This window comes from Oryzias latipes, chromosome 22 (genome assembly GCF_053564925.1).
Source record: "Oryzias latipes strain Hd-rR chromosome 22, Olatipes_Hd-rR_3.1".
NCBI lineage: Eukaryota > Metazoa > Chordata > Actinopteri > Beloniformes > Adrianichthyidae > Oryzias > Oryzias latipes.
Window position 1 is genome coordinate 16,608,246 of NC_136258.1, and position 123,575 is coordinate 16,731,820.

At 39.3% G+C, this 123,575-nt stretch overlaps 3 protein-coding genes across 10 annotated transcripts; 1 reads left to right on the forward strand and 2 right to left on the reverse strand.

Moving 5' to 3' along the window:
* Positions 1–9,234: 9,234 nt before the first annotated feature.
* Positions 9,235–92,787, reverse strand: LOC101168829 (latent-transforming growth factor beta-binding protein 2). Of its 3 annotated transcripts, none has more exons than XM_023951597.2 (38): positions 92,036–92,787; positions 87,999–88,072; positions 77,349–77,619; positions 65,033–65,298; positions 64,118–64,303; positions 53,765–53,971; positions 51,538–51,821; positions 50,326–50,428; positions 42,357–42,431; positions 39,475–39,597; positions 39,208–39,372; positions 37,891–38,202; positions 37,325–37,344; positions 37,197–37,233; positions 35,928–36,053; positions 33,946–34,074; positions 33,658–33,777; positions 33,322–33,441; positions 29,789–29,908; positions 29,520–29,642; positions 29,238–29,363; positions 29,006–29,131; positions 28,722–28,847; positions 28,428–28,553; positions 27,959–28,084; positions 27,078–27,203; positions 24,656–24,778; positions 24,014–24,121; positions 19,637–19,759; positions 17,885–18,019; positions 16,770–16,967; positions 16,611–16,703; positions 16,313–16,441; positions 15,977–16,117; positions 15,659–15,832; positions 15,288–15,536; positions 14,118–14,267; positions 9,235–11,518 (listed from the first exon to the last, which is right to left on the reverse strand). In XM_023951597.2, exons 1-38 carry the CDS (start codon positions 92,404–92,406, stop codon positions 11,343–11,345), a joined length of 5,787 nt encoding a protein of 1,928 aa, XP_023807365.1. In that variant the 5' UTR covers positions 92,407–92,787; the 3' UTR covers positions 9,235–11,342. The 3 variants fall into 3 exon arrangements, with proteins under 3 accessions (XP_023807365.1, XP_023807364.1, XP_078797494.1); XM_023951596.2 differs by having other exon boundaries at positions 37,885–38,202; XM_078941368.1 differs by lacking the exons at positions 27,959–28,084; positions 28,428–28,553 and having other exon boundaries at positions 37,885–38,202.
* Positions 92,788–108,819: 16,032 nt separating this feature from the next.
* On the reverse strand, positions 108,820–119,436 carry arel1 (apoptosis resistant E3 ubiquitin protein ligase 1). 5 transcript variants are annotated; one of them, XM_078940833.1, is made up of 22 exons: positions 119,339–119,436; positions 118,228–118,434; positions 117,791–117,959; positions 116,606–116,826; positions 116,012–116,083; positions 115,609–115,835; positions 115,156–115,393; positions 114,881–115,050; positions 114,537–114,717; positions 114,204–114,445; positions 114,045–114,122; positions 113,833–113,974; positions 113,623–113,744; positions 113,436–113,511; positions 113,212–113,321; positions 112,941–113,120; positions 112,596–112,721; positions 112,022–112,151; positions 111,857–111,915; positions 111,691–111,780; positions 111,443–111,618; positions 108,820–110,588 (listed from the first exon to the last, which is right to left on the reverse strand). In XM_078940833.1, exons 2-22 carry the CDS (start codon positions 118,373–118,375, stop codon positions 110,486–110,488), a joined length of 3,060 nt encoding a protein of 1,019 aa, XP_078796959.1. In that variant the 5' UTR covers positions 118,376–118,434; positions 119,339–119,436; the 3' UTR covers positions 108,820–110,485. The 5 variants fall into 5 exon arrangements, with proteins under 5 accessions (XP_078796959.1, XP_011488723.1, XP_011488724.1 ...); XM_011490421.3 differs by lacking the exon at positions 119,339–119,436 and adding an exon at positions 118,948–119,084; XM_011490422.2 differs by lacking the exon at positions 119,339–119,436 and adding an exon at positions 118,617–118,955.
* On the forward strand, positions 118,931–122,703 carry fcf1 (FCF1 rRNA-processing protein). Of its 2 annotated transcripts, XM_023951726.2 has the most exons (9): positions 119,007–119,085; positions 120,242–120,342; positions 120,953–121,017; positions 121,119–121,190; positions 121,277–121,425; positions 121,511–121,583; positions 121,681–121,768; positions 122,098–122,192; positions 122,311–122,703. In XM_023951726.2, exons 2-9 carry the CDS (start codon positions 120,301–120,303, stop codon positions 122,357–122,359), a joined length of 633 nt encoding a protein of 210 aa, XP_023807494.1. In that variant the 5' UTR covers positions 119,007–119,085; positions 120,242–120,300; the 3' UTR covers positions 122,360–122,703. The 2 variants fall into 2 exon arrangements, with proteins under 2 accessions (XP_004082382.1, XP_023807494.1); XM_004082334.5 differs by lacking the exon at positions 120,242–120,342 and having other exon boundaries at positions 118,931–119,085.
* The last annotated feature ends 872 nt before the right edge of the window (positions 122,704–123,575 follow it).

Sequence of the window (123,575 nt, forward strand, 5' to 3'; positions counted from 1 at the left end):
ACACAAGGGAACATTTTGACAGGTTTTTTGACTTTACTATTTTATTATTATTTTTATTTCCATTCTTTAAAAAAATCGGATGTTTCACTCCCCCACTGAGCATGATTTTAGAGTATAGATCTAAAGCAAATCCTAATTTTTCATTTTCGAACGTGGAAAACCAGGACGAAAATTGAAGCCAGCAAAAGCGCTTCATTGCTGTGTAGTTCACCAATTAGTCCACCAGGCGGCATTGTTGTCCCGAGTTGATTCATTGCAGTTTTATCGTCTCAGAATTGTAACGCATTTCACTACTGTATTGTTTTTTAGTCAAGTCCGTCTCAAAAACCTATTTGTTTACCTAAACGACAATACAGTAATAATAAAATAAAACTGGAAATAAAAACTAAATTAGTGGCCAAAGCTAAAACCTGAGGTTTGTGTGTGTGTGTGTCAGAGTGATGTCATTATGATGAAGAGAAGTGACGTAATTACTGCGAGTGGGTGGGGGCGGGGCTCGTGATATCACAATGTGTTTACGTCATGATGTGTTTATTTGACACTTAATGATGTCATGATTTGTTAATATGACATCTTATAATGTCATTAAGTGTTTTTGAGGGAATCAGATTTATCCTTAAATAGAAATCAAACTGGGTGAAATGTTTGTGGTCGTAGATAGAAAGACATGAGGAAAGAGATGGCCCAGTGTCGTAACAGCGATCTGAGTACGGACATAAAATTGATTTTTCAATTTGACCTGCTCAGATTTTCAAAGTCACAGACATCACAGCTGATGAAGGGACATCCTGATGTCAAATCCAAAGAAATAATAAGAGATTTGATGTCAAGGATCGTAAACCTGATTTCAAAACATTTGGAAAACAGGAATGAAGGTTTGCGAACAAAGGAAGCTGTGATGGACCTTGTCACCAGGACTGTTCCCACAGCATTCATGGAAGTCCTCCACAGCAGCAAAGACCCCACATCATCCCACGCCTGCAACACCTTGATTGTCTTAATAACCGAGGAGGTGTTGAAGCAAAGGGAATCCAACAACGTACAAAGCTGTTCTAAGAACTTGGACTTAATGGTAACAAGCTTCTGTACGTTACTTGGGGATCTTTGCGAAAAAACTAAAAGCAAAGAAGGAACAAAGCAGGCAGCTTGCTCCACTGCGGCGGATGGGCTCACAGCCGAAAAAAGTAATGCTGGAACCCAAACATTCCAAAAAAAAGATGATGGTAAAGCCCAGAAGGATCTGCATGCAGCAAAAGAAACTCAAAAGGCCCTTCTTGAAAAACTGGTGGAGGATCTCATAAAACGCACCTTCAAAAAGAGTAAAACCTCATTATGCAATGACAAGTTTGAACTTTACAGGAGGCGCCTCTTTACAAGACTCTGGAAGGAAGCAGAGACCTTGGAATGCTACATAAGTGAGGAAAACTTTCGAGGACTAAGCAAAGTCATTTATAAAAAGGTCACAGAAAGTTTAAAGCTAAATGCCATTCCACTAGTCATGGCTATGGATCTGGAGGATCAAATACATGACAACCTTGTTGCAGCCATCTTTAAACAAAGCCTTCTGACGAAAAAGGTTGTGTGCAGAGATCTCAACAGCTGCCCAAAGATGACTTCTGCTCGGAAAAAGCAAGTTGCTGCAATTCAGTCATGCAACCGCAAGAAAAAGACAAATGAACAGAAGTCAATCTTAAAATCAGGCCCTCCGGAAATGTCCACAAGTCAATCTTGCAAAAGCCAAATGTCTGTGGACATACAGCTCCTGTCACCTGAGGAATTAGAAATTCTTGAGGCCAAGATGGAAAATTGCAACACCTTGTTAAACGAGTACCTCACGGTTGCAATTCCTTACATCTTCAGAAAAGCAGGTTATACATGTTCCAAGGACAACTTTCAACTGCTTTTCAAAAGGCTGTATGATGTCCTGTGGGATATGTGCTTTGCTTATGATTTCAATTTGGAAAATGGCACAATAAAAGGCCTGGAAAAAGTGACGTACATGAATTTGATCAATTTCTGTAAATATCCAGAAAGTGTATCTCTCATGTGCATGAACTTGGACCAGTCAGTTTGTGACTTTGTCGTGGCTAAAACCTTTGAAAAGCACATTCTGAAAAAGAGATCCAAGTTTGCAAGGTTTATCTCAAAAATTGAGATAGGCTTCAATGGTCTCTTTTATTAAGGGAAGTGAGTCCCAAAGTAGGTTAGTTATTATTAAATAGGTCGACATTGTTTTTAGTTTAGTATGTTTAGAAGGTTTTCTCCTAAAAATGGAGGAAACTTTGTGTAGGATCCTGTTCTGTTCTCTGTGCTGTTAAAAGGAAAAAAAAAGGAAAGGAAAAAAAAGTTAGTTACCATGTAGTAGGTCAATATTTTATTTAGTTTAGTATTTTACTTATTTTTTTAGTGAGTAGGTCTCAGTTCAAAGGGTTTCATTATAAAATATAATTAGGATAATTTTACTTATACAGTCGTCATTTGAATATTATTTATTATTATTATTATTATTTTGACACTTATCAAGTGAGGGACCACTGTATGCAAAATTAAAAGAAAAAAGACAATAATGCAACTACAAGAAGCCATAATCTAATGCTTTCATGTGCTGGTTCCAAGTCCAGATAAATGAAGGGGGGTTGTCAGGTGACACGACTTATAAACAATCTGAAATCAACCATGCAAATTACAAACTGAACTTTCAGACTCGATCTATTGGGGCTTTGGTTAACCATAGAACACTTTCCCTATAAAAAGTAACACCGTCACTTTTGCCGGGTGATTTTTACCCCATATAATATACCCAACAAAAGGTACTTGTCAAAAAATAGATCAAAACATGACATCACAAGATAAATAAGAGTGTTTTCTTTTATTACACATACCACAGTTAAACATCTGTATTAAAATGAAAGAGTTCCTAAAAACATGCTCAAAAATTACGGAATAATTAGGAATTTGAGAACAAAAAATTTATAAAAAAACAACAAAATAATACTAGAAACTTGGTCTTTGGTCCACCCATTCTTGGGACATGTAAGACTTCCCTGTTGAAAGCACAGACTCTTTCACATGCGACATACTGAAATGTATGTCAATAGTTTTGCCCGGGTGAAAATCACCCGGCGATGGTGCTGTAGGGTTAATAAAAACTCCCACCGGAAAATCTTGTGGTCATCAAACCAGACCCTCTCGGCCCTGGCTGTGCCTAGAAAATCTGTCCTGGATCTCAGTCTTGACTATCAGCTAAACTCTCCTCTCCAGATCCACATCCTCTCCCCTCATAAAAACGAGAGCCACCAACCCTGTCTGCTAGTCCAGCGGTACTTTTCCCCGACTGCCATTCGATGCTGCTCTGTGGCAAGGCACTCCTGGTGCTCATGGATTAGTGTGACATTAGCTTGGGTGATGGGTGGCTCCACCCCAAAGTCCTCAGCCCCTGCTTTCTCAAGAGGAGTCGTGTCAGCAGGATGGAGGAAATACTGAGATCCAACAATATTCCTTGTCAAAGACAACAACTCTCCCTTCTGCACTGAAAACAGCGCCTGCAGAAAACTGCTTTCCCCTTCTGGGGTGCCGGATGGTTTGCCAGAATCTCCTTGAATGGGGACCAATAGTCCTTCTTTTTGGCCTCACCAAACTCCCTCCACCCAACTTTCTCCTGCTGTTAATTCTAGCAGGACAAAGTTGCCATCTCACTTTTAAAATGACCTGTTGGTGTGTACCTGGATTCCCCCTGCAGTTGGTAGCCTAAGCTGGAATGTTGTTGAGCAAGTGTTAGATTCCCAGAAGTTTCAGTCCCAAATCCTTAGTTTAGCTCATGATGGTTCCGCAGGTCATTTGGGTGTTTAAAAAAACGTATAATCTTATTCTTCAACATTTCTTTTGGCCTGGTTTGAAGTCTGATGTGTCTGCATATTGCCAGTCATGTCCCATGTGTCTGATGAGAGGAAAACCAAAAAACATTCCACCTGCACCCCTTTGAACATCTTATCCTAGAACCAAGTCAGAACACCAGTACATCTTAACTCTGATGTGTGCTGCAACACCTAAAGGGAGCATCACATTAAAGTTATGTTTTTGCCCACACTTTAACAAAAAACACCAAAGGATTGTCAACATACAATATAACACATTTATTTACAAATGGAGAAATAACAAACAACAATAACTTAAAAGGCGAAGCAAATAGGCTTTAGGGTGAACCAAGACCGAAATAACAACCAAAACCAAACCTAACTGCAATCTGAAATTTTACCTGTGAATGAAAGAAAAGGGAAATCGATGACAAAACACTAACCTCTCTAGACCAGTGCTTCTCGTTTATTTTTTGCCAAGCCCCCCCCCCAGGAAAAAGAAAATGTTTCGTGCCCCCCCCACCCCCCATAACCCCCACCCCACCCCACCCCAAACACACTCACTCGCGTGGTGACAATGTATTGGGTTAGTATCTATAAAAATTGTGTAAGTATTCCCTGCAATTGTATCTATAAACTTTAACAAAAGAAAGAACCAATATAAATCCACTTTGAATGAATATTAACTTTATTTAGCCACAAAGAAACCCTGTTATAGTCTAAAACAGAAAAGAAGCTTAAAGTGCCTGAAATAAAAAATCTGTCTGTCCTTATTTAAAATAGAAAAATTTTGACCAACTGAACCATTTGATGCTGAGAAAAATAGTTCAATCAATAAAAAACATTAAATGTAAATTAACTCGAAACATTAACACAGCAGCACCAATATATTTAACGTTTTAGTCTAAAGAAATAGATAAGAAACAATGTGCTGATTTTTTTTCCTTAATGATGGATTGTCTATTTCTGATCTCATAAAGTGCAGCTGTTTTCCTGCATTACCTGCTGTCTGTATGTCAAATACTGACACCAAGTAAACCACAGGCAGACAGAGATTACATTTATGGACAATAAAGTCGTCATCAAAATGTCTGCAATAGTTCATAAAGGATGACATTATTTTCTTGAGCTGAGTCATCTAAAGGCACACAATTATCCTGGTGTCCACCTCTCAGCTTGAGCCCACTACCCCTCCCCTTTCGTTCTCACACACGCGAGCTGTGTGTGACAGGAGACAGGAGCAGCTGCACGGACGGCAGTTCACAGGTTTCAGGCTGTTATAAACTCTGTGATAGAACAGATAATAGGAAATCAATAGTGGACCAGATTTTTTCTCAAGCTCTGAGCCGCTGTCACCACCGCCCCCACGTTGAATTTGCGCACCGGACAATTCCCCGTATTACCTGTGCCTAAAACCGCCACTAGCGCCGCAGTGATACAGACATTTTATTTTTCTAAGGTGGCAGAGAGGTGCAAGACACACTTACATTCAAGATACAACAAATCCCAAGAGAGTGTGTTTAGGTCCGTGGAAGGGGTTCTATTTTAATTTTTGTGCTCGTTTTAATATGATTTATTTTGTTATGTCTTAATGTAAACTACTTTGTGCTATATTTTTTGTAGAAAAAGTGCTATATGAATAAAGTTTGATTTGTTTATCTATGTAGTGCTTTTCTACCTTTTGTTTAAATATGCGAAGTCCAGCTGGTGTGTTGAATGAGAAGAAAACCAATCAAATCAACACAGAAATTTATTGTCTCAGAGATTAAGTCGTAAAGTGCTTTGGGCCTTCAAGGAAGGTAGAAAAGCGCTATACAAGTATATGCCGTTTACCATTTATTATCATATATATGGACAGAGTTTACTCTGAAAGGCTTAAAAGAACATATCGGATACTTAAAATCTATTGCATTTTAATATGCCTTTGGCGTTTTGGTTCAAAATTCAAAAAAAGAAAACTACCTTTTATCTGTCTAGATCTAAATAGATGGACACGTAGATGTGAATGCCGTTAAAATAGAAAAAAAATATATAGAGTTAGGACCATAAATATTTGGACAGAGACACATTCTTTCTAATTTAGTTTCTGTACATTACCACAGTGGATTTTAACCCTTGTGCTATCTTAGATGACCCCACCCTTGCATTGACGTGTTATTCCTACCATGACAAAGGTGGATAAAAGTGGAAAGATTGCATGTAATCCATGGACACCAGTGAGAATCACAAATCATTTAAGAAAAAAAGGTTTAGAGCACTGTCTAGTGGGTCTAGATGACCCAACTCCCAATGTTAAAGTGGCTAGGATAGCACAAGGGTTAAATAAAACAACTCAGATGCCATTGAAGTGCAGACTTTCAGCTTTTATTCTGTCCTGTGTCACGTCATCAATAAACACTAGTGTCCCAGTGCCACTAGCAGCTATGCACGCCCAGGCCATCACACCGCCTCCACAGTGTTTTACTGATGATGTGCTTTGGATCATGAGCTTTTCCACGCCTTATCCATACTTTTCTCTTGCCATCATTCTGGTAGAATGTTTTTCCAGAACTGCCCTGGCTTTTTTTAGATGCTTTTTAACAAAGTCCAATCTAGCCTTCCTATTCTTGAGGCTTATGAGTGGCTCGCATCTTCCAGTACACCCTCTGGATCTACATTCATGCAGTCTTCTTTTTATGGTAGACTTGGATATTGATACGCCTACCTCCTGGAGAGTGTTGTTCACTTGGTTGGCTGTTGTGAACAGGTTCCTCTTCACCATGGAAATGATTCTGCCATCATCCACCACTGTTGTCTTCCGTGGACGTCCAGGTCTTTTTGCGTTGCTGAGTTCACCAGTGCTTTCTTTCTTTCTTGGGATGTACCACACTGTTGATTTTGCCACTCCTAATACTGTAGCAATTTCTCGCATGTTTTTTTTTCTTGTTTTTTCAGCTTAATGATGGCTCCTTTCACCTGCATGGAGAGCTCCTTTGACCGCATGTTGTCTGTTCACAACAAAATCTTCAAAATACACGCACGAATCCTCTAATCTACTCCAGGGCCTTTTATCTGCTTCACTCATTATGACATAACAAGGGAATTGCCCACACCTGCCTATGCAATAGCATGGAAGTCATATGTCTTATTACTTACGAGCCCATGAAATGAAGGGATTGTGTTTAAAAAATGCTTTAGTTTTTCACATTTTTATGCAATCTTTTTGTTCAACCCATGGAATAAAAGTTGAAAGTCTGCACTTCAATGGCATCTGTGTTGTTTTATTTAAAATTCACTGTGGTAATGTACAGAAACTAAATTAGAAAGAATTTATCTCTGTCCAAATATTTATGGTCCTGACTGTAGTTTGATTTTAACTTTAAATACTTCCCACATATAATATATATGTAAGCTCTAAAAACTATAAATAAGCAAATTACATTTGTATAAGATGCTATAAAATAATAATGATACATTTCGTTTAGAGTCCCTCTCCAGTCATATTTTGATACATTTTAAAAGTGTTACCAGTGTTCTTTTATTCATGATTATGCTGTTTCTAGTTGCGGCAGGAGTTCATTAGAAATTCACCTCTGAACACCCAGAACTCAGTGAGTGGGACTGTTGGCCAGAATAAGGCTGCACCTACTTCCCATCATGCATTTGTTTATACGCTCTCTTTCTAGCTTACAGCCCTTCACACCCCAACCAATTGTGGCAGGTGGAGTGCCACTTAGTAAACTGGTTCCACCTGTGTGCACCAGCTGCTATTTTTCTTTGAAATTTTTTTTTTTTTGCTTTCAAAAATATTTTTTACTCTCAAAATATTTATTTTTGCTTTCAAATTTTTTTATTTTTTCTTTCAAAAAATTATTTTGTGTTTGCAAAACATGTTTTCACATGCGTTGTGTCTCACAACGCATCAACGAATCATCAGGCTGTTTGATGGTAGCTTTGTCACACTAAACTGAAACTTATGTGAGCAAAATCAAAGATGGGAAAAAAGCAAGATGAGACACAAGGCATGCGAAAGCATTTGTTTTGCAAACGCAAAAATATTTTTTGAAAGCATAGAAAATAATTGAAAGCAAAAACATTTTTTTTGAAAAAAATCGTTTTTGAAGGCAAAAATAAAAAAACTGAATGCAAAAGAAATCTGAAAGGCAAGATAAAAATTTTGAATGCAAAAAAAATAATTAAAGGGAAAAAAAAGGAAAAAATTTGAAAGCAAATATTTTATATTTTCATTTGCAAACTAGAAAGTTTTGTTTGCAAAGTGGTGGTGGAAACAAATTACACTCCATACAGTCTTGCCTTAAAGTTGCTCCAGGTAAGGTTTCATTGCTTTTTGTAGCTTTAAACCCTACTGGGCACAAGGGGCGTCAAATTAACGTTTTAATTGTGATCAATTAAAGGCATTTCATTATGTCAGGATTTAATTGCGTTAATGTCATTTTTGTGGTTGCTTCCATGCTGTACGTTCATGTTTGATAATGAACACCTCAAAGAGCATTATCCCACTATATATATGTGTGTGTGTATATATATGTGTGTATATGAAAAAACAAAATTAATATATATATCATCGTGTTTGTCAGAAGTCAGAGCTCTGTTTCCCCCTCTGGTCATTGGAAACAGAGCTCACAGTTCACTGAAGCACTGCACTGAGTCTCAAAGTATTGTTTGTGTGACTCTGCCTGCATTACCGAGCTTTCTATATGGATCTGATCTTCTGATTTCCTGATCCTGTTTTGTCTCTGACGTCTCTGTCGCCTGCCCCGAATTTCGCCTGGATCCTGACTACGCCTGTTTTTCTCTGATGCACCCATTGTCGTTATTGACCCCTGCCTGCATTAGCCGGATTTAGCTTAGTGGACTTTTTAGCTGAGCTAATAAACCTGCTGCAAGTGGAACTAGCCGTCTGCCTGTTTTGTGACACTGTTCTTAGCCTTTCAGAGTAAACTGTATTCATACATATGATAATATATTACCTTTGGCATACTAAAGGACATTTTTTTTAATGAAACTTTAACAGAACGGCCACAATTCTTCATTTTTTTTCCTTGGCTTCATTCAGTGGCACCTAACCTGGCAACTGGAGTCAGGCTTGTATTTGTTAGTCCTGCAGGTGGCAGTGTGACATAGGCAAAAAGATCAGAGCAAACCTCAAATATAATAAAAACATTATTTTTATCTATAAATATAAAGGCTTTAGGAAGACCGATGAAATATATTTCTCACAATGATTATAATTACTTAATATTTCCCTTTAACTGGATTACAACAAATATTCTTAGTCTAAATTTCTAAATAATACACCAAAATAAACATTTTTTAACTGCAGTGCTTCAAAAGAATGTTATTTTTTTTACATTTGTTTTAACAAGAAATTCTCATAGTCCAATGTTTTTATGTTTTATTTCAATGACTGATTACAGACAAGATGTAAACTAAACATGTAAACAAAACAGCTTTCCAATAAGACATTTATCTTCATTTTTGTTAAAAGTTTGATCTTATGCCTCATGGTTAGACTTGTCTGGGCCAGGCAGTGACTCAACAACACCAGAAAACACATTATTAGAATGATTCTGTTGCTTTTGAATGCTGGTTTATGTCAGAAGTGAATGAATATTGTCTTCCTGCCAGTGTCAATATGCATGAATGCTATGATTATATGCTGCACATGAGAGAAAATAAAGATGATAAACCAAACAAGAATGTTAATACAATTTTAAAATAAATTACATATAGAAAAATATTGTGATGAAGAGACGTTGGAGATCATACATAAATGAATAAAAAAAAGATTCTCAAATAAAAAACAAGATTTAAAATCGTGCTGTCATCCCTCCCTCTTTCAAAAGAGAATCATATATTTTAATGTATATATATATGGTATCATTGTCTGCTCCACAGGGCAGGGTATACACACAGTTCCTATGGTTCAGAGTCCACCTCTCTCCTCTTTTGCAAAAACTTCAGAAAAAAAGACAAAAGGCAAATTTTTACAAACACACATGGGTCTCATTTTTGTGTAAATAAAAATGTTTGTCAAAATATTAGTTGTGCCATATTAAAGGAAGATAACATGTAGCAAAAAATAATACAAAGTTCTGTACAAAACCTTCTGTCTTTACATGCTTGCAGAAAGGCACACTTTGTGATGGGAGATTAAAGTGTTCTGTAGGTGTGTGTCACCACGGCAAATAACCAGTGTCTCCTTTTAGCAGTCAATTTTCGGAGAAAGTCCAATGAAAGAAAATGTCTAATGGAAAACAAACAAAATTGAGCTTCATGAAACTCTAGAAAATATGTTAAAATAAAATGAACAATATGAAATTGAGACATTTTTGGATAATTATGTAAGAGATAATGGCAGAGAAAGTGCACATCAGAAATTAACACAAGCCGTGGAAGCCTTCGCGAAGTTCGTTAATTTCTTATAATGCACATGTCGAAGGCCATTCTTGCAATAAACCATCATCACTTACAAAAGAAATAAATATTGTGTTTTTAGTACTTTATTCTTGGTATTTGTTCGGTTTAGATAGCTTTTTTTCACAAAAAGCTGACTATTTGTTACATGGTGCGGAGTGTTGTCACTGTAACATGACAACGCGCCACTTAACCGCCTGAGCCGGCACTGACCTCAATTGCAGCGGCAAAGAAAAGTTATACGGGTTAAATAAAGGATTGTTTTTGTCCAGATGAATCAAAAGTTTGTTTTAAAGAAGCCAGTGCAGTGATATAGAGCATTTAAGCTATGTAACCGGAACTTCTTTTTTGGTTGTGCAACATCACTGTGGATTATCATTTTTTAATGCACACCCAGCAGCCAATCAGAATCGAGTATTCACTCGGACCATGGTATAACTACAACATAAAATACATTAACAGTCTCCTTTTGAATTTGCACACGCTGAAGCTTGTAATTGAAATATTTTTGTGAAACTCACTGTTTTAATTTTGGTTGATAATTTCCTCATCTTGAAAGTTCAAAATCAGCAGGTTTATGGAAAATTCTGTGGATAAAACACATGGCTAGTTTTGTTTTTCCATTATCTTTCTGTGATAAAAGTACATGTAATCTCTTTCCACATATGCTCTCTGGTCAAATGGTTACAAGAAAAACAAAAATGACTACGTTTGCCCTCTGAAATATTTTCTTAATGTACAGGGGCCTGTCGTTTCAATGAAATAAATAATGTCATTTTACAAAAAGTAGTAAACAGAGATGGGAGAAAATCTGCCTATGAAATTGTCAAGAGTTTACTGAATATAAGAGATCAGTTTGTGAAATCCCTCTAAGGCAAACAGAAAGCTAGTGTGTACTCAAAGCTATGTAATACATTCATTGCACACCTCCTAGACTTCTTGAATGTGAATAAAGAGCAGTTGTGTGTATTATGTTAAAAAATATATATATTCTTGGACGTTTTAGCGGTGCTGTTGCAGGTTTAGTGCCAAAGGGGGTGGGTGGAGGATCTTCGAGGAGAAGTCTCTCTCTCAGTTTTCAGAGTCCCTCGTCTTTGGATCTGGGATTGTTGGGATGCACGTGTGCGGCTTTGCTGAAGCCACAAAACCCGCAAAACAGGTGCATTTGTAGGATCCCTCAGTGTTGGTGCACTGCCCGTTGTGACACAAAGGAACCTTGTCACTGATGTCCTCGCATTCATTTATGTCTGCAAGAGAAGGGGATGAGTCAGTAAAAGTTATAACTGCATCTGGTATGGAGTTGTCTTAAGGCTTTGAAAGGTCAAGAATGCAAAACATTTGTATTTGTGGGTACCAAGCAGAACAAATTAATGCAAAAAACAAGGTTGATAAAAGAGAGCATTTGTAAAATACTGTATCTTCTCTTCAAAATAGTTTATATTAAATGTTTAAAGAAAGACTAAGTCCTTATTATCTAATCCAAAAGTGGATATAATAACTTGCAGAAAAATTATTTTATGTCAAACTGTCAATTTAATAAAATGTCAAAATCTTTTTAACCATAAATCATGACAATTCATTAGACTGACTCAACAATCATGACTTTGGATGCTCAAATATGATAAAGGTCTTGCATATTTTGTCAATACTACTTGAGTTAATAATAGGCAGTATTACAGTTATTATTATTCATATTTCTGAAGCCTGTTGCTATCTCCCAACTAAAGCTGGTTAGACAGCAAAGTATATGAAATAACAAAAGACCAAGGCCCAGTTAAATATGACACATAAAAGAGGTCACAAAAACTGTAGCAATGACAATGCCAAAGAAAATGAGTTTGGCTTCACGTCTTAGTCACGCCTTAAGTCACATGCACCTGTACAGGGATTGACCTTTATGGGTGCTGCGGCTTTTTGGGTTGTCTGGGCGACAGCTGTAGACGGGGAAGAGGGCCTGCATCTTTAGGGGCGCTTAGGTGTTATCTTGTAGTTTTCTTGAGTTTTTTGCAGCCACTTAAACGGATTTCATGGAAATGGAACGTACCATTGTTGTGAGTGTGGTAAGTATATTGTGAAGTTGTCACAAGAATAAAGCAAGTTACATGCACTTATGAAGTATGGGGAATTTTGTCGTAAGGTTCACGTAGGCTCCATAAGGACCACAAACAATTACTGCATGCACGAACTGTGCGCCTAAAAAGTGCCTTACGATACACAAGGGCTCAAACACAAAATACGCTCTGCTTGTCTAATTTCCTAATTTCTAACAGCTAGGTTGCAAACAAGGGACACGCTAGCAGCACATTATTTATTTTCAACAGTACTAATGGAATCTCTACGACCTGACGCTATGCCTGTAGAAAAAAAATGTGTATGAGGCTCACCAAACAATCCTGAACTATATTTCCTGCATGCCTCCTGCATGCCCACTATTTGCCCGCAGACAGCTTATACGGGGAGTCATAAGGGCAGTTGTGACTGAAGTATAAAAGGCAAATTGGTGGCAACCTAATAAGTTCCTCAGGTAAGGAAGAAATCACTCTCCCAGGTGAAGAAGTTTAAGTTTTGTAGCACCTTGTAGACAAAGCTGTCAAATTACTATTGGTATAACAGGAGTAAATGTACTTAATTTCTAGGCTGGCTGGGGAACACCTTAGTGTTCTCCTGGAGGAACTCAAGAGAACATCTGGGCATACCTGCTCTCCACAGCCTGGAAAAGAATTTTAACTGTTCTTCAAAGTAAAAACAGAATATAATCAAAAAGCTGGACCTTTTAAACATTGAAATCAAGGAAATATGACATTTATAGGAGTAATCAGTCATAAAAAATAAAGCAAAATAAAGGTAGGAATCTCTTGCACATTCCCCAAATGGGACATTTCAAATGAAAACAATCACTTTGAAAATGTGAAAGGAAGCTCAGATTTGAAGAAATAAATTTTGTAGCTGCTCTCAGTATTATACTGTGATGGAGAAGCACGTTTAGTTTACACGTCTAAGTGTATCTCCTCCTCTGTAAGTCACTGTTGAATAAAGGTGACTCCTGCAGAAGTGTAATGTCTTTCAGGATTGTAATGCAATACCCTTAGTCAAACATGACGCCATGTTGCGTGTCAGCTGATCACAAATTCAACCTGAAGCTTAAACCGTCCAGAGCTGTCACAGTAAGAACGATGGCAGAAAAAACAGCGCATTAGAAAATGTTTCCTCTTGGCGTTCAGCGTGTTGTTCTTTCCCAGTTTCCAGCTCTGGAGGTCTGATTCTCATTTCAGATTGTTCACTCTTAAATGACCCTCTGTGTGTGTGAGGGGTTGAGTTCTGCTGAGGAGATGCAAGTGGTCATGATTATATAAGGAGGCATGGCATGAGGTTCACAGCTTCCAATTCTCTTCGCAACCAATCTTCGAAATTAGCAAGCCTTGAACCCAATAAGGCCCGTACATAGAACTTTATTACATGTAGACATCCTCACCTTTTTTACATCTAAAAGATGTATCTTATGTAAGACACAGTTGGGTTAGATTCAAGGCTGTCTCACTCAAGCTAGTGAGCAGCTAGGGAATTTGAGACCATCGAGTAATGCAAAATGCTTTTTAAGAAGGGAACTTTTTTCATTAGTTTCACATAACAGCACAAGCTTTTTGCATTTAAAGTTTCTTCCTGAACTTGATGATATACAGCATAAAGGTAATCCAGAACATGCCTAAAAGCGGCCTAAATGTCATGGACAAAGCCTGGTTTGAGAGCAACCTTTCAACCTACAATTAAAAAAAAAAAAAAGAACAAGGGTAAGAGATCACTCTACTGGAAAAAGTAATGACAGTCTGACATGACCAACCAACTTACCAACACAGGCCATCTTGCTTAAGTCAAGTTCGTAGCCGTCAAAGCAGTCACAGGTGTAGCCCTCCTGCACACGTACGCAGCGACCATTTTCACACCCATTTAAGATCCCACATTCCTCCGCTTGCAGACCCTCAAAGGCATTGTGTTGCACTGATTGAACAAAGATATGTGAAAAAAAATTAAAAGGACCGTAATTTAAATTAAAAGTAAAAGTCTTACATATTGTTGATTTCAGTTTATTTGAAACCACCTAAAAAAAGACACTTTCAAAATAAGTTAGCCAGTTTGAACAGTCTCATAGTTTTAGTTGTAAAAATAAAAAAGGCTGAACAAGAATGAACAATGAAAGTTATCAGAAGACACTTAAAAATCACAAGATCTGCTCACAGCTCTGGCAGATTTAGTTTAAAGGGTCTATGCTACAAATTTATTTTACATTTTTACTTTGATTATATATTGTTGACTCAATTAAAATTTTTGTAAATGATGGTGCATTTTTGCAACCTCTTCTTTAAGACTTTCTTGCTAGGTAGATTTAATTGTGTATCTGTTCTTCTATATGGGTAAAATATCACTAACCTACTAGCAGAAACAGAAGACTAATGACTAAAATGACTGAATGTATTATTATTAACTTTAATTGTGGTCTAACTAAGGCAGAGATTGTGCTGATGTTATCGGCCAAAAACAATGTCAAGATCATCAATTACGGAAAAGTGACCAGAATGATACACCGGAGGTGCCTGATGAAAGGACTCCATATCACTTAGACTTGGTCTATATTATAATCTTATAGACTCTATAAGATTCAGTCGTCTCTTTGGTCCAGAAGGTATACAAGAGAAGAAATATGGTAGATGTTGTTATCATGAGCAAACAATTGTGTTATTATGAGAAAAAAGGCAAAAATAAAAGAAAGGTAGGCTGTCTGTGGCTTCCATACTGATTTAGTCATAATTCTAAAAGATTTTCTTTTGCTACAGCCCATCAGTAAACAAGTTCTTGCGTCAAAAACCTCAATGTTTGGGTAACAAAAGCTGAAGTTAGGCAATTCCTTTTTGGGTTATTCATAATAGTTAAAAAGGAGACAGGACATGCGTTCCCAAAAACAGGCTTTCTTTTATGCTTAGAGTGTTGAACAGTCCAATGAGGCAAAATTCTAATACCCACCACTGTAGGGATTCACTGGATGTGGGTGACTCCCCGGTCGCACAACGGGGACACGAACAGGTGGCTGCTGAACGTTGTAGTCATGATCATTAAACAGGGGGACGCTCTCAGAATTTTCATATGTTCCTGCAGGGCCACCGTAGTTACCCCAGTATGGAGGGCCCTCAGGACCATACTCAACTCCTATTTGATCACGAAGACTATCTGAGCCTCCTTCCCAGGGCAAGTTGCACATTGTTGCATAGTCAGCTGTGTGACAGCAGACGGATCCGGGTTACCATCAAAAAATAGGTCAGTATAAAAATTAATTACATTACTGCATATCCCAGGTGTTTCAGACTGTCTGTCTATTTGTACATGCTTCCACTCACCAGAATCTTTCGAGGGGCAAAAGGCACACTGACCGCTCCAGGCAACGCCATGCAGACAGCAACACTCAGTGAAGGTAGTTCTGCGCTCCGAGTGAGGGTCTGCACACATGTTGTCCCCCTCCAGTCGCTGCCAGCAAATATCCTCATGCACATCTTGACCATATTCAATCGTTTCTGGGACAGAAATAAGAAAATATCTTGTGTGTCTTCGTTTAGTTGCTTAAGGTATTTTTTTACAGTTTGTCCTTTAAAAAAGAAAAAGATTTGAACTATCAAAAACAACAAAAAAATAATAAAACACTTGAATGTATCCCGCACCTTCTGTACTGTTGAGACTGATGCAGTGGCGCTGCGAGTCATCCAGGACCAACGGAGGACTGCAGAAACAGTTGAAAGATCCAGCCGTGTTCACACATGCGCCATTCTCACAGGTATTCCCAAACTGACACTCATCAAAGTCTAAACTCACAAGAACAAAAAGAGGCCAAGAGTTAGCAAACGAGACCTTTGAACAGGTGAACTGGTTAAACTTTTCTGTAGTTGTTGCAAACTTGCCCTTGAACAGAATTAACTTTACGGTAAAAACAATGAGGTCATCAAGTTGGCTCTTTGTTCTATAATGTGTTATTTTTTGTTGGCTTGGGTTGCTCTTACCTACACACTCAAACCGGATGTTGTCATAGTAGTAGCCAGAACGACAGAAGCAGGTGTATGTAGAGAAGATATTTGAACACTGTCCGTTCTTACAGATCTCTGATCCGAACATCTCACATTCATCGGCATCTGATGAAGAGATTTGTACAATTGTTATAGAGCAGAGGGGAGGAAAGAATTGTCAATTGTGAAGGCACACGTTCCCTTCATAAGAGAACAACAATTCTAATAAAATTTACAAAACACATGGAAGACAGCAATGCCTGTATACAAAAGTTATTGAAAAAATAGTGTGCACCTATGTAAGGCAGGCCATCTCCATGACTTTGCCTCAATGAATCCGACAACGGTAAAATTCCACTTCCGTGAGGACACAGCTGGTTATAATCGTCTGCAGAAAAATAAAAATGATCATTTAGGGTAAGACTTGCTCAGACCCACAGTAAAGTTTGTGTACCTTTTCCTGGGAGAGGGCAGGTGTGGATCTCACAGTTGTCTCCCCAACCTGCCCCCGCGGTGCAGCAGCACTCCTGCTTAGTGGTGTTGCGAGACAAGACGTTGTTGCAATAGTTTGCGTCATTCAAGTTATAGTAACACTCCTTCCTCTCGTCGGTGAAGGGGATGACTGGATAAATGTGTTCGGGGTCAATCATAGCTGTTGGTGGGCAGAGAAAGCATATTTAGACCTTTTGCCACACATTTTTAGTTCTGAGGCATATGTGTGTTACTAAAAGGATTAGGTCAGGGGGACAGTTTGAACCCAAATAATATGATTAATATCGCAATGGCATAAAATTACATGATAAAGTGTAATAATTCTGCAAAAATAAGCAGTGTAGATCTGGAGGACCTGTCTTCCTCTAATAGGTAAGGCGTTATCATCCTATGGCACTGCTGACCCTGTCCATTCATCCAGGGCCATGGCCTCAGGCCCGTCACCCTTAAGCTGCTGGCTTACTCAAATAGAAACACTGGCGTGTGAGTCAACATCATACCAATCAGCCTCACATGATTGATTCACACACGTCAAAAGCAAACAGTGGAATGTGGCAAAAAGGTACACAGTGGCATAACTGAGGTTTAGTGCCTGGGCAGAACAAAAAACATCCTGGGTAATGGAGCACTGCTCAGCAATGTAAAAATCCTGATATGTGCTTTACAAGCTCAATTTGCAATGGTCTTTTGAGGATTCGCTTGAGTCATCTTAGATGTAAAATTGTAATCAAGTATGTCGGTGTTTGCAATTGCACTTTGGGACCATTTCTGCACAGAAAAACATGGATGCTCTCTGAGCTGTAGCTGCCAATAACTGTAACTAATAATGTTTGAACTGAAACAAATTACTGTAATGCTTAGGGAGGAAAGACATAATTTGCATCAAACCCACCTAACCACCCCACCCTATGAAAGAAAGGAACCAGACAGGTCAAAAGATACTTGTGGCGTAGGCCATATCCTCCTCGTCACCCTTGTTTGGACAATCAGAGGCGCCTCATTAAATCATGGATAACTTCGTCTCCCAATGATGGGATTGTGAATTAAGTCCTGTGACTGCTTATATTGCTCTAGTACCCATGGAGCGGCACCGGTTGGTGATGGGATCAAATTCCTCATTGTCGTTGGGGCAGATGCACAGGAAGCTTCCATCGTAGTTCTCACACAGGGCCTCCCCACACAGAGCCGAGCTCGTCTCACACTCATTCACATCTGAGGAAGGCAAAGGACATGAGGTCAGCAAAGGTCCAGGCCCTGAGAGACCATTGACTTAATGCAGGGATGTCCTTATTTTTGGCAAAGAGGGCCAGATTTGGTGAAGTGAAAATACCATTCGGCCAGCATTTAATGCAAATGAACTATTTAGTAAAGATCTTATTGCAATGGGATACTTCTCATTTCTTCATATAATACAGAAACATATCTAAATAGATTTTAACCAAATTAATGTGAATTTCATATTCAAAGAGGAGAAATAAACTAAAGAAAAAGTCTGTATTGATAAATCATGTAATAAAATGGTTATAGTATAACGGGGTGGGATTATATAAGTTCGCTTCCTTCCACTCACTTTCAAGCAATATTTATTAGTATGTCTAATTATCTTACATTTGATTAGTTACTTTATGAATGTACAACTGATGATTATATTGCTTTGGTGTATTATTTCTACTTAATTGCTTGAAATAAACCATTTCAAATAAAAATTCAAATCAAATCAAAATGTATGGAAAAAACAAAAAAACGTTCATCAACAATAAAACATGTTACATGTAAACCCCTAAATTGAAATTACCGATATGTGAACAGGATAATAAACAAATAGTTATCTTATTCAGAAGTCCAAACTACAGTAATTTTGATCACAAAAACAAATAAATTTGTTCCTCTTGTTTGTCCCTTTGAAGGTCAAGTAGCCACTGGTTGTTGCCACAGGTTTACTGTACAACGTCTAGTGTAATTTAGCCAATAACAATCAAGAAATCACGCACACTTAGAAAGTATTATTGATTTATTACAGGCACCTGTGAGCTGGCAGAAATTTGAATGCAGACTGGATTTTGGGCATGCCTTACTGCTTTTGATTCACTTAAAAAAATGTTTGTATTAAAGTTTAAATTGCTCATACCTAAAAATACTAATACAAATATTTTTTTCTGTGCACAGATAGGCATGACAAAAACACTATAGGGCTTTTAAAAAGAGACAATGCTTCTAAATATTTTTTGCATTGATGCAACATAATAATACCCCACTAATCCCATATAGAAAATAGCATATACTTTTTTAAATTTTTCCTTTCAGCTAAATACAAATTGAGTCACATTTAATTAATCAAAACAACAAAAAATTCATTAAATAAAATAAAGGGTTTTGCTTTAAAAAAATAAATAAATGCATTTTTACATAAAAATTCTGTATTTCTCTTATATATAGTAAATGTCCAAGGATAACATACTTTTGCAGTCCAATGCAAAAACAACAACAGTAGATTACAGGGTCTTTGCTACTGTAACTAATCTTTTGATTGTTTTTTTAAAGATTTTTCATGGCTTTCTGTCTGTGCCTAAAACGTTTTTTCCTGCTTTAATGTAAAAAAGTAACAAAAGTGGATTAGTTAATTTGGACAGAGGCAGTGAAAAAGTGAGATAAAAAGGTTGATTGTTCAAAAGAGCTCCTTCCTGTGTGAAAGATAATTCAAAGATAATTCAAATCAGAATCACAATACTGGATATAACTAATCTTATCCATACTTTCTTTTTAGAGTTTCGTAAAAAAAATCATTGAGTATAGCCATACAGAAACATGCATTAGACCGGGGTTACGCACCAACACATTGTGTCACATCCCCGGCTGGGTTGGTGTATCCTTTGTCACAGTTGCAATGGAAGGAGCTGTTTGTGTTCTCGCAGAAGCCGTGTTCCCCACAGTTGATTTCACTGTCGCACTTATCTGTGATGGGAAAGCACAACAAAAGGTGACCACAGTTCAGGATTTACAGACCCGATCTGCAAAACAGACCTTCAGACTTCATCCCTAAACTCAGTGCTGGTCACTACTGAAAGGACCATTCGTGAGCCGACGTCAAAAGATGGCAGAAAAAAAAGATGACATGCTTTATTACAAGGGCCTTCAAATTCTTTTCTGATTTAATTTAAAATGACCTTCTCTTTGCGTTTTTGTGTTTCAGTGAAGTGTAATGTGGATCTGGAAACCTGCAACCGAGGTTTTTAGTTGTGTCAAAAAGGTGCGAAGCAACAGCTTCCAGATCACAGCCAACATGTGGTGCGCAACCCCAAACGCTCTGCAAGAAGCTGAAACAAAACAGCTTCAAAGTCTGTCATGAAGACAGCCCCCCCCCCTGAATTCTGTCTTCATACATGCTAAAACTAATCACGCTATTCAGGAGGACTGAGAACATTTTGTGGCCCAAAGTGCAGAATAGGACTCAAACCTGGCAAATGTTCAGTACTTCCTTTGCATAGCAGTAAATCACAAAATAGGTTTAATACTCTGCATGTTTTATGTCACTGCAAAAGCAGCTTGTTGACACTGTTAGACCTAGACCCTGTTGCGGCACGACTCATTCCCCCAACAATCACTGTTGAAAAAGCACCATTTGTGAGCAATTTTTCACATATGATTAAGTATTTCTTGGCATCTCCAGTAAAGCAGGATAGCCAAAAGGTCCAAACTACAGGAGAGTGAGGCTGATTATAATTGTATAAAAAACAATCAGTGTTTAATGTGTGCACTTTTGTCACACAAATTTGTTTTTGTGTCAGTTTGACCTGCCACTAGTCTCTGTATTTGTCTGTTTTCTCGCATGTTGCTAAGTCTGTTGAAACAACCCCTGCTAAACAATTTTTTAAATACAGAAAATCTGTTATTGTTCTCCACAATTTTAGTGCTAAAAATCATGAAGCTTATTAGTGCCTGCTATAATTGGATTTTACTGTTAGTTTGTTCAACAAACCTCCACATTAATAAGACATTTGTTTAGAAACCATCTGACCAGAGCTCTCTAACTGATTTAATGCGTCCCTAGAGTGTCTTTTTTTTTAGAATGTCTGTTTTCCAAAGGAAAATAAGATTTTGTATTTTGCAAAAAAAAAAAAAAGATTAATTAAAGACAGCAGTAAATATCATGTTCAGATTTTCCATGAAAAACAATAATTCCTCTGCAGTCATCACCCCCTCACTGAAAAAGCAGGATCACATTGTTTTGATCAGTTTCCTTAGGTTTCACATCCGGCTCAGACAGAACCAAGCTGAGTCATAGAGTTACAAGCACCAGCATCTAAATATGTTTCATTTAGCCTCTGAGCAACCGTAAAGGCTGCATCAGTTGAGAAAAGCCAGAATGTGGGCCAGCAAAACTGCAGCCAATGTGATTTAAAGGCCCTACTCAGCCAGGGCTCTGTCTTCTTCTTCAACCCAGACAACTGCTTTCTCAGGCTTACTGGACGAGCCAGTGTTCCTGTCCCAACTTGGCCATTTCTCTAACATGCCTCTGAGGTCACGAACAGATAATAAAATACAGAGACAGAATCGTCATTGTTGTTAAAACCAGAAGAATTTACAGGAAATGCTGGATAGGACAAAAATAGTTAGAATAGACTTGTGGGCTCAGCTGGCTGCAAGATGAGAATGAGAAGGGTTGAGACATACTGTGCTGAAAAAACCCCCAACCCACTGGATTTACATGCTTTGGATGCAGAGAAGTGCAGTGAAAGCTTGTTTTTTAGGGCTGGACTTGAATCAATTACAGGAAAGTGAAGAGAACACATTTTTCCTTGTGAATATCACTTTGGCTGTATATAGTATATCGTCACAGAAAGGTGAAAAAGTATTATTAGTGAAGGGTTTATTGAACATTTCGTCATGTACATGGAGGCTAAGTGGAGTAAAGATTACTGGAATAGCAGCAGGAGCCAGCTCGGAAGTCTGAGAAAAAGAATCTCCGCTGATAAATGAAATCATTGTCGAGGACGGCATTCCATTGATGTGGAACTGGAACAAAATCGGCTACAATCCTCGTGTTCTGATGAGATGCAATCAAATTACCATCCCTGGGAGGAATGAGAGCATCCAGAACAAAACTATCCTAATAAATCTTGCTGTTGTGTGTATCGTGCTGTGGCAAAACTGCAGTGACAAGATTACATGATCAGCTGTTGAAATCTGTCCCCCCAAGGAGAGGGGTTGGCTCGCTAATCACAGCACCAATTATATGTGGAGGGGGAAAAGAATAGAGCGGAAAATTTAAACAAGAGTTCACATCCACAGGACCCAGGACAGCTTTTCTTAGTCTTTCCATTAAACTATCTGGACACACACAAGGCAGGCATTTGCTCGAAAGAAAAAACCGAAGAAGGTAAGAAGTTCAGCTGTGAGGACAGAAGCTGAGGTTGGGGACTAAATGAGGAACAGTGAGGACCCTTGCGAGGGGTTCGACACTGGTAGCCCAGATACCTACATCTGAATTAAATAGAAAACGTAGTTGTGAAATGGTCACTGTGTCATTTGCTAATTTAAGGCACATGGCAGGGAAAATATAAAAATGGCTGACTGTTGGCTCACCCCACACAGCCCACACTTTCTCATACTTTTTGGGCAAGCCCTAATCTTATTGGATCCATATGCAAAGGTTATTTCACACGCGACCATGTGACAGGAGGTATATGTTCTCAAAGAAGTATGTGTACTTTTATTAGATCTTTAATCTGTTTTTAGGTTAGCAAAGAGGGAATTTCCCTGTCATGTAATGTCTATTCTACTTAAAAAAAAAACTTTCACTTGCACAGCAGCATGAGGTTTTAGACACATGTTAAAATCTTTTCTGTGCATTGCATGGCGCGGAGGTTGGTAAGTGTTACCACAGTCAAGGGGAACACTAACATAATGGCCAATTCAAAGCAAAAACAATGATGTAAAAATACATACATGGGGACATAGGTTTGCATTCATTTATATATAACATATATAAACGAATTTTGTCAGCCACAACATATTCATTTTTTCCCATTTGTGTCATAGCCTCCGAATCTAAACGGGCTCAGTGAGCCGAGCCAACATCAACCGCTGCTCCTTCAAAAGCAGGAGAGTAAAAATAAAACAACGCCCCTCACAGAAACTGCAAATTATGCCGTCTGCTCTCTTCCTAAATATCTGATGATTTTTACAAGCAGACGAAAATGCCCTGAAGTAATTGAGCTCCCTCCTTGGACTTTTATGGAGGTGACGGCAGGATCTCCCACAATTTCCCAATCTGAGGCGAAACAAGTCACTTTTGTGTGTGGCGTTGGGTGGTTAAGGGGAAGAGGGCTAGGCTCTCAGAGGGGATGTGAGTCAGACTGTGACTTCAAATTTTGCAGGACCTAGTGACAACCAGTGTCACAACAAAGCAAAACAACAGACAAAAGGGTAACAATTCCCCTGCCCAAAGATGAGTGCTTTAACTGTGAAACATCAACATATTTGTAGCTCCAAAAGTCATGACTGCATTTAAATCAATATAGGTGAGCAGGTGGTTTAAGTCAGTCTTGTGCAATCAGGAGCAGCAACACACAATCAGGATATGGACACTAGTGTGGTGGGGGTTGGAGGCCCAACCTGCAGCAGCATATTCCTCTCCCTCATCACCATCAACCGCCTATAGATTACAACAAAAACAGTTTCTATGGCCACTAGAGTGTTTGCTTCCCTTAAAAAAAAAAAAACAGATAATAGAAGTGAGGAACACAAACTATTCACATGTCCACATGGTGGCTAATAAACACAAGCACCTTTGATTGCTAGTAAACCCATTATTTCTCTTTTCCACTTCAATCCAACCGCTACTTCAGTGACTGGATCATTTCTTATTTTTACTCATGTTTGCAGTGAAAACAGCTGGATGGCTTAGTTGGCCTTACATGGTTCACTTTTCAGTCTACAGTTGAAATTCCACAACTAACAAGCCAAGCAAGCTATTCAAGGATGCAATATAATTTGCATCCTTGAATAGTTGAGTGCATTTATTACAGTCAAGTAATAAATGTACTTAACATTTAATGGCATAATAATATTTGCCTTGAGGTTCACCTGAAATTTTGAATTGAGTTGTCATTGGCATGTACATAAATAATAACCGGTAACATTTTCTTCAGCATTAAAATGTTTTGAACATAGCCCCTCATCTGTTTTTAGGGTTAAAGCACTCACCCCAATCTTCCTCAAGAATGCCTGACTGACAACTGTAGGAGCCTATGGTATTCTGACAGCGCCATGCGCCACATACTGAGCTTCCAAACTCCTTGCACTCATCCTGGTCTGCAAAAAGAGAGACAAAGGATTAATGGTCAAAAAGATGCTACAGATGCATACATCCATTGACACAAAAAGGAGGTATTTCTTGCTGGGTTCCTTGACTATGGGTATTAGCTGTGCTGCAGAAGTCAGCCAGGAGACCTGTGGTGAGGCTGTCCTCACTAATTGAAACAAGCTACAAAAATAGCCCAACATTTATAAAGACAACCAACAAATATGTAATGTAACTAAACAGAGATGTTCCAAAGGGAGAAACACCTTTTGGTCACAGTACGGCCATTCACACTTTCTTAAGGGAGTGGAGTGGCATTCAGGACTTTGGACACGTAATACAACAACTCTTCAGCCCTTGGGCCAACTTGGACAGCACAGTCAATTTCTCATGCATTATAGATAATCAATCACAGTCAACTGGGCTATTCTGGATAAGCTTAAGCCTTATGAAGCATGACAATGAAACACATACTGGCATCATGCCCGTTTATATTAAGAAAGGACATTTCAGAACAGAGAGAGTAGAGTATCGAGCTTCCTTACCATCACAGTCAGCTGTATCAACACTAAATTTAAAGCCAGCCTCACACAAGCACAGGAAAGAGCCATAAGTGTTGATGCACTGTCCCCGTACGCATACGTTGTCGTTGTTGCATTCGTCCACATCTGAGCTCCATAACAAAAAGAAAACAGAGAAATTAAATCAAGAGAGATAAGAGGGTCAAGACTTGTTAGACACTGACTATCACTGAAGATTTTCATCCACCCCCCATCCTCATCAGCTTCACTGAGAACATTTGAGAATCACAGAAAGGATGTGCAATCAAGTGCTTGTCTGAACATAAGATGCATTGACCATTTGGAGCATGTAATAGTATATCTGCAAACACAAGTCAAATGAGGAAAGATATCTACTTCAACTGGAAACATTTCCGCTGAATGCATGTTTTATTGGCTGCAAATGAGCAAATAATTGCAACATTACTGCATCACAAGTTGTGCAGTGTTGTCAGCGTTCCTGCAATGTGATCTTGTGACCTGGATAAAGGTGGAGAACACGCAGAAAAAGCTTGTCATGGGGAAAAAGCATAGTCTTCACTTGCAAACCTTATGATCAGATGAATCGTGGGAGGTGATGAAACCACCATTCCAAACAAACACAGATAAAGCATACATAAATTTGAGAGACTTAAGGTAAACACAAATTTATTGAAAATTGCTTTGGCAGGTTTCAAAAATTTTTTCAGATTTCAGTCCGAGCATCATTTTGGCGTCACCTGCACAAACCCGTCTTTCATCAACCTTAAAATGCTTCACTTTCCCTTCTCCTTTTTATTGTGGTATATGATCAGAGGGGTCTGGCCTTCACTGTGTCAGCACTGTACATGCCATTGCATACTGCAAGCAAATATATGACAAGCACTGATTTATAGGATAATTAGGGTCAAGTGTTTGTTGTGGCGGGCAGCCAAGGTACCTGATGCACACAAGCAATTTTCTCTGAGAGTGAGGAGCAATTCTATGCTGCTCCAAAGCTGCAGGAGGAGAAGAATATCCATGTTTGGGAATTGACTATGGTACTTCACTGTATGTGAAACCTGCTTTTTGAACACTAAATCTCTCCAGCATTGAACAGGGATAGGACAATATGACCAAACTGCCTCCTATCATCACCGGATATTGCCAGGAAACGTACAGTTTGTGTAATTGTACCTCCCTCTAACAATGACCTGCAAAAATAACACTGATCCAATTCGGACATCCTGTCCAAAACAATTTAATGTATTTTTACAGCAAACACGCCACTCTGTTGGAAATTCTTTTCCTGAGCATTTAGTGCCATTCCTTCTCCTTCCAATGACCAGTAGGTGCGGCTAGAATAACATCAAAATGATGTAAATACTGAGAGAGTTGATGAGACTAGGCTGAGCTGCCTTTAAGAACTAAAGATTACTGAGACAACAATCTGTTTGTACTAAAGAAGAAAAAAACAGAAAACCCCATTGAAGTTTGTTTGAAAAGAAATTAGAAGGAACCAGGTGTAGTTTACCATATAACCACTAGGGGATTGTTACACAAACACGACAATTCCCCTTTACAACAAAACTAAACACATTTCTGGGTTGAATTGAAAAATGTGGACAAGAGGAAAGCTCCAGGAATAGGAGCCCTCTGAGTTCAGACAATCTCCTTCTTCCCAGATCCCCACATAAGGACAAATAGTCGCTGGATTGCCAACATGGAAATGTTAGTTAAAGCACTGTCAGGTATGAATCCTTTTAGACATGTTTCTAGTTATGTAATCCTAAAAACACTTCTACAAAACTTTTCATCAACCAACTCAAGACCTGATAGGCAGGAGCAGCTAAAAGAGCCAATGGAGTTTGTGCATCAGGCTCCAAGAAACAGGCTGGTGTCCCGACATTTGTTCACATCTGGGTAAAAACATTATTATTGTGGCATATACACACAGTAAAATATCTAAAAAATACTTCCATCCAATTTAAATAACAACTGAGAATACAGTGTTCCCTCGATTATGGTGGGGGATACGTTCTGAAAATTCACTTTATACTCTTTTATCAGACAGATATAAACAATTTCACAATTCTCTCCAGTTAGACTCCTAAAGCTTTAACCTTTGCAGAAAAAAGTATATCTGATTTTGATAGAAGATTTATTTATGTACATTTAGAAAGCTAAATGCAGTCTGTACAGGACACCCGGCAAGGAGGTTGTTGATTGATAAGATCAATACCCAATCAGAACGCAGTGCGCTGTTAAACAAAAAGAAAAAAGAAAAAAGAAATGCAAAACTGCAAGACAACGTTTTTTTTTTTTTTTACGAAAAAGCGAGTGGGTAAAGGTTGAACTGCAATAGGGACAACTGTTAAAATTTAATGCAGACTGCATTTTTTTAGAAATCTAACATTTGAGCGACAGCGAGCCATTCACTCAGCTGTACCTTCACATGAGAGGCCATTGGGTGCCACTGTGAAGCCCGGAGCACAGGTCATGCAGGAAAAGGAGCCTTCTGTGTTGGTACAGACACCTGTTGGGCAAACGTCTGGAGTTTGGCACTCGTTTATGTCTGAAAAAAAGACGGAAAAAGTTAGCTGTAGGTCATCATCTGAAGCAAAGAACTTCTAAAGGAGCTGTTTTTGGGTAATTTCTTTGACTCGTCTCTCAAATAATATCATCAACTATGACTCATTTTATCTAAAAAACAGTAAGTAAAGGCGTCCTTATTAAATCTCACTGACAGTTTCTTATTAAAAGGGGATGAGAGATAAGTATGTGGGATGATCATCAAAAACACAACATCACACTAATTCAGGTGGTGTCTAATTACTGTGTCCACAAACAGACACGCCCCTGCTAATATGTGGAAGCTCCTTGAAATTTTTTTTTTTTTAAATATATCCTCAGGGTCAACAAAGCTTGCCAGTTCCTGCAAATGACGGGGAGGGGAAGTAACTGACTTCATTTCAAATCAAACCCCTAATATTTTTCATGGCATCCGATGATCCATTAAAATCCTATCAGGGATTGACTTGGACTTGGTTTTGTAAAAAATATTACCCAGCATAAAGGTCCATGTTATCGAGAACATAATCCTCCTGGGCAAAATATAATCAAAATTAGACAAAAGAATAAATAACTAATGAGTTATGTTTGATTTTATTTCAATAAATCATGACTATTCCTCTCTACTGATGTAACAGATCTGAAACCAATGTGAAGAACATTTAAGGGATGATATGTTTTTCATTTATCTTGAACTCCAGAACTTACAACAATAGGTTTGAGGGCAATTTTCTAAACATGTCAACAACCAGATCACACCTTGACAAGTGTGGCCATCTTCAGACGGCTGAAAGCCAGTTTGACAGCTCCGGCAGGTGTAGGATCCTTGGGTGTTCAAGCACATCTGGCCTGGACACACGCTGGACCCCAGGCACTCATTCACATCTGAAAAACATACACATGGACCCATGAGAGCACAAACCATGGCTTCAAATAAACAGATTTCCCCAATTATAATGTGTGGTCCGTAAAAAATGAGAAATGTCAACACCCCAGTGTTTTCAACCACACTATAAGAAAGCTTTTTGTCTGACATCAGATAAAATGATAAAACTGGATGATTTTTTTCCCCTCATCTTGACAATTTCTTCATATTTGAATAAAGAAATAGTACTGCCATGAGATTGCAAAATAATTATTACCTACTGTTAAACAGATGTGGCAAATATTGCGATGGAAGAGTTCATAGAAACGTTTAAAACAACAGGATGCTGCACAAAATCCTCACCATTGCATTGCTGTCCATCCTCAGAGACTCTGAAACCAGGCTGACAGACGACACACATGTACGAACCCTCGGTGTTTGTACAAGTCCCTTTGGGGCATGTAGTGGGAAGCGCACATTCGTCAATATCTGTTAAAAATGAGATTCACAGACCAAAAAAAGACTTCAAAATGGAGTAACTTTGTAGCCAAATCATCATAAACGAAAGGAATTATTTCCACCTACAAGCTTGTTCCTGTTATTTCAAATTAGCATGTGTGATCTGCGTTTAAAATAAAACATGTCAAGGAGTCAAACCTTTGCAGAATTCCCCGTCATGCGAAACTCTGTACCCAGCGGGGCAGTGCTCACAGGAGTACGAGCCCTCAGAGTTTAGGCAGATTCCATTGGCGCATGTAGAAATGGACTGGCACTCATCGATGTCTGAGTAATAACACACATGCATTGACGTAAGAAAGAAGTAAAGGGAATCCTGTTGCGCAACACAGGCAGTTCCATAGTGCGCTGGCAAAATGTGTTAAGTCTTTAACAGCCCTAATGGGTTCCACTCAGTGAGAAGCACAGCTGGGAATTGAATTTACCTTCACAGCTCTGCTGGTCCAGAGACACTCTGTAGCCAGCCGTACATCTGGTGCAAATGAAGGATCCTTCTGTGTTGGCACACACCCCACCCAGACACATGTCACCCCGGGCACATTCATCAATATCTGGAAGGATAAAAAACAAAAGAATTTACCCAAAAGTCATCCCCATCTACTAGAATTACCTTCATACCGGTGATTAATATACATCATTCTACAGTTATTTTCTTGCCTTCACATCTAAGTCCGTCAGCAGATGGTCCAAATCCGGGTCTGCAGTTCTGGCAAGTGTAGGAACCTGCTGTGTTGATGCAAATTCCCACAGGGCAGGCATTACCAGTTGCGCACTCGTTGACATCTAGCAAAAAAAAAAAAATAATAATTTGGAGACATTATGCTGCCGTTGGGAAAAGTCCAGGAGTGTGTGTGTATGTATGCGGATGGGGGGGGGGGGGGGGGGGGGGGGGGGGTTGTATGAGTTACACCCAACCACACTAAATAATCCTTCACAGACCTTCACAGGATTTTCTGTCTGGGGTGACTTGGTAACCATGGTTACAGGTGCATTCATGGGTACCGTCCAGATTGACACAAAGGCCGTGGTTGCAAACTTCCGGCAGTACACATTCCTCCACATCTGGAGGAAAGATATAGACGAGGAAAAAAAAGACGGGCCTCAGAAAAGAAAGACAACCGCAAACTCTTTATGGCTCTTTTACATGGTACTGCAAAGTTTCTGTAGTCGTTTTTGGGAGGCTGGCAGACTTTCTGACTGACAGTTACCTTGACAAACGTTGTCTGGTGAGAGTTTGTAGCCATGAAAACAGTTGCACCGATAGGAGCCCTGTGTGTTGACACACCTACCCCGCCCGCACACTGTCTGGTTCAAGCATTCGTTTACATCTGAAAACAACAAAAAAAGAATCATCACACAACAAATGGGGAAATTCAAAACATTTGTGTTTTTCCTTGTTTCGAGACAAGTTTATGATAACAAAACATTTCGAGAAATGCAAACCAGGTGCATCTCTGTTTAAGACGGATAAAAAATTCAGCAAAGCACTAACACATTACGAACAAAGATGGATTATTTTTTATTCCGATTTGACAAAAAAAAAAAACAACAACAAACAAACACGTCAATTTTCCATAACACAAACATGTCAATTTTCCATATTTTGCTATTGTCCTTTCTGTTTTGTTACTATGATTTTAATTTCTACTGGATTTGGATAGAAAACTCTTTCATAAAATAGATTTCATTGAATCTGGGCTCGCTTTAAATGGAGTGCAGAAAAACAGTTAAAGGATAATAACTCACAGTAACAGAAGTGATTCAATTCCATCCACACTCTCACCTCATTCATAAAAGTTTTGCACTACTTGCATCAGAGGCTGTATCTTCTGTTTTGTCATTCAGAAATGCCTGCAGTAAATTTAATAGTGGAATTTGTCAGCTTTTACTAGCATTTTTTGGGGTCAGGTTGTGGTCTAAAACAATGTTTAAAAGGGAAGAGAATCAAACAAAAGGAAGGAAAAACAAATGAGGTGTAAAGAAGATGCTCATGAGATAGAAATCCTGGAGCGCATAGAGCCGTGGAGTCAAAAAAAAGTCACAAACAGGGTTTTGTGTGTCTAACCACGAGCAGTGCCAGACATCTGTCAGAGCAGCCCGGTACCGATAAGCTCTAACAGGAAAAACACGCTGCTTTCTACATAACACCAACGTTTATCCTTGATATGGCCAATTGGGCCACAACTGCTACTCTTTAAATTAAATTGGCTGAAATAAATTTTGTAAACTCAGCATTTAGTGTTTTATGGGGCTCCAGCAGAGCTACAGACAAAAACGATGGCACCGTTTGTCATGTATGAACAAACCATCAGAGAAAAATTATTTACTTCCAATTTTACACCTCGTTTACAATTTCCTGTCTTATAAAAATGAAGAGATTAAAAATGAAATAAATTGTACTATGTTGGTTGCCGGGCATCATTTAACTTTAAACAAATACATCTGGTTTTGGTTTTTTTTCCAAGTCTCTAGGAAAGTAGAAAAAATGAAACAAATGCATGTGAAGATCTTTATTTTCAGTCAGTTCTTTGATGCTAACATTTTTGGAAAAGTGGCTCCAAGTTTCCCAAAAAATTCAAAAGATCCGCAGGGGAGAGGGGATGTGGTAAGTAAGAGCAGCCAGCTTGTTATGTTAGAAAGGTCACTTACTGGTGGGGGCTTTTTGTGTGTCAACCCAAACATAACATGCACTAAGGGCTGTCAGCAACTGTTTCTCCAGACTAAGTATCACCTGTAAATTAAACCAAGGGAAACATTTTGGGTAAGTGAAGAAACTTGTTTATGAGTCATGACCTCTTTCCAGCGGGGAACTGACCCTCGACTCCTCTCAAACAATGTTTCAAACTCTACAACTTTCTCACTATATTTAGCAACTTTCCAGACCCCCTTGGTGACTTATCCTCTTAAAAGCGTCTGGAGGCTAAAATTTGAAGGTATGTATTGTTCTGCTATTACTGTCTTCACAGAGCAAGAGTGGATGATCCTGTGAAGCTCCAGCCACCCCAAATCTGTCTGGAAAGGTTGGTGTGATAGTTAACTCTTGGGAGCTAGAGTGGAGAGTAGAGAAATGTACTCTATAATATTATTTATTATATTGTTCATGCTCTCTCCTTCAAAATATTTATCCATTCATCTCCTAAACCCACTTAATCCCCTTTGGAGTCACAGGGTTGTGGAGCCTCACCCAGGCACTGTTAGTTGAAGGTGGGATACAGTCAGGACATGTGTGTGGCTGGCAGGGCAACACACACACACACACACACCTATAGGCAATGCAGGGAGACCAGGTCACCTACGAAGCATGCTTTTGGACAGTGAGAGGAAGCCTGGAGAAAATCATGCATGCATGAGGAGAACATGCAAACTCCACACAGAAAGAACCAAGCTGGGATTTGAACCAGAGCCTTCTCTCTGTGGGGCAAGAGCGTTAACCGCTGCACCACCATGAAGCCCCTTCTCTAGAGAAATGGAAAAAACAAATCACCAAAAAGAAAACAAAAAAAGTAACTCTTCCAAAGTGTATCTCTTGCATCACTTCATCAATTCCAAGCCAGGAGATAAAATAGAAGGATGTATTTGTTGTTTTTATAATTAACGCTTGTTGGTCCCAATGCAAATAATATGCTAATCAAGCAATGGCATCATTTGGCGACTTTTAGATCAGCCAACAGCGGCTTCACTTACTGAAGAGTTGGCAACACTTTCATACATCCTCTGTTCTTCTGCTCTGCTCGGTCATTACGTCTAACATCTTGTCTTTGCTGGGCTCAAAAGTACAACAGCTGTGCAATGTATTTCAATAAAGCATTGTTTTTTTTCAAAGCTGAATCCAAAAGAACATTTTATGAGTCTTCCCATTGGAGTATTTTCAACAATCTCTTAAAAAAAAAGAGATATAAAAAGACCAAAAATACAGTACTTGACAAAGGATGGAAATGTGAACAAGCAGAGATGGTGCGGAGCTGCCATCATCGCTGTGGTTTGGGACTTTACATGGTTGCAATATGAAAATGCTGCAATATAAAATCTGCAGCAAAACATAAAGTTTTATTGATCATTTTCATTCATTTTATTTAAGCTGCTCTGAATTTAACTCCTAGAGCTGCGTTCAAAACGAACGTGATTTGGGCATCAGGAAAGTCCAGTTTCAATGTTAAGTCCATGAACAGAAGCAATCAGAGGTTCAAAGAGTTCAAATATCTGAACTGGCAAAGAAGATGCATCACGTTAACCAATCTGGGACTCAGCTTTGGCCCCTAATGGGTCAGTGGTTGGAGTCCAAATCAAATAAAATTGTCTATAATAATAATAATAATAATAATAATAATAATATCATGAAGTTATAAAAATATAATCTACAGGAGAACAATCAGATTCTCCTCCACCTACTGATTACGTCAGCAAGACGTTGTGGACCAAAGCAACGTCCCTGATTGCTTGTTGTGAGACGTCTTTTTTTGCCAAAGTTCAGACATTTTAACTCTGGACGCACCACGCCACAGTGCCCAAATTGCACTACGACACATGAAAACGCTTCCACCCTACCGCTGCACCCACCGCTCAACATATGCCACAGGACCTCTGATCTGTTTTCGGGATTTCAACAAAGTGCAGCGCTTAGGTACAGACTTCTTTATTCATGTAGCTTAAAAGAAATAGAGGCAGGCCTTTATTTTTCTGAACTGATTAAAAATAAGCTGAAAATCTCTGTTAGTACTGCTGCTTTGACAGGTTAACTTACCCACACATCTTTCATTGATGAGTCTAAGCCCAGGGCTGCATGCCTGGCACTGGAAGGAGCCCAGTGTGTTGATGCAGATTCCACTGGGACACGAGCTGGGATCCTTGCACTCATCTAAATCTGCTCAAGCAGAAGGTGGGACAGAAAAAAACTGGCTCACTAAAACAGTTGGAGACAAAAGAGTTTGTGTTTCCCTAATTGTACACATATTCTCTCGACCATGACGGAAAAAAAGTTTTCTTCCTGGCCCTGTTTAGAGGAAAATGTGGCTGACTTGAAAAATGCAGATAGGTGGAGCTGGGTTTATGCTTCTGTGGATTTTTGCTTGGAAGTCACCTTCGCATTGGTCTCTCCAAGATTTGGCAAAACCACTGTTGCATTCACAGGTGTAAGATCCTTCTGTGTTGACGCAATTTCCATTCTGGCATTTGTTGGGCATGCTGCACTCGTTAATGTCTGCGAGGTAAAAGAAAACCAATAAGAGAGGAAAGCTAAGTTAGTGATGTCCTCCAAATAATTTAATAGGAGAGGATGCTTTGTAAATAAATGCTAGTGGCAAATAAAAACAACATTCTGCTAATTAGCAGCCTGTTTTCATTTTGACATTTAATCTTGAAGTCTCACCTTGACAGAACTTCCTGTTCTGTGTGATCACCTGGCTGTAACCACTGTGGCACTGGCATGTGTAGGAGCCATAGCTGTTTATGCAGTGACCCTTCCCTTCACATGGGTCTTCATCACACTCATTTACATCTATACAAAAGGAAAAGTGAAAGTGGATTAGTGGATTTTCACCAGAAGCCGGTGAATGAGTCCAAGCTCCGCAGTTTGGAGCTTTCTAGAGGCATCCTGTCTAGGATGTCAGGGGATAGTCTCCGGCAGCCCCTTGACCCCAATAGGACAATGGGATTAGAAGATGAACAGAGGCTGCAGAGGATGCTTGGCATAGGAGGTCACAGAATCGTTGCTGTCTTAATGACCTGTGTTCTGCCTTTAAATATAATGTAATGTAAGTAATTGGATCCCTTTCCTTTTGGCATGTTTAATTTATTAAGACCTCTGTGCCACAGGATGATCGGTACTCCAGGCTTGCATTTGTTGATCTGATAACAGACAAAGTCACAGTGCCTTTAGAAAGTGTCTTTTGTGCTTTATGACAGATACAAATCTGGTTCTATTCTGGAGTCCCGAAAAGTCTTGCTCCCTCGTTTACCAACATGGATTCACACCAGTTTAGCCAAAATCCATGTGGAAGGATGCTATTACTTTTCATTTTGCACTTTACTTTCTAGGTTTTTTTTATTGGTGAGTTCTAAATTAGGTTCTGAAGTGTTGGGGGACCCTGCTGGTGTGAAATTCTACTAAATGCTTTGACAACACTTTGATTTAGTTCTAGCCAAAAAATATTTTGCCTTCTTGGTGGACCATGCGTCCTTTCTGTTCTTTCATGCAAGTTTCACAATCTAAATTGGTATCAGTCTTACAGTTCCACAAGTACAAACCCAAACGGACAAACAAAATTAAAATTAGGTTGCAGAACAACAGCCAGAACGCAGAACTATTGACACAAAAGCCTTATTTAAGAACCCCACAGTCCATAAATAAATGCATACCAGGTTCCATCTATAGACTCTTCCTGAAATGGATGGTTGATGGACTATTAGACACAGACTATTTTCAGGGTCTGCAAATATGGCATATGCTATGGTATCAAATAGCACTGAATTAATTCTACACAAACAAGTTTGTCAGAAGGAAACTAGGCTATATTTGTATGGGGAACCTGTTGCCTGTCTTTAAAAGGCCCCAAGTAAAAACTTAAAAGTCATGATCAAGGGAACCTGTGTTCACATCAAATGCGATTTGTGCAGCCAGTTTTATTGTTTAATAGACGCGATCAAAGGTCTTGCAGCACGTTTTGCGATTCAGGTGCAGCATGGCGATCTTGCAGCAGAACGTTTTGGGCAAACATTTTTCTGCGCAATGTTTCCAGAGTTTAAATATCTTAAATTTGGTGAAGGATTTGTGTCAATCAATCAGAAATCAAGCTTTGGTCCATAATATGTTGATGATGTAATGTGAAGAGCTGATCATTGTCATTTGTTCTCCTCCTGTGGGAGGAAGCTTTTTTTTTATTATTGAGCCAATAATAAAAAGGTCCCCTAATTTTACTATTGTCTTTTTTTTCCATCTGGGATTAATGCAGGACAGCCAGTCATCAAACTGGGTCACAGACGTAAGTACAGTGGACCCAGAAATGGAGACGTGATTACCAACGTCTTTGTAGAGCTCTTCAAGATAAGCAAACTTGATCTATCAACATCATCCATGTCTTCTATGCAGTGGCTGTATATGAAATATACAGATAAACATTCAATCAATGCTTCCATGTAACAATGAGGCTAAAAACTTTTGATGGCACCTCCCCCCAAATGCAGTGGGAGCATCAGGTTTATAAAAACATTTTTGCACAACGGTCAAGCCAGAGGATGTGAAATCGCAGTGGGAATTACATTTGGCGTAAAAGCAGCATTACTTTGAAAAAATTGAGTACCATAACTGACATACAAAATAAAGCCTCATGTTTTAGTACTTTTGCTACTTACCAATGCAATTGGTCTGCAAGGCACTGAGCTTAAATCCAGGGTCACACAAGCAAGTGTAGCCAGTCTGCACAGAAATGCATTTTCCACGGCCGCATATAGAGGGTATAGAACTGCACTTGTTGATACCTGTGAAACAGAGGAGAAGCTCACAGTCAGGGCACAGAAATCAGACGGATTGTAAAAATACAAAATAGAAAAGCATTCCACTAACACATGTTACTCTTCATGGGTAATCGTCTTGCTGTTTTATTGGTAGAATTTTGGATGAGAGGAGTGGTTTTACCGTGGCATAGTGTTCTAACAGGTGGTATGGCGCTCTCACAAAGACTTCGTCAAGAAACAAGTCATGCGCTGTAGAGCCTGACGTTAGTTTTGTTCTTGTCTTCTTCTTCCAAAAGGATTTAGGTAAAACAGAGATATTGAGTTTGGCACTTGATGTTTCTAAAGACAAAGGACGTATCTCTGGAAATTCACTTCTTCCATCCCTTCATGGCTCTGCCTTCCCATCTCTGATTTTCTTCTCATTTCTTCATAAATATGGTCTGCAAAACAAACCTGTTCTTGGTTTCTTACAAGAAAGCGTTTCTTACTTTTGGAAAGCACAAAACCTTTATGTCATGCTGAACTGTCTGCCAGGACATGACAGAGACCACATAAAATGAAATGTTGAGGTCTGGGCTGCTTTTTGCATTGTGCTCCCACAGCTTCATTTATCCATGCCAGTTTGTCTTTAAGATATTTCCAACATTGCTTTAAATCGTTATGCTGTCTTAGTAATTCCCTGAACTTATAGCTTACCTGTGGGTGAAGCTTTAGGGTTTATTTCCTTTAAATCTGGCGTCAGGTTGATGCTTGGAGAGTCTGGAGAGGTATTTGTTAGGTGGACTGGAGTGGGTCATAATGTAAACATAAGCGAGCAAACTGGTTAGATCTGCCTTTGGAGACTCTAACTTTAACATCCAGCCAAGTTCCTACTACTAAAATGAGCCACTTTCCCAAGCATTTCTTTCTCGTTTGCTCCCTTATTTAGCTATTAAGATTTACTATTTCTTTATAGGTGCCAAGCATTACCTAAATAATTTTAAAAGAGACTTGTTCCATGTAGAGATGCTCTAGACTAAATGTTTGTTAGTCATGTGAGGAAATGGAAAACATTTTCATAGAATACAAATATGTTTGGGTATGAATTAAATGATCCAATAACCTTTATCATTTACCACAATTGAGGAAGAAGTTGACTGTCATAAATATAAAGGAAGAAATAAATACCTGGGTGCTTCAATGGAGAGTCAGTCACAACAGCTGACTGTAAAAGACATAAAAATAAAAAACAACTAGTAAGCATCAAGTTCTCCTTTTTGTTTTTGTTTTATCAGAGATAAAAACGAAAAACTTACTGGGAGGAGAAATTCTTCACCTGCAGAAGATAAAGAGAGTCATTATTTCTGAAGTAAACCAGACTAAAGTAAAGTGGACACCTACCTAAACTTTATGTAAACTTTAAACCACCTAAAAGACAGAACTAGTTAAAGTCCCACTCTGATCATCTTTTGATATATTGTAAAAGTGTTCCCAGTGGTCTTTTAATTATGATTTATGTCTTTTTTAGGCAAAATAAAAAAACCTGTGTCTTTTTCTAGGACAAAGTTCCTGCAGAGTTGCAGGTGGGATTATTGGCACATAGCAACCCCGCCCCACTTCCCTTGACCTATAACTGAGAACTGTTTACACTATCTCCTGCTAGCTTATAGCCCTTCACACCCCCAACCTAACCTTGCAACAAAAATGGCGAGCACTGTTGAAGCTATCCAGTTGTAAAGTTTTGAGCCAAATGCCAGCTCAGACAAGGAAAACAAAGACGTACATGGATCTAGTCGTCTACAAGTGGATGCACAAGATGTGTGCCTATGTGTATAAAATTTCCAAAATAAATCAATAATAACCAAATATTTCATACTTTTACCCTCTGTCCGCTCAGCTTCTTCATTCTCTGAATATGATGGATGTTGCGGGCTCAAAGGGTGATGAGGTATTTGTGGCATGTTGTGGTAATCAGGGTACTGGGGCACTTGTGGTGTCTGAGGGTAACTGGGGTGTTGCGGCTCGCTGGGGAAGAGCAGCGAGGGCTGAGACGATGGAAACTGAGGATACTGCTCCTCAAGAGATACTCCTGTGCTCTGCAGCTCATCATCCTCGAGCTGCCGGACTGAAATCTGCACATCTGAGCGTGAGTATGTGTATCCATGTCCGGCTGGGCAGATCTCCTTGAAGTGGTCTGTGGGAGGAGCAAATGCACAGTGATAAGCAAGCTCTTACAGAATAATTTGGCTCTGACTGTTGATCACAGTCCCAGCATAGGAATACAGTATTAAGGTCTGCTTAAAAAACTTGGACACTAAGAACATCTCTTGTGGAAAAGATTTCAAAAAGCACAAGAAGCCAAAGAGGGAAGTATTGGATCATGTAACTCTGACCCTTCAACCCATGTACAGGTGTATAAGGAAGAGGCTAATGAAATTTTGGCTTGCTAGATGAAAGAAATGAAACTACTTTTCTTTGTCTCAAGGCCAGCACACTTTGATAATGGTGAAGCCATTATAACCAGGAAGAACGGTGTCCTTTACTTGACCTGAAACTTGGCTCTGATGAGCCTGGAATAGAAATATGAGGAATGACAGACGTGCACTCAGGGTAAATACACGTATGAATACAGAGAAGGCCTGACACTGCATGACGGAAAATGAGGTTATAAAAAAATGTAATCACATCTATGTCTAAAAGGCAGCATTATGGAGGTCTGTGTGTAATATCTGATATTTGACAGTCCCTGTGAATCACTGGCCAGCACAGACACTCCAAAAACCATCTTGTTTCTCTCTGTGACTTTGAAGATTAGATCTGGACGGAGAAAAGGATGACAACTACTTCCCATGTTTCGCTTGGCAGAGCTGCAAATTTCTGCTGTGAAGCCTTGCCGGTAGATTTGTGGGCTCTCTCTTTGAGTGTTGGAGTGAGAACACAAGACTGACTAACCATTATGCTGCCTCGAAAAAATGAAAACTGCTATTTTTTTGGTTGATTTCCCACTCTAAACAGATTTTAGTTACTTTGAAATGTTTTACACCATTGGCAAAGAGTAGAATGACTGTGCTTACTGACATTGCTAGTCCTTACATAACTTACAATTAGACATTTTTCCATCTGCAATAGCACAAAAAAAGTCGAAAAAATAACAAGTTTTCACCGAGATATGATTACAGGAAATATTTAAGCACTGTACCTGAACCTGGCAAGGGACAACGATCACAGCCATGACCCCAGGCCTTTCCCACACGGCTGCAGCAGCAAATTTGCTTGGTGAGATGGTTGGCTAGTGGCAGAGAGCAGAAACCGGAAGAAACCGACCTATAGCACGATGCCCTCTCTTCAGAGACAGCCTTGTCCGCTAGAGGAGGAGCCAAAGAACACAATACAATTTAGTATATAAAAGACAAATGGTAGAAAGATCATTTAGTAATTGGGGGGGGGGGGGGGGGGGGGAACATACAGACACAATGGCTCCTTGCAGCATCTAACATGTATCCGGGTTTACATGTGCACCTGTAGCTTCCTTTGGTGTTGACACAGTCAGCATTTTTGCAAATTCCAGGCAGCAGACACTCATTGATGTCTAAAAAAAAGAAGCAGAATTAAATGAAAGGTTTTGAGAAATGTTCAAACTGATAAAAGATGATTATCAAGAATGCATGCATGCGCTACTGACGACAATAGCTATTTTTTCAAGTGCTTATTATTTTCACAGGACACCTTTTTTTTTTTAAACAATCACATGATGGGACAACATCCTAAGATTTCAAAATTAATGCAAGTGGAGGATTTTTTTCAACTGCTTAAAGAGTTGCTAAATCTGATGGCATACATAATGGATTAGTCATGCCATCACACTTGGGAATAGACACAATTTGTTTTTCTACTATGGTAAACAAAAGAACATGGTTTTCTTTATTTTTCCATCGCTTCAACCAGTTGAGTCTGATTACATGCTACTATAGATTTATCTTCCATTTCTCAATAATCTGCTTTCACTTTTTGGTTTCTAAGAAATCGAGGGTGACAACTGAGTAAATTCAACAAAGCCCTATAATAGCAGCAGCTTCTGTTTTGGGACGACATAAACATGTCCGTCTTTCTGTTTTGTAGAAGCGGGTCGTGTGGTCGAAGGAGGACGAAGCACAAACCAAGGACAACATTCCACAGCTGTCATGACTGACTCTGCTGAAGATCTGAACACTGGAACAACACACACTACAGGGACTTGTTTTCAGGTTGAACCACATCTGATCCTGGTTCAGGTCAGCACTGGGTTAAGCTTTGGCTCTCATGGGGTCTTTAATCCGTGGGTCGGTTGGGTCCCTGATTAGTGCTATTGCCATAGTCTGCCGATGGGTTGACGGGGCTTGAAAATGACTTCTATGACAACCTGTCTTTTTTGAAGTTATGCTTGGTTGCTTGAACTTGTGGTAAGTGCTTACAAGTAAGCTGCATTGGGGCTGCTTTTATAGACTAAATACACATTAAAACACATAGTAGCTAAGTGTCAAATAATCAACTATGACCTCACTGAATCTTGATTTGCATCAACATAAACTGTGTTTATAAGAATCTGATTTTCAGTTCCATATATGCATTTAGCTGAAGTACTAGAATTTTAAAATCATAAAATCATAAAGTTATGAAGTAAAATCTGACAAGGTATGACTTCGACATTTTTACAGTTTATTAAGCTATTTTTTCTAAGAAATGTAAGCCTTAAACTAAAAACCTCTTTCCATAGCAATTTGCCATGCATAACAGAGATAACATATTCCTCTGTGAAGGCCATTCTTTAAACAAACTTATACTCAGCACAGCAGTAAACACAGCACTTTCAGCTGACCTAGTTTGGAAAGATAAAGCGTTGTTTCAGAGGGGCTGACTGTGCCTCTGTAGGTGCATCTTATCACACTGGGGGGAAATGTCACTTCACAGAATTACCATGTCAAGTCAGGCCTATTACATCGCAGAGATAAACCCTCTCACAATGCAATCCATTTAGAATTGAGGCAGAACATAGATGGGTGGACATCATCCCACAAATTACTTAATATTTGGGGGGGAAAGATCCCAGATTCTGACGTTTTGGCAGCAAGTAAGAGAATTACAACTAAATTAGTTTTTTGGGAATGACGCAGGTGCTGAATGGCAAACAGAAGAGTTTAAATAAGTAGGGTGGCTAACTGTGAACCTTATTTTTTAATAATAAAAAAGCTGCACATTTCATACAGGAATACATATCTGTCGCTACATGTCTGTAGAGAGACTCATTCATCCAGAATGAATTCAAAGCAGAAAATAAATGTAAAGTTTATCTACTCCCATTTAGTGCTACAGAGCCTTATTTGATGTGTTAATAGTTTAGGCTCTTTAAAATCCCACTCCCATGATCTTTTGATCTTGTCTAGAATCATTACTAGTGAGTTTTTAATTAGGATTGTGGCGTTTTTGGCCACAATATTAAAAAGTGTCGTTTTCTAGGACATAGTTTCTGCAGAGCGGCAGTAGTTCATTAGAAATTTGCCCCTGGGTTGTAGGCAGGACAATTGGCACAGAGCAGCCCTGACCCTCATTCCCATTATCTATCTGTTTACACCCTCTCCTTCTATCTTACATCCCCTCAAAACCCATCCTAACATTACTGGTGCAACAAAAATGGTGAGCAATCCTTGAGAAATCCAGCCATACAGTTTTGACCCAGATGAGGAAAACGAAAAACGCACATGGATCTGAGTGGATGCATCAGAATGGAACTGAGCGGGGAGCGTTTAGCAGATTGTGGTTTCTATATCACAGTTACAAGCTTTTTCAAACAGCATATTTTCTTCTGCTCCTGATTCAACATGATTAGATTAAAAAAAAAAAGTCATGTATTTTTGCAATTTTGGGGCTAAATATCTTAATGTAAGTGTTCAGTCATCAGAATATTGCCACAAGAGCATATAAAAAACACTAAAAATTGAATTTTCATCATAGTGCGTATTTTGTCCTAAAAAGAAAAAAGTGACTTTCCACTTGGGATAAATTTTTGAGTTTTGTTTAATGTGCTGATCATAAAGCCACTGTCTGCAGCAAAACTCCTTAAAATACAAAATGACTACCGTAAATCTTAGCAAAAAATCAAACTATGAAGCTCCAGGTAGATAATGACTTCTAAGCTTTCTTTCTACAGTAATCATGGTCTCGACCCAGTTCCTTTATGGGGCCAGATCAACAGCAGTATGTCAACTGTAAGCATTGCCGCGCAAATTTAAGGAAATATTATGGAAATGCACTGGATAAAATTACATAGAATTGCTCAAAAAGTCCAATCTTGTTTTGTTTTTTTAAACTTACCTTGACAGTGTGTGGCATTCATCCTTTTAAAGCCTTTAGGACACTGAACTTGTCCGTTTGCAATTACTGCATAAGCTGCAAGAAAAATAAAAACACACCATTAAGCACTGCAGGGCCTCTCTGTTACAAAGAATTCTATAGAAGGAACAGTTTTGTCAGGGGGTGGGGGGCAATAACTTGCAGGAGACCTCGGATGAGTATACAGAGAAGGATCCCTCTGTCCAACACATTTATAAAACAGCTGCCATCCAGAAGAGATTGATGATAACACTCCACATCATCTATAATCATACTCCATATAAATCTCTTCTCCTCAGAGAAAGGTGAATGAATTGCTTATATCATATGTACACTAAGGGAGTAAGAGTGTCAGGCCGGATCTTTATCATGAGCCATTGCAGATCTGCATCAACCCAAAACTAAAACTTTAACTTCACACTCTAGGAATGCTGATGAATAAAATTAAGATCCAATAACAAAATGGGCAGTGTGTGCTCCACAAAGGTCAAAGATTCACTAAAACACTACACTAAATGCTGCAGTTTATCTACTAATCCCACAGTGAAACCAAACTATCAGTGACAACAATTCATAACACACAGTTTGATTATCATACAGTAACCGGTCAAGCCTCAGAGCGCTCCCTTACATGTTCACATGGGTGAATGTGGCTATCGGATTGCAAGGATAGTCTGTTTGTATTAGGATGGAAATATTAAAGACATGCAGAAAGGACATGTGGGAAGTTCTACATGTTTCAGAGCAGCAGCAGTGGGGTTATTGGTAACAGAACGTCTTATGAAGTAAACTGAGAGTTTCTCCACATGGGACGCTGAAAGATCCCATGTCTGATTCTGTATGTTTAGTTTTGGTTGTAGTGTGAGAAAATGTCAGACTTATGACTTATAACGATTTTTTCACTTTGTTGTCTATTCATATTATAGTAACACACTTAGCAACCTAATGTGATGACTTTGACCAGTTTTTAGTATGATAGTATAATATCATATACACAGTACTTTCTTTAGTTGCAATAATTTAACGACTACCCAAAAATGTTTGGCAAATTACTTGCACGTTGTTTGCACTTGCTTTAGCAGTGCAACCAACTACCATGAAGTCATGTTTGGTATTCCCAGGTAATTCCCAATTTCAGTCAACTCATGAAAATAGATAAATAGATAGATATTTGACATTCATAATTGCAAAAATATTTTTATGAAATTGTATTTTAATAGTTTTTAGACACAGATCGTTTTGGCAACTTTGATTATGAAAAAAAAGGCAAATCAAAGAAAATTGTGAGCTCAATGTTTAATGCTCTCTTACAACAAGACCAAGGTTTGAATCCTGACTTTTCTGAGTGGAGTTTGCATGTCCTCCTTTTTTGACTTTGGTTCCTTTAAAGTGTCCCTAGGTGTGCATGTGTGTGTATGTGGGAGCGATTAGGTGCCCTGCAAAAGACCGGCGACCTGTCGAGGACGTACACTGCTTTCGCCCAACAATACCCACGACAGACTCCGGCAACCCCATGACCCCAAAAGGGATACAGTGGGTTAGGAAAACTGATAGATTAAATGTTTTATCCTATATAGTAAAAGCTCCCACATCTAAATCCCAGAAAGATCATCTGTTCCTTACACTGCATAAACTTGATTCATATTAAAGTAGTGACATGAATGCTCAGATAACGAGGAAAGCTGTCACAGTTTTATGGGGTGTGTTCAGAATGCAATATTCTACAGGGTGATGCTTTATGTGTCACTCTAACATCCACACTAAGGCAAAAACCAAACACACCCTTGCAGAGAATGATACTTTAGCAGAAAGATTAGTGGTTGCTTTCATGTATTTATGAAATACTTTTAGCGTCCTGGGAGAACAGACAAGAAAAGCACGTAATGCAGCAGAAGAGGTGAATAACGCCGTAGAACATCTCATACCTCTGATGTTTGACAGAGCAAAAATGGATCAGTACAAATAGTGATGTATGAAAATTAGAGTTCCTGCATTAAATTGCACATTTTGAATTGAATTTACAGTTCCATTTCTGCTCATATCCATAACTAAAGAAAAATGCTCTGCCCTTTTCTGGTTAAAGTGTTGTCTCAAAAGAACTGTGGGCTGCTTTCCCTGTACGGTCCTTTGATTGAAAATTTGAAAAGGATAAAAACACATTTTGGCCTGAGAAGGAGCCAAGTTGTTAATATAAGTTGCTAAAATAATTCAAAAGTCAACAGAATTTATAGTTTTTCAAGGTCTTCAAGATGTTTGACCTTAGTGGGGAGTAGAAAGGTTTGTGAATAGTTAAACAGACACTCGGGGCTCAGAGCCTGTCACAGATGAGTGGGTCATTTAGTCATTGTTCACTCCGGTCACATGTGAATAATTTTGTTGACATAAGTCTGAATCAGAACTGCTAAGTTTTAAACAAATGCCGAGATGTTGTTTTACTTTACCAAACATGAAATGTTTGCATTTCCATGACATTCTGAGCCAGAGATCTCCTGAAAACATTCCACTCACATCAAACTTCATTTACTTGTAGGATCTAACTGGACCTACAGATTCTAACTCAACATTTGCTGATGTGGGACATGGATTTAAAAGTGCTCGGAGCTGGAATATGATTTAGCAGAAGTTTATTGCTCCTTTGGGGCAATTTGTCTGCTGCAAGTTTGAAAAGCAAGCTGCCAAAACTCACCATCCACAGATGGACGGCAACCCACCTATAAAAGCAATTTTTTGTGTTAGTACACCATGGAGGGTCTTGGCTGTTTGACCAACTTAGACGCTTTTGGAGCAAAGACACTGAACAAATATGGTCTTGTGTCAGCTGAACAACTTTGACATGAAAAACCTATATTCATAAAAATTAAGAAGAGTCCCAGTAATGGTATTCTTGGAAAGCCTAACGATGTGTCAGTTCCCATGCTTGTTTCTACAATCATTTGCGTCCAAAATTTAGAGCCACACAGCCAATGGTTTGCAAGAGTGAGCTCGGGCTGCACATCATTAGCGTCACCCGTGGTTAGAAAGACTGTGGACGCAGACTTGTCTGTGACTGCAGAGGGTACAGACAAACCCTTCCACTTGTTGTGTATCCATTTAGCGCTGTTCAACAAAAGATTTTGTCACCCCTCACTAATTTATTGTCTGTCTCCATTCAGTTATGCTGTGCATTCCACAGGAGGCTGTTCAGTAATGTTTGCTCAAATTCCCTGACCTCAAAATGTAAATCAAAGTTCCTTAAGGATTTTATGTCATTTTAGCATAAATTTAAATAAATAAATAAATAAATATATAAATAAAACTTCAGAGAGGAAAGCTAAATTCACTCAGTGAAAGCCACAGATGGATACAAAAATGAAAGGATGGCAAAATAAGACATTCACAAAAAGAAGAGTTTGCAAAAAGGAAGACAGAAATCTTAAAAAAAAAGAAGCCATCAGCTCAATGGACACTGAAGCTATGGAACTACCTGCAAGCTTTTCTCACTTTTCCAGAGACAGAGATCTGTTGGGTATGTAAATTGTGGGCCTCCTTGCCTCCTTAATATGACTAGTTTAAAAACCTGAGAATGAGCGAGGGAAGCAAGGAGGAAGGATACATGTCAGACTAATATATCCACTTCCTATCCACTGGGGGCCACTTTGGAGAAAAACCACCAACACCAAAGCCTCACAGCTTCTCCAAATATATACACTCTGAATAGCCAACACAGGACGAACTCCGGCCAGACTGAGAGGACCAGAAGGAACAACCTTTTTTTCTTTTTCCATTTATTTAACAATTGACAGATTCTTGTTTTTTCTTGGACGGTAAACTGACCTTTTTCAATGTCTTTAAATGCTTCACGTGAGCTAATAGTTTGGAAAAAAAAGTTTTTAATTTTCAAATGTGACACAGGTGTGGATGTTTTGTCCATATAAAGTTTGTGTTGGTAGAGCTAAGGCTACTCAGTTGGACCTAAGGATAATAATACATTGCATTCCCTAACTCTGCCAGTTTATTATTGTAATAATCAACACAACACATGTGAAGCTGCACCCTGAAGTCTTTGGGTTTAATCATTCCGCCCCTACTTCAAAACAATACTGAAAATGTGCAATTATTTTTGTTTTTATGAATGAGCATTTTATATTTGTCCCTGGAGTTTTCCAGTTTTATTTCTTCGCCCCTCTCAGATATGGATGCCAGTGTAAACCACTTCAGACACGTCTCAATCAGACCCACATGTCAACATAAACCCCAGTAAGTTACCCACATTGCTTTGCTTCAAATGCCATGATGTATTTCCAATGCTACTCTTAGCTTGGCCCTGATTATTAATGCATCATAAATGTCCCATTAATCTTCCTCCAAGATAGAATTGATTAATCTTTATTGATTAGATCTGCTGATCTGTTTGGTCATATTACTGCCTACCCTTATAATGTTATCATCCTGGTTCCTAAGAGATGAAGCTAAGCCAACATGAATGAATCAATCACTGTCAGAGAAATGTATTGTCTCTGTTTCAATTAATTAATAGTTACCTTGGACTTGATCCACTGGATGTGTTTTGTTACAGCCTGTTTTGGAGGCCAACTCATTCCATCTAAGTTTTTTAGGCAACTGAAAGATGTCCCTGTTTGATCAGAGCTAACTTAAGGCAAGAAGCACAAGCTCTGGCCTGTCTCTGGGTGTCTGACTAAATCTCTGAGCTGCAGACTGGAAATTTGGGAGGGATGAGCTAATGTCAGATGGATCTGATCGGATGTAAGAAGAGGGATTCTGGGAGAAGAGAGTAAGGAAGGTAGAAATAAGGAGTGCCAGTGGTTCTGTAAGTGTCTTCAAGCAACATCTAGTTCTGCTAAAGCTTTTAGCATCACTGATGTTTGGAGCCACAGAAAAAGAAGCTTTGGAGCCACAGAAAAAGAAGCTTGTTGAAGCTATTGAGAAGATAAATGACTTTGGAATAACTATTCAGCAGCAAGTCTACACTGATATAAATAAAAAGTCTATCAGTGTTATGCTGGGTAAGATTTGAGCCAAAACGCCTTCTTGATATACATGTAAAGATGCTCAAACAATTGCAGTCTTTGGAAAACCTCTCTCCAGCTCGTAGATGACTTGTGTAAGCAAAGGTTTTCATCATTCCTGCCAAAAAACGTTTCCCTAGCTGAGATATTTGAGAACAGACCGAACCATCCCTCCAATAGTTTTATAAATTACATTTATACAATGAACTCAAAGCCATGTGGCTGTGTAGTTGCTCCACCTCAGCCAGAGGAACTGAGTTGACTGAAGCTTGGTCTGGTTGATCTGGATCTCATTATGGGTCAGGAATCCTCAGCATGTGACTTTTAAAGGCCCTGGCTTCTACAGCCTTCTGGCTCCTGCTGAGATGGGACAGACTGGCATTTATGCTTCCATAATAACTGCACTCCTTCACTCACAAATACACAAAGTTTCCCTCCATATGACGACAACTCTAATGTAAAAATCAAAGGTATGTCGTAAGCCTCATGGTCACAACTGCCCCTGTGGGTGGATACGGGTTGTTTGCGGGGAAAAAATGGCAAACCCATTCAGGGAAACCAGGGGACACACACAAAATATCAAGGTTTTAGAGTGCACACTGACCCTGTAGAGCTAAAATGTTCATGCCCATTTTCTTCCAGGGGCATGCCTAAGGTGACAAGCGAAGACCTTAACAACACGTAAGAGTAAGTAAAAGGTCAGGTAAGTGAGACACAGGCATGATGTACATATTTTTTTTTTTTTTAAGGCCCTAAGTCTGGCAGACTGTGCAAGGAGCCCGCAAGTGGTTTGATTTGATTTAATTCACAATTTAAAAAAAAAGCATATACTTGTACAGCAAGATTAATCAAAATTCAAAATCTAAAATGGAGTGATGGTGTAGTGACAGAACCCCATCTGGGTTTTTTTCATGATCACACAGCAATAGACTTTCACAGAAAAAAAAACTACAACAAAACAGGAGATCTAAAAAGTGCTGATCTTGAGATAAGTGTGCAGTCCAGCCTGACTGTTAGAAATAAAAAAATCAACAGCCTGTAGTTCATGTGTGAATTCCACAGGCGTCCTATGGGCATTTATGTATCACATGCACACCCAGTGCTTGTGGCATGGTCAGTAAGGGACCAGTACATGCACCACACTAATCGCTACGGTGTGGCGTGAGGGCATTGTCAGACAGCATCACAAGCATATCATAAGTCTGTGTAACTTACATTAGCCTTACTGATACTTCAAGATACCATTTATATGCACAAAAATGGTATGTTCGATTTTCATGACGTCCCTAGAAAACACACCTGGGCTCTCCTTAAGATGCCTCTCTATGACCCTCCATGGGCCTGGACAACCCAAAAACCCGCAGCACACCACATGGGTGCATGTGACTAAGGCTTTAATTGTCATGAAACGTGATCAAACTATTTTATATACATGTAAAGAGACCCTGACTGAAACAGAACAGCAACTGGTCAGGAGTTTATATCAGTGTGGTGACTGGGACAGACGCACTTAAGCTGAAAGTGGACACAGGAGGAAAAGTCTAATATCCTGTCTGCATCAAAATCTCATTAAACTATAGTTGCATTGAGGTATAATAAAGGAGGAAGTAGCCGACCTTGTTCTTTTTCAAGAGTACCCATTTGAAACCAACAATAAACCGGCCAATGGCAGCAACTGCCTTTTATGAGATAATTATCACTTACTCAGGGGAAGCGGGAGGCTCGTATAAAACTGTAAAACTTCTCTCGAATCTGCAAGCTAACTAATTTAAGTAAAGTCATGTCACTTTTTTTCATGTGCTGCATATTATTCCTTTGGGTCAGTCAGACTAATGTACTCTAGCTTCAAGACAAACACCAATGTCCATCTAAAAGAGTGACACTGGGGGAAATTTCAAAGTATTTTGCTCATTTGACTTTTTTCCGAGACCTTTTAGACACAGCCCATAACTTCATGTTGACTTCACTTTTCTGTCTCTCCCTTTGTCCTTTCATGTCTTCCTTTGTGTGCGATCCTCCAGTTTAAAGCCCGTCGCCATTAAAAAATAACCGAAGAGCAAATTTGTAATCAGGGCTTTCACTCAGTTTCCCCCCAAAACTTCAAAGAAAGAAGCTGTGGAAAACATCTGGGAGCCAAAAGAATTTAGCATGTGAAAGAGACTGGAAGGAATAGATCAACATCTATTATCAATAGAGGAGAAGAGAGGGATCTGCATTTGATTAAGCTCCAACATGTTTCAGGCAATCTGGCAGCTAAGTGGCACCGGTGGGTATGAATATGATAAAAGTAGGAAAAATAGGTACATTTTGTCCTATCTTTACATGCTCTGCTTCCCATGAAGTTTGAACCAGAGGATGGACAAATCTGAAGTAGGGTCAGATGTCAGCGTGAGTGACAACCTCCATCCACAGTGGACACTGTTGCCACCCACCCTGCTCTCCGCAAAACTGCCAAGCTTTTTTCCCCAAACCTACCGCAGTTCTGGTCGGAAAGTTGCTCTTTCCCTTACTCTTTCAAGGCCGGGTTAGCTTTCCCTGCCCACAGGGTGGGCGGTGCGCCTGCCAGGATCTCATCTGCATGCTAAATGTGTTTTTATTTGCATCCAAGTTTAAGCTTTTAGGGAAACAGACTCATTTCACTGAATGAGTCAGCCGGACATCTAAAGGAGAAATGCTCATCATTAGCAGTGGCCGATTGTTTAGGAGCATGTGATGGATGCTTTGCTGTAAAAAGGAACGGCAGCCAAGTAGTATAGAAACAAACCAATTGCTAATCTTTCTAATTCAAAGCAATGAGTGGTAATTTTTAACCCGACTAATCTGTGTAAAACAAGAAATTCAAGAAACCATCTTACTGAAATGATAAAAGATTCAAAATTGATGAAAGAAAAATAAATACGAGCGGAAAGATCTTTGGATCTTCCCTCTTAGTCCTGAGGATTTACCTGGTTTGGTTGGACATTTTTGGCACTTATTTAAACCCCACGAGGCACCAATGCTTCCACAGCAATCATCCTGTTTGGTCAGGCCTGGCAGGGGCTTGCCACACTGCAACAAAAAACATCTGGGTTAAATCTGTGCATCAAGTTTGGAGACTTACAAGTTTGTGCATGCATGCTTGTTTATGTGTGAGTGTTTGCACGCTGGCAAGGGTGTTATTGTGGTTATGTCAGAGTGTGCGTAAATACCTATCCAAGAGGACAGGGTGAACCAGACACATCTGAGATTATTTAGCTGGAGAAGGACGTAAACACTGAGAGTTTGAAGACCAACCATCCTAGCGTGCCTCACTTAAGCACTAGGCTATTTGTAATTAAAGGGTTGTATCAAAATGTACTTAATAGATTTTTGGCCAATATCGCTAAATAAGAAGAGAATTACAGCGTTTTTCCCTCAGAGAAAGTAAACTTTTTGGTGGGAAAAAGAAAACAAATGCATGTTGTTTTCATGCTCCTGTTGCGCCAAAGTTCTTTTTTGTCATTGTTACAACACACCTCACTTCCAGCAACACACCTATTAAGGCAGAGTGAAGCAAAAGAAGGAGTTAATGTTGGCAAAGGCAGCATTTCTATGGATCAATGCTCTTGGCTGTGGCCCGGGTAAAGCATGCCTGCCAATAAGCAGGTCAGTAACTTTGCAAAGTCCTTGAGCAACACAATGAGCCCCAAAAGGTATTCACCAATCTGTGAGTGAGAGGCCCTGAAAAAGCACAGGATGGATTAGGCCCCTGTTAAAAAAAAGCACTTTCACTGACAAGAACAGCAAAATAAAAAGCTGCTAAGCTTCCCTTTATAACCTGTTTCTAATAAATAACAGTTGCAACATCTACTTTTCACCCCGACCATACAAATCAGCAATAAGTGTCACTCTCTTGAAAAGACCAATCCTTTGAGGTTGACTCAGGCTTAACCTTTGTCCCCTGAATGCACGATCAACCACAGCAAGCCATTGTCAGGGAATGTAAAATGAGAAGTGTGGCCAGAGTACGTAAATCCTGGACATTAAAATAAATCAGTGTCACAGGGTTACAAAGGTTAGTCAATGGACATTTTAAGGGCTGAGAGAATGTGGAAATAATGGCATTTTACAACAATGTAATCTGTTTAGGTAAGACACTGTGTGTTAGATCACCCAATGACAGTTTTTCAGCCAAATACCTGTCCATCAACCGTCTCCTGAAAGCATCTCCCAACAATTTCATTCTGCCGGCTGTGTGTTCTAGCGTGGCCATTTTCATGCCCTCTGGAGGGAAACTGTCTGCTGCCATGTTCACTGGGGTGTTCGTGTCCATTTCCGGGCTGTGAGCGCTGCTGGACAGAATGAACTCCCTCTGTGTTGGCCAGCCTCTGCCCCGGCTGGACTCGAGCTACTTGGTGAACCTGGACCTCGGCCTCTGGCGGGTGCTGAATGTGAACGTTCACCAAGGATGGGTGTAGAGACACTTGAGGACAAGAGTTAGAAAGTTTATTCAAAAGAGCGGAAAGTTTAGAGTTTCAAAGTTGGAATAATGTAAACCCGTTCAAGAATCACTTTATGTACTCAAGAGTGCTTTCCTGGCATTGAGCTACTTTTTGTGCAACAACAACATTCCACAGTTTGAGTTTTCATTTTCGTTTAATACAGTAATCTCAAATACTTAAAAAGGATTTAACAACCTGTTGAGAAGATGATGCAATGTTAAGATTACCTTTTTTTTAAATAAAAAACAAATTATATGATCAAGACTTTACAGTTTTTTAGCAGAATCTTGAACCACAGGAATGATTCAAAATCTTACATAGAGTCTAAAGCTGTGTTCACGAACCTTTTTCAGGCCAAGGACCACTTTAATGTCAGAAATATCCTCACGGACCGGCCTGTATGAGGCTGACGTGTGCGTCTCATTTTTTAAATTTATTTTTTATCTTCCAGTTTTCTTTAACTTTTGAGGGTAAAGTATACCTTTATTCTCTGTAAAATATCTGCAGTTGCTTTAGACTTTATTAGTATGCTAGATTTTGTGCAGAAATCATTAAAACGTTATACAGATTTTCTCTTAACGCATACCTTTAAAAGACGCAAACTCATCTAGCTTGAAGAAGCGATAGATAAATACAAAAAAAGGTTCATTAATATGGTAATTTCTAAATATAATATTTCACCATTTGAGAAACTTCAACAGCAACATCCTTGTAGTATTAGATAGCTGGTTGCTGAATATAATAAAGAGCAGGTTGGGTGTGTAAAATCAAGTGTTGCAATAAATCCATATTTGGAGTAAAGACTCCTGGTTTTTGTCTGTTAAATGCAGCTTTCTTTTAATTTGAATGGAAGGCTCTTCTTCTGTTTCCTCACTGGCTCATTTTTTTGAAAGAAACTTTTCGGATACGTTTGTTTTTGGTTAACTTTGCTAGTTTGGAGGTTTCACTTTAGCTGTCAGCAGATTTACTTTGAACAACTTCACAGGGATCAAGACCAAATTGAATGTGGTGGGAAGAACCCAGAAATTTTCCAAAATAAAATGTCCTTCAGAATCAGATTATACATAACACATAAAAAATGTAGGTTGTGTTTTTTTTAAATTTCTTCTGTGGTCTGATACCAACTGTCCCATGGATCGGTACCAATCCATGCCCCGTGGTTTGGGGACCACAGGTCTAAACGTTAAGGAGAAAATATGTAGATATCATTAAGAGTCCCGGCAATCTTTCTGTTTTAAGTTTTATTGATTGTAAATGTTTTCTGGTCTGTTTGTGAATAGTCTCCACTCTTTCATAAAACCAGAGTAACAGAAACAATGTGGGGGACTTTTTCTGGGTCATTAATGACTTAATTTGCTCCAAATACATTTTGATTTTCACATATGGCTCACAGAAGGAAAGCATTGGAGAGTGAACAATGTAGAAGATAAAGGACTCGACAAATTGATGAAGTCATGTATATAATTCCTTTTTGGTGGCTTCATTTATGAATCTGTATTTGCCTCGAAATCCGGAAACATCAGGTTCTGTTAAGCTGATGAACTGAAAGCTGTGTTGACAGAGCTGACTTTGAAATGCTAAAATATTCAATGACATTTTTTAACAATTTTGCTTCATATGAATCATACTCTAGTGTAAAATATAAAATTGATTTTCTATGTAAAAGTAAGCTCCTAACAGATATGTCCTTGTTTTTAGCAACCCCTCATATGCATCATGTGGGTTACAATAAGGGTTACAATGTACTGAATGCCATATCTTTTTAGTTTTTTTTCTTAATAAAAACATTGAATTATATTCATTAAGTTGTTAAAAGGTCATTTTGACTTAGTTTTGTTGTTTTTCTAATAGTTGAAAAATACCCATGGAATATATATTAAGAGATTGAAAAAGAAGAAATCACTGTAACCATTTAAGTGCTCACCTTGCTGATTAGATAATGGAAGGGTGTACATGGACTGGGAGGGGGATTTTGCTCCATGGCGGGCGGTGAGTGTGCGACTGTGAGGAGTGGGTCTGGCAGGAGGAGGAGCTGCTAGGTGACAAAACTTCCCTGTTGAGTTTGAGGGACACCAGCACAAGTCTCTACCGATGCACCGGCCTCCATTCAGACAGGGGATTTGACAGAAGACTGTAGACCAAACATGACAAGTCATGAATTAGCAATTAGCAACAAAAGCAACTCTGTTCCAAAATAATCAAGTGGATACTGTCAAGACTACTAACCAACGAATAACATTTCAAATCAAATTTGAAGGCGCTTTGTGTGAACTTAAGTGTGACTCCCATCCAAGTTTACAAGTCATTTTTTTTTAACAAAAGATATGCCATTGCTGTCTCAAACCCAGACCATTTACAGTTACACAAGTGCCTGAAGTTAGTGGTTCTTGTTACATGTGGAGGAAGTTTGTGTACTTGTAAGACCAGCAAAAAAAAAAGAAAGTTATTTTTAAATCATGCTAGCAAAATAAAATAAAAACACTAGCAAAGCTACTAAATAAGTGAAACATTGTTTTTATCAAAACACGTGACACTAGAACAATGTTCTGATTCCAACCATGATGGCATTTTTATCTTTAAGGAAAAGTGTTGGCAACATGTTAAACATTGAATGATTATAACTAACCAATAGCCACAGAAATGTTCAAGGTCAGGACCAAAAACATTCTCTGAACTAGTGATGGGCAATACCAAACTTTAAAGATTCAATACCACACCGGTTATTTTTTTGAGTAAAATATTCTATATACCAAATATTTTACACAAAAAATTAGAAAAATAAAACACATTAAAGGAGGACATCTTTGCATGGATTATTTGGTTCTCTAAGTCTAAACAGCTTCTTCAGTTTGATTTATAGTTTGCAATTCATCATGGAGGGGAAAAGAGCTCCAACAATGACCAGATGGTGTTTGACAGTGCTGCTTTTACAGACCTTTATATACTTCATCTTTTGGTAAAGGGGATGGGTGCCAGGTCAGCACCTTGTATAACTTGCATACCATGTATGCCTTCTCACATTTATAGATTTACTCTGACATGACCTCATGTAATTCAAAACATCAAAGACAATCAAATGAAAATGAATCCACTCAAGCAAAATGAATGTAAAAAAAAATCTTTGGGTCACAAAGAAAGCTTTGCATTTTTTGACATAGCAGTTACAAAGGTGACCATGATCATCAAGGAGTTTTGTTGAGGATGGATCCCTTCCTTTTTTACAGAACAAGCCAGTAAAAAAGTCACAAGTAGTAAACATGGAATCTGAGAGAAGCTGGACATTCTTGATGGCATGTGAAGAAATGAGCTTACTGTCAAACAGAATTAAAACAGTGAGACTGCAGGACAACAGAAGGGAGGAACTGAGCAAAAATAGACAAGCAACAAACAGAGATGGAAGAGATTAGGAGAAAATGCAAACAGAGAAGAATGAAAGACTGAAAAAGAAATGTGGCCAAAAAATGCATAATAGACAGAGCCAGCACCTCAAAGAGGCTATTAAAGCTCCTCAAAGAGGGATGCTTCTCTCACTGGCCGATTGTTAGGCCGATTCCAACCCAGCATGAGGCAGAAATTATTCCAAAGCAAAATCTCCACTCTGTACTCAGCTTTACTTTTCGCCTGTCAGTCTATCTAGCAGCTACTAATAACCAAGCACATGCAAACAATTCTCACTCAATAAACAGCCATTTATCCTTAAACCTGGTCTACTAGCTGGAGTTAAAGCAAGCGTGGTACACAGTGTGTGAATCAAGTGAGGCTGTTATAATTATCCAGGCACATTTTACTGCTTTGTGAGGGCAACATAACAGCAGCATGAGATAACTGTTTGCCGTCCACTTTACATTCCTTGACGAGCATGCACACTGATGCAGTCACAGAATGAATAGCTACATGGGAGTAAATCGTTTTTTAATATCTACTTTGCACGTGTTGTTAAATGACTTATGACATTAATATTGAGGCGGAAAAACAATATTTTGAGGATGAAGTAAAAGCAAGACTGTATTTGAAATGCACACATGAAAAACTGCAACTAATCAGCTTTGCAAATTCTTGTTGCATAAGAACCAAGGACTCTCTGAAAACGGACCTGAGCTAGTTTTCTAGGATAGTCTACTATGTTTAGGCATGGTGCAAAAATGCATTTACGCTCTGTTGCAGAACGAACAAGAAAACTCTTGCCTACCTGAAAACATCTGTTTGTGCAAGTGAACCCTGGTGTGCTTAGATATCCTATTCAGCAAAAAAAAGCAATAAAAAGTAAAATAAAAAAAAGTAGGCATGTAAAATACAAAGTCTACAGAATGAACCAACTCAAGAAAAAGTTGGTAAATGTCCTCTCGGCGTTTGTGGATTCAAGTTTTGGTTTGGATTCAAGACTTTATAGTAACACTGCATACTTTCTGGTTTTCTTTCTTCCAAGTGGACTTTTGCAGTTAAAATCATTTTTTGGGAAAAGCATACCTAAACAAGGAGTGACTTTACTTGTGACTTTGTACAGGCAGTCACCCCTATACCTTGATCAAAAGTAAAGCAAACCAAATCAAGTAAAGGTTAATTACTTGATTTGACCTTGACCTTGAGTGGCTTAATTGCTCAGTTGGATATGTTGGCCTGGTGCATGGATAACCAGGGTACATTTCCCAAGGGCGTGATGAGCCTCATCCATTGAGGGTCCTTGGACAAGACCCTTCACGCTACTGCCTACCCATGTAGCCACAAGAGGGCCCAAGTTTAGGTCTCCCTGTGCCATTCCCCAGCCCGGATAAAATACAGGGTTGTGTCAGAAGCTCTCAGCCAAACTGAATGTGCGACTCATTGAAGGCTGATTTGCTGTGGCGAGCCCTGACTGGATATGTTGAAAGGTGAACAACAACTTGAACTTTTGACCTTTTGCAACCTTTGATTGTAAAGGTTGGTTTGGTCTAACCAATTAACCCTTTAACACCGGAGATGCACCCAGCGACACCTAAATAACACACGCCCTTTGACATACCGTAACTCCTCGACTGTTTATGCAATAAACGTGAATCAGCTGATTCTGACATGGAAAAAAACAGCTTTTTATTTCACCTTTGCATCGTTATGCAGCACATTACTAAAGTAAAGTGTTCCAAAACGTTGAAAAGCCGCTTTTCTGCTCAACAGAATCAGCTAATTTATGTGGATTCAGTAAGCATTTCACTAAACATGTCCAAAGCATGTCCAGTGTTGCATTTCAGCGCAAATCTGCTTTTCTTCACATCAAAATATGCTGGAATTGCATTAAACTGTTTAAGTTACAGTAGTTGAAAAAAGTAAAAGGGTTAGCAAAACAAACCTGACTATCATAGGTCAAAATCCACCTTTGCATGAACTCATTTATTTGATGATCCTTTAATGCTTTTGTATTGCATACTTTACTATAAGTTTGAGTTAGCTTTTATGCATGCCCCATCCAGCCATCGTTCATAACCACTATGCTCTGTACAAGGGGTTGCTGGAGTAAATCCCAGCTACTGTAGGGCTGAGAAAGGGTACAACCCAGTCCACTTTCATGGATAACATAAGTGGAAAAAACGTGTTAATCTTTTGAGTCTAACCTAGAAACAATTTCTTCTTTTTCTAACAAACAAAAAGGTTAAATGATCAGTATATTATCCCAACAAAAGGCATGATATCAGTAATGATATTGACTGCCAGGATGTTCCTTTGAAGTGACCCAGTTCTGAACTGTACCTGCTTATTGTGGTCAAAGTAATCCAGAGACACTGTCAGGAGGTTTTAGAGAGGACCTCTTTCAATGATTTTGTCCAAACTTGTTCAAATTTTCAGCCTGAAACTAGGTCAAAATCTCACCAAAAGATTCACTGTTGATCATGAACCTGTATCCATTTTATTCTGTTCATCCATGAGAGGTAAGGGATTAAAGGAAATGGGGCTCTAAAGTTATCTCTAAAATTCCAATTGTATGATGTAGACTACATGCTATCCTAAATTTTACAATATGATTCCCAGCTATGTACTCTTTTTTTCTGATAATTATAATTTTAAAAAGAAAATAGTGTTCAATTAAAGCTACAAGTAGCATTTAGCGGGCCCGAGCACGTGCGACCGCATGGCACGAGCGACCGCCCCGTGAGCAACGCCCTGCTCGAGCCATTCTCGTCGTTTTTTCTTGTCCATTCTGGAGCTCCAAGCTATTGTTAATACGACAGCAGCCTGGGGGGGGGGGGGGGGGGGGGGGGCTGTAATCTGTTGCCTTAAGGGACAAAGACTTTTGCATATAGCATGAAAAAAATTCAAGCAATGATGATAATTGCTATCACTGTCCCTAAGGATGAGAACAATAGAACTCATTCAATTTCCACTACAATGTCTAGATGAGTGTCAGCTATGTCTGATAACTTGGCCAATTAGCTGGACCGGGATCTTGCAAAGTGCAGGTGGTTAACGTCCAGTGTGATGAGTCTGTGGACGGCAACAGTACAGCATAGCTTTTGGTTTCCACAAGAGAAGAACTCCTGACACATCTGCCCTAACAGACAACTACAAGAGGAGTTGAAATGTATAACACGGTGAAGGAGTTTTTGTGCAGAAAAAGGTACAATTAGAAAAGCTGGTAGCAGTGACTGCAGATGGGACTCCTGCTATGATCAATAGACAAACAGGTTTCATCACTCACTGTAAAGCTGACCCAGACTTTCCAAAATGTCGGCATTACTGCTGCGTCATTCACCAGCAGGCCTTATGTGCAGAAGTGATTGGCTCTGGACATATAATGACTCTTATTCTGAAAATCGTAAACAACCTCAGCTGCAAAGCAAAACAGCACAGGATTTTTAAGGTGCTATTGGAGGAGATGTCTGTTGAATATGGTGAATATGAACATTGTGAATCTGAACTTGCATTCCTGACTGACATTACTGGAAAACTAAACCACTTGATCTGCGAGCTGCAAGACAATGGCAAAACTATTTTTTTTTGACCAGCCTGCCTGAGCCAGTGTTTTTCTTGTGGGGATCTTTTCTGCCAGGGCTTGTCAGCTTGGTCAGTGGATGTTGCTGCAGTTGTCTCCCTTGCTGGGACAGCTGGAGTTAAACACAGCAGCTCACGGCTCTGAAGTGGAACCCGTTGCTGTCCCAGTCTGGATGGGCACTGTGGCGATGTTCCAATGGCCAGGCTGGCTCCTGGTATAAAGAGATTCCCAAATACCATTTCCTAACCACAGAGCCAAGGATGTGTTTACATGTTTAGGTCAAAAATGTGATGGACAGCTTCATGTTGTCTATTGATGTAAGTTTAAACCTAAACATGCCACCCTGTTATTAATCCAGTTGATATGGTTCTCCATCTGTGTCTAGGTGATAGAAAAGCATTTTTTTATATATTTAGAGCTCTAAGCAAACAAACAGTTGTCTATATAAAAGAGCTTTTACAATTGTGCACTTTTAGCAGGTCTCTGAGTTCATGTGACCAATGTATGGTGGATTTTCACAGACCTTGTTTAAAACTGAAGGTGAGAGAGACTTAGAGAAATGGCTTCATTGTTCTGGAGTTCTTTGTTTCATCCACAGAAGAGTAGAATTGGTGATTGATTTTGAAAAGCTGCTGAAAAAAGTATCTTTTTCAAATTGCAATTTCTAACTTGGGTTTTACATTTTGTGTTCCATTTTTTGTGCTTTATTTGGGAAGCATTTGTTATTTGTTTGGTGTTTTTAAGGTTCTGCAAATATACACATCATTTTTTAGAGACATTTGTTATCAGTTGTGTTTGTTGATTTGTAGTTTAATTTCATTGGATGTATAGATGTCGTGTGGGGGGGAGGCTCGAGAGCAGGTAGGACCCAGGCGCAGAGACGGGAGGCAAACGGGTTCAGGGCAAATGGGTTTATTTAACTAACAAAAAGTGCTGCAGAGCAGGATGACAAAACTAAAAACAAAAACTTACTGTGGCATGGCAAGGGACATGGACGCCAGACAAGAAGACGTGATCAACATGAGCAGAAGTTAATGGACCAGCACAGGAGGAAGGCAGAGACAAGACTTATATACAGACAGGGCAGACAAGACACAGGTGAACACGATTAGGGCAGATGGGGACCAAAGGAAGTAAAACTCAAGAAACATGACAAGACAGGAAACCTTTCAAAATAAAACAGGAAACAGAACCAAACAAGGCAGAACAAGAACTAAAGCGAAAAACAAGACAACAAACTGAAACCATGACAATAGAAAGGAAAAGAAGTTCAAACATTGATTATAAAAAAGGATATAAGAGATAAAAAAAAGAAAAAGGAAAAGAAAAAAGATAAAATATTGATTTAATTGCATTTTGAATGAATAAAAAACAATGATTAATAGAATCAGAAATCAGAAAAAGTTTTATTGCCAGGTTCAGTAGAGCGCACTTTACAAAACGAGGAATTTGACTTGGTGTATAGTGCAATTAAGAATAAGTTAAAAATTAAGTTAACAACAACAACACACTATATACAGTAGAGTAAGGTGAATTAAAGTGGGAGCACAGATGGGCTGGGATGGTGGGGCCTGTAAGTGGCACCGACAGTCCTTTGGTGGGCGGGGGGGGGGGGGGTCACCTGGGGGAGTTGGGGTTCTGTTCAGCAGGCTGGCTGCAGTGGGGAAGAAGCTGTTCTTGTGGCGCGAGGTCCTGGTCCTGATGGACCGGAGCCTCTTGCCAGAAGGGAGGGGCCGAAAGAGATTATGTCCTGGATGAGAGGGGTTGGCTACAATCCTGGCTGCCCGCCTCCAGGTCCTGGAGATGTGCAGCTCCTGGAGAGACGGGAGGTGGCAGCCGATCACCTTCTCTGCTGAGTGGATGACGCGTTGCAGCTTGGCCTTGTCTCTGGCCGTGGCCGCAGCGAACCAGACTGTGATGGAGGACGTGAGGGTGGATTCGATGATGGCGGTGTAAAAGTCTACCAGCATCTTTTCAGGGAGGTGAAACTTCTTCAGCTGCCTCAGGAAGTACATCCTCTGCTGGATCTTCTTAGTGATGGAGCTGATGTTCTGCTCCCACTTGAGGTCCTGGCTGATGATGGTTCCCAGGAAGCAGAAGGACTCCACAGAGGTCACCGGGGAGTCACAGAGGATGACAGGGGGGAGGGGGGCTGGGGCCTTCCTGAAGTCCACTGTCATCTCCACTGTCTTCAGAGCATTAAGCTCCAGGTTGTTAGCGCTGCACTATGACACCACCCTGGCTATATCACTCCTGTAGGCCGACTCATCTCCGTCAGAGATGAGGCCGATGAGTGTGGTGTCGTCAGCAAACTTCAGGAGTTTGACAGACAGGTGACCAGCTGTGCAGCTGTTTGTGTACAGGGAGAGTAACAGGGGTGAAAGGACACAGCCCTGGGGGGATCGGGTGCTTGTGGTCCGAGTATCTGAGACGAGCTTCCCCAGCCTCACATACTGCTGTCTGTCCGTCAGGAAGTCTGTGATCCACCTGCAGGTGGAGTCAGGCACATTCATCTTGGAGAGTTTTTAATACTAAAGATGTATGAAAGACATACCGAAAAAATATGTCTTTCAGTGTTTAACTGGCTGTCTTTGGATTATGCATGCCTGAGTAATGACCATTCTTACTCCTCATCTCTCTGTTTACTGCTTGCTAATTTACATAGCAGGGGTCCCAGCAGGAGGGGGCGGGGTTGTAACACGACTCCTTCAGCAGAGCCAGGCTGAGAGAGGCTTTGACATGTAAGATGTTAGATGTTAGAATGCCAGATGTTAGAATGACCAGTTCATTTTATATCTATGAAATTATTCAGGGAGCTATGGGACATGTTCAGCTATAGGTGTGTGAAAATTGGTGTCGATTGTTGAAACATAAGTTACCATAAAAAAATGTTTGTTTGGAGTCTAGACAGATTTAACACAGGTTTTTGGATGAAAAGGATTTTTTATAAATCATCTGTTACACTTTTAAGTCTGAAAAAAATATGGAAGGCAGCAAACACAGATCCCTACCGTTTTTAATTTTTTTGTGCTGATATTTGAAAGATAAGTTATGCAAAAAAATAGGTGTTTGCAGTTTTGCCTAAAAAGACGTTTTCGGACCTTTTTGGATGTAATGCTCTCTAAGATGTCACCTGTAACTTCAATCATTCTGAATTTTTTTAGGAAGCAGTAGCACATAAATGCCTATGAAAGTTGAATTCTTGGTGCTGATAACCTAAACAGAATTTATGCTAAAAATCTTTGTTCAGTCCAAAATTTCATTAAAAAAATCAAGTGATGAAGTTTCTCGTAGACCCTATAGTGTTACATATCAAAGCTGGAGGTTATTAAAGGCATCTAATTCTGAAATCTCAGCTTCCTGAGACAAACGGCTGATTTATAATAAATTTCTATTATTTGGGTGCACATAATCGACCACTTCCTGTTACGCAGGCACCGTCAGGTGTACACCCATGAAACTTTACATGATGAGAGAGGACCCTTCTGAGTATCTCCAGTTTTAATTTCATGCACATCGGACAAAGCAAAGAGAAAATACAGGGCAGAATGTGCCCAATGCAATAACTAGGTGGCGCTATAGAGCTCGTCCAAGATTGTCATATCCATGGGTTCAGAATAGAAGCTTCATCATATCCATTGAATTTCAGTGAGATTGGACAAGGAATGTGCACGTGAGAGCAACTTTTGTGTGCATAGCGAGATGCCCAACTTTGCCGCTCTGTCACGACCACACCCCCGCATTGAAAGTTATGGTTTTTTGTCAGAGTAAACTTCAATGGCTTTTCAACAGGTGGACGTCATTTTCAGGTGTGTCGGCTCATCCTACTCGGAGTAGTGATGCTCCAAGTAAAACAGTTCATTTCCTCTTGCCAGCAGGTGGCGCTACACTTTTTCCAGATTTTTTCACTGCAGATGTGTTCAGAGTCAGACTACAATCATGCACATCAATTTTGGATCAGATTGGATTATGCATGGCTGAGTAATGGCCATTTTTCTTTTCATGGCGTGTTTTCGAAACGACCTCCAATTTTGACGCGCCGCCATGGTCACAAACATCCATAAAAACTTAAAAGCTTCGCAATTTAACATCGGACATGTGTCTAGTTTACAAAACCAAAGTTTGGAGTCATTACTCCAAAATCTCTAGGAGGAGTTCGTTCTAGAGCGAGGCCTGCAAATGTCCAAAATACAGCAAAAATGACATATTGTCATCAAAATATCAGACTTCCTGTGCGACTGACAGGTGGGTCCTTTCAGACTTTTTTGTAGGTCTCCATCTGAAGAACATGCCCTGTAAAAATCAAGCTTGTACGTTAAAGCGTATGCGGGGCGTCGGGACAAAAGTCACTGTAGGTGGCGCTATCGAGCCGTTTTTGTGCGCCCATGCCAATCTCCTATAAAATACGAAATTTTTCGCGACTCCTGATGTGTGTGCCAAATTTGGTGAGTTTTGGGGTATGTTAAAGGCCTCAAAAAGGCGACTCTTCCGGTAGAATAATAATAATAATAATAATAATAATAAACATTCGAATTACAATAGGGTCCTTGCACTCCGTGCTCGGGCCCTAAATATAGGTCTCACAATATTTGCAATTGCCTATTTGCTTCACAGACTAAGCTCAAAACATGATGAACTACAGCCCCCCCACCATCAGCATTGATTGCATCCTTTCCTTCCCATGAACCCCTCTTTGTAAAAAACAAAACAAAGCTTTCTGGATAAATGGCAGATTTTAAAGTAATCCCAAAAACAAAAACAAAAAAATCCAGTTCATGCTGCTACTTTTTCATTCTGTCTGCTTCTTTCCCTCGTCTTTTATTAGTCTGTGCTCTCCCAGGGAGAATGTTAAATGGTTAATGGTGGGGCCGACTGCAAGGTGCAAACCGCAAAGCGATGGGGCTAAGTGTTGGGAGCGTGGGACCACCAGCTCCACGTGTGTGCCTGCAAAGAGAGATTAGCCCCCTTTTCACAAAGTTCTACATTCAATCTGTTATAGCCATGTCTCTGGCTCTCTCTGTCCATCTTTCCTCTAGCTGGTGAATGTTTTTATGCTAGCTTCAAGCTTTATCTACAGCACTCTGCCTTCTTTCTAAGCTTGGTGTTAAGCGAAGACGGCATGCAATTGGGAACCCATTTTGTCGAGCTCACCCTATAAAAAAAGAGTTATATACCCAAGTGAAGACAAATGGCTAGTGTAGGGCAATTAGGAAATAAGAAAAAAAGACATGCAGAAAGCAGAGGCAAGAAGATGTAATACAAGACAGATCACAGTCTCAAACAGGCAGACATAAAAGGCCTGGAGTCAGCACTCACAGAGTCTGAAGCCCTGGCTCTTTGACGGTTGCTGCTGCTGTTGCTGCTGCGAAGCTTCACTGTACACAGTGGTAATGTCTCCCTTCTCACAGTTGTTGTAGCAGCGTCCGGCATTGCACACCCTGTTGCACATCATGGGTGTGAAGACAATCTTGATACGGTCCAGGTTCGAGGTGAGGTTGGCACCTGAAAGACACACACACACCTGCTTGAGAAGAAGCAGCAGCAAGGACAGCCTGGAGAAGATCTGCATCTTTCCTGCTTCGGTCTCTGAATGACTCACTCTCCGTCTGGGCAAAGGGAAAGTTTATAAGTGTGCATAAGGGTGTGTGCTGAAGGGTTGGACAGTGGCACGCTGCAGCTAAACGAGTGATGCACCACAGGTCAGCAAATGGGGGAATAGAATACTGTTAGACATCAGGCAAACATCCAAGCCCTTTATCTTCAGGAGACGCTAGCTTGGACGTGTATATGTATGAGAGAGACAAAGAGAGAGTAAGTGCAAGTGAAGATTGTGTAATGTTGGAAATCTGGTCAACAGCCGTTACTGTGGTACAGGAGAGGAAAAAAAAACGCCAGGAGGTAGAACATCAGACTTTCGGGTTTAATGGACAATGTTAGTGAAAACCACAGTTTTTTTTTAGAAGAATACAAACTAAGAGAAACAAAATAACAAGTTTTATTGTTGTGGGTAAAGGCCCCGGAGAGTTCAGTGCCTGTCATGTTGAAGTGGTGACAGCATGGATTTCAAAGCATGCAAGTGTGCAAACACACAGAGCATTGATATAAAGCTTCTCTCTGGTCTTCTTGTCAGCATTCAAGTGACACCGCAAGATGTGAGGGAATTTATTGTACTAAACATGTGCAGCCCCAAGTTTGAAGATATGTCACAGGCAGGTAGCCTGTTGCTCTCACCTGCTGGCACCAACACGTTGTTGAACTGTCCTTGTAGCTGTCGGTTGTTGGTTTGCCTGTGAGAGCCAGAAGAAGGTCCAGATGGTGTGTTGCTATGTCCGTTCCTGTGATTGTACCAGCTGGGATCAACACTGTGAGCATTGCCATTAGTACTGGGTAGAGCATTGGAAGTTATAGGCCCAGAAGATGATGGATAACGCTTGACAGTACGGGAGGTCCCTGAGTGTTGAGGTGAAGAGTCCAGAGGGTCCCGCCTCGTTTGGCTTCTGCCAATCACATCACCACAAAACCATTAATGCATGACTTTAGATTAATATACAAGCAGTGAGAAAAGAGTGTCTCTCTATGAGTGCAGCACAAGAAAATCTGTCTAGATCTTGTTATAATGAAGAAAAAAGAAAGGATTTGTAAGGGGTGTGGACCGATCCTAGGTCTTGGCATATTTGATTTTGTGGATAAGGCACAATAATTTAGAAATAATGAAATTTTAATTAGGTGATATTGTACTGTATAATCATTTAAACTCAAGGGGCTTCTCAGTTATCATCTGCTAAAGCAAGACTATGAGCAATTAATGAAATGTTGAGCTAAATAAAAAAATATTTGACTTTTACATCTGCTTAGGTAAAAAAACAACACTAATCCCAGGCTGTAGGTGGATGCATGTATTTGTAAGGCTGCAACCTCAGAAAAATAAGTGAATAAACACAGCAGATCTTTCCATCAACCCCATGGTTTCGCTTGACTGAAACAGGAGCTCTTTGTTTTGTCTAGATGTGGCAAACCATGGAGCAACAATCTGAATGTTGCACTGGGCTTGAGGAAGTATTCAAACTAGGGCAGACAGTCAGAGTGTGGCCATGACTATAGGGGGGGAGTGTTAGATTTTGGACCAACAACTAAACCCCTGTTCAGAACTGAAAGAGATGAGTGGCTCTCAGGCAGACAGCCAGACAGCTGTACCTAGGCTCTGGAATTGATCTTGGAATGCTTAGATCCAAGTCTTGGAAAAACATTTAGATTCCCCTGATCGACCCTGACAGACAGTTACCAGAGCAAAGCAAAGACAAACTATGGCCAGCAGAGCAGACAAAGGGTTTTACAAAACACACCTGGGCTCCTAAGGGGTCTCATGGCTGTAATTAATGTCCTAATGAGAATAAGAACTGTGCATTAACATTCCTTAAGCGCAGATTCAAACTACACATTGTATATTTAGAAGCTAAATCAATCCTGTTGACCTCCAGGTAACCAATAATATTAACCAGGAAATAGACACATGGGGTTTAGGCACAAAATATTTATGTGCACACACTTCCAAGCACAAAAGCAGACACACACACCCAGCCCCAGCTGTGTTAGATGCAGCACAAGCCTCTGCAAGTTTCTTTGTACCCTGAGTACAACCACATTCTTGCTGCCAATAAGGACAGGAGGGTAAATGAACAGGAGAAGGGAGAAAAACATTTGATAAAAGTTGCTCATGCTATTGTTACAGGAGACCACAGGCGGCACCTGGAGCTCACAGCTGGTGAGTGAGATGCTCCCAGGGCGGTAACTCAGGATAGGATGTGAGAAAGGGAAACCAAAGGTCCTCGTGTCGTGGCAGTAGGGACAGGCAGGAAGTTGCAAACTCAGTCAGAGACTTCGATCTAAATTACAAATTGTTTTTTTTTCTTTCCAAACCTAACACCTGGCCGGTGAGCATCCTTCCTCACTTCCTCAGCCAGACGTTGCCCCTTTTGACTTTTTCACTTTCATGAGCAAAAGAAGCTTCCTCCTTGCATCAGCTCACCACTCATCTCAGTGACTGCAGCTCATGGAGCACGGTGGGAAAACATGACATGCTCTGCAAGGATGATGTCATTTTAAGAGACAGCCAGGCCCTTTTATCTGAGGATGAACCACTCCTCCACTTTGTACTGCATTAAAGCAATTTGTAAAATCACAGTTAGTTAGAAAGACATGGACTGTTGTTTGAACAAAGAGATGGACAAAACCTTTGGTGAAATCAAGTGCCTTCAAGTAAAGTTCCTTTTTTTAATAGATGGTACAAAAAACTTGCATTATTTGAAAAAATTTTGCTAAAATTTGACAAGAATATAAAAACAGTTATGTTTTTTGTAATTCCCAATAATATGTTATATCGTTTAAAGGTCCACTACAATGAAAATCATATACCTGGCATTTTTACCATCTTCTTGTGTTATTTTTCTCATGATGGAGGACATATATAAAGAAAATTAAGCTTAAAATTGCATTTCTGAGTGTTATTAAAATCATAAAAAATCAAGAGCAGTCAAAACAATGAGCTTGTAGAAGCTACAATCAACAGACCATGATATCCCTGTTTTGCTCTATTGTGAAGCATCCACCTGTAGACAAATAGATCCATATATGTCTTTGTTTTCCTTGTTCAAGCTGGCATCTGGCTCAAAAACTGTACGGCTGGTTAGCTTTAATCATGTGCGTCATTTTTGTTGCACCGGTAATCTTAGGTTAGGGGTGTGAGGGGCTTTAAGTTCGCGGGAGAGCATCTAAACATGCAAAACCAACAGTCCCACCCACAACTCAGAGGCAAATTTCTAAAGAACTACTGGCTCTCTTTAGAAACTAAGTCCTAGAAAACGACACAGGCTACTTTATTTTCGCTAAAACAGCATAATTGTAATTAAAAGACCACTGAGAACGATATTAAAATAGCGTTTTTAAATGAGGATCGGAGTGGGTCTTTAACATTTGCAAATGCATTGTTATGGAATTTTATTGTTTTTATTAGAACTACTTTGAGTTTTAAAGTTCATGAGCTTATTTCACTATCATCAACATGGTGAAACTTTTCTGTTCACTGTTCAGATATCATTATATCACCAGTGAATGAGTAAAATATGATAATTCTCTGGCTAAACACTTGTTCAAAGTGATAGCCAGTAAGGCGTCCAACTCAGACATGAGATCATTGGCTCTATATCTTCTTTTTGTCATTGATTTCACATTAAGATGCGGAAAAGAATTAGAGCTTAAACTTCAGCACTTCTGAGGAAATTACAAATATTGGGAATGGCCAAGAACCTGAATAAAGCAGCCAACACTTTGCACAAGTATAACTTGGAACTTAGCTGAGAATATTAGTCCTCAAAAACCATGACGGGGCATGAGCAACACTTCCAGGATTCTAGGACTTGAAAACAAGACACTTTTAAAGCTCAAACAGCCCATTTAAGGCATCATTAAAACTAAAATAGGCACAGAGTGCTGAGAAACCATGAAAAATATATTTTTTAAAACCCTCTGATCCTAAGTTTTAGCTGGAACATTTGACAAAACAAGCTGGTCCTGAAAACAAGTGATGGACCACTGAAGGGAAGATGCCAAACGTCTCTTTTTTTAAACATTTTGTCATTTAAAAAGATTCTGCGATGGCAGGAAGTGACTTCCAGCAAGGTGGCTTTGTTTAACTGCAAGGATCCTGCTGAAGAAAAGGCTTGAAAAATATCTCCTTCAATCATCTTAAGGGTAACAGTTTTGAATCTGTAAGTTGTCCATTAGGATACAAGTACCTCTTGGACAGACAGAGGGATTTTGGATTTATTTGAGGATTCACACACACACACACACACCCACACACACACACACACACACACCCACACACACACACACACACCCCCACATGCTGACCCAGATCCTCAAGAACAGTTTACATCTTAAACCATCTCTGTGGCCCACTTTCTATGATCAGTGTTTACATGAAGCCTTTCAAAGTAACGTATGGGCCACAGCTGATTCATTTTCGAACGGTTCAGTCTCTACGGAGCTTCGTGATCCTCTGCCTAAACATAAATCTTCGGAGGAATAAAGAATTCTCGACAGTTGATGTATTCCAAGCAGAAAAACTCCTTCTAGGCTCAGCAAAGCTGGTCAGTGTGGAGATGTGAGACAGTTTTTCGGCTCTTCTGTCAGCAGTGCAGCTCAGTACAGGTCCAACTTGGCAAAAGTCATTTCTCATTTTGAATTGTTTAAGAATAACAAAGTCTAAACCAACATCTAATGCCTGGCATTCTTGGCTTATAGTCATCAGTGCAAAAAAAGTGACTGATCTAAAGAGATAGTGTGGATCTTGGCTCTGAGCAGACTGTCTGTGACAGCAGACAGAAGTTTCTGGCATCAGCTTCCCAGTCTGGGTTAACTTCCAGCCTTGTCACTTTCATCCCTTGACATTTGTCTTTGTGTTGGACTGCGCCTGACCTCTGCAGTGATGAGTGGCGACCCCATGCAACTAACACAACATTTATAACCGGTCAAAACAAGGACCCCTTCATCCTGGAATGATTAGCCTTTTTTGTTGTAACCAAGTCTTAAAAGTTCAGTTTACCATCACAAGCCAAACATACACCTACACAAAAAAGTGCACACATTTAGGGGCAGATTTAGATTTCAACAAGGTGCCTTCAAAGGGGATGTGTAAAGCAAAGATTGGACCAATTAACCTTATTCTGATAAAACACTAATGTTCCTTTCTATGACTTTGCTAACCACCAATCTTACTAGCTGATCAACTTTTAGCTCTGTACAGCTCAACCATCTCAAACTTTCATGGCAAATATGATGGCAAAAGATTTAAGAAAGCACTTGGGTGAAAACAAATGTTTTTTAAATAAAGCAAAGACATTCGCTAAAGACGTTTAAGTTTTTGTACTAAAATCAATAAAATTAGTTAATGAAACTGACTGGGCATAAACCGTGTGGCAATGTCAGTTATTATTTTAGGATCTACATCAATCAAATTCGAGTTGAGAAAGTCAAAAATAAAAGTTTTTTGTTTTATAATTGCTTTTGCAAACAGATGGTGCCAGACAAAACCAGACTGCAGACTGTTGAAACTTATCCCAGAAGATTTTATTCTAGAGCTTCAACAAAGATGTGCACACTCCACTCGTATTGTGATCAGCAGCTTTAAAATTTGACTAAACTTTTAAGACATCAAACAAAGTAAGTGGCTCTTAGTTCAAAAAATGTGGAAACTGCAAAATATTTAAAAAATTTTAACCCAACAGTTGCAGGAAATCAACATGTTAAGAGTGGTCTAGCCAGTGAACATGCTCACACGTACGACAAGGATCAGGCACATAAGTGCTTCTGTAGGTAAAATTTTGAAGCTGACTCTTTCAATTGCTCCAAAAAGTATGAAAACACCATCATTGCACTGCAGCGCTGCACTTCTCTTAGAGAAAAAAAAAAAAAAAATCTAAAGTCACGTTATCTCGGTAAACTTAGCCTGTGTGTGAAATTCAAAAACAGCTACAAACCTGCCTCTTTCAGATTATAGTCCTACCCCAAATTACAGTTTTGAGACCTTTAATCTTTGACAGAAAGGTTGTAACTTTTTATCACAGCCTGTTTTGCAAAAAGGAAAAAAAAGAATGTTCTTTTCTGAGTGAAGATCCAAACAACATCGCAAAGCAAGTTTATTCGATCAGCAGAAATTCTGCACAGTGATTCAAATATACAGAAGAAGACAAACTTAAAGCTCGTTGATTAAAATCATGCTTATGTCAGTAAAACAACTATGAAAAAAAATAATTAGAAGTAATGCAAATAAAACTTTATTAATTAATAAAACACTATATTCAAAATATGTGGTTTGAAAAACCCAAGTAAATCCCTTTAAAAAAAAGATAAAAAGAAAAGAGTACATAAAGATTTTCAGCTTTCATGCCCTGTACAAAAATAATTTTAGCCTGAATTTGAATCTTTCTAACATTTTAATGCTAAATATATAATATATAATCAAACAATAAATGAAAAGGTTTAACATGAAAGAAGGCAGGCTCTAGTTCATGCATAAAAACTGCACTTTACAGTTAATGCAGCTTCATTTTACTCATCTTAAATGAATGGACTGAGGAGGTAAACTGGTAAATAAAAAAGACATTGCCATTCTTGAATAAAAATGACCAAAAATAAAATAATTTCCACATTGTGTCAGTGATCCATACTATGCCCCTTTCCTCTGAGTAGCTCCTGAAATAAGAAGCTTCTGTCTACAAACAAGACTCGTGCGCTTTGCAAAATAAGACCAAACATCAGTGAGCAATTACGGCTGTTTCTTTTTGATAACATCTCCAGTCATAATGATTTGGATAATTGTAGGTCCTGGTAGAATATTTCCCTTTGTGAAAATCCGGGTGTGTCAAAGGCTTTTTGCAGATTGCATCCTATTCATTTGCCGCAAGTATAAACTCCAATGAGTCTCACTGGCAGGCAAAAGCTGAATTCAATAATAATGTTTTGTAACGTTGAATTGATTGTGATATGGTTGATACCACGGATCTAATGGACGATAAAAAACAGGTCAAAAAACAAAAAAAGATGAAAAAGAAAAGAGTATCTTTGGATCAAGCAAGATATTTCAAATGAAGATATGACTTTGTTGGAACAGCACTTCTACTCAGCAGCATGAAAACAGATTTTCAGCAAATTTGACCTCATTGAGGTTTGCATGATCAAAACACGGGACAACTGCAGTCCATTCACAAATAGCTTAATTATGATCATGCGAGTGCCAATCTGTCTGCTTCCAGCAGAGCGTTTACAAAGTTTTCAAAGAAATTCAATAAACCAAGGATTTGGACGAAAGCAGGGCAGTGTGGTAACTGTGGTTCAGAGGCTGGAATCAAAAAGCCTGGAGGCATGAGCCGAAAGGCCATTCAATATTCTTCAGTTTATTGTAGTTGCTGTGATCATTCACTTAGTCAAATGCCACGAGACAGGTCAGCAGGAAGAGCCATTACAAAACGCTGACTAAGGCTGAGACTTTTTGGACGATCAGTCTCACGTGTCAGACTGTTCTGAGGCAGAACAGCCTCCAGCAAGAAAAAGGTTTAACTTTTAAAAACATGACATTCCTTAACGTAAACACTATAGATGAATTCATTTTAAAAATCCCTATAAAGTCAATGTTTTGAATGTTGAGCTTTTGGGTACAGTTTGTATTTATGTCTAGTTTGAAACTAAGTGTCCTGACGTTTGAGTGGATTAACTGGTCCCAGCACAGCCATACTGCTGTTTCCTGCTGTCAGCATTACGCTTCATATAGAGAAGATGAGCTTGACTGATGTTGTCTCCATCCAAATAAGAGCCAGAGCTGGAGAGCATTCTGGGCTAGTTGCCCTCCTCCTTACAACTGCCTCTCTGACAGCTGCAAAAGCCAGTGTGATGAGAAGGATTTGGCTGCAGGGACAAAGTCTGCTGGCACTGCGGCACAAGCCATGTGTTTCGGACAGGGAGTTGAGAACACTGCAGTGGACACAGACATATCAGTGTTATGCATAGAGCTTGATTGTCGTTGGCCTTTTGTTTGCTCTAGCCTAGCAGGAAGCCAATTACCCATGGGACTCTGTCCTTTCGGGATGAGAATATTGATGGTTTGTGGTCTTTCTCTGTCCATATGCTCATGTTTCACTGGCTTACACCCAAAAATTGTTAGCATACAAGGTAGATATCGACTTTCATGCCTAAACGTTCACTCTGATGCCTTGTTATTAAAGCATATGAAGCCTTAGTCCCATTACAGAGACCGTCTAGTCATCATCTGGGTTGCTCATTTGACACAGTTCTCTCACTAAGTCTGTAACATAGAGCATGCAATGCAAATACCTGCAAGCAGAGAACCAGTTACCCTGACACCATTTTAGCACATTTCCAGTCTAATCACACATGAATAATCATATAAAAAAGTGCTGTTTCCCTCATGGGAACTGTTGTTCATTTTACCCATTTTCTTTAACTCTTCTTTGAGAAACTTTCTTCTGTTTTGGTTAGAACATCAATACATTTTGAAATGTGACAATTAGCATTCTGCAATCATCAGATAAAAAGCACTGCATCAGTTTGAACTGTGTTTAATCAACCTTTAAAACAATTACATGAAAGTTTTATTTCTAAATGTACGAGTTTGAAATTTTTCTTCTTTTAACAAACAACAAGAACATTTATCTGCATTTAAAGTCTCCCTGACTTTTGTCAATTCGGTTACACCTTCACTTTAGTGTAATAGATGGAAAAATCAAAACTCAACACAAGTGTGCAGAACAGCGAAAAAGTTTCTCATAGTTATCCAGGTGATACGGTTTGTCAGGGGTGGGAATAAAAAAAATAATGTTTCTGAGAAAGAAAAAAAATTGTGTGAGTGACCTTAAGTGAACAGGCCACATAAACTTAATACATAGTCACAAGTAAAAAAAGGTTGTTAAAACAACATAACAGTTTTAAATTGTTGATAAGAAAAGTGGACTTATTTTTCTGATCTAAAATTGGTTGCAGGCTCAACTTAACTTGTGTTGCTCTTTGGTAACACAAACACAATATTTCTCCAAAACAAGCTGTGGTAGATTTTGGCAGCAACAATTTCTCAGGGAAAATAAAGAAGTGCAGACATGATACAATCTTCTGGACACATTAGTGCTAACTGAATCAATGGAAAAATTAAAGTAAAATAATAATAAACTTTTCTTTAAGAAAAAAAAAACATGCAAGAGAGCTGTCTTTAAGCTCAATATCTTCCAGCATTCAATGGTTTTGACAATTTAACCACAACATTTAAACATGGGATGGTTGAAATATTCAACACTTGGATGCACATGATCTGGCTACAATTGTTTGCACTTGGATGCATTTTAATTTAGTTTTTAGCTCTGGCTAGATCTGCAAACGCTATTGAAAAAGTTCTGTTATTTTGAAATCTGTTATGTAAATAACAAAAATAAAATTGGACAAAATAGAGATTAGGTACGGCCTCATTTAACCCAAACAATACAGTTATAGTAAAGAGAGAAAACCTGCTATTTACATTATTATACGGCATTATATTAAAAATTTAAAAAGACTTGAACTCAAACGTTACACAGCTTAGTCATATTTATATTTGGCAGCTGTCCTGAGTCTGATAATGTCATTTAGACTATAGAGACATGACTTTTGTGGAGGTAACCTGCATGCACATCCTGTTCTGCCCTGTTCTGTTTCCTGCAGAGATGTGTTAACAGAGAAAAGGGAGAATAGTGTTGTGATGAAGGACAAGAGGGAGGCGATGGATTTGGCTTTGCTTCCAAGTACAGGGCCAACAAGGAAACACAGAATCACAGGGAAATGGATTTGTTCCAAAGGGCAGGTGATAGTAAATCACATTACGTGGTATTTGGCTCTCTACAACATTAATTTTTTTATTATTTCCAAGCCAGCAGCAAAGACGCATGCTTCAAAGAAACTACAGCTATTAACAAAATGAATAAGTGCCAGTTTCAACATCAAAGTTTTCCGTCATTCTCAGAACCTAAGACTTCCATGAGCAATGTCAAAAATTTCTAGAAATACTCAAAATATGGGAATGCTGCTGGCCCCAAGCAGTACCTATTAACAAAGCTAGATGTGCTAATAGCCAGAGACCGTGACGCCAAACACCAATGACCCAAATCCGGGAAGGTCAGTTTCCACAAAATACTTTCATCACCAAAACTCAAAACATGACACACAGGAAACCAACAAAACATTCCAACACCAGTGACATTGTGAGGGTTCCCCAAATACCTGCAACACAATTAACCAGCTGAAAACAGCTGCACCCAATCAGGAGCACATCAACCTGCAACAACCAACACCAAAACACCCAAGACTATGACAGAAACAGCCATTTGGGAACCAATTTTAATAACAAAATAGTATTCAAATTACCAAAATAGTACATGCACTGCATTTTGATTAATTAAATTCTTCAATAAAAGTATGTTTTTTAGATTAAGTATATGAACACAGCCCCAACCTAACATTACGGGTTCAACAAAAATAGCAGGCACTATTGGAACTGTCAGTTTTGAACAATTTTGAGCCAGATGTCAGCTCAGACAAGGAAAATGAAGACGTACATGGATAAATGTATCTACAAGCAAAGGCATTGGATTGGAGCGGATTCTGATTCACAACTATTTGAATAAAAGAAATACTCAGAAATTCAATTTTAAGAAGCATTTTCTGTACATATGTCCTCCATCATCAGAAAAATTCCACAAGAACATGTTAAAAACCGTAAAATAAACAAAAAAACAAAAATTTCATTGGAGTGGGTTTTTAACAACAATAAAAACATACAGCCTTTGCACAAAAGGTTTTTTAAGCTATGTGGCCATGGCTTGTATATGCCTTATGTAGTCTAAACAGCTGTGACTCCAGCACAAAATAAGGACCAATAATGGATCAAAATAGAACTAATTTCACTAATGTGATAATAAAAGATTCTCTTTTTATTAAGAATCGATGAAGAAGTCATCACAAAAAATTATCTCTGTCCTTAAGCTCCTCTAAATTCTGTATTAAAACAGAAATAATGGGCAGTACAATGAAAGAAACATAAGAGCTTAAGACATTCATAATTTCTGAAAGTCAAAACGTCTAGAAAATTAGAAGTACAACTGAGCAAGATAATGTTAGGCTTTTGCTTTTTCCTGTGTGTGGCTCCACTTGACTGTCTGGGTTTTTTACAGGGGAACTGCTGACAAAACAACAAGCCTGCTCCAAGAAAGACATACATTGCACCAAACACTTTCTTTAATAGGGGAAAATAAAAGAGGCCTGGCTTGGTGCTGCATGCGTTGAGCAGCCTTTGCTCCCTCACTATATCAGCGGAGGCAAAGCCGACATGATATACGGCATCTGGGCTCGAGCATCTTTCCTCCCTTCTGCCCTCATCTTAACCCTTGTTTCTTTAGCCTTGGAACCAGTCCTGTTATTTGACTATCATTTTAATGAACTCGCATTACTTCTGCTTTTCTGACCCTAGAAACAGCGGAGCCTCATTCTGATGCTTGAAACCATGATGCAGATCTAGCATCCATCCAGTGAGAACAGCATTTTCCCACTCAAATCACTGTGGATTGACAGAATGCAAAACATTTGCAGCAATTTCCAATGGCTTTAACTATTTCTGGAAGGAGCTAGTCCTCAAAGAATTTAGTGATTAAAGTCAAATTGAAGAAGTTTTACAATTTTGGCTAAGGTTTTTAGCCTTTCCTGAAAAGTGGCACATGCTTGTTAAATCATCTAACCCTTGGATTAGTTGAGTATTTCAATACAAGCTTCAAAGCACCTCTTGCAGACGATTAGTCACCTCCAACATTTGTGATAGTGGACACAGTCATGCCACTGGTATTAGTGATTCAGGAACGTTAAACTTGCAGTTCGTCCCTCTGTTTATCCCAGATTTGTGACTCAGTGCACAAATATGTCCTGTGAGTCAAGAACAAAGAAAACATATGCATCGCAACTGTGCTCTCTCTGGAGATCTTGTATTGATTAGAAGATTTACTATGACTGCGGGATAATTGCTTTGGGTAGGAGGATGTATGAAAACTCTTTCATGAAGCATCTGTCAAGATTTAGTAGTGTTTTACCGAGCTACTACAAACACATGGATGACTTGGCCAGCGCCTTTCTATGGCACAAACAAAAGCCCAAGATGACACAAAACTTTCACAATTAGGAAGAGGAGCACTGTAAACGTCAGGAATAATTGAGAATGTTTCTGTGGTTTGGTGAAAAGAAATTACCCAGATGACAAACTGGCTAAATGGTGAATTATGACCTCAGTGCCCAAACAAATTATGGCCCTTACACAGTCTGTGAGCAAATCAGGAAGAAAAAAAAACCCCAAAAAACAGCACCGGGCCAGAGTCCAGCATCGAGCGCAATTTGACAAGATAAGTCTGAAACTGTATGCAATAGCAACCCATCATAGTATTCCCGGAAACAATTATACGCTTTCAACATCCTTGATCAGGAATATCCTTTTCGCCACTGTAAAGTGATTAATCAAACCATAAAGTTATTTCCAACATGATTGGAACTTAAACAGTCAGTCACTGAAGCCAAGAACCTATTAGGCCTGTCTGATTAGCAGTCTTTGGAAAATTTGCTGAATGAACTGAAAGAGGCCTTTGTCTGAGCAATTGTTTACTCAATACATTATATTTAACAAAAGAGACCAAGTTTGCAGAAAAAATAAAATTAAAATGTTGCTTTTGTTCCCCCTTTATAGCAATAAAATGTAACAAAGGCTATTTTATGTCATTTTATATTTGTCAAGCATACTGGCAAATGGTAGCCTAGGCTTACATGTTTTACTTTTTATTTGTTAAAGGTAAAAATATCTCAAAGGATTAATAGTGATAACCAAAACAAGCTCACATTTAAGCAAAATTCAACAGTTGTATTTATTGGTATGTTTTTTTTCCTGTGGCACTTATGTGAAAAGTCTGGATCCACCTACCCAGAGTGGACAGACAGTTTGGAGGCTGAAGGTCGTGGAGTCTGCGCCTTGGTAGCATCGGTGCCATCCCTCTCTGATGGCCGTCTCTGCGGTCTGTCTCTCTGGAAGGGGTTGTTTCCAGGTTCAATGCGCCTCAGGGTGCCTCTTTCTCGAATGTACACTTGCTCTGGGACAACATCTTCACAGCGGGGGCCCTGAAACCCTGAGCGACACACACATGTATGTGGCCGGCTGCACGAGCCACGGTTCTGGCAGGGGGGCTGGCAGTCAGCTGAGGAGAAAGCAGAGATTCAGATCAGGGTGTCAATAGGTCATGTTAGCACACCAAGGTGCAGAAATGACTTTTTTTATAATCCTAACATTGGGATTGGATGTATACAACTGTGAGTTCTATTAGATTTATGTCCAGAAAGCCTGGAGGGGCCGTTAGGCCATGAGTTTAGGCGCCATGTCCAATTGTAATGTAAATGTTCTCTTTATTAAATTTATCATAATGTAAAGCTTGCAGCTCCAGATCAGAAATTTCTAGATCTTGATTTCAAATCCAAAGTGCGTTTTTGCTATAACACAGGAAGGCTCATAAAACAAGTGGTCATAAAACAAAAGCCCCAAAAAAAGGTGTACATGTGAGAATGTTCAACACTTCATCACTGAGACGGCTTTTATTATTTAGTTAAAAAACAAATAAAATCAGACAGGGCTTACTCTACATGTCAAGGCTAATATGTGCATAACATTTATTAGTAGTCTCCAAACACAAAGGTCTGATGGTATTTTATCCTCTTGGGAAAACATGATGTGTTAATCTACAGTTGGACCCATTGCACTCCATTTGCCGCATGTGCAGTAAGATTCTGCGGCATGCACTTTCAAATAAACAAGCCGATCGTGTGTCACAAATCATGCAGAAGACGGCACTTGCGGGTTAACAGCACTGTCCGCAAACAGCACATGAGGCCACTGGTCTGTGGTGGCTTACACAAACAGTGGCACTCTGTCAACAAGGCTATGGAATTTTATTGACACAGATGCTGTGGACACTGACAGATCGCAGGCAGGAGCGCTGTCGTTGATTGGAGGTCCTGTCGTTGATTGAAAAGCGGGGTTCAGACTTTGGTTTCCCATGATTTTCAGCAAGAAAATGCTGGAAATGTGTTGTTGGGGTAAAAAAAGCATAACTCAAGAATGATCTGACATTTCTTTCCAAATGGAAATGCAAATATACAGCGTTGTGGTTTTCTCGTGAAATAAAAACGTTTGGCAGAAAGCCTCAGCGTAATATAGCATGACTGAAAAACCAGCAAGACGAGACGCAAATATCTGACGATAACATCTCTATTATGCTTCACAGTCAGGCTAATGTTCAGGATCACCTCAAAAAAACCACAGCTTCTTTTGATCGGATATTAAATTTAGAAAATCTAGCTTGAAATTTTTTAACTTCATAGTTTGTCAGGAAAAGGCATAAAAAAGGAGTATGTGTGGGGGAAAAAAGTCGGTTTAAAGTACAGGTTACATTTAGTGTTTGGTTAAATGTCATGATGTTGGTAGATGGCTAACGCGTTAAAAACCAACCATACTAAAAGTAGAACCAGAACGGGGCAAGTTTTCAGTGACCCGTTTTCTGCTGTGGGGTGAGGAATTGACACCAAACAAATGGATCACTCGTGCTGACAGAGGAGTGGACAGACCAGTGACTTGATGGCTAACACATACGCCCCACATGCAGCAACTAAAGGATACAGTGCCCCTGCCTATCTCCGTTGTCTCCGGGACATGCCTCTGGGCTGCTGAACACATTGTCACAGTAATTGCTGTCGTGCAGATTTTTCTTGCACATCATTAAAACTAATTGCCTCGCATTCCATCCATTTCACAAATATGTGCAGCAATTACTACTTTGCCGCAGTAATAATAAAACGAGAATCCATCAGAAATAAAAGAGAAAAAATGGAAAACATTCCTGGCATTGCCACTTCAGCCTTAATTACAACTGAGACGGAGTGGCCAAGTTTCTGGATACCGTGTCCACGTCCAGTCATCTGAAAAGAGGAGACTGTCAGACTGAAGCTCTGCACCCACCAAATGCAAATGTGCTAATCTGAACACGCCAGTAAACACTGACTAATAGCATATTACTGAGACTTAACACTAATTGCTGAAAAACAGCCAAGTTTTTTGGCTTCACCTCTTCAGTGCACTTTGAGCAGACATCATTGTTTTTTTTTTTTTTTACAAGATAGACTGCAAAATGAAAGTAGGCCTTAATACTTTAAGGTCCATAAAGACATGGAGGACAGAGTCTGGTGTGGATGAACTTGACTGGCCTGCACAGAGTCCTGACTTGAACCCGATAGAACACCTTTGGGATAAATTAGAGCGGAGACTGAGAGCCGGGCCTTCTGCACCAACATCCGTGTGTGACCTCACCAAGGCGCTTCTGGAAGACTGGTAAAAAATTCCTAGAAACACACTCCTCAACTTTGTGGACAGCCTTCCCTGAAGAGCTGAAGCTGTAATATCTGCAAAAGGTAGACGGACTTTCTATTTAACTCTATGGTTTAGGAATGGGATGGCACTTTACTTCACGTGGCAGGTGAGCGAACACTTTTGGTAATATAGTGTATGTTTTGTCTTGAAACTCCATTCATATAATTTGCAAATACAATCTAATTTAAATCCAAAAAGAAAACTAAATTATAAAGCTCTAAATGGTTTATATGCTTTAGCAACGGTCTGGGTTCTTACTGATGTTTTAAAACATTACCTCCTTAACAATGTGAAGCAAAGAAGAACCTTTTTGCTTTTTAGGTTACCATAAGTAGGTTTTAGCTCTCTGTTTACTGACTTTAAGTTTTCTCACATTAAATGTTGCCATTTCTGTCTGATCTTACACAAGAATTTAATTTCATATTTGCCTTCATTTCCATGGAATTTACAACCAACTTGAAATCCCCTCCTCTCTAAGAAATACAACTATTAAATCTTTACATTCCTTTCATCAAACAAGAAGAAATCTGAGCAAAATATCTAAAACAATTCAAACCCTAAAATAAATTCTCGACTCTGCAGAGGTCTTGCCATCTGTCTTGCCAAAGACAACCTTGCTCTTTCTGAAAATAATATTGACAATAAAAGCTTAATGAAAATAATCTCTAGAAGGACTCACTACTATCTGACAGCACTCCACACAATCACAATTTAGTAAAATAAGGAAAGCGGTCAAGACTAAAGGCTCTGCCAAACCCCATTGAAACAGCAGAAGCTTTGCACAACAATGTACAGAATGTAAAAGGACAAGTGTAAAACCTTTCTGACAGAATTCAAAGTCTGCCGGACCACCTGTGAGGACAGCGGGAGCCTCTCCTCAGGAGGCACAGTGCAAACTGACAGATTATAAGAAAGAGGTCAAATGTTTGAGAGTGAGCGGCAAGGAGGGGAGACAAGCTTGAAATTTCACCTCTTATCTGAACCCTGTCCACTGGAGAAGTAAGAATTGGTCTATTGAGCAGCTAATGTAACTGCCTCTCAATGGTAATTATTTCAAGTGAGTGTTAATCTCTTTGCAGCATGTGATTTCCACATGCTTGCCAGTCCAAGTGCTGTCATTTCAGCTATTCCAGATGCTAACTGTGCATTGTGTGAGCAAACCTTCATGACTCTGTTCATCAAACTTTCAATTTTTTCTTGAAATATGATTAAAAAAACATTTAAAAGATGGAATATTTTTTCTGTAAGTCCTTTAAAAATACTCCTTCACCACATGAATTGATTATTCCTAGTTTGTTGGATTTTTAATATGCATTCTTTCAGCCAAATTCAACCCTGTGTGTTTTATTAACCTATAGCTGACCCACCACCGAGTGTGTGTTAATTTTAGCTATACCGTATTATGTCTCTTGAACACCCGCAGACATTCAGCCTTTAATGGGCCACATGCTGCGACGCTCTGTGGTGGATATCTGAATTTGGGGGAAGGGGCGGGGGTATGCAGACAGCTTGTAAAGCTGACTCTATGAGATGTGGTGTTCACCAACCCGCCCCCCCTCCTCCTCCTACCAAAAAAAAAAAAAAAACATCTCCTGAGGGATCAGACCCCAACCACTTCCATATGGTCTTTAAGCTGAAGGGTGCTATGATATACAGTCAGTTTTCGAAAACTACCTGAAACACAAAGTGGCCTCTATGAGCATGTGCGTTACTGAAGGATGCTTGTTATTAATGTTAAGCTTGCTTTTGGGGGGGGGGGGGGGGGGGGCTCCTTTCACCTATGCTCTGTGTTACATTTAAAGCTAATAATAAAAGCAGAAAACATCCTGTTGCTTTGCAGAAATGACTTCTTTTTGAAAAGGTTCTCACTCATATAGGTACAAATAAATGAGACAGGGGCTCTTAGGTAACATATCTGGGCCCAGATGGCCAGAAACCTCAATTTTCGCCACACTTTTCTCAGTGGTAGCAATTAGAAAAACATGTGAAGCAGGATGCCAAAACAGAACTCAATTGCAACCTACAAACAGACGCACCAGCTGGAGTGGAGAAAGCAGCACTCCTGGTTTGGGAAGACAAACTGAGAGTGAGCTGTCCAGCGCCTGTGTTAATGATGGGGTTCCGGACGATGGAGTGTGTATTGATTACAGGATCTGTCTAATGGGCTGTAACTCTCAACAGGGCGGCCAAAAGAGTGTCCTGCCCCCAAACTGTAAACCACACAACCCCCACAAATCCAACACACGACATTTAAAAGCCGAGCAGGGCCCAGTGGCTGTCTGAGGTGCAGTTATTTCAGCCTCGGTTCAGTGATGTCACCAGAGACAACAGCGCCTTTAAAACCTCCTCCTTCTCTTGTAAAACTGAGAATGCTGCCATGTTGGCTTGGTTCTCACTGACTTTAAGTATTTTTTTCTCATGCATTGAAACATTTTGGAAGGAAATGTAACTTTCTTTCTTATTTTTGTTCACAAGAATGTTTCAAAACTCCAAATATTTTTTTTGTTATGTGAAAAAATACATGACTCACCACGAAATATAAGGGTTCCTCACTCTGGCCCTTGAAATATTAACTTTGTTTAATAATACACCATTTTTAATCACACAGCAATTCGATACAGATACTAATTTTCCATCTGATATCTATAAATGCTAGTAAAGGTCTATGCACCATTCCTTCCCGGGGGTCAAATTGGACAATTTGCATCTAGTTGGGCTAATCTGAACACAAAGCTCTTTGTGTTTATTTTATTTAAAAAGAAATACCAGCATGATGGATTTTTATCAACATTATGTGCACTTTTGTTGCATTAATTGGTGTCAAATTATTTATAGTATATCACAAAATAATTCCAGGTATCTAAGCTCATGTTTTTCGATGCTTTCCCAAAGATTTTCCACATGTGACACCAAAAGAAGGAAATTAACCCTTCAATACTCAACTGGATAAATATCAGTTCAGGTTAAATTATCCTGCTGCAGCTTCAAAGTTCTATGTTTAATAGCAAAAGCTGTAACTTTACATGGTAAACATAATGAGCACCCACCAACAAAATAATGAAACACAAACTAGTTTTAAGAACATGCAAAAGCCTTTGATCTTCAGGTGGTTATAGGTTGGCGCCAGTTATTGACAGTGGAGCGCCATGAGTGTGTGAATGTGTGTGTGCATGGCTGAATGGTACTCAAGGACAGTAGTAAGCCCTTTACCATTTAACAATGGTTCAATTTGTGTTTTACATGGCTCAAAACTGACAGTTTGGAGTTCTAATTTGAAGATTGGGAAGACAGCTTTCTTCAGCTAAAATACCTTTTTTGAAGATTTTAGAAATGGTTAAACCAGCAGCTGTATAGCTCAGCTGGTTAAGTGCAGGACTGGCACATGGGGGTGCAATGAGCTTCATCCAGTGTGGGTCCTAAGGCAAGACTCTTGCCCAACTATGTAGACACAAGGGGACCCAAGTCTGAGTCCCCCTGTCTCGGTCCCCAGCCTGAATAAAACACTGTCAGTAAAGGGCATCTGGCCTAATAATCTCTGGCAAACCACCTGTGCAAATTAGTGAAAGCTGATTTCCTGTGGCGACCCCTGAAGGGATATGACGAAAGGTGAAGAACAAGAAATGGTTACACCCCTGCTTTTGCCCGTTTTTCTAATCAAGATTCAGGAAGATAATAGAAACACACTTCAAGCAAGGTAAAAGACTGAACAAAGAGAGGGAAACTATTTCCAATCATCTTTTACTTTATTGGTTACTAAAAACAGTTTGAATCTTCCACATGAATCACACACCTTTCATCTGAACCCTATAAAGAACAACTGGTTTGAAGCAAGTTCCAGGCCGCATGTGTGTGTTAAGGGAGGTTCCAGCCTTCATGCTTTGTGATATTCACAGCATGTCCCCATATGTAACAGACTTTAACTAAACTTTGCTTTGTGTTTTGTGCTAAAAAGGAAGTCAGCTGCGAAAAATCACAAGTTTTCATTTAAACCTTGGTAAAATAAAAGCCTAAATCTGTGTCACACAGACCCTTCGTGAGTTTTTCTACTCTGCTCCCAGTGTGTGTGGGAAATTGGAAAATACCAGAAAAGGAATTTGTCAACATGCATATCAACAGCTAAACAGCACACACTGAAGAAAAACAGAAGTTGCCAGAACTACAGTACACAGCATGTCCCACTAAAGTGGTTGGTAGTCAATTTCTGAATAATGTTCACTCACTCAGACTTTTTGAGTCTGGTCTGTCAGTGGGTTGATTTTTGATGGGGATTTGGGAAATTGTTCTATGACTAAATCCGAGATATAAAAAATGTATTGTTATAGTTCCTGGTGGAATATACATGCTAAACATGGATACTTCTATATTTACACGTGTTATAGGTGTGCAATACAGTGTATTGGCTTGAATAACCTTTATTATCAAGGTAATTTGCAGGAAGGCATGACCTAAACTAATCCCACCAAACTTCTTTCTGGTGACATCAAAGTCGTGAGACACCCCATGGTTTTGGTCTCAAAGTTTTCATGGAAGTACCAACCCCTTTTTGATCCAAAATGGAATCAAAATTTTATGGTCCTAGAACAAATTCTGAGTGACTTACTGTAGAAAAAATTAGGGTCAGAAGAGTACTGACCCAGTTCACTGACTTGGTCAGAAAGACCAATTAAACATCCAAAAGGGGCATGTCATGATTAACCACAAACTTATTCAAGTCAAACACAAATACCTAATAACAAATATATTGATTAATATAAATATCGATTTAACTATTATAATTTTTAAAATGAGATATTTTAAAATGACTCAGCTGCTTCATGGAAATACTTAATTAGTATAAAGTGATTTCCAGAGAAGACAGACGATGGTATTAAAAAGTGACCCCGCATATTTTATATAAAATGTCACTGTGTGTATCAACATTGTTTTAAGTGATTTCCTTTGTATAAGCTTAAGAACATTGTGCAATGACTCATTCTGCTAGGTGCTGAAAACTTTGGGGGATGTATAGGCCCTTTATCACCAATTTTGGAAAACCTTTATTCGATAGTTATTTTGCTTTTATTTGATTTTTGTGTTAGGGTTTATCCTTTAGGGAGGCAGTTTAGCTCAGGTGGTAGAGCAGGTCATTCAACAACCGAAGCGTTGGCGGATTGATTCCCGCTCTCCCCAGCCAGCTGTCGCCCCCCGAGCGCAGCCAGTCTGCAGCTCACTGCTCCCCCCAGGGGATGGGTCAAAATGCAGAGAAGATTTTCCCAATTGTGGGATAAATAAAGTATCAATTATTTATGTATTTATCCTTATAACACAGCTGAGGACTATTTTCTTTGCATGAACTGAGTATATCAGGTAGAAAAAACAATAAAAAAAGGACTTCTTGCAGATCATAAGAGTTTCAGCATATCAACCACATGAAACAATGCCATGATTTGTCACCAGTTAACCGAAAATAAGGGACACTTTTGGTTTTCCTGGAATTAAAATCCAAGAATCCAAAACAGAGATAAAAAGAAGTCAATTTGGATTTCTGTCTTTGGTCAAGGTCAAATAGGTTTTGTTTGGGCAACAGCTTGTTCAACCACTAATCTGTAAACCAAATCTGTGAGTGGAATTGTGATTTAGATCATGTTTTGCAGTTATATCATATGATCTTCTGGCCAGATGACCTCTAGCTGAAGTTGCTGAGACTTAGCGACTCATTAAAGAGTTCAGAGTGTGCAGAGAAAAAGATATGATTAGAAACTCTTTTGCAGGAACAGAAGCTTAAAATGCTTCTAAAGTTGCTTTCTTCCCTTCCACAAAATGTTGCACAAGAATTGAGGGTTACTGTATTTACCCAAAAACAACTCAGCAATTCAAGCTTCCACTCTACTTCTATTGTCAAGTAACTTAATATTTTTTTAAACAGAAAACATTACCAACACCACCAAGAAAGATTTGTTGCCTCTGAACCAACGTTCAGCTTTTTCTTCATTTTTTTTTCTGTTTAAACAGCTGTAAAAATACTTTCATGATCCATTCTGAATTCAGTTGTAACAAACTGACCCAAATTTTCTTTTGCTGCTATGCTTAGACAATTATAAGTGGATGGGAAAGTCATCTAGAGATTTCATAGTGAATTAACATCTGTGGCTTTGAGAACAAGCGTTTTTTTTCTACTCAAAACACTTGTCGGCAGCAGTCCTGCAGCTGTCACAAAGTCCTGAACTGTTACAGGGCGAGGCTGAAATATGGACTCCCCCTACTCTTCCTCTGACTGTCTGACTCTCTGCAAAGTGGGGATTAGGCACAAGTGCTGACCCAGAAACGAGACACATCTTCACGGGAACTTCTGCAGTGACATCAAGCCAATTCCACATACTTTTGTGTTCCCACCAAAGCACATCCAGTGCTCCCTGGCAGGGAAAATATCAATAAAAATGAATAAAATGACACGTGCTCTTCATTTTACGGACAAAAGGGAAGGAATTTTTTAATCTGGATCAATGATTTGAGTAAAAAAAAACAATTTCAAGCTTTCTTCATTGCTTTAGCACACAAAAAGTCTGCAATCCATCCACCCTGAAGTAGAGACAATCAACAGGAAACCTGCCAAAACGTGGGCACGTTCCAGTTTGTTGTAAGCCAAGTGACAATCTCTACATCTGCCCACGCAGATCGTTTCCTCTAAACACGTGTCTTTGCGACGTGTGGGCGCACTTGCTGGATAAGAAGCGGTCCAGTTGCTGACATGTATTTGCTCTGGGGTCAATCTAGTTGCACAAGGAGGTATTGTTAGGAAGTCAGGATCCAAAACACCCCGTTCAAGACTGCAGCTGAGTTAATATTACACATTACATCAATCTCTTCTATAAGAAAAAATATCCCCGACAAGTTACGTTTTCAGTTCTGCTCCCAGTCGATAGGATTGTTCTTGTTCTTTTTTCCAATACGACTATACTTTCTCTTGCTGCCATCTCTTGCTGCAAAAAGAACATCAAACTTCCCACAGCTAAAGAAGATATGGCATCCGCCAAGTTGGGACAGATCAGATGCTATGTTTGATTCCAAAAATGTATCCATTCAGTGAGAACTAAGAAAAATGTCTTATTAGATGTCCTGTGCAGCATTGTAAATAAAGCTTAAGGAGGTTTGCAGGGGGTTGATGTAAGTCAGATCTAGTAGGAGGAATGGCAGCTTGTTGTTGGCTCGAATGTCTCATATCGTTAGTAGAGAAAGAAACAGCAAACCGTTAAAGCATGACTTGAATTCTCTGCAATAAATGTGATTCTAGGTTACTTGTAAAATTTTAAGATTCAGAATTAAAAATAGCTTTTTATGTCAACATGTTATTTCAGACTGCAGGAAACAATAGGGGGTCATAAACATAAAACTTCAGGGTAACTGTGGTGTGCCCATATTTATTTCAGGACCCGTTTGGAGAACAGGTCTACAACTGTTATGACTTTTCTCATCAACTTTGAGGTTAGCCAGACAGATCTTTAAAATCAAATAAGATCTGCACTCTATACCGCATATAATCTGTTCCGAGAGGGAATTCCTAATTTACTGCTGGAATCTCCTGTTTGTAATTTAATTATTTGGCAGTTAGTAAATCCAGCAAAGCTGCAGTCAAATAAAAGACAAATCAGTTCCACCTACAATTATAGGCCGATGTCAAAAAGAAGCCAAGTGTTAAATGCTGGTAATTTTCAAGCAAGAACTCAAATGAAAAGTAAAAGGCAAACTCTGTGTGATGAACACCACCGTGGGGCAATAAGACCCAAGAAAAACTTTCATTGGGCAATTACACTTGACAGGATGGTCATTAGCATCCATTTAGAGTGTTGTTTTTCAGCTTGAATGCACGACATTGTAAGGCTGTCAAATTTTACAAGTCCAGACTGTTAATATGCATAATGCATGTCTGCCTAATTGTGATTTTGCATAGACTGGGTGCCAAAAATTAGGCTCAGCGAAGAAGAAGAAAGAATTCCAAAAATTTCAGTTACGAGACAGAACAAACGACTTTCCCTTTCCAAGTAGATTCACTGCTGGTTTGTAATGGTGCAAAGAAATTAAGCTTAAAAACAGGACCAATGGAAGTCTCTTTGTAATGTATTTTTTTTCTCTGTTTAGAGTAAACACTGAGAATTCTGGGTTACACCGTTAGGGTGAACTTACGTTTTATGCAGCGGTTGGTTCCTGGAGCCACTGCCCAACCAGAGCAGCACTGCTGTCCGCCACAAACATTAGGCCTGAAAAAGAGACAATATGTGTCAAATACACTCATTGGCCACTTTATTAGGCTCACCTGTCCAACTGCTCGTCAAAGCAAATTTCTAATCAGCCAATCACATAGCAGCAACTCAGTGCATTTAGGCACGTAGACATGGTCAGGACGATCTGCTGCAGTTCGAACTGATCATCAGAATGAGCCAGAAAGTGATTTACGTGACTTTGAATGTGCCATGGTTGTTGATAGCAGACGGGCTGGTCTGAGTATTTCAGAAACTGATGATCTACTGACATTTAAATGCACAACAATCTCTAGGGTTTACAGACAATGGTCAGAAAAAGAAAAAGATCCAGTGAGTGTATGCTCTGTGGGCAGAAATGCTTTGGTCTGTAGAAGAGCATCTCTGAACGCACAACATGCCCAACCTTAAGGCAGATGGGTTACAACAGCAGAATACACAATGGGTGCCACTCCTGTCAGCTAAGAACAGGAAAGTGAAGCTACAATTCACACAGGCTCACAAGAACTGGACAATAGAATATTGGAAAAATGTCTGGTCCATGAGTCTCCATTTCTGCTGCGATATTCGGGTGGTTGGGTCAGAATTTGGCATCAACAACATGAAAGCAAGGATTTATCCTGCATTTTATCAACTGTTCAGGCTGGTGGTGGTGGTGTGATGGTGTGGGGGGTATTTCTTGGCCCACTTTGGTTCCCTTAGTACCAATTGAGCATGGTTGCAACACCACAGCCTACCTGTTGCTGTAGGTATTGTTGCTGACCATGTCCATCCCTTTGTGACCACAGTGTACCATCTTCTGATGGTAACTTCCAGCAGGATAAGGCACCATGTCATGAAGCAGGAATCATCTTAGACTGGTTTCTAGAACATGTCAATGAGGTCACTGGACTTTAATGGGCTCCGCAGTCGCCAGATCTCAACCCAATAGATTACTTTTGGGATGTGGTGGAACGGGAGATTGGCATCATGGATGTGCAGCCGACAAATCTGCAGCATCTGTGTGATGCTATCATGTCAGTATGGACCGAACTCTCTGAGGAATGTTTCCAGAACCTTGTTAAATCTATGCCACCAAGGATTAAAGCAGTTCTAAAAACATAAGGGGGTCCAACCCGGTAAAAGCAGGGTGTACCTAAAAAAATGTCCAGTGAATGTACATATGTCTTCAAAATCTTAAAATGTTATGGTATTGTGAATCTCAAGAAAAAATGCTGTTGCAGTTCTTCAGCAAAGTCTCTTGTGGCGTACTTGTAATTATGAACAATTTTGAGATTATGGTATAACTAGACTTTAGTCTTTATGAGTCAGCTAAGATACCGGCTTAACAAAACTCCATGAGAAAACAGATAAGTAATCCTAAAGACAAAGTTATTTTAACATTAAGGGATTATGTGAGACAAATGTGACAGTAAAAAAGCACCCAGTACCCTTCTTAAATCACTCTTTGGACTCATCTGTTGTTTAATTCACAGCATGGTTTAACCTATAATCCACTTTAGTAGCACAGACCAATTTCTGTAGCAAGACAGATGGAAAAGCACCAGACCACAAGAAAATCTCCGGGGCAACACTCAAAGCGCTGCCATGAATCTGCGTCTCATCATCTTTTGACTAAATATTTCAGTAAGTGGATGTCTGACTCATGGTGATTTGATAAGATAACAGGGACTGACTCGTTGACCTGAGTTTGGCTGCATTCATTGGATGCTCCAATTATTAGTAAGGCATCACAGGGGTAACGTCAAGTTGGTCAGAACCCTCGTGCAGGATAAACTTTGACATAAATCAAGCTCTCAAACCCACGCCAAAGACAGTGGGATTTAAGCATGTAATAGAGACTATTTTTGTGCTCTGGGCTACGTTTTTATGCTGATGACTCTTTGTTTTTACATCTGAGCTTTTAGGATCAGTCCCTGACCAAACAGGTGTGCAGAAAAAAGAAATGTACCCATGCAGGGTCATGTTTGGTGTAAAAGATGCCAAACATATTCAGGACTGCCTGTTTTATACAGTAACTGAGTGAGCTGAGTGGGAATTACAGAAGAAAATGTGTCACGCAAACACTTTCACTAACAAGCAGCAGATGATTCATCTGCCCTGCAACGCCAAACAGGAGGAAGCGGTTGCAGACAGGCATTAAAAGATTAATCAAATTCTTTGAAGTCACTATGCATAGTAACAAAAAGGCTGATGGAAAAACTTCTTTTAGACTTTGATAAAGCCAAAAAACTGAATTCATTCAATGGTGGGATGTTTATTTTTCATTATTGAGCAAGCCATTCACCTTGGTCTAATAGTAAACACAGATATTTTTTGTCCACGTTACTTGTAGCAGACAGGTCAAACTTGAACAAGGTGCAATTGTGAGAGCTTTCATTGATGTTTTGATTTGAAAAGGTGATGGATTACACCTTTTTATAGTGCATAATGTAAAATCATTGTGAAATGTACACTGAAGGAGTAAATGCTGGTAACTTTTCCAGCTGTTTTGATGTTTCTTTTGAGTCCAGTACCACAAAAGCAATTCAGAAGATTTGAGCTGCCAGGTGAGGGGTCAGAAGCAGGTCATGAACTGAGATATGGTTGATTTTTGGACACTATAATCAACAAATTATACATAAAATGCATGGTTTTACAGCCAACAAATTAATTCTTTCTGTTTTCTGCATCAGAAAATTACTATATGACACACATATTTATACATCACTGTCTGCACCCCAAGGTGGCCTATGAAAAACCTCTGATTATTGTGTAAATACTCCGCCTTTCAGTGAGTTTTAAGCTTTTTTATTAGAAGCAAAGGAGGTTGGATGCAAAAAAATCTTTGTTTAATGCAAATAAAAGAGATCCTATATGGAAACAACCCATCACTCTGTTAGGATTTAGAAAAACTGAGGAAAAGAGGGAGGGAGCAGAAAAAACAGGTGTTTCTGATCATTGTGTGAATTTGCTAATGTTCTCCAGCCATAGCTCCAACATAACACACTACAGGTACCAAACCAAATGTGCCATGCATTAGTTACACAGACAGGCCTCAGCTGTCATTGCATGTCCACTTACAACCCCTGCAACAAATTATGGACATTCAAAAACTGAACAACTCTGATCATATTTTGATCTATTGTAAGAAGATTTCCAGTGGTCTTTCAATTATTATCATGCCATTTTAGTCAAAATTAAAAACCTGAGTCGTTTTTTACGAGATACTTTCTGCAGAGTGGTAGTAGTTCATTAGAAATTTGCCTCTGAGTTGTCGGTATGCTTGTTGGCAAGGAGTAAGCTTGCCCCTACTTCCAGAAATTCCTTTGTTTACTATTTCTTCTAGCTTACAGCCCTTCACAACCCCAATTTAACATTACTAAATGGGGTGTAATAGTGGAGCTATCAAGTTGTACAGTTTTGAGCCAGATGCCTGCTCAGACAAGAAAAAAGAAGTAGTTCTAGCGATCTACAAGTGGATGCATCAGAATAGAGCGGAGCAGGGAGCTTATGGCTTGCCTTACTAACTTCTAGGTCACACCTACAGTTTTGTCTGCTCCTGCTCTTAACAGTTTGAAGAAGAAAAAAAACAACCCAGAAATGCAATTTTAGGCTTAACTGTCTTAAAATATGTCCTCCATCCTGAAAATCTTCACAAGGACATGATGTTTAAAACTCCAAAAACCCCATTTTAATAGGAGTTGGTCTTTATGACTAATTAAAATGTTTAGAATACATTGTGTTTACTTTCTGCATTGTCTGCTGGTTGTTATTTTTTCTTTGTGGAACAGATATGACACTGAAAGACAGAATACAGAAAAATAGCCATCACATAACTAAAATAATAATATACTATAATCCACCCAATCAGAGTCTAACGGCCACACTACAGTAAAACCACGTGGACTCATACTGGCTGCAGTAAAACAACAAACTCCTTGACTGAACTTTCAGGACCAGAAATGTGGATGTCGCTTTTACCCTACGAGTCGCCTGTTGGCAGAGCTGATCTTGCTGCTCTGCCTGCGGTTGACTCTGGTCCTCTGCTGCTGGCTCTGCGGGTGTCTGACGGCGCGCTGTGTGTCATCTCTCGGCGCAGAGTCGAGCGCTTCCCGGGGAGTTTTGGATCTGTGTCCATCCTGAGGTGATGCTGCTCTGGGAGAGAGGAGCGGGCTCTCGGACCCCGGTGAATGTCCAGTGGATGAGAACGGGTGACCTTGACTGATCCCCGGGGACTGCTGCCCCGTTTGGGCGCCCTCTTCCCTCTCACCTGTCGTCTCCTTGTGAGCGCCGCCAAGGCTCAAGAGCGCAACAGCGACAACCACGAAGACAGCAAATCCTGCATGGCCCATTGTTTTTGTTTAAATAATCAAAAAGTTTTGAAAGATCAAATAAATTTATCAAACGAGAAATAATATTCAAATTGATAAGTCAGCTGGAGCTCAAAAGGGGGGCATCCTTTCCCAAGGATGAAAGAATACCGGATACCTCTTCATAATGCCAGACTTTAAAATATATCTTCAGAGAGAGATGATCACTCCAGAAGTGTGGAAAGAATCGCCCTCACTGCTCCGATCGCCGATTTAAAAGTGTAATTAAAGCCAACGTTAGTCCCTCTGTTTTGGTTTGTGCCAGAACGAGACGGGCACGCGGACTGCAGGGCTGCTGAGGCTGCGCTCCAAATGAGAGAGTTTGATTCGTGCGTCCATGAATATCACCACCTCCTTGGATCTGAAGTCACTGGGAATTTTTGTCGGGGTTTCAAGGAGAAACTCCCCCTTGTCGAGCGCTTTGTTACTTCCACACACACACATTTACGCACAGATTTGTCCGTGTGGCGTTAACCTTTGCAGTGTGTTTACTGAACTGGAGCTATCAGATTAGCTTTGAAAAGGGTATTAGGATGTGAAAATTAAAGGTTGCCACAGTTTTCCAGTGGCTTTCCAGTAAATATAAAAAAATAAAAACCCTTTGACCAGGTTTTGGACTGATCATTTGGGTGGATTTTCCCTGAGCAAGTAAAAGCACCATAAATAAAATCTTCAGTTTATCTTTGTCAGATATCCTATAAAACCTGCATATTTGTGAGTTTACTCACATGCTACTGTATTCTGGAAGTTCAAACTCAGACTGAGCCTCTTGGAAAACTGGTCAAGTTATGTAACAGATCCCATTCAATCCATGCTGCATCATCACTTTCCCCCCCCCTGACTGTCTGAAAACAGCACATTTCTCATTTCCCAGCAGATCTGAGAACAGCCCAGAGACAATTGGCTCACTCCTCTCATTCAAGTTCTTCATAGATTCATTGCTTTTTTTACCCAGGAAAATTTCCAAATAACATTTTTTGCTCAAAAATCTTCCATCCGCAACATGGTGCAAACTTTGCCCAATCCTGTGAGATACAGATTTAGAATCTGAAGAGTGTACATCAGAGTAAAAAACCTGTAAGAAAGAGAAAAACACTATAAGCACACTATTTGGGGATTGCAGTAACAGTTGATTACAGCTGATTGGAGAGAAAAGCTCCACTAAATGCTTCTAAAACACTTCTTGCCAGTTGACCCCATATCTTTGAGAGAGGGGGAGCGTGAACATCCACAGAAAGACTGGGAAAGTGTACAGCTGGCTTTACATTAAATATAACTGTCCTGACAGGTATAGCCCCCGGTTCATTTCAAACACTGCTATGTCTGGCAAAAAAAAAGAGAGATGTCTGTCCACATCGCCCTCATAAACAGTTCTCTGAATAAGATTTATGTTGCTCGATTTTTTCTTTTTTGAGCTGTTTAAACCTCATATTAGTGGTTAGGAGCTTTTTTTTTTTTTTCGATCTAAGGATTTGGAAAATGTCTCAAATTAGGTTTTAAACAAAGAATACTACACGAAAATAACAACAAAGCTGACATGATTTTGCAGCCATCTGATGAATGACAACGTTTGCTTTGGATGCTATTTGATAAATGTTTCACTTTAAGCTTTTCCTTTAGCATGGCGTCATTATTTGTTTTCTTATTATTTATATTACTTGTTTTTTTCAGTGTAACTGAGACTATGAGGATCAGTCAGTGTGTTACTTTGTTTTAGTTTGAAATAAATCCTGTTAAGTTGGATTGTCTGTTCTTTTCAGTTGTTTGGCTTTTCTTTTCTGCTCCTGTCATAATCAGATTTGGGGTATCACTTACCACAGCTGCTTCTTTTGTGAATTATTTACTGAATGTTTGCTTCATTTGCGTAAGGTTTGAGCTTGTGGTCATTGTTTTACTCTTTTTTTGTCATGGTATTTCTGTTCCAACATATTTAGATTCATACTTGAGCTCAATTTATGGAGGTTTAAATCTAGCTTTGGTTTAGTCATTAAATTACTTCAAGTTTTGCCCCTTTCCCTCATGTCTCCTGTTGTTTAGTCCTCTGTAAATGTGATCACAGTTTGACACTGTATTGAATATTTTTACTGGTTTCTTTTTGCCACATTTTCCTTTTTTTTTGAGTGGTGCTTATCTTGCAAGGTTGAGACAAACTAGTGTCAAGGTGGCACAGCATAAAAATCCTCACCATCACTTTTGATTGAACTAAATTGTATTTGTTTGTGTTTGTTTCCTATTTTGAATCTAAGATTTTGCAAATAATTTGTGGTCTTGGGGAGTTTTGCTTAATAGTCATCAAGGGCTGTGTACTACATAACCGCAGCAACAAAAGATATAGAAGTTTAGAATTCATTACTTTTACTCTGACAAAATCAAATAAGATAAACATTTACTCATTGAAAAGTCACAGAGGAAGAACAAACATACAAAAAGGAAAATATGTTCTTGAAGTGACAGACTTTTGAGGTCACAGATAAAATAATAGCCATGACAATACAACACCGACGTTTCAAAGTCAACTATATTTCTTTTTAATTCCTTTATCACTAATTGTTGTTTTAAACAAACCATGACTGTAGAAAGGTCAACGACCTTCCAAGCGACACACATCTTAACAGCAGGTTACATATTTACTTTCCAAGTGTCCTATTTGCATTTGTCAAAAAATAGTTTCCATAGTTTGTTAACAATTACCATAATTGGTCAATACTATTAGAGGAATAATTTAAGCAAAAAACATTTCTAAGATTTCACGTGCCTTGATGCGAAATTTGGCACATTCAATTACAGAAAAGTGGACATAGAGAGGTTTTGGTAAAATGGAGTTTTAAACTTCAAAAATGCCTTTAAATTAACATTTTGGTTGTTTTTTTTTACTTTTTTTCACCTCCTTCATCTTAAACCAATTTTTAGGTAATGGGGGGAAAAATGTTGAACAAAATAATTCCGACATCCGAAATGTAAAAATAACAATTAAAATATTAAGAGACAAAGCTTGCAAAATACAAAAAGAGCACACATATATCATAGCAGAGGAAAATTTGGAAACTAGTTTTCTCTAAACGTAATTTGAGGACTTACAAACACATGGCTGGAGAGATTTATAACGAAGTGAAACCATTCATCAAAGAAATGTTTGGCAATTGCAGTCATAAGATTGAATATTTTTCAACCTTTTTTTTTAAATACACACTTAAATTTTACTTTTATGTTAATTACTTGAGTTGGCCTGTAGTCTTGTGTGCACAACCTTACAGCTGCTGGCACAGTTTCTGTGTTTGTGAAATACAAATGAGCTGCAGCACAGCCATCCATCTTTAAAAAGCTGCCTTTAATATAGTCCAAGGTATTTCACTTTGCAGGATGTAGAGGATGTTTCTGGATCTTACCAAACGTTTTATACAAGGAGTACTTTGAAATTTTTGGGAAAAAAGCCTCATATCATCCTTCAAATACTGTAGAAATATATATTTTTAAAAATACTGTAAAAGCAACCACACCCAATTCTTGTAATTACCACAAAACCAAAGACAGAACTCAGGGTGAATGTGCTTCATTTCTTCATCACTACATCTATCTGACTTGTTTTATGGGAAGCAGTTATTGAAGTTAAACTCCACGCTCACCTGAAAACATCAACGTCACATTTGTATTTTGCATCACTGTTGAAAAAGTGAAGGGTCAGAGTTCAAGTGTACCCACCAGAAGGCCAAACAGTGTCATTACACCCACAAAATCAGCCTTCCATTATGAGCAAGAATCAACAGGGCATTTTGTTAACCTCAGCACCAGAATTTTAAGTGACCCACGTGAATCAGTCTCTGTGATGACTTTCAATGGAGAGACCCATCAGGGAATGTCAATCTCTTCAGTACCTTGTGCCGTTTGTATCAAAGCCCTGAGCTCTCTTTTCTTTTTGCCCTGGAGCTTGCATAATACCAACTTTGTTCAAACTGGGCTGGGAAATCAAAGAAAAACACAGAAAGGAGGTGCTTTTGGCAGAGAGATGCATGTAAAAGTTATGGGTTTTGTTAATGTGTTTCTTTTCATTGAACATCACTGCTTTTTTTTTTTTTTAAGGATGTTAAACACGTCGTTCATAACAAATTGAGCCATATGTACATAAAAGACCAAAAAAACGTTAAAAGACGAGTAGACAAATGTAATGCTGACCACCGCAGGGCCTTTCCCAACTTCAATGAATGAAGCGCTGTCATCTCACTTACAGAATTAGGTCACAGGGGTGTTATTTGAGACACCCTCTTCTACTTCGCCCTGGTGGAGATTTGTACTCATTTGGTAGGGATTTCTACATATGTGGGTGTTGCAGCTCACAACCTCAGAATACAGTGTGTGTGTGGGCATTTTGCACACACTCAATAAATGCAAACCGCACAATGTCAGACATGAAACAAATGGAAAATCTATCATCATCATCAACACTTTCGCATTGTAAAGTGATCCAGTAATGGTAAGCAGGGTCCTGCATCATCGGCAATGTTTCTAATGCATGTTACAGCAATGAGTCCACCCAACATTACTTCATGGTCAGCACACTCACTCTTGGGTGTTAACTGCTAAATAAACACTTTTATCTCATCGGAAAGATGAAAATAGATAGGTGAGCACTTGCTCTAACATTCATTCACACTTTCTGATATTCTTGTAGGTTTTTTTGGAGGCTAAATGTTTTTGATCCCTTGAGTTTCATGGACTTTAATTAACCAAGAAAGAAAAAAACTGAACCTGTGTGGCACCAAAATGTTGACATTCAATCCCTTATCTCCAATCAGCAATTATTTTAGATGTACTTTGACTCTTTTATCCTTGTGCAATCTTAGATGACCCCACCCTTACATTGACATGTTCTCCCTACCATGACAAAGGTGGATAAAAGTGGAAAAATTTCATGTAATCCATGGACACCAGTGAAGATCACACATCATTGAAGAAAGAAGGTTCAGAGCACTGTATAACGGGTCTAGATGACCCAACTCCCAACGTTAAAGTGCCTAGGATAGCACAAGGATTACAAAGGAATAAATAAAAGAAAACATTTCCGTATTTTCAACAATATACATATGACCCCCTTGCAAGTCATGTGGGTGACAGTGGCTCAGACATTGATTGAAGGGTTGGCGGTTCAATCCCCACTTCCCCCAGTCAACTGTTGTTGTATCCTTGGGCAAGACACTTCACCCTTTCTGCCTCCACAGGTTTGTGTGAATGAGTGTATCCCAGTGTTGGCAGCCACACCTGTCAGTGTTCTCCAGGGCAGCTGTGGCCACATCAGTAGCTTACCATCACAAAGTATAAATGAGAAGTAAAGGAATAATTGATACACACTGTAAGCATCTGGAAAAATCCAATCCATTATTATTACAAGAAATTCTGTCAAAAGAACAACAGTGCACCTTATAATCCAGAGCGCCATGTGGAACGTGTTACTGACAGGTTGGGAGTTAGCGTATAGTAACGTTTGCTTTAGTAGTATAAGGTTAGCAGTTACAGGTATTGTGAATACACTGACGTGGGTAATGTGCCCAACTTGTAGCGTGTTACAAACAAGTTCAAGAGTTACTCTGATTGCAGTTAATAGAATCTAACTGACTGAAAGACTTATCTGGGACTTTTCGTGTTGCTTAATGTGTCTTTTTTGGTGCACCTTATATATGGCATAAATTGGAAAATAGAACTTCATTCATGATGGGAATTATAATTTGGTGTACCCTATGGTGCGCAAAACATGGTATCTGTGCTCATATGAAACAGCTTTTATTTTGTTGTTTATTAATTTTTGTGTTTTATTTTAATTCATCTCATCTGTGCTGGGTGCTAAATAACATTTACTCACTCAAAAAGAACTTTTTTTTTTCTTTTGGCTTGTTGAACATTGTTCATAAACAACCTTCATTTGTCTTAAAAAATGTGGTTGAATAAAATCTGGAGATTCTGGTTTGGGAACTGATGGGGGGAAACAAGAATATATACACTTTTCAAAGGTGGAAATTCTTTTATTCAATTGTCACCAAAAACACCCCGTCTGGGCATAATTCACAGCCGGCAGTTATTTCTACAGAAGACCAGGATACAGTTTCCCCATTTCCACGCATGATCTTGAAACTTTTATGTAAAAATCATAACATAAATGGGAAAGAGGGGAGTTAATGTGTGCGGTTAGCCCTTTTAATTTTTTCCTGGCCCCTCTTCCCCAGTTTGGTTTGCCTCTGGAGCCGATGCTCCAGGCTGGTTGGTTGGAGGTTTTGCTTGGTGGCCTGCCTGCAGGGATTTTTCTGGACCTCCTTTGCTACTGATTGTCGTGTTGAAGTGATAGCTGTGAGCCTTTAAGCTTTTGTCTCTTTCAGCATTGTTTCAGTGTGTCTGTGTGTGTGAAGGCCAAACATTTTCCACATGAGGAGCTTCACCAACTAATGAATATGTCCTGCTACTACCTATTACCGTTTTACTGTCATTCCTGGCTAAAAACTTTGTAAAAACTGTCAACTGGATCAACGCGGCTTCATAATAGGCAACAACTGAGAAACATCACTGAAATTATTTTTTTTTGTTTTTCAAATTGGACAGGCATCTGCGATGTCATGACAACTATCTGGCACCAAGATGATATTCAAAGAGGTAACTGTTTTAATCCAGTGAGCTCAGTTTTCAGAAACACACATCAAATCTGCTACAGACTGTCTTTTTCCGCCCTTTAGGGGAAAGTTAGTCATTTTCTCATTTTGTGAAGTGTTAGGCAACATCTCGTAAAATGGGATTTATCTTAGAAGAAGATTTACACTACCAGCCTTACAAATGAGCATGAGACAACTATAAAAACATCTGAACAATTTTTGGTTTTGTCTCCAAAAGGAGCTTAGAGTAGACAGACTTCTTTTTACCTGGCAGAACCTGAGCTTGTTCAGGAATTACTTTTGGTTTCATCATTGAGCGGCTCGCTCCACATCCCGCCTACTCACACACTTGAGACGGACCTCTGAACTTGTCAGATGTTTTGATTTTAGGCTGCAGCCTGTTGAGTAACACAGGTTATGGTCTGTTTACTTTTGCTGCTGGGAATGGATGAGGCATAATCCCCCTTTTTGGTGACTGACTCACTGATGACACGTGCCTTCCCACTTCCAACATGACCGCACATCACTGAGGAATGGAGCACAGCTTCGGGCCAAAGTAATTTCTGGCTCTATTTGCCAGTTAGTACAATGTATTCATTTAGTCTTTGTTGACTTCTAGCCTCATGCCCAGGTAGGTGAAAGCAGAGGATCATGTGCTCTTTTCAGCAATAGTTAAAGAATGGAAAATCTTCGTTGCCCCCAATTAACAGAGAGGATCAAGCAGCAGAAAGTTATAATGGGATTTAACTTGCTTGCATGAGACCAGACTAAAGTAGGTTAGATTTATTATTTCTCAACCATGCCACCACTTATTTTATATTCATTGAGTCTAAACAAAAAAACAAGGCCACTGACAATTCAATTAGATTAGCAGTCCTCAAAGTCCTCACTGCAACAGCCTCTCACTAATTATCAATTCCCAGCATTGGGTGGCCATCACTGCGACACAGAGGTCAAAAGGGTAACACGCACAGCAGCATGTAACAAGGTCAAAAACTCAGTTCATCAATGAAACCTTGTTATGAGCATGAGCCCTACAAGACGGGGCCAAGGGAAGCATAAAATGATGTGAGGCAGGAAGCCTCTCGACTGCACTGACCTGTCTGCCGTGCCCCCCCGGGCAGAAAGAAAGCGAGGCCTCCAACAGATGTTTGACAAAACTGCCCCATTCATCATGGCATTTTTTCCTGGAATGTCTTTGAACTAGTTTTACACTTTCTGTGACTTTTGTCTTTGGTAGAAACAGAAGTTTAGCTAAATAGAGTAGACGTGCCAATAGCAGACGGTTTTAGTCAATTTCCAGCAGGGTTCTCCTGAAAGCCTGTATTAATTTTGTAGAAACATAGATGTTACGTGGTGCATCACTATCCACTTTAGTCTGGTGTGTCTAAACCCAATTATAATCCACTTCACTCCATTTTATGCTAACTTTATTTTTACAATACGAAATAATAGCTCGGTTCATAAATCACATCCTGAAGGGAGTTTTTGGGCTGGACTGATCATTACATAAGCCTTTTTGCATGTAGCATTATCCACAGTTCCTCACACATAAGCTTACATGCTAGTGTGAAGTCATAGCTCCTTCTAAGTGCCTCACCACCCATGTGGAACTGTTTTTACCTCTTTAGTTTCCTTTTCTGCAGCTGTGGGATCTAGATCAGGCAAAGCAGAGAAGACAACGACATAGCTGTAAGAGACAATCTTCTATTTCTTTAGAAAAACCCAGAGAAATAAGGCCAGGAAGCTTTTGATGGACTGTCTTTGGTTAACATTCCACATCCATGTAATGTTCAGGCAATCATATGAGGACAACGACCTACTGGTTCAGCTGAATTTTATACCAGGAGCTCAGTAGGAAGCAGGAAGAGAGGCCCCTAAGCATCCAGAGCCCTGTCTCCTAAGCGGCACTAACCACTCAGCAGGCTTCAAGGCCAAACGTTCATTAGGGAGCCAAGTTTTAACAAGCCTGCAGACAGACGTGTTGCTAAACAGCTTCAAGTGCCAAAAGAAGTGAGTTTACTCGTCTCGTGACTCTTCTTGGCATTACGAGCAGTGCATCTCAGTGAAAAATCCAATGGTCACCTGTTCTTCACCAGTAGGGCAGGAGGTCAAGCATTTTCCATTCAAAAGAGAGGTCAGTACAAATGTTTGCTTCCGCTCCACTTTGACATATATTTGCTGCTGAGATATTTTTGTAATTCAAAACGCCAAGCCTTTTCTAAAGCTTCACTTATCTCTACCGGGTAGAGATAAGTGAAGCTTTAGAAAAGGTTGAGTCTACCCCCATCTTGACAACAGAGGCCAGTGCCTTAGTGTGGAGAGCTGGACCGAGGTTCAGTAGAAAACATCCCAGTGACAACAGAGGTAGAGGAGCATCCCCTCCTGCATGTAAAATACATGTCTGTGCTCGTACTCTTGTCTATGATTGCTTTCTGTTCAGGTCTGGTCAACAGCCACCTCCTGCTTCCTCCAATAGGGGGCAGCCTTCCTCCCTGCAGCTGCCTGTCCACTCTGGGGGCCGGGTGGGCGGGTTGCTTAAAGTTTGCACACAAAAAAAGTACAATCAAATAACTAAAAAAAAAAATCCTATTTGGATTGACGTAAGGTAGAATTAGTTTATTAGAATGTAAATAGGACCAAGTGCGTCACAGCTGACAACACACATATATGTTTGATTATACTTCTTATTTTTTAGGTAGTTAACTGGAACATTTCCTTTTTGTTTTTTTATTAAAGTTTAAAATCCATCAAAAATACTGCTCATGCTGTCTTTCCATTTTCTGATTACTGTCTATTTAAATTTTTAAAAATGTTATAGCGGTTTTCCTGCCCAATCTAGGGTTCCAATTTTAGGAACTATCAACCTATGAGATCGGATGTGGTGCCTTAAATTAGCTTTCATTAAAGAAAAAAAGGTCATCAAAATAAAAAAAAAATTCTAACCAGAGACCCAGAAAACAACAAAGATTTTATTTTTGTCATCCTTCTTGTAGGCTCTTTACCGGGCCAGCTGAAGCCTGCAGCTACCACAGAGGTATGTATTTATGGAAATCATGAAGTACCAGCCAGTAAAAAACTGAAATCCTGTTTGTTTGCTTTTCTGGCTTTAGAGTTTAATAGAGGAATCGCAGGAAGTTGTTTTCAAATTTCAGATTAGTTGTTATGTGACTCAGCTGCTGGCATCAATATGCTGAACTGAAGGTTGTATATCCTTGTTCAGAATGTCAGAGTTCATTTTACCTTTATGCAAAAAAAAAAACTATTGATTCAAGCATCCTGTGCAGGCAAAATGTATGAAAAGTGCCAGATCTTTATATTTTATTTTGCTTAGAAATTAAAATGCCACAAATTAAAATGAATGCATAAAAAAAGTAATGCATATGTTATCACTCATGTCATTTCAGTTCTTTACCTGTTATTTTTGTTAAATCAATTTGCTCTGCTCGCATGCAAACGCCAAACCTTCTTTCAGCACAAACTGCCTTGGCACGGTCAAAACTTGTGTTTATGAAAGGAAAGGGTCAAAATTACTCAATGAAAGAGAAATTGGGGGGACAGCTAAGTATAAAAATGCATAATGACAGCCATTACCTTTACAGAGAGCTGTCAACAAAATGATAAAGCGATAACATTGCCCTTCAACTGTTTCTACTTAAACACATAATAAATAGTTTCTTTTATAGGACTTGCATGACAGACGTTGGTAGAACTTCATAGATTCATTTCAGATTGAATACTGGTAGAAGTCGGTTTGTACGAGGAATTGTGTTTGGTGACTTTCCAGGAAATAAGGGTTTAAATCTGAGCAAATCCCATGATAGAGGGGAGCTATTCCTGAAAAAAAAAACACTACCTGCCCATTGGATGTTACAGTGAGACCCTTCTAGAGCTTAACTACTGTTTTCCACCACGATTCTGATTTTATTTCACTAATAAAATGTTGTAATCCCTGGTTTTGATTGTTTGCAGAGGCCTAACCATCTGTCTAACATTTATTATGAACACAGATGATTCCATGTCTGCAGCAAGGAGTCAGATCTACTTACCAAATCAATAAGACATCCCCTAAGATGATGGACGGTGTTGTGAAAGGTCACTTATATGCTCTGAATTGATCAAAAATGTGTGTCTCAGGCCAAGCTACATCTGGATGCAACCTGGGATCTGTTAATCACAAACCTAAATAGAAAAAAGGCTCACTCTCGTTGCTGCAAACACCCTGCAAATTCTTTGGTTGCATAACCGCCTGTGATATGTTACATTAGGAGTAAGAGACAGGAGATGGAAGATTTTCATGTTCGTGCAGTAATAAGTACAGGATGCCTGCGAGATGTCACTAAAGTCGATTCATTTAATTCCGTGCAATGGGTCTGTTTGGCTGCAGAAGTCTTGCTTTTACATTATCTAATCCCTGATCAATGAGAAAGAGCACAAATCACCGGCAATGCTTGACACATTACAAAATGTGCATGTCCTTGAAGAACTATTGGCTCCTCGTGGAAAATGTCTTTAAAACAACGATAGCAGTTTGGAACGAGTGTCTGGGAAAAAGACAAAGATCGAGGACAAACACACATAAACAGTCAATCAGACTGATTATGACGGCAAGTCAGTGGCAGAGGATATAATGAAAACTTTGTTTGCTCAGGTTCAAAGAATTGTGTGTGTTGACTGTGCTGCTGGTGTACCTGCATCCCTCATCTACCCCTTGTGCTATCTTAGATGACCCCACCCTTACATTGACGTGTTCTCCCTACCAAGACAAAGGTGGATAAAGGTAGAAAGATTTCATGTAATCCATGGACATCAGTGAGGTTCACAAATCATTGAAGAAAAAAGGATCAAGACACTGTCTAGTGGGTCTAGATGACCCAACTCGCAATGTTAAAGTGCCTAGGATAGCACAAGGGTTACTACTCTCAAGGTCATGGGATGATGAGTCATGTTCGTGTCTGCACAAAAACGAAAAAATGATTGGTTCTGAATTCGAGGGAAAAAAAAGAGCACATTTGAATTTCCCACAGTGCATCGTTTTCTCTCATGTCTCTGGCTCAGCTTATTCCAGTTTTTATTGTCCATCTCAGGGAGACTTGGATTATCCCATCGCTGCCCTTCCAAACGTCAGCTGTGACTCATGAATCACATCCTCTTTATGAGAGGCCCAGTGTCTTAATTCAAGTGATTTCCAAGCACCATAGGGTTGTGTGGGAAAGGGAGCCGGTTTAGCTCGTGCTGGTTTGCGGCGCCTTCCGTCCGTGAAACCAGGGTTCGACTCCGGGCTGCTCCCTGTTCCCTTCTCTACTTCTGTGCCGGTCCCAAGCCCGGTTGCTTTGAGAAGGTTGCGTCAGGAAGGGCATCCAGCGTAAAACATTGCCAAGTTTTCCATGCGACTCGTTCGCTGTGGCGACCCCTGATGGGAAAAGCCGAAAGAGAGACATAGGGTTGTGTGGGAGAAAAAAAAAGAAGCTGGAATAAAATCCAGCAAGCATTTTCCCATTTTCAGTGAGTGGAGCGGCCTGCTCTTGTACGAGATGCACATTGGGGAGCAGCAGCTGATAGGATGCAGTCAATCTTTCTGTCAGGATAATCAGAGCCTCACCCTGTTTCTCCCCCTTTGCAGGGTGGTCCCTGACACGGTGAGCGTCTCCACTCTTACGGACTTGGCAGAGATCACCACAGACGGCAGGAAAACGAAACCCTTCAATCAGCATATTCCAGCAGGTGTGCTGTTCCCCACTTCTTCATCATCCAATTGTCTTGATCACTGAGGTTTTAGTGGTCTGTTTTAGTTTGTAACTTCAGCATCCATGAGTGAAACTAAATGTGCCAATAAGAAAGAAATATGATCTGCAGGTCCATGATTCAAATCCTGTCTTTGATGCTTTAGTCAAGCTGCTTTTCTCTCTCTACAGTTAACTTTGTGGAGCAGAGGTGAAGGTGAAACACGTCTCGAGCCTGTAAACACCAAGTGATTGGTGATAAGAGCAAAAGAAATGACTCATGTGCTAACCAGATGGAGTTACTACTTTGCATTCTCAAGGTTGTGGTCCGAGTTATTTGTCCTTCAACAACATCCTGCAACTTTGAATAAAGTAAGATCTGTTTAACTTGAAGAACATTTAAAAGATTAATAGCTGCAACATTTCCACACAGAATACCTATCACCAAATGAACATGCTAGCATGGAAGTGCATTTGCAATATTTTATTTTATATATTAAAGTATATAATAAATATATTAACATTTGCTTTTGCAAAAGCCTCAAGTTGAGAAACTTGAGGCTCTGCCAAACCTGGAAGTACTTGTCGTTGCAGTTCTTCATAAGACCACTGGAGGCAGGGTTTTTGAAGAATTTCCCATTGACTCCCATTTAAAAAAAGTCAGATTTTACACCAATTAGTGAACTTAGTCCAGTTTCCAAAATATTGTTTAGGTTTATTACATTATTATATAATTAATAAAACTATAAACAGATCTTTTTTCATCAGTTGTTTTGATTTTAGTTGTGCTCCCATTTTTGCTTCAGTAGGGCCTAATCTTTTTTTTTTTTTTTTTTTGGATTGGCAGGGGAATGTAACCATTACCGATTCAACAAAACCCCTGGTATGGTTCAGAAACAACAACTACAATTTCCTTTTCCTAACTTGGATTGGAAGTTGCAGAAATGGCAAAAAAAATTGAAAGTGTCTCGGTGTGTTGTAGTAAAAGAGTGATGAATATTTATCAAACAGAAAAATTAGACGGACTTACAGGAGTTTTACTTCATTTACTTCTATTTAGAGCTGCTGCTTCCAACTGCTTTAAAAAAAGAGCTGCTGTAATTTATTAAAATTAAATTATTTGGTCCAAGTAAAAAAAAAAGGATCTGACCAAACACAGCTGTAGAATTTTCACTATTTCTCACCAGAATAGTGTGAAAGAGATTTTTTTTTAAAAAAAGATCAATGTTGTTAAAGAACTTATAAAGGATTTGAAATTATTCCATAAGTCTTGGTCTCTTAAAATTCTTTCAAAGGTACAGATTCTTTTGAATTTCTTATTAAAGTTCAGATAGTTCCACTATACCAGCATACTGTGCACAGACAAGTCAATATAAATACTCTGTCAAGCAGAATTTCTCACTTTACAGAATTAGCTCAGTGGTCTAAAGCCTTTCTTTCACAGTAGCAAGGCTGCTGCCAGCAGAACTACAACATACTTTCACAATTTAGTCCAGCTAAAAATGGGAGTAATGAAACTTTCTTTTATCTCAATCTCATGACCTAAAGAGTTTTTCCTGAAAGAATCTCTTGTTGACAAGCCTCCAGGTCAGGAGTCGCTCGAGGCCTTGTAATGCTCATGTACTGTATAAAACACAAACTGCAGTGAAAGTGTTCCAAACAGGCAGAAAATGAGTCCACAGTCAAACTTGCAGCTGTGTAAAATTTGAACATTTATTAGCTGACCGCATCAGCCCGCCGACATTTCCTGACTTGTGCTAAACAGTAACTAAATGTGGTAGTCTCATTACTTTTGCAATCATTTTCTCATAACCTAAATGGAATTTATAATACATTTTGACCAACAACAATATTGAATTAGTGGTGTAATAAAAATATGAAGTCAACATTGAAAATGACCATTTCTAAACCCTATGTAATGCAGATTTAATGTAGTTTTCTTTTTTGCCTTCTCCCACACATTTAACACAGAACACTAAAATAGCATCCACTCTCATGGAGAACAACTTCTTTTGTAGTTAATACTTGTAAAAACCAAAAAATGTAAATGTAACTGTAAGATATCTTTAAAGTGTGGAGGAAAAAAGTAATTATTTTGCATCTGGCACCATACACATCTGTGATAGACATTGTGGCTGAAAATTCTACATCGGACAAAGAAAAAGGACACAAATTAGTAAGGGGAAAAACATCATGGGAGAACCAAAAGAGGAAGGAAAGAATTTTGTAGAAACAATGAAGTTGTGTGCCATATTTCCTGAATATCAACCATGTTGTTAAGATATTATGTAGTGAATGTAAATTGGGGCAGACAGATAGAACCAGGTTGGTTATAGAACACTCCAAACTGTACCAGGAACGAAGCAAAATCCCTCATCATCTATTCTGATCCAGCAGCTCGGATTATTTGTCAAACAGTATCTTCAAAAAAACTTTTTTTTTGTAAGTTACTGACGTGTTTCCCAACTTGCTGAATTTAATGTAGCTGAGCATCCCAGCAGGACAACCAACCTCATGAATCAGTATCTTCTCTCTGACAACAAATATAAAAAACATAGACAACCATCAGCTGGGGGACGCTTAATCTCTGGTACAGTTAAGCTTGTGGGGGTCTTGCTTGTATCCAACCTGAAATATGTGCTGATATTTCTTAAATGACATCTTTTTTATGCTAGATGTCCTTTTACTCTGGATACCTGAGGAGAAACCTTAACAGAAAGTGTTGCTGAGATTACATGGACTCAATTAGAGCAACACACAAACTGTCAACAGAATTGGGAGGAGTTAAAAAAGCTTACTCAGTGGCTTTTTCCTTTGTACCATTGTCATCACTGTAATGTTCTTTTTTTTCTAACCAGCTGTTTTGTCGATAATCTTAAATTACAGTCCCACTCAAGCCTGATTGAGCAAACAGCCACTTTAGCGGTCAGCCATTATGGAAGGAAGAAGTGGGGTTTTTTATTCTGATCCTGCTGAAGTTTAACTTTTTTGTGTTTTGTTTTTATTCTCACCTGATATTTACCAGTTATTAAAGTCAGGCCTTCATTTTGTTGCACAGTTGGCTGCTGGAGCCAAACTATCCTGTCCTTCAAAGGCTTTGAGGAGGACCGGCCTCCATAACTGCAGATGATAAATACCTTCAGCCAATCCAGTTGGCAGTTAATCAGCGGCGTCCAATCAGGTTAGGAGAAAGGGGAAGCAGACAAGCCCATGGCTGTTTAGCAGGACGGACGACGGGTGGTCTTGTAAGGGTGCAGGAAGCCTTATATGTGCTGTCTGCAGACTATTACCTTTGATCAGAGGGACAGATAGTCATCTCCTCTGGGGGTGGGGGGCAGAGAAAATTAGTAGGTACTGGACATTACTCTTTACTTAGCAACCATGAAGTGAGCTGCACAATAATCTATTTGCAATGTTTGTCAGAAAAAAACATTTTTGGGGGGAGGGGGGTTATAGTTTGTTGCACAATTATCCTTCTCTTAGCAGTTATAGCATGGAGGAGAACAGCTTTCTCATTCATGGTTCCTTTTTAACAATTATAGCTCCAGGGAATTTTGAAAGAATCCATTATGCAAATCCACAGGTGCATGCCAGCACAAACTAACTGGACTCCTGCCTTCAAGTGCTTCAAGATGCCTTTCTTTCAGCTTCTGGTGGAGTTCAAACCTCTGAGAGGAGGCACGTAGGGAACACGTGTTTGTAGGAAAGCATGTTTACACCACAGCAACTGTAAATAATGGGATTTTCAAAACATTATAACAGCAAAAGTTTTCCAACTTTGAATTAAAATTGTGATTTCAGGCATTTTAAAGTCAACAAAGACCCTGTAGATAAATCTGATTAGCTCAAAATAGGTAAAGCAGATCGCATTGTACTTAAATTGTAAATACCTTTTATGTAAAAACGTGTCAATATCATGTGTACCACTAGCGCCCCCTTGTGTGTAAAACCTTTTGCCGTGAAAGGTCATTTCTAAGACCAAACAATGTATTCAGAGTTTCACTTTCATAGTTTCCAAAAAAAGATACAATAAAACAAATATATTTATTCAGTCGTCTTTTATTCCAAGAAACAAACAGGACCTGCAGTTCAGAAAAATCTTCAAACATTCGTCATCAGAAGCTTCCCATAAAAAAAAAAAAAAAAGTACCCAAGCTTCAAATTGCTAAGCAGCTACTTCCCAATATTTACAGTGTTAAAAGTTTCACTTGGGTCAGAAAACCAACAAAAACCCTTTTCAACATTTGAGAAAAAAATGAAGCAAGACATGTTTTGTTTGAAATGACAACACTGTACATATAATGGGCAACTTCATTTGGTGTTAAGTTTTATCTTTGCAAATAGTATCATAAAGTGCCGATAAACATTTATAACAGCTTATAACAATGTCAGTATCTTCAGTAAACCCAGTTAACATTGCACAATCCTGACAAATAAAACAACAGGTAACACTGGAAAATGTCTTTGACTCAGCCTTTACTTTAACTATGTTTTGCCATTCCTCAAGTGTAAACTCCAATTGGCTTCATCGAACTAAAGGATGACACTAACTATATGAATAAAATAAAAAATACAATTTGGATAAATGAACACTTCTACAGGTAGCTAATGTTACAATAACATAGCTAGGGATCCTAAAAACTCAGCAGGATGGACCTTGAAACAAAATGATAATAAATACAAATATTTTGGCTCAGAAAGATGATAAAAATGAAAACTTATTTTATAATGACAGAAGAATATTTCCCTCGCGATTCTTTTATGCCGTTTCAGATCAAGTTTTTTTTAGATCAAGAGATTTCCGATACTATGTGAATAAACAGGGCATGACATTATGGAAAAAGTTGTGCCAAAGGATCACAAGACATTTTCTGAGAATCAACCTATTAAAGGTTGGGAGTTTCAAAGTAAAAGCATATGAGTAAATGTTGATTTTTTTTTTTCATGAGTGTGTCCTGGAACATTACTCCAAGTGAAGCCTGTACATTTTGCTGAGGCGATGAAACAGATGAAAAGGGTATTAATAAGGCAGGTAATACAGGAACATAGGTCAACACAAAAGACTAATAAATTAAAAACATTGAAAACTATAGAAAGTCGTTTCCTATAAAATTATGCTCGCCCCAAGTAAACAAATTTAAATAAAACCCAGCAAGCATGCAGGGAATAACTAAATCCCATAAATGATTAATCCAAATTTTAAAGGTGACGAAAAATAATGTAGACCCAAGTATGTACAAGCACTGAAACAAGAGGAATATTATATATGTACACATACATCAGTCCCTGATTGATTAAGGCCAAAGTGATGTAGATGCATCTGCCCTCCAGTTCACATGAAGGCTGCTCTTCCACTGTAGAGTTCAGTTTGCAAAATGCAAAAGAAGCCGTTTTAAGGTAAAACTGAAGGCCCATTCTCCTGCATTCATCTAAAATGTATAAAGCTGCTTTCAGAAATAAAAAAAACCCTCAACCCTATTTTTTTTCAAGTTCACATATTCTTTGTTTTTGTTAAGAAACAAGTGAGATAACTTTATGTACATACTGTAGCACTAGAGTCCATGTGAGCCCCACTGTGAGGCCAGCCCATCTGAACAGCTTCCTCACAGCTGATGCAGGAACACATCGAGAGTGCCGAGATGTTTGACTGTTTTGTATTGGTAAGAAATGGGAAACTGGAGGAGGTTGGATGATGCACAGTGGCAGGAGTCAGAGCATGCCAAAGCCTTCGCTCCCCTCACTGATGGCCAGCTTCAGCATCTTGTGCAGCTCCTCATAGGAGTCGTATGTAGGGAGGCACAGCTGGTTAAAACTGGAATGAGAAAAGAGAAGTTTTCAGTACCGTTTCCAATATTTTTACATGCATGTATAAACAGCTGTAAAATCTGTGCCTCTTCAAAACAGACAAGTTTTTCCATCTGGAGAAGAAAATTGGGTTTCTGTTGTTGTGAAGCTTAGATTGTTATGCATTAAAAAGCTGTTAGTGAGCCGCATTGCTGTTTTTGGTGACAGAAAATAAACAACTAAATCCCACAAACACTGTTTCTGCTGTTCCAAGAAAAATTCCAAATAGTTATCTAAACTAAAGATTTTTTATTTTTTCAGTTCCATGCTCACTCTGATTATCTATTGAGCTCTTTTCACAGTGTTACCGGTGGTCTTTTAATTATGATTATACTGTTTTTAGCCAAAATATTTTACTGCAGACCAGCATGGGTTTATTGGAAATTCACCTGAGTTGTGGGCGGAGCAACCCCACCCCCCTTCCCCTCCCCATTGCTGAGACCTGTTTACCCGCTCTCCCACTAACTTACATCCCCTCACAACACCAACCTAACATTGCTAGTCCAATAAAAATGGCGAGCAATATTGGAGCTATCCAGCCGGACAGTTTTGAGCCAGATGCCAGCTCGGAGGAGGAAAACGAAGACGTACATGGATCAAGGATCTTTTTCCAACTGCATTTTTTGGTCTGCTCCTGATTCACAATTATTTAAATAAAGAAATGCAACTTTAAGCTTAATTTGCTCAATATATGTCCTCCATCATCAGAAAAATCTCACATGAACATGTCAATACCCAAACATGATCTCATAAACAGAGCGGCTGGGATGCCACAGCAAAGAAATCAACAAAAATGGCATCCTTTAGACTCATTTTACTTACCAGGTGTGTGCAGTGGGCAAAGTGCTGTGTGTCGGGGCAGCGATGATCTGAAAGGAGGGGCACAGAGTGTTGAACCCCCCTGGTGGAAGCTGAGACGAGCCAGTGGTGAACTGCAGCAGACGTGCCAGTTCCTCCTGGGTGAAGCTGGACACCACTGCCCAAAACCACTTCATCACCTAAAACAAAGAGAAACTTTCTCAGAGGATGTCCAGCTGCAGGAAAATAAAACAACTGTCTGAAGGACATACTTTCTCTCTGAAGTGCCACGATCCTCCAACAATCACAGCGTGAGCTTTGAAGTCCTGCACGTTGATGTCACCCGTGCCGCACATCAACAGCTGAGGAGATGAAAGAAAAGCATACAGTGTGACGGTATAAAAGACAGCGGGATTTAACAACAAACATCGCACGTACCTCCAATTCGTTCTCATCAAAAATGGCCAGCAGGTTTTCTGGAACCAGTTCATTCAGACCTGCGATTGATGAGGAGGTTACGATAATTAGATGCACATTAGAGAAGATTTTTAATTGGAGGTATTGGCACCAAATGATACAGCCCAGCTGCGCTGCTTTCTTCACCTTTCAGGAAGTGTTCCACCTCCTCCCTCACTTGGCTGGCCAGTCTATACTGAGCCAGCAGGTTCAGATAATGCATCTTGTTTTCATTTGTAACGGCGATCTGAGCTCCGCCTGAGATCAACTCCACCACCTGCAGGACAGCGGAAATGTCAAGTACAACTTATGGCCAAAAATAAGCAAAAGATCTGATGTAGACTGACAAAGTTGAACTTTTTAGTTCTTTGACGACTACTTTATGAATGACAGATTGCACAAAATAAACTGCTGATTTATGCAGATTTTCTCAAATATAACTAGACTAAGTATTAATCTTAACAACATTTCATAAAAAAGTTTTTAACTATTCTACATTTGATGTTTTATATTTTTATACTAAAAACTCATTTAAAAAAAAAAACTGGATACCAAACCTTTGTTGTCAACCATCACACAAACTCACCACACCCCTCTTTACAACAAACAAATACTTCCCAAACAAGCCATGTGGTTCTTTTTGTTTGCTTTATTGCCTCTATCTCCTGCAGAATCCCACCATGGAAAAAAAAGGAAGTTTCTTTCCAAAGCGTTACCTCACCTTCTCCAGCTGTCCAGACTTGCTGTACTTCTCCTCAGCAAACACCAGGTCCATTTCACTCACGTCATTGTTTAGGATGAAGCAGACTTTAGTTTTGTAGAACTCCTGGTCATCTGTCTCAAAATACTGTGAGAAAAACAAAACAAAAACACAGAAAAATTAGGTTTTAAATAAAGACAGCGTTTGGTCTTCATGGTGAGACGGGTAAAACCATGACTGGGTGGGCCTTTATTTGTGTTAGATAAACAGGGCAAGATGCAGGATGGCTTTTCATCGTGTAAATAATCTATAAAAAAAGAAAATTCAGCCAGAACCTGTGGGGGATGGAAAAACACGGTTCTATACCTTGTAATTCATTCTCAGGCCAATAATCTGAGCCAAGAAGGAGCGTGTGAAGCGAGCTCGCACCAGCTGTTTGTAAGCTCCACCCAGAGCGGACTCATACAGACACTTTCCTACCACGCGGCCTGCAAACTCGTACATCTTAAGGCGAAGGTGGGGTGGCTTCTCAGCATTTGGGTGCACCTGAAAAAAGTAAGATGCCGTTTTCTTTTTAAGTTTCCACAACCAAACAGGAAAACAAATTCCTAATGTGGTTAGAAAATGAATTACTCACGAGACCCTGGCTGTTCTCACTAAAGCGGGTAAACAGCTGGTTGGAGGTGTCAAAGAGGGACTTACAAATAAGCTCAAACCATTCCCTACGAGGGCCTCCCCAGTCCAGAGCTGCAGGAGCATAGCAAGAATGAAAACTTTTGTGCTCTTAAGTATGAGACTAAGAGAATTTGAGACAACTATAAATCAAAATCTTGATAACCCCACACTAGACTGAGTTCTTACCTTCCTCATCCTGGAAAACAATCTCAAAGTTCTTACACCAGTCTGACACTGAGAAGTTCCTGGTAGCCTTCAGTGACTTCAGTGTACCAAAAACAAAAGGGTGAAGATGAAAGGCGTCCGAACTTTATTAACGTTAGGTAAATACCTTTAAAAAGTGTATTTATGTTGAAAAAAAGGCAGAACTTACTGAATCTAAAATGTTGTGTCGAGTAATTTTTAAGCAGGTTTTAGTTCGAGGTTTCTTGGAGTTGATGTGCCTGAGTTCACGTTGAAAGAAGTTCACCTTATCTTGAAAGGTTTCAGAGCCACCTAAGGTAAAAAAAACAAAACAAAAAAAAGATAATTTATAGCCTGCAGAAGGGAGCAAACATTATCTTTGAAGAAGACTCCAACAAACCAATATTTTTGTGCAGGAAGCGAATGAAAGTAGCTGCCATGATGTTTCTATCTTTGCAGCTGAGCTCCACAGGAGGTTGTATCCCATCATCCACCACAAGAGTTAGGTATTTATGAATGGGGTCAGGGCCATGGTAGGTAAACTGAAAAGAGAAGGAAGGGTGAGCAGAAAAACCAAATCAAATGGCTCCTTCTCTACGATTTGCTACTTACTTTAGTTCCCGGACAAACTCGAAATGTGAAAAGCCGCCAGGGAATAATCTTCAGGTAGAACTCCTTGACAGACAGTTGCTGGTGGAGGAGAATGAAAGCACTTTTATTTTAAATGAACTGATATTAAATCTAAATAGCATCTGACAGGATTTCACGCACCTTTGGCGATATGTAGCAGTAGACCTTTTTTGGTTTCTTGACTTTTTCTGGTTGTCCTTCCACGGGAGAGTCATGCTCATCCTCCTCCTCCATGGAAGGCCTCCTTTGAGGCACCAGCAAAGAGGAGGCTTGTAACTGCCAGGAGGAAGTGCTGTAATTCCCGCTGCTATAAAGATATGCCTCAAAGTAGATGCTAATGCCCGGAGTGGACACGTTCTTCTCCACACAGGTCTTTTCATTCTCTGCCATGAGCAGGGAGAATATTAGGTTTCAAAATAAAAACATGCAAAAGAGGGGATTTTTGTTTGTTTCATTAACTTAAGGACTGCTCACCACTGAGAACAATTATGTCAAACTCCCCATTGCTGAGTTGCTGATCCTTATAGGAAATGCAGGCTCGGAAACAGCCCGTCTTCCTCAGGGTCATTCTCAGCAGAACCTGGCACTGCTGTTTGTTAAGAGACACAGACTTACTGTAAAAATCCTCTTGACTGTCATCTTCTGATATGCCGAGCTGAAAGAGCAGGAAAAAAACATTAGTGAAGCCAGATTTACTGAGACCAGCTTTAATAGGACTGTTTTAGCTCCAACAGAGAGATAAGAAGAAATCCTGGGTTTTTACTTTTTAATTTTTTTTAAAAGTAGCTTAAATATCAAGAAACTCAAAACTGCCTTACAGAATGCACATGGAGGCTGTAGTTGGCTTCATCTGTTAGAGAAGTGGAGTTACTGGTGGGGTTTCCATACTCATCTCTTGGTTCAATTTGTAAAGTGTGCTGATGGCCATTTGTTAGAACCAGGGTTGAAAAATGACATGTTATTTTGGTTTTTGAAGGAACAACTGTACCTGATGGGGGGAGAAATATTTTTAAAAGTCAAGGGAAATAAAGATATAAATCTAAAAAGTATATTAATTTAAAATATGAACACAACAAAGACGTCATAGTCAGACCTGGCTGGAATATCTTGTAATAAGGACTGTAGGCCACACTGAGGCCCCCCAGCTTGATAGCGACCTCATAGCGTCCAGCCTTGCGCACTGTGAAGGCCACTTTCACCACGTTGGATTCTGGTTCTTGTAGAACCTCTTGTGTGACTGGAATGTCCAAGGCCAGTTCAATATGGGTAATGTTGACCCTTAGGCCCACAGGTCGATGGGCTGGGAAAGGCTGACCATTCTTGTAGAACAACTGAGGAAGAAAAAGGATAAAGGGTTTTTAAAGGTAATTTGACTTTTTGCTGTTTGTTTGCTGTGGGTAACAGTAATTAACAGCAAATAAATAAATATAATAATAAATAAATAAAAATAAATAAATAGCAGCCGAATTTGACACCCTGGGTTCTCCTGGGTTAAAAAAAAAAGAAGGCTTCTGTTCATTTAGTATTCTTTAAATTATTTTTTTACCTGCACTCTAAAACTCATTGTCTGCCCGACTTCCTGTGGCTCCTTCCAGTCCCATGACACCTTGCAAGAACGGGGGTCCAGGTAGTTGCCTCTGACATAATCGTAGATGCTGCGGTCACCCCGTCGCCCTGGATCCTCATTCTGCAGGAAGCTGACAACCCTCGCTGCAAGCTCACAAAGGAACTTGATGGTAAAGACAAATGCTATGATGGAAACAGTTATTCCACCTGAAACATGAAACAGAGAAATGAAGGGGGTCGGAAAAAATACATAGAAGTGAAGATTTAAAGTAAATATCTGGGTTTGTAAATACATTAAGCAATTTTTAAAAACTTTTTAACTACAGTAACTGAGTTGAAAACTGCTCTTGAGATACTTGTCCAACAAGTAACGATTGACTCACCAATCACGTAAAACATGAGGTCCCTTGTCAAGAAGCACAGCGCCACAGTACAGCCAAATAAGAGAGCTCCAGCTGCAGTAACAATGCAGGAATGCAAGAAAAATCCAATCATTGACAGATCTCAATGCTTTGAGTCAGCAGAAAAAATTATAATGAGAATGGCAATTCCTTATAAAACACAAGTTTACATCAAAATGACAGTGGTTTGATTTCAAGTGTCAGCTTTTGTTTTTAAAAGGAGTGAGAAAAACTACTACTATGTGGCTGAACATGAGGAATGTTGCCAAGCAGGCATCAGCATTGATACGTTTTCCAGTTTACGTACAAAGTTCTAACACAATACATTTTTGTGGAACAAAAAAAAAACACAAAAAAGGGTTGGGTTAGGCATAGAGGTTAGTCAACATCAAAACTTGCAACACCACAAAAAATCATTGACACCTAGTCATGAGCGGAAAAACATTAAAAAAATAAATAGGTACAAAATTCTCATTTTATTTTTAAAACTTAATGTTCATCCTGAAAATAGATGTTATTGCAAATAAACTATTACTTTAAAGGCCCCAATAAAAGCAAAAAGTAAAAGAATCTCACCGATTGACCACTTTTCATTCAGACGCCTCTCAGCAAGGCTGTGCACCAGCCTGATCTCGTAGTCTTGGTCCCGTCTCCCTCTGGAGGCCCTCAGGATTTTAATGCCTGTAGACAGTTTTATGTAGTCTTCGTAATAGTAGCCCCAGGCGGCTAAAGAGAGCTGAAGCTGACTGTCAAACTGAGAGAGATCATCCAGATTCATACAGCCTAAGGTCTTCAGTCTGCACAGAAAACAAAAGCAAAAGTACACGGTGTAAATGAGTACTTCTGAGTTTTTATTTTATAAGACATTAAAATACAATCACTTTTGTCATCTGTGTTTAACAAGATCCACAAGATGTTTTTTTCCCTTTCTTTTTTGTTTTGTTTTTTAAACAGGACCCCTTGCCCCACTATCAAACAAAGCAAATGAGATTCAGCAGGATGCCCCCCCCCCCCCCCCCCCAAGTCATTTAGTGACCTTTTCAACAAATGACAAAACATCTCTCAACTTGATATTCTGCAATATTTTGGTGAAAACTGTTTAATATTTTCGAGTTATCTTTGGTCAAGCTAAACAAAAACTACAACTGAAAAAAAAATCTAACAATTTTATTCAACTTTTAACTGGAATACAGAAAAAGTTAAACAGGTTAACTAGATTAAATCCAACTGTATCTAGGTTTGTCACAAGCTCCCTTATAAGAATATAAATAATAAAAGTAAAAACTATTGTTGATTATTCATGGCTTTCAGGAATGTAACACACCAAGCTGTGGGAGAGGCTAAAAAGAATTTCTGAAATAGCTCCTTAGAAAACATCCAGAATTGTGTACTTGGTTTTTTTCTTGAAAGGCAATAACTAAGACATACTTTTGATTTTGCTTATATGTAATTTTATTTTATTCTTTTCTTATCTTCTAATGCACATGCAGAAAACATCTGCATTGCTGCAGGGTCTCAAAAGAGTAACTTTTACTGCAGTAACCCCCAGAAGCACTGCAGCCCACACAGCTCAGTGTCAGCAAACCCCTCTCATCTTACATGGACAAGCTGCCCTCAAGTGGACAAATACAATTATAATGCCTTTACTATTGTTTCTGTGTCTATCTTATCAAGTCAATAAAATAAAGTAGCTTTACAAATATGACATCTGAATCTGAAGCTAAGTCACCAAAATGAGATGCTGCCACTGAAAGTGCTTACGTGTGGTAATAGTGCTCCAGGTTCTGAGAGCAAAGCCACTCCTGAAGGGCAAAGTCACGGAGCAGCTGGATGTGAGCCTCTGCAATTTCCCTCCAGCGCTGATGTTCCCTCACCACTTCCTCCAGGCGACTTAGGGCGCTCAAACTGAATTCTTCTAGTGTTTGCACATCTGAATGACACATGAACAAAAGATACTAAAAATCCCTGCAACTAGGCTAAACATCTCCTCTTTACGATCATTTGTGCATTACCTTTAAGTCGGGTCATTGTGGGGGAAAAAATCATACAAATTAAACAATGGCAAATGAAATCTTTTGTTGAAATTTTAATTCATAGATTTAAAAAAATTGTGAAGTACAGCCTAATTCAGCCTGGACAGAACCACCGAGTACATTCAACTATGCGCTGCTCAGTAATGATAAACAACCCTCACTGACCTTCAAACAGGATCTTGTATTCTGAAATGCTATGTCCATGGAGCCATTCCTCAATCTGGTTTTCTTTTCTTTTCTTCCAGCGTAATTCCCAGAAGAGGCCCCACGACACTGAGCAGAAGAGGAAGGTCAGGAAAAAGCGGCGGTCCATCAGACCATCTTTCAGCCTTCATTTAGCCATCCGTTCTCGTGGGAAACAGCCAGATGCCTCTGGTCAAGTCAAAAGTGGAAGAAGGAGAACAATACTTTAGCACAGCCTAGACACGACACGTTAAAAGCACATGAAATAAACATTTCTTAGGTCTAAAATTACTTTTTAAAAACCCTACTGATAAAGCAAACAACTAAAACTAAATGCGCATGTAGAATATTAATGGAGGGGTGATACAAACCATTTTTGTTGAATGAATCACCTTTTTACTATTTTAAAATACACTTAAAAACCCTCGTTGGAATTGCTGCGGCGTAAGTCCGCGTTGTAATAACTAGTAGGGGTTAAAAGCCCAGAGAGGCAAGTCCATGCTAGTAGAAATAGCAATTTAAGTTAGCCAACAATGTATGTAGCGTCATTTTTCAGCGAAGTCTGCAACCCCCCGCCATGAAAACAAAGACGCACACCCACACAAGCTCGTTTAACGCAGCTTACAACCCCACACCAACACGGAACAACTCTTTGACAGAGACACACTCCAACTTGTCTACGTTATTAAATTAAAAACACACCTTCATCTGCCAGGCGTTAGCATAGCAACCGGAAAATGAACAGAGAGAAGTCCACTTTTGATGACGCAAGCACAACACGAGGGTAGAAGGAGCGTTTTCATTCTGCTGTTTAGCGTTGAGGACCAACTTAAAATCATGGTAAATAATATACATTAATCACGTTGCCTTTTTTGTTGTTGAAAGTGTTTTGGGAAATGTGCTGTAATCCGAATTAGATGATGTCGTTAGGACAAACATGAGTTTTAGCTAAGTATGTCTTTGTTCAAGCTAGCCTAGCTAAGCTAGTCAGTGCTAGCCTAACCTTTCAGATTTACTCCTGGCTCGATACGATTTTATTTTTCTGTTGTCCTTTTTTAACTTCCCCCAAACAAATTGGCAGTGAAACAAATACCATGATCTTCCAGAGTACAGCAGTTTTAGTGCTTCTGGGAAGAAACTGTTCCTCGTGGTCTTTACTTTGCTTCGCAGCCTCCTGCCTGAGGGGAGCTGGGAGAACAGAGGGGGTGAGTGGGATCTTTTAGGATGCGGGAGGCTCGTTTTACTATCTGGCTTCATAGATTTCAGTGGTGGTCTGCAGGCTGCAACCCACAGTCCTCTGCACAGCTTTAGCCACCCGTGGCAGCGCAGCTTCATGCCACAGAGATCATACAGGAAGACAGGACACTCTCCTACACACCTAAGGAGGTCGGGACTGAGATCCCCATCCCAGCTCGCCTGAGCCTCTTGAGAAAATGGAGACACTGATGTGTCTTCCTGATTAGGTAGGAAGTGTTGGTGCTCCAGGTTGTTGGAGATGTGCATGCCCAAGTACCTGAAGCTAGAAACCACTTCCACCACGGCCCCTCCGATGTTAGGAGGTGGGGGTGTCTGTCCCTCCTGAAGTTCACAATCATCCCTTTGGTCTTCTTCACGTTGATGCAGAGGTTGCTGTCTCTGCACCAGCCCTCCAAGTGTTCCGCTTCCTGCCTGTAGTCACAGCCACAGCTGTGTCATCCGCAAACGTCACGATCAGACGGCTGGGGTGACTCGCCGTGCTGCAAGGTGAACAGGAAGGGACTTAGCACACAGCCCTGGGGGGAGCCCATGCTGAGGTTGATCGGGGAGGAGGAGACATCGCGGATCTTCACAGACTGTCTGTGCGATCTGTCTTTCAGGAAGTTCAAGACCCAGTTACACAGAGTGGAGCTCAGTCCGAGTGTATGTAGTTTTAGATCAGGGTCTGTGGGATGATTGTGTTGAAGGCTGATGTGAAGTCCAGGAAGAGCAGACGAACATACAAGTTCTTATTTTCTAGGTGGGTGAGGGTTGCGTGGACCAATAGCCCCCAATAGTCATTCAGACCTGTCACTGTGGATGTTTCTGGGGATTGGAATGATCGTGGCGGTCATCAAGCAGGTGGGGACCACTGCCTGCTTCAGGGAGGTATTGAAAATGTCTGTCAGCACCTCTGTGAGCTGGTGTGCACAGTCCTTCAGCACCCGTCCAGGGATGTTGTCAGGTCCAGCAGCTTTTGTGAGGGTCGGTCCTCTGGAGGGTCGTCCTCCTCACTTCTGCGGGAGTCACATTGAAAGGCTCATCACCATGTGGGGTGGTGAGTCCGGTGCTGGGGGCATGTTGAGGTCCTCAAAGGGGTTGTAGATGCAAGCATAGAAGCATAAATAGATGTATTAACAAAAAAGTACTTATTTTATTGTGAAAAAACAAATAATTAACAAATTATCAGGTAATTTCAGCTTGTTAGAGCTCATGTTTATACATTTGAATAGTTGTCTTTTCCCTTTAATTTTTTTTCAACATAAGTTTAAATTAGTCCTGTTGAATAAAACAGGCAGCATATCTATTTAGGCAATTTTTTAATATATAATTTTCTTATTTTGTGATGAAAAATTCGACATGATAGCTTTGACCATGACATTTACTTGAATGCTTTGACATCGAACAACTTTTATGAAATTTTTTTTTTGCTTTAAAGCTAGTGTTCTTGTTTTCATTTTCTGTCAATTAGGGGAAACAGAAAACAAAAAAGTTTGCAGCCATGAAGCGAATGATTAGTCTGAAGGATCAAAGAATGTAAGTCTGCTTCCTTTTTCCATCTTTGCCTTTCTCAGTCCACATACACACACACACATATAAGCATAATGAATATTGAAAATGTTTGCCTTGTTTTGTAGAAAAGATAAAGACCGTGCTAAAGCAAAAGAAAAAAAGAAGAAAGACCCGTCAGCACTTAAGGAAAGAGAAGTGTACGTTACTTATCTTTATTCATTATAAATATGTGTTTTAGTAATTGATGGCTTTGTGAGGTGTTATTTCTGAAATTCTTGTGCAGCCCCAAGTACCCATCATGCCTGTTCTTCCAATACAACACTCAGCTTGGCCCACCGTACCACATTCTGGTCGATACAAATTTCATCAACTTCTCCATTAAGGCCAAGCTGGATATTGTTCAGTCTATGATGGATTGCCTGTACGCCAAATGTAAGTTTTGCTTTAGTTAGTCACAATCACATATATCACGTTGGTTTTCCATTTTTTTATTCTTTTTTTCCCCGACCCATTCCAGGTATCCCTTATATAACAGACTGCGTGATGGCTGAGATTGAGAAACTTGGAATGAAATACAGGGTTGCTCTCAGGTAGAAACATAATTTGTTATATTTTAAATGTTTAGATATATGTTAGAGACATTTTTTTCTTCTTATTCTTTACACAATTTACTCTTTTAAAATGCAGGATAGCGAAAGATCCCCGCTTTGAGCGCCTGCCGTGCACACACCAGGGAACCTACGCTGATGATTGCTTAGTCCAACGTGTGACACAGGTATGGAGTTAAAACTTGTCTTGCTTGGTGTTCTTCCTGTTATTTCCTCATGTAATTGTAATAATCTGCTACAGTTGTTGGTATTTACATGCTTTTGCAGAAAAGGGAATTTTTCTTGTTTCTTGTTCGTTTAAATAAAATTATGAACAAATACATTTAATTTTTTTTACAGCCCTTTTGAAAACCATCAAGTGGTTTAATGATGAAAATAAAGACCACCCTTATATAAGTTAATTTATTTTGCAGATATTTTTCAATGCATAAATTAAGTGGGACGTGTGTGTGTTGTAAAATAAATAAATAATAAGAATAAAAACTTTTTGTTGCAGCATAAGTGTTACATTTTGGCAACAGTGGACAGAGATCTGAAGAGAAGAGTTAGGAAGATTCCGGGAGTGCCAATCATGTACATCTCCAATCACAGGTAATCTAGATGTGTGTCACCTCAAACATCCTAAACAAAAGTTTGCTTTCAAAAAGAGAGAAATTAAACTTAACCTTACTCCAAACTCTTACTTTTGTTCTTTTTTATCTCAATACAGGTATAATATTGAACGGATGCCAGATGACTATGGTGCTCCAAGGTTTTGATGTGTCCAACATTAAGCTGAACCTGTTAATATGAGGATGGCTTCTGGAGATGACTTCTTTGTGTATTTAAATTGATATAACTTGATCTGGATTTCAAATCCAATTTCAGTTTTCAACTTTCCTTTTGGTTTGTTTTCATGACTTTTTTCCATTTTTTTTCTCTGTGAACAAATAAAGTTTTGAAGTGCTCTCTGCAGTTATTGCAACAAAATAAAATACCATTTATTATTATTATTATTCTTTTTTTCTTCCTGATAGTTTCGTGTGTGTGTATTGTATACACACATTCTCATATTATTTGTAAAAGGCACATTAAAAAAAGAATTAATAAAGAAACAAAAAAACTTCTCTTTGTGGGCAAAGAACTTTTTTTTATTTTTATCTCAAAAGATCCTCCAGTTCATAAACAAAGGCACACATTTAGCTTTTTTTACGCATTTTGTTTTTTTGTCTGATTCATTTTTAGGTAAATAAAAATCAAGCAGTTACTTCGGCAACTGGTGTGTTTTTTTGGTTTCTGTAAAATATTAGAATTTTTTGCCTTTGCAAATGTTCTGGCATTTTAATTGTTTAACTTAAGCTTAACCTTAAAATGTAACCTGCTAATACAGTATTTGATCACTTTTAGCAGGTATAGTGCTTTATACCATACTACAACATTATACTTCATATAATATATTGCATATGGTAATTCAACATCAACTATCTACTTTATAGTAGGCTGCTATTTTAGTTAATAAAAGGTTTTTGCCTTTAACGAGCTTCAAATGTTTTAGTTCTGATTCACCATTCTACAAATTTAGCAATTTTGAAAGTATCTCAATGAAAAATAAAAATACAATGGGCAATAAAGAATGTATTTACTGTCCATTGTATTTATATAAAATGTCAACAACCACTGAGCATCAGGAGTACATTTTAAATTTTGATTTAAAGCTGTTCATGTCAGAGACATTATTCCAGACCTTGGGGCCATAAAGTGTTTACGGAGTGACCGGGAGCATCAAGCAGAAATTAAGACCCCCATTTTTAATCTGGCTTTTGCATGACTTTGGTAAATGCTTAATTATTTTACTCTATCCATTTATTGATTTATCTATTTTCTCTACTTAATACATTTTTGATATTTTTTTAATTGTATAAGGACTAATATGATTTTTAGGTTTTTAATATACTACCTTTTTTATTGTTATTATATTTATGATATTTAAGGTTA

Coding starts and splice junctions, on each gene's coding strand:
- fcf1 (XM_004082334.5), top strand. CDS start 119,008: ATGACGCAAGCACAACACGAGGGTAGAAGGAGCGTTTTCATTCTGCTG. Junction 121,018..121,118: donor AGTCTGAAGGATCAAAGAAT/GTAAGTCTGCTT, acceptor CTTGTTTTGTAG/AAAAGATAAAGACCGTGCTA. Junction 121,769..122,097: donor TAGTCCAACGTGTGACACAG/GTATGGAGTTAA, acceptor TTTTTGTTGCAG/CATAAGTGTTACATTTTGGC.
- LOC101168829 (XM_023951596.2), bottom strand. CDS start 92,406: ATGGGCCATGCAGGATTTGCTGTCTTCGTGGTTGTCGCTGTTGCGCTC. Junction 53,972..64,117: donor GAGCCAGGGCTTCAGACTCT/GTGAGTGCTGAC, acceptor TTTGGTCTACAG/TCTTCTGTCAAATCCCCTGT. Junction 33,778..33,945: donor GAACAGGAAGTTCTGTCAAG/GTGAGACTTCAA, acceptor TTTACCTCGCAG/ACATTAACGAGTGCAGCATG.
- arel1 (XM_078940833.1), bottom strand. CDS start 118,375: ATGGACCGCCGCTTTTTCCTGACCTTCCTCTTCTGCTCAGTGTCGTGG. Junction 114,718..114,880: donor ACAGCCTCCATGTGCATTCT/GTAAGGCAGTTT, acceptor CTGCTCTTTCAG/CTCGGCATATCAGAAGATGA. Junction 112,722..112,940: donor GCCTGAGAATGAATTACAAG/GTATAGAACCGT, acceptor TTTTTCTCACAG/TATTTTGAGACAGATGACCA.